Below are 144,179 nucleotides of genomic sequence, written 5' to 3'. Positions count from 1 at the left end.
TTCACTTTGGTTCTAAATTCTAGGATACTGTTATTTCCAGACAAGTTTTAGGGCTCACTGCAGGGTGAACGTTAAAGGTAGTGTGGATGGTGCTCGAGCAGCTTCAGGCAGGACATGACTGTTGTGATCTGTTCTGGATGCTTCTGAAAACACTTTGCATTATTGCTTCAACTGATAGGTCCTCTGAGTGAGACTGATCCCCTTCCACGTCCCCTCACACTGATATACCTAGCAAATGATTACCTCCTAAAGAAAAACCCAGAATCAGTGTCTGAAACACACCAGGGAATAGTCAGTCAGACAGATAGTATTCCTCCTCCCCCCAACTATCCACTAGAGTCTTTGAATACAAAACAAACTAAAAGTCAGTCTTAACAATTTGAGAGGGTCTCATACAGGAGATACTTAAAGAGGAGAGACTTGATAGCAGTTAAACCTAGTGAATCAAAATAAAGGTAAGAACTGTTAAATGACTAAGTGGTGATACCAGAGGAGATTAGAAGAAGTGATGACCATTCAGGTCTGGAAGTAAAATAGGAATACTTTGTGAAATATTGCCTTCTCTGAGGACAATGGGGCCAGGAGATGATTTATTCTTAGTTTTTATATATGGTCTTGAAGAAGAGAGACTCATTGGGTCAACACAAGAAGTTTAAGAACAGTTTGTGTTTAAGAGGAATATTTTTTTTTTCAATATATGATATTTATTGTCAAATTGGTTTCCATTCAACACCCAGTGCTCATCCCAAAAGGTGCCCTCCTCAATACCCATCACCCACCCTCCCCTCCCTCCCACCCCCCATCAACCAAGAGGAATATTTTTTAAAAAATGTTAAATGTACCCGTTAAACATCAAACAGAATGGAAATTAACTCTGCATCAAGTCGCACTGCCCTCGGTTTGCTGGCTGAGAGCATATCGCTGAAATTCTCCTAAAAGCTCATACAGTTTAACGAGTGTATCTTCTTACATTCCACGTGGAAAGGAAAGCAATAAACACTGAATCCACTGATACCACAAGTGTGCATTGGGAGCGGACCTATGCCTCTTTGTAAATCAATTCAGCATTCACCCTCTGCTCTCCACTGGGTTTGTCTTGCTAAGTTGCATTTTATTTCCTTCTAACTCCACCACTCCCCTATTGTTCTCTTTACTGCATTTGCTAAACTACATATGACCTCCCTGTTTCTACTCAGAGATCTTGCCGCCCTTTAACCTGTCAAACCTCAGGTATTCCCCCAACACATGAAGATCATGGAAACATGTTTTGAAGTATCATGCCAGATAGAGTGATAACTCTCACCAGTGAGAGGTAAATTATATTCGACTGTGGGAGTATAATACTTTAACATTAACTAGACCCTTGCAATGTCTTTGTATAAATATTGAGAGTGATGTATTATAAATGTGTTCCCATTATAGCTCACCTAAAAATTAGATTTTTTCATTTGTCTTCAGAACATATTGACTTGTGGCGTTCTCACACAAAAAAATGGAATTGAATTCACAATGTCCTGCTTGTTACCAAGTGCTCTGGGTTGGTTATATAGCATGATTAGTATTGATCCTGAGGGAATAGAACTAACAGTGCTCTTGTTTGTAGAGCAAAAGAGGAATTTTTTTTTTTTTTTTTTTACTTGTAGCTATCAGTTTTTAAAGGTGAACAAATCTATGTCTTTGGACTCACATTGTATGTTTTCTTTATCACGTCTTCTTGGTGGAAATGTTGAGTGAAGCCCTGGTCTAGGAAAAGTTTTGTTATGAGTCGTGCTACTCCAGTGTACTTTACTAATGAACCATCTGTCTTCAAAAATGAGGATGCGATTTTATTTATATTACTACTACAACTCTTGAAAAGAACAAAAGACTGATTTTGTTGAAAGTTTGGATTGTTTGAAATGTGTTTAACAATTATTTAAAGGCTGTGTATACTAATGCTATGGAAGTCTTGGGTCACAGAAACAGTAAAACTTAATATTAGAGATGAAGACAAAAGATAATGTGCATTTTAAAATATAATTTTTAGTCAAATTAATTTACTTCTGTACCATATGGAAATATTTTGGACATTTTTCATACATGTTTTTCTATGAAAGCCTTTGTGTTGCTGGTAAAATTTAACACGTTACTTTCACTGCTTTGACCTTTTTGAAATTATGCTGGTTAAACAATGAACTAGCATTTTAAGGAGATTATATTTTAATGTTTGAAGTTTGTGTTCTAGGCTCTAAACTGAGCCTTTTTTGGTCAGTCTTAAATTAGAGTATTAAAGGAGTTTGAAGAAAGAAGATGAGATTATTTGAATTTCTTATAGATGAAGGATATAGGAAATGAATGGAAAGCCATGATTTTATGGTGTCTCCTTTTGATAACTGTTCAAAGACAAATTTAGAGTAGATGCTGAGAATTAAGATGGTACAAATAAATCAGAAAGGCAAACTCTCAGGACTTAAAGACTTCCTGAAATGTTCTCTCTGATGCCCCAGAGAATAAATCAGTATGAGCCTTCCAGTTCATCTATAAACCATTCATTTGCTGTTAACTTCAAGTTCTCTTGTCCTGGGAATGCTAGAGAAACAGCAGAGTCTTCTGACCTGGTAACCTAGTAAATTTCTGGCAAAAATAATCACTATGGTTGTTTTACACCTTTACAGTGCATGTAATCTTTACAACCTTGGTTTCTTTCTCTACTAACACAGGAAGTAACTGCTATCGTCTTCATTGCCCTGAGTCACCTTTTCTCAGACTGTATCCTTTTTGATTCAGGTTTAAAATATATTATGCTGTTTCTTTTTGAAAAACCCATTTTCTTTGGAAACTGATTTTTTTTAATGTTTATTTTTGAGAGAAAAAGAGAGAGAGAGAGAGAGAGAGAGAGAGAGAGAGAGAGAGAATGAGCGGGGGAAGGGCAGAGAGAGAGGGAGACACAGAACTCAAAGCAGGCTCCAGGCTGTCCACTGTCAGCACAGAACCTAAGGTGGAGGTCCAACTCACAGACCATGAGATCATGACCTGAGCCACTTAACCGACTGAGCCACCCAGGCTTCCCAAGACTGATTTTCTGAACTGCATCCATGGTTTTCTTTTCCTCTAGACATCTCCCAAATGTACTTTATCCCTAAGATTCTACCCAGAAACCTACTCTCTTTTTTTTCTTAGTAATCTTTTTCTTGATATCATTTCTTCTCTCATTATTCTTTTATCCACTACCTCTTTGTATCCAGCCTCCCATACAAGATCTTTGTTTCCCAAGTATCATTTTAAATTTCTTTAAATTTTTAAAAATGTTTCTTTATTTTTGAGAGACACAGAGACAGATCACAAGTCGGGGAGGGGCAGAGAGAGAGAGGGAGACACAGAATCCCAAGCAGGCTCCGGGCTCTGAGTTGTCAGCACAGAGCTCAACGCGTGGGACTCAAATTCATGTCAGGAGCCATGAGATCATAACCTGAGCCAAAATCAGGATACTTAACTGACTGAGCCACCGAGGCACCCCTCCCAAATATCATTATTAAATCTTCAAGGGGCGCCTGGGTGGCTCAGTCGGTTAAGGGTCTGACTTCAGCTGAGATTATGATCTTGTAGTTTGTGAGTTGGAGCCCCACATCGAGCTCTGTTCTGACAGCTCAGAGCCTGGAGACTGCTTCAGATTCTGTGTCTCCCCCTGTCTCTGCCCCTCCCATGCTCATGCTGTCTCTCTGTCTCTCAATAATAAATAAACGTTAAAAAAATTAAATCTTCAAAAGCCCATCACTAAATCTGCCCCCCCCCCCCCCCCCGCCTTAGAATGAAGTTCTCTTTCTTTTATTTTCATTTCTATTGAAAACAACAATATTATTCTGGTGCCTCCTACTGAGCATTCCAGTCTCTTCACCCACAAAAGTGTCACACAACCACTCTATTAGACGGGGCTCTAGAAGCAGAGCCTGAGACAGGGATTTGATGCTGTTGTTTATCAAGGAAGAGCTCTTCAGGGAACATCTGTAAAGACATGAGAAAAAAAAATAGAAAGGTAAAGGAGTATAGCAAAAATGCAGTTTAGGTAAATGGATGTGGTGAGGCTCAGGAGTATAAACTAAACCATAGAATTATTTTTCCTTGAGCTTAAGAGCTGGACTTCTATGCTCAAGTATCAAACAGTAGATGACTATAGGCACTTCCAGAGATGGAGTGTGTAACTTCCTATGGACACTCAGTCCCATTCAGTGAAGGGCAAACCCTGAGAGACATGAGGAAGCTTTGAGCTTTTAGGAGACAGTATTTACAGCAGCTGATGATTAGGTGTTCTGGCCATGTGAATGGGATGGGTACGAGCACCACAGTATCTACTACACCTACATACACACATCCTTCCTCAATTGTCTAGCTCCACAGTGGGTATGATAATTGTTATTCCCAAAGCTACCACCATAGTAATGACTCTTATCATGTATCACCTGGGCTTGTATCATACTCTAATAATTGATTTCTAAACCCATTCCTATCTCTAAATACAACATTAATCACAGCTTTGTTCTGGTCAAATACGTTCAATGATTCTCCATTGCTTAACAAAAATGTATAGATTAATATTATTAGCCAACGTTCTTTACCTATCTCTTCTCAACCTACTTTTTCAAGTTTACCATAAGAACATCTAATACATATGCTTCTCTAACTGGAATATCTCTTTCCTAAATATGTTCAAGACCTTATTTTATCTATGTTTATTATCTGTTTATTTATTATTTTCACTAATGCATTTTACTACATTTGGAATATTTTCCTCCTACAACCCCATATTTTTAATGACATGATTTTGTCCTAACTTGATTAAATGTATTTAAAAAAATTATTTATCATGTTTACTTGTGTATCTCCTGAAGCACTTACTACTCACATGAGGCAGAGTAGATATTCACAAACATGTTTTGCTCCCTACTAAATTATGTTCAAGATACCTTTTATCAAACAACTATAGTGTCTGTCACAGAGAAGCCCTCAATACTTGTCCAATTGAATTGAACCATCACAAAGGCATCTATTTTTTTAATACCTTGTCTAATTTTTAGAATGTTGTTTAAGGCCACATAGTAAAACGTGTTGAATTTTTTATTTAATGTCTCCTGAAATAATTGAAATCAGAAATCATCTTCTACAATTCGTCGTTGGAAATCACTTTGGTGAGTATTAAAAATAATGTATAAAAATGTGTTGGGAAGAAATATGGAAGATATTATTTTAACATATCATATGATATGATGATATGATCAGAGTTACTGTCATATTCAGAAAAATTAATACTATGTGTCTCCTGATATGGTGAACTAAGAGGGACACAACATTAATTTTATGCATGCCTACTCATCTCCAAAATAAAAGCACTGTACCCTACAAAAATATCAAGGTCAATAAATATTTTAAAAAGGACAGGAAATATTCCAGATTAAAGAAAACTAAAGAAATATGTCAAATGCAATGTATGAATCTGAATTGGATTTTTTTAGCAGAAAATATAATAGCATAAAACATTACTGGGATAATTAAAAACTAAATGTGGAATGTGGGTTAGATATTATCGTATCAATCTTAAATATTAGGTTTTTGATAACTGTATTCATGTTAAGTAAGAGGATATCTACTTTTTGTGGGCTTTTGGGGGGAAAATTATATGTATTTAAACACATCTTCTTGAAATTTATAACTCATAATTAAGAGTTCTGTGAATTCTAACAATACAAAAAAAAAAACAAAACCCTGCTTGATTCAGACAAGGGGCTAAAACATTTTTTTTTCTATAAGGTCCATATAGTAAATATTTTAAACTTGGCAGGCCATATAGTCTCTGTTGCATCTACTAACCACATTTATAGTGCAAAGCAGCTATAGAATATACCTGAACAACCACAAGTGTGGTTGTGTTTCATTAAGACTTTATTTATAAGATAGAAAGCTGGATATGACCTATGTACCATAGTTTAGAATAATTGACCATATCCTACACTTATTTGATCACAGAAGTTTTTTTCCACCCAAATTCCAATTAATAGCCTATATGCTTTAAAATAATAGGCAAATTTAAATGGTAGATAAATCCTACTTAGAAATAAAAGATAATTCTTTTAAACTGTTATTTTTTAAGCTTTACATGGGATATATGCAGATATATTACATATTTTCCAAAAATATCAAGGGAAGATAAAAGCAATTTAATATTTTTATCCATTGTATTCAAGAAAATGCCTAGTTTTAAGAAATACATTATGAAGTACTTAGGAATAAAGGGGCCCAACATTTCCAACTTTTCTAAATAGATTAGAAAAAAGAATATGTAGATATGTAGATATCTATATAAAAGAATATATAGGTATATAGAACGATACAGATAGCAGGAGGGAGAAAGAGCAAGTCGGACAACATCTAAATTATTGGTGAACATGGGCGGATGGAGTGTATATGGGAATTCTTATATTATTCTTGCAGTCTTCCTATACATTTGAAATTATGTCAAAATAGGAATTTATTAAAAATGTTCTGTGTTGTACAGGTAGAGTTACATGACATATTATATCTCATTTGACCAAAGCTCCCTTGCCTCTTAAAGACTTTTGTATATTCCAATTAAGACTGGATGCAAACATTTAAGTCATCTTTTCATTCTTGATCTTCTCTGATGGGGAATTAAGTTGACTTGTACTATGGATTGAATGTTTGCATGCCCTCAGATTCATACATTGAAGCCCTCATCCCCAGTGTGATGATATTTGGAAGTAGGGCCTTTGGGAGATGATTATGTTTACATGAGTTCATGAGGGTAAACCCAAGTTCCCCATGGGTCACCGTTCTTAAAAGAAAAAAAAAAAAAGACTAGAGAACTTTCTCCTGAACACACATCAAAGAAAGGCAATATGAGCACACAGAGAGAAGGTGGCTGTCCACATTCCAGGAAGAGGGCCCTCACCAAGAGATGAATCGGCTGGCACTTTGATTTTGAATTTCCCATTCTCCAGATCTGTGAGAAATAAATATTTGTTGTCTAAAATGCACAGCCTCTAGTATTTTGTCATACCAGCTCGACCTGACTAAGCCATCTTGATCATTTCTTGACTGAAGCAGGGCACCTGGTGCTTGTGGTCTGTCAGAAGGGGTCATGTAAACCATGTCCTAAAGTTTTACATTTATTTTTCCCCAAGTCCTCACCACAATTAAATTATTCTCTCATTTTATGTCAAGATTTTCTCCAAAAACCAAAATACATTTTATTGCATGGTGTCTGTCAGTAAATTCAAAATGTGACTTGCTCTTTTGGGGTACTAACTGATGCAACAGGATTTATTATTGTTGTCTCAAATTGTTGTCACCCAGGATACATTTTATGTCATATTTCTATTACTCAAATATATACCTTATATTTCACTATCTGAATAATATTTTTATTGCTCAGTGTTTTACACATAGGTCTTAATATTTTCTGAACTAATACATTCATGAATAAATTAATGAATGATGACTTTTTTTTTCCTAAATTCAACTCAGATCATCACAATTGAAAGTTAGATCCAAGGTGAATATAATTTTATTATGTTTGAATTTGTTAAAAATGATTATTTCTGAATACCCTGTAGTGCCTTAAAATGGAATTAATGTGGCTGTGAGGATTAGGTACACAGTCATGACATATAGTAAAATGTAGAAAAGTCATACACTGTCTCTCAGTATAGGCAGAGTTATTCAGTTTTACAGTGTTGTGGCCAAGCGTGACCATCAAAGAGAAAGGTGAAAATTGGTTATGGAATCTAGGAAGCCCATTTAACTTGGGATTTATGTTAATTTATGAAATTAGTTAAAGGAAAGAATAAAAATGTTTTACACTGGAGGTGCCTACGGGTACTCTTAGTGAATGTTGTGACGGTTGAAACACTGCCCAACCTTTCATGGTAGGGATACAGATGAAAGGATTTTTTTCTTTCCTTTTTGAAAATTATGCTTTTTATTTATCAGTCACTGTTTTATATATCAGCACTCAATATTTTGGTGATTTTAAGCTGTATCCAAAGGTTATTTCTTTGAAAATACTCTTCTAAATCTTATAGCACATGGACACTGTATATTCACAAATTTGTGTATACACAAATCGAATATGGAACGTGGAACTCACCCCCAAGAATGGTGTGAACCAGGTTAATGCCTTCTTTGTCAGATATTACTAATAAATAGAATAATTTTGCTGCTTGAGATATTTCCCTTCAGGATGCAAAGATAGTGGAGAGAGGACTGGCTGTGAGGGACTGATCTCATTGCCACCCCCATCATCCCATGGAAACCTGCTCTCCTTTCCTCTGCCCACCATAGCGGAGGGCACTACCCACCTGCAAGAGGCCAAAATCTTAGTTGTCTTGCATTTCTCCTTTGTACTAGCATGGTGCTACTATTCTCTAAATGCTGCTTATTATGTGTTCTCTACTTATCCATCCTAGATCTTTGACCTCCCTGCCTCTACTTCTATTACTGCCTTGCCTTATGCCCCCCCCCCATATCTCAATTAAATTACAGCAATAACTTCAAGTCCCACTGAATTTATCCTCTGCAATACTGTGGGAGCAAGAGAGATCTTTCTACACTACAGCCTTAACCTGTCACTCAATTCTTAGTTTGCTTTAATTGGTCCTACATCGCCTTGAGAATGAACTCCAGACACTTTGATGTAACACACAAAAGCTTAGTCATTTTTGTTACCACTTTACGATAGTGGACAACTATATATTCTTTTCTTGACAAACATTAATTCTCTATATCTCTCTTTCTCTTCCCCTTTTTCTCTTTCTCTCTCTCTTTCCCTTTCTCTCATTTATCCATATCTATCTATCTGTCTATCTATCTATCTATCTATCATCTATCTATCTCATCTTCTTGGTAACAGCCAACTCTCTTTACTGTATGTAGTATTGATGTTATTTCCAATCAAGATGGTCTTTTCTCTTTAGCTAAGCGATAGGCACATGATCTAGGAAAGACCCAATCAGATGCTTTCTGGAAATGTGAATTTTAGACGGCTATGCTGAATAATTAGCAAATTCCTGCCTTTATCATGTGTCTTTGCAGTTGAACGTGTTTTCATTCTTTTTTTTAATTTTATTATTGTTTATTTATTTTTGAGAGAGAAAGAGAGAGAGAGAGAGCAGGGGAGGGACAGAGAGAGAGAAAGAGACACAGAATCTGAAACAGACTCTAGGCTCTGAGCTGTCAGCACAAAGCCCAATGTGGGGGTTCGAACTCTGAATGGCGAGATCATGACCTGAGCCGAAGTTGGACGCTTAACTGACTGAGCCATCCAGGCACCCCAAAACATGTTTTCATTGTTAATGGAATGATATCTCATCTCTGCACTTCAACTCAAATGTCACTCTTGGAAGTTTTCTTAACTCAGTCACCCTGAGATACAGACCCTCCATTTGTCTTTTCACTGGATTGAAATCTATGCATGTTCTTTCTAACTCACATGCCCCTATCCTCCTCCAGAATGCTAGCTTCTTGTAAACAGGGAATACTGGAAGTGAAAGGAAATAGAAGAAAGAGCAAGAACTCAGTGGCAAATTAGGAAAATGAGAAAAAATGAATAAGTAGAAATATAGTATGCTAAAAGGTACAGCAAAGAATAGCATCTGTCTTCCAGGATTGGGAGGTACTGGTAGAGGAAATGTGTAAGGTAGTTGCTAATATTATTTACCAAATATTTTTAGACTGTTCCCCTCCCAGGCATATGATGAAACTGCCCCACCTAGGGCCCTTGTGGTTGTGGCCAATGAGGCAAAGAGAAGTTGTTTACTCCACTTCTAGGCGAGAACAGTTAATTGCAGTCGAGGGAGCCTCTGCAGCTCTTTCTCATGCTGGCATTGGCAATGATAGGGAAGGAGGCTGCTCCATCAGTCTGGGGAACTGTGATTAGCAGCCACACAGTGGGCATGTGCTGGTAGAGAGACAGAAGTCATTGCTGTTTTAAACTGAGATTCTGGAGCTGCTTGTTAGCAAAGCATCACCCATCCTACCCTGGTTTCTCCTGAAATGAAACCAAATGGATGGAAACAGCATGGGATGGCCAATAAAAAGGGCAGATAAGAAATGAACTGAGTCACAAATCTGATGTGAGTTAGCAAACTTTATCATAAACTGCTCATGTGTGATTTTATTTTATCCATATTTAATACACTGAAAGCACCATTAACTACTTTTTGTCTCAGTTGAGAAGGGGAACTTCTTTACTTTCCTTGCTGCTAGAAAGGCCACAGGCAACAATATTCACAGCCCCCAACCTGTCCTGTCTGTTTTAAAGAGGAGTCATTTCACATAAGGCTTGTGTGTGCAAATCGAAGCATACAGTGATTGGGGAGTGGGTCGGGAAGCAAAGGAAGATGACAACAAAAGAGCAGGGGAGAAAGCGAGAGCAAGAGGTAGGGGAAGAGAGCATGTGTGATTTCACCTGAATTCTGCCCAGCCGCCCCCAGGAATCCAGTCTCGAAATGTTGGAGATGCATCTGGAAAAATAATCTGCAGTTGTGGCATTTCATTCACCAACACGCAAGTAGGAAAGGTGTTTTATGACAGAAGCCTATAAAACATAGTTCTCATTACTCCTCTAATCGTATCACATAAGCAGCTTCATAAAGCTCTCGTGTGAGGCCTCCTTAAGCTAATTATATGTGTGGTATACAAAGAAATGTAGACATTCAAGTAATGTTTGAGCAAACACAATGTCTGAAAAATAAATCTGTCCCTCAAAGCAGAATTTTCCAGCATTAAAGTATTCCAAAATTCAACCAATAAATGTGGATAAATGCAGCGATTATGTAACACCCTGATTTTCTCAAATTTTTTGTATTGCTAGATAAGCACAACAAAACCATCTGATTACAGTGAACAGAAAAGTGAAAGAACGTTTCAGCATCTGGGGGCTGTAATTAGGTCCCCTGGTTTATTCCCTATCAGGCACTTGTATGTTAGTAGTTTGACAATACAATTGCAAAATTAAAGGAGTTATATTTAAAATTATATTAAAGTCTCATTAAAAGGAAATGAAAAATATTTTAATACAAATACCGATTCATTTTAATAAGCACTATGTTAGGAACATTACACATTATCAATATTGCCGATTGATCCAGAACCTTAATCCCATATTGGGTGGCTGGCAATACCTACCACAAGAGGGCAGAGAGTGAATGCTAATGATTTCATGCGAGTTCTCTTGTCTAGAATAACCTTATTCTACTTATTCTAGTGGCATTCTCAGACTGAATCTCAGAGTACGTCATGAACAGGGTTCTCTTACAGCAGTCAGAACTGTCTTAGATTCATTTGTTCCTAAGTGCGCTCAGACAGCCTAATTTTTCTACCCATGTCCTTTAAGATGAGAGACAGAGGGAGAGAGATAGAGATAGAGAAGAAGCTAGAGATGGATAGATGATAGATAGAATATAGATAGACAGATGATAGATTTTCTCTAGATGAACTCATGCCCTCGGGAGACCAAGATCCAGTAAATACATATAATAATATGATACTGTTAAGATAAAAACATACACAAAAACGCTGTTTATTGATTGATCCTCTATAAAGAAAGAATGGAAAGAAGATTTTTTTGGTGTGATTTCCAATATGCCCTACTGAATTTGGAGCATAGATTAATAGATTTTCAATAAATTTATTACTATAACCAATGAACACTCTCTTTCTATTTGAAGGGAAACAAAGCTAATTTAACCAAAAGTAATCTTTCAATCCAGATTCCAATCAGTTCTAAACACCTGTTTGAAGGCATGAAATAAATTTCAATTTATTATGTGACAAAACAAAAGTATCTATATCCATCTTATAGATTAGTTACATATATAAACTTTGTCAGTGACTCTTCTGTTTAAAACAAATAGGAATCACATCCCTTAGTGCTAAAAACTTAAATTAGTTTCCCAAACTATTTTATTTGTTATTGACTATGGTGATCATATAGAATACCAGGCTAAAGTGGATACTTCATAAATAGTGATTTACAGTTCACTGTATGCTGGAACTCAAGAACATTTTTCATCAGTTGGCTTTATTGTTTTCTGGACAATGATTGTTCTTGCCAAGCATGACCTTGGTTCAGAAGATGGATTCTATTATAGAACCTGAGCAAGTCTGCTTATACTTCCCTTTCATCATTCTTTTGCTTGAAGGAGAGTAGACAATGCATGTTCTATGGGAGATGTTGAATAACATGTAATTGTGTGAATGGTTCTGCCAGATCTTAAAGCTGAAAGTTATTTTGAACAGTGAATTTGAGAGCTGATCAATTGGGACTGTTTTAAATTTTCTACCTTATGCAAATGTTGGCACTCAGTGAACAAATTTGATTAATGTTAAAGGTAAATACTAGATGGTGTTGTTACCAAAGGATAGCTCTTCCCATACAACCTCACGTGTATAATACTAAAGTGTCAGGAATCTTTAGTATTCCAGAATCACAATTCTTTTGTGATTATATTTTATCACATTTTTATATATTTTATATTTTTTGTGGTTATATATTTTATCAATAAAATAGCAATTTTATAGAATCACTAGAGACTCAATCCACCATCCGTACCACCCTGTTCGTGCTTTTATAAATCCTATAAAAGCTGATGAGATATCCTAACTGGAAATTACTAGAAGCACAACATTTGCATTGAAAATGATGAGTGGTTACAGATAATTATTATTCTACTATTGGCGGACTATATGGCTTTTATGCTTTTTGTTTTCTTTTAAACTTAAAAAAAACAATTCTCATTATATAATTATTAAAATATTTTAAGAATGTGTTAAGCAACGACTATGTTCTGAGAAGCTAACAGTTTAGTTAGCTATATTATTTTTCAGCCTGGGTTTCATATTCCCAGTTGGGGAAATTGAGAATGAGGGAAAGTTATTTGCCTTCTGCCAAAGCTCTGCTTTAGAGGTGGCAAGTGCCCACACCCCTCTCATTCCATAGGATAAGGCAGATAGCATGGCCAACATGTTATTACTACAATAGGGAGCCCCTCAGAAACCATCTCATTAGGGAGAGGCAACAAATGTTTTGATATAAAACTCTCTAAGGCATATGATCAATGTAATGACAGATGAGCAAATACAATTAAGGAAGATAGGAAAGGACACACAATACTGCCTATTGGAGTCTGTGATACTTCCATAGAAAAGTGATTGTCATAGGGAAAAGGGAAACTTCCAGGAAATCAGAGCAAGATGTAGAAAGGCACAGTGATTTGAAAATTTCAGCTGTGTTTGAGGAAAAAAGGAGCAAATCAACATGATTGGAGCATAGACTTGTCTCTGAAATGTGTCTGAAAGTGCATTCTCTGCCATGCTAAGAATTTTTTACTCTTTTAGGTGGTGTGTGTGTGTGTGTGTGTGTGTGTGTGTGTGGTGTGGTGTTGTGTTGCTAGCGGAGGTGAAGGAATCAGAAGTTTTTAAGTTCCACAGCAATGAGAAAGTTTGAGCAAGTTTTAGAAAGATCATCTGGCAGCAAGGGAAAGGAGGAGGGATGGAAAGAGAAGGAACAAGACATTTCTAAGATAGCAAGCCCTCACTAATGTTCATTTCACAGTTTAAAAAATGGCTAATGCCAACCTAAAATAAAACAAAATCATGAAGAAGGGAGAGATGGAGAAGATTCAAGGGAATTTAAGATCTACTAAGAAAATGTTAATAGGATCGTTCTTCTTTTAAATATAGATACTCTAAATATAGGGCTTGCAAAGCAAAATGAAGATGTTTGTAAGAAGTTTGCTCACTGAAAGTACAAACTTGGTCTTGGTATCAGTGAAATGTGAGTATTTTTTTTCTGACATGCATTACAAAGTGCACTACCCAGGTCGATTTTATGGGCAAAGCTGGACAATGAAATATTGGCTTTGCTTATATAAGTAGTTTGAACTGAACTTAACCTTATTATGGAGAAGAACAGAGGCAAAAATTATAGGTGATTATTCTTTTTTGTAAGTAGTTAAAATGAAAAGATTTTTGAAGGCTTTTTCTTCAACTAAGGAAATTGAACAAAACAAATAAGAAGAAACAAAATCCCATTTCCTTGGGAATACACTAATTATTTATATTATGCCATATCTAAAAGAAAAATACGAGCTTTGATGCCTGTCTCTCAAGGTTATTGTTTTGTGGATTTTTTTTTCTTTTTCTGTGAAATTCTGAAAACCCTGGCTCTTTGTACTTCCCACATACAAAAAATCTCCCACTGATATATTTAGGAAATAAATATGATTTTTTCCCCATCTATTCTTATAGCATTTTTCTACTGTTATTTTTGAATACTTAATGTTTTTAAGAGCAGCTTCAAATTTTTAACAAAACTGAGGAGAAAGTACAGAGATTTCCATATAACTCCTGCCCTTCCCCCTCGCCCCTCCTCCCCACGCCCCCCACACACACATAGCCTCTCCTGTTATCTACAGCACTCACCAGAATGGTACATTGTTTACCAAGGATGAACCTACCCTGATACATTATAATCACCCAAAATGCGTAGTGTACCTTAGGATTCACTCTTGGTGTTGCACATTCCATGGGTTTGGTCAAATATGTAATGACATATATCCATCATTATATTATCATACAGAGTATTTTCACTGCCCTAAAAAATCCTCTGTGCTCTGTTTATTCATCTCTTCTTCCTCTAACCCCTGCCAACCACTGATCTTTTTATTGTCTCTGTAGTTTTGCCTTTTCCAGAACGTTAGTAGTTAGAATCATACAGTATATGTAGCATTTTCAGATCGGCTTCTTTCATGTAGCAACATGCATTTGAGTTTCCTTCATGTCTTTCCATGGCTAGATAGCTCATTTCTTTTTAGTGCTGAATAATGTTCCATTGTCTGAATGTACCACCAATATTCTTTTCTTTTTAAGAAATTTTGGGAACTCTACATCAGGCACTTGATTTAGTTTCCATAAACTTGCTTAGAGTATTATAATTTATTCATTGTGTATTTTCTATACATATGCACAATGGAATTGGAATTACTGTTTAGTCACCCGTATACATATATTTGATTAGAAATCCCAGTTTCTTCTTTTCAAATTCTTAAGAGAGTCATTTTGAATAATGAAAAACAATTCATTTAAGTTCACCTTTTCAAATCTCAGAAAGATTCATTTGCTCCAAAATTTTTAACCTGTACATTTTTATTTGAAGCTAAATTTTTCAAATTAGGATCTCCTGCTGTTTCCAAATCAATACGTGTTACCTACACTCTGCCCCGCCATCTCAATAAAAATATATATTTTGCTTCTTTTCTGTGAAATTTTGTATAATACAGTTATTATCACTTATATAATTGTTTTATTCTTTGATACTAGGTGTTGAATTCAAAATGTTTAAAACTTCATAAAACTTGAGAGTTTAAAATTTTCTTTAGAAATTAACAAAATTTTGACTCAAAGTTATATTTGCTAAAAATTCAAATTTTTACTTATACCATATATATATGTATATTTTATTTATTGTGATAATAAAATGGTTTAACTTATTTATAAGTTAATAACTTATTTCTAAGTTAAATAATTTCTTATTTAATAAGTTATTAACTTATTTCTCCTGGAGATTAGCACTGGGATCCTATGTCCAAACTTATATATGAAACATAAGATTGGAAAGATGTACAAGGCACAGTAATATCAGTGTGCAACGTTGAGTGTGATATCTGTCAGGCACTATAGTGGGCCCGTATTGTTTCATTTAATACACATAGCAGCCTCGCAAAGTGACATTATGATTCTCATCTTATAGAGTAAGAAAATGAAGTTCTAAAGAGTGATAAAGATTTCCAAGTTCACTCAACTGGCGAATGACAGAATTAGGAATCAAACCCAGATATTGTTTTTCATTACATTATGAAAAAGTTATCCTGTTATTGAGTATTAGGAAGGATTACTGTATCGTGCTGATATACACACAGCTGAAATGGAGTGTCTACATAAAGTTGAAGTTTTTCTCAGATTTGTTGCCCAGGATCCTCCCTCCTGCTTTAGTCTCTCTGGAGGATAGTGGAGCTGGAAAATGAAAAAAGAGGTCAGAGCAGAAAAGAACCCTGACTCAAAGCTTTTTTTATTTGACCTGTGGTCCCTCTTGTAAGAACCACCATGGTCAGATAAAGAGGTAAATTGCGAGGCTGCCTTTATATATTTTTTGGCATATCTATGGAATACACACACATATGGGAGGAATCTACGAGATTAATAATTCAAAACTAAAGAGTAAGCTCTAGACTCTGGATATACTATGAAGAGTGTTCTTAAGAGGCTTTCTGGTAGCTGACCCAAGGATGCCTGATTTCACTTTGTGTTTTATAAAGCAAGCAACTCATACCACTTACTGCATGAACATTTACTTCAGTTTTCTTTTTTTAAATTTTTTTCTTAATGTTTTATTTATTTTTGAGAGAGAGAGACAGAGTGCGAGCAGGGGAAGGGCAGAGAGAGAGGGAGACACAGAATCCGAAGCAGGCTCCGGGCTCTGAGCTGTCAGAACACAGCCTGATGCAGGGTTCCAATCCACAAGCCATGAAATCATGACCTGAGCGGAAGTCGATGCTTAACCAAATGAGCCACCCAGGCTCCCTCAGTTTTCAATGCCACATGTGTAAAAGTTAATAGATTGTAATGACATATTTCTGAGTGTGCTTTTTTTAAATAAAGAAAAGTACAAAATTTAGATGTCCTGGAATATAATTAATATATTTAAATTTTATTATTATTCAAGAATAGCCAAGAAAGAATGAAAAGACAAGTTTCATGAAGAAGAAACCTTTTTTTTTTACTACATCAAAATGCATTACAAAGATCTATAAACATGGCATTGTTCACAGTTATAAATCATTGTACAATCATATCTCTGATAAAGGTGAGATTTTTAAATATGTACGGAAAAATGTGCTGGTCAATAAATTGTGCTGAAGTACATGTCTATCTAGTAAAGAGAGAAAATAGATCATTGTCTTGCTCCTTAAACCAAAAAAAAAAAAAAAAAAAAGTCAATGAAGTCTACATTTGAAAATAAATTTAATGTACTGACAAATAATGTAGAAGAACATTATAATTCTCTTTCTACTAAGCTTGACAGAAAGCCATAAGGAAAAAAAATACATACAAATTCAAGACATTAACACAGTAAGAGATATATAAAGTTTAAACATATAAAAATTTCCTACATAAGTAAAAAAAAAGTGTAATAACTTTATCTCAAAAAAAGCACAATGTCTTATAAAAATAGTCAAAGAGATGAATAGGCAATTAGAGTAAGGAAAATGTTTATAAATATAGGAAATCTGTTAATTTTTACAAGTAATTTGTTTCTAATTTATTTTTTTGAGATTTAAACATAAGAAACAAAACAGATTTCTTATCTGTCAGAATAACAAAAGTGAAAACAAAATTTAAGAAGATATCTGCAGTGTTAGAATGTCTGCGAAGTAAATTTATGTCATACACTATTGGAATAAGTACCACCTTTAGGAGAAAAGAATTGTCAAATTTTTACAAGTGGCATATTGTTTACCCTGGTAATTCCACTTCTAAGAATCTGTTCTGAACTCTAGATCATGGTATAGTAGACTGCTAGAATACTATTGTATTAGTACAAAAATGAGAAAATTCACTGCAACATATTTTCCAGCAGAAAGAAAGAAGACTGGATTTAACATATCCAGGAATAGGGGAATGTTTGGATAAAGTTTGGTATATTCATATTGTTTAATTAAAATTTACTGTCACTGCAGCGGTGGGGGGGAAGTAAGAATACAAAACAAAAATAAAATCAGAATACAAAATAAAAATAAAATTTAAAAAATAAAATTTAAAAATAAAATTATAGGACGTCCTGGGTGGTTCAGTCAGTTAAGTGTCTGATTTTGGCTCAGGTCATGATCTCACGGTTTGTGGGTTGGAATCCTGCATCAGGCTCTGTGTTGATAGCTTCGAGCCTAGAACCTGCTTCAGATTCTGTGTGTCTCTCTCTGTCTCTCCTTCATTCACAATCTCTGTCTCTCTCTTAAAATAAATAAATAAACATTAATTTTTTTAATAAAAAATATAAATTATATATATATATAATATATGTATATATTATATATATATGTAAGCTTTATGCCCAACATGGGCCTTTAACTCAAGACCCTGTGATTAGGAGTTGCATCCTCTACTCACTGAGCCAGCGAGGAACCTCCAATTCCTCTCTCATATAAATGTTGGGTTTGTATGCCATCTCTACTTTGTGAAACTCTTAGAGACACAAGCTCTATCCATTTCACTGCCCCACCATCCATATGGTGCGACCCCTCATCTTCATGATTCAGCTTAGAAATATGTAGAATGGACTAACGTGTAAAGAGGACAAAGGGTAAAGGATCAGGGATTATCATTTCTTTCTCTTTTTAAATTTTATTTTTGCAAGTTCACAAGCAGGTGAGGGGAAGATAGAGGGCGAGAGAGAATCTGAAGCAGGGTCTGCACTGGCAGCGGTGAGCCCGATGTGGGGCTTGAACTCACAAACCCCAAGATCATGACTTGAGCCGAAGTCGGACGCTCAACCAACTGAGCCACCCAGGTGCCCCAGGGCTTGTGATTTATTTAAAAAAAATTTGGGGAGGGGAGACGCCTGGGTGGCTCAGTCAGTTAAGGGTCCGACTTCGGCTCAGGTCATGATCTCACCATTCATAGGTTCAGCAGAACAGAGCCTGGAGCCTGCTTCAGATTCTGTGTCTCCCTCTTTCTCTGCCCCTTCCTGGCTCTTGCTTTCTCTCTCTCTCTCTCTTTCTCTCTCTCTCTCTCAAAGATGAATAAACATTAAAAAATTCTATACATAAAAACAAAAAAATAAATTGCTTTAATGTTTATTTATTTATTTTTGAGAGAGAGCAAGCATAGGAGGGTTAAGAGAGAGGGAAACCTAATCCCAAGCAAGCTCTATGCCATCAGCCCAGAGCCCCATGCAGGGCTGGAACCCACAAGCTGAGAGATCATGACCTAAGCCCCAAGAGTCAGAGGCTTAACCAACTGAGCCACCCAGGTACCCTAGTTTGTCATTTCTTAAGAATGATCTAGAAGCTACAAGAAAATATGTCGGTTACATCTTACTAGTCAGGATGTAGTCACATGGCCAAGGGTGTAGTTAATATTCTTGATGGTCATTTGACCAACTACAATTTGTATTACTTGAGACAAAGAGATCACTGATACTGTTCAAAAGCCTCTGCCAAACATACTATAAATAAAGTAGTTATTGGGATTCTACTGAAATGCAGTTGTTTCAAAAAAGAACAATTTTCAGAAACTTATATGTGTTGACTTTTCTTTGACTCTGCCTGTAAATAAAGCAATAATAATATTAAGTACTTCATAGAATTATCATAAAGATTAAATCAGATATAGTTATGTTAGGTGCTTAGAATAGTGCTTGGCACATAATAAATGATATATATTCCTTATTATTATAATGATTGTTTAAAAATATTATATGTGAATGGGTACATGTTTATGGAAGTACATTTTATTTTTTTACTATGTACACTTTTATATTTAAAATGTCTTTTAAAGGGGTGCTTGGATGGCTCAGCCCGTTAAGTGTCTGACTCTTGATCAATCGGCTCTGGTTGTGATCTTAAGGTTGTGTAACCAAGCCCCATGTTGGACTTTCTGCTGACAGCCTGCTTGGGATTCTCTCTGTCAATCTCTGTGTCTCCCATTCCCCCCATCAAAATAAATAAACTTAAAAACATTTCTAAATAAAATAAAATAAAATATTTTTAAGTGTGCATGCTTTTATTTCTTCTTAATCCAGTAATAAAAATATCTGGATGAGTGTCAGAATCAATATGTTTATAGATTTTCCCTATATATCTTTTTAAGATTAAGTTAATAAAACTATAGTTGTAAGCTGTGCTTTTATGGTATAAAATATACTCAGATCTTTTAAAACAGGGTACTATGTTGCATATATTTGATTTCTAATGGAACATTAGCAGATAATATTTAGTAAAACTACCAGGGGAAAAATATAAGATAACTAGTAGATGAAAGCAAGGTTTTGTTTGTGGGTACTCAACTTATCAATATACCATTCTTATGCCTTTGTTAATAAAATTTCAGGAATAAGTATTCATTTAATATTTTTTTTCATTTAAGAAATGAGATTTCTTAATTCTTAATTTTTCAATTCTTCAATTCTTCAATTTTTCAATTAAGAAAATTTTCGAAACTCTACTGTTGCCTTTGGTATTTGCTGTGAATCATGTATTTAAGTATAAATAAGTGTATCAACAGGGCATCATAACTCATAACTGGACCCTTAGATCAGCTACACTGGAAAGATCAATAATAACAGCATGCCATCCATTAAATGGAGAAATAATGAACTGTTATGATAAAATAATCTTATCCAATTATCAGTACTGTCACAGAGCATGGGATTTACTTTATCATACATGTACGCACATAGATTGTGTACATAATATACATACTGTATGTATTACATAAAGAAAGGTATATGTTTTAAAATTGTGGTAAAATATAAAACACAAAGTTTATAATTTTACCTATTCTAAAATTCACAATTCAGTGGTGTCCAGCATATTCACAATGTTCTGCAACCATCACCACAATCTATTTGCAGAACACATCCACCGGCTCAGAAGGAAACCCTGTACCCGTTAAGCAGTCAGCCCTCACTCCCCTAGCCTCTGGCAATCACTAATCTGTGTTCCATTTGTTTGCATCTACTTATTCTAGATATTCCATGTAAATGGAATCATACAACATGTGGCTTTTTGTGCCTTCTTTAACTTAGGATAATGTTTCCAAAGTTTATCCATGTTGTAACATGTATTAGTCCTGTATTTCTTTGGAGCCTGAGTAATGTTCCATTGTACATATATACCAGATTTTGTTCATACATTTATCAATCGATGGACATTTAGCCTTTGCACCCTCTGACTATTGTGACTATTGTGCTCTAGATAGTTTTGTAATTTTTTTTTTTTTTTTTTAATTTCACCTAGGAGTGGAATTGCTGGGTCGTCTGGTTAACTGTATGCTTAACTTATTGAGTGACTATCAAACTGTTTTCTACAGTGGCCATACCATTTCTCATTCCCACTGACAATGTAAATAGGTTCCTGTTTCTCCAAAGCCTTGTCAATACTTGTTTTTACTTCTTTGGTTTATTTGTTTATAGTCATTCTAGTGGATGTGACATGCTGTCTCATTGCGATTTTGATTTGCATTTCCTGAATGACAAATGACATGGAGCATCTTCTCATGTGTTAGCAATTTTATACGTTGTTTTTGGGGGAGGGAATATGCATTCAAGTCCCCTGCCCATTTAAAAATTAAATTGCTTGTATTGTTGAGTTATAAGAGTTCTTTTTAGATTTTGGACTATAGGCTGGTCAGATAAATCATTTGTAAATCATTTTCTCAGATAGGTGATTTGTAAATGATTTTCACTCATTCTGTGGGTTGTCATTTTACTCTTCTGCTAGTGCCTTTTGATATACACAGTTGTAAATTTTGATCCAATTTACCTGTTTGTTTTTTGCTTTTTGTACTTAATGGTGACATTGCCAAATATCAGATCATGAACATTTGCCTGTATGTTTTCTGAGCGTTTTATAGTTGTAGCTCTTACATTTTGTTACTTGATCCATTTTGACTTAATTTCTGTATATGGAGTGAGATAATGATCTAGTTTTACTCTTTTGTATGGTTTGATTTTTGACTTTTGTTTCAATTTAAATAAGTTGTGTTATTATAATTAGCAATTTAAGTATACTAGAAGTATACTTTGTAAGCCAATGAATGAAACTAAACTTTCCTGAGTAAAGAAAATTCCAAAAAGAAAAAAAATAAAGGGATATATTAGGGTTTATGATATGGTGATTGTGGCTTTTAAATTATCTCTGAATTAAAAGTCTCAGGCATTTTGGCATGGTGGAGTAGGCACTATGTTGGAGACCAGCAGACTGAAGTGAACAGATCTTACCTCTAATCCTAACTAGTTAGGGTAGTTGAGGCCAAGTCATGTGACTTCTCAAAGTAGCAGATTTCTCCTACATCAAAGACAATGTCAAAAATACTTTAGTATCACATTGTTCAAATTCTAATTCTTCTATTTATTAGTTTGCTATGTTGTATGTCCTTAGAAATGTCCCAAAGTCTCTATGAACCTCAGGTTTTTTTATCTGTAAAATTAAGATTTCTATAGGCCAGACTTCTAATGCCTTGTACAAATTAGATATTTAATAAATATTAACTTCTGTCTCTCTTGTCTCTTTGTGCTCAATCTTCTGATAGTAAAATTAAAACCATACAATGAGCATTTATTCCAGATAACAACCTTCTAACCAGTTTGGATATCCTGATTTAAAAACTAAAGTACAATTTAGTAAATATGTATAATATAGATCAGAAATGGTAGGAAAAACTCAATTAGGGCTCAATCTCTATGGATTTAAAAATCTATTGCTTTCTTGGGCCCCATATTAAAAGCTTGCTTTAGGGGAAGAGGTATATTCAATAGCAGGAAAATTTAGCGCTCTTTTAAATCCCCGAGTGGACCATTCACAGCTTCCCTCCCTGTCTTCCTTAGATATGGCTTTGGATTGTGCTTTTGATATAATGGCTCTGGGCAAGAAAAATGCATCTCTGATCCTTGGGGCACCTGGTACATCCATCTGCCCCTAGAGGAGGAGGGATCAGAGTGAAGCATGACTCACAAAGGGCAAGAACAGAATGGTAGTGTTTAGCCAGTGCTTGTAAAACACTGGATCAAGAGAAGAGGACCTGGAGTATTTGAGGAAGTGGTGAGGCCGCTTCTTACTCACCGACTGGCAAAACAGTAGGAGATAAATGGCCGTTCCTGGAAAGACCTAGAAAAACTCATTCAGAAGTGGTACGAAGGAAGGAGGGGAAAAAGGTAGACAAGCAGAAGACAGACAATTTGAGGGTCCTTTGTGTACAAAGATGATGGTTTGTTAATCTTTGTAACTCTTAAAGACTCCCAGCTGGTAAGAGTCACTCTCTCTTTGTTGGTTGGATTCTTGATAATCTTAAAGGAAGGAAATCTGAGGGATATAGTGGAGGGAGGCCAGGATAATTGCCTGTATTGAACAGCAGCTGGAGATGAGGGACTGTAATGGGTGGTTTGCAGTATCACAGCTCATCTCTCTGTCTGTCTGTCTTTCACACAGGCATGTGAGCGCACACACGCACACACAACCTGTGAGGAAAGCATTATTATCTTCTTTTTAGGCTTGAAGAAATTGACATTTGCAGAGCTAAAGCTATTTGCCTATAGGTACTCAGAAAGTAAGTTGTAGTCAGCATTCATGTTCAAGGTTGTCTGGCTCCGGGTTTCTCACACCATCCCTTTATCACCTTGAGAATCACTCCCCTTCCTCCAAGAGACTCATTAAAAACCCAGGGAATATGCTGTTTAAAATTCATAATGAAGCTTCCAAATATGATGAAAAACTTCTAAATATTTATCTTATTCAAATTCTTCTGATTATAATTTTTAAGGACTTGATACATAAACAATTTTAGAATTTATAAAATTTCTGCCCCATATTTTACGTTCATTAGGCAAGCAGCATGAAAAAGCTGCTAATATTGATGGAATAGCTTTTTTATCACTAATCCATTTATATAGGAGAGTTTCATTGAGTAACAGTTTAAAAAACAAAATATATAGGAAGGTATGACAAATGTACACAGAAAAGACGAGAAGAATATAGAATATTGCAAATACTGATAAGGTTTTGGTTGTATTTAAAAATTTTTAGTTATGTTTTAATTATAAATTAGTATAAACAAGTAAAAATGGTACCATTGTTATGAAGATATTTTTAAGAAGTTTCTTATAAGGACTGTTTGTAAACTTCATTATCTATTGTTCCAGAAAAAAAAAAAAAGATGATATCATTACTCATTCAATAATTGATGTTTTAATTTCTTTACACAAATGGCATTTTACCTCTTTTTTCCTGTTATCTCTTTTCTCTGGCACTTTTCAGTGCTGTTTTGATGGTATAATTAATGGCATTGGTGTTTATTTAAAAGTGTTTTCTGTTTTAGGATACTCTAAAAAAAATTCCATTATTATTGCAGAAAAGTGCACTTCAACAATTAGCTGTTAAGTGCTGGCGTAAATTAAGGCTCTATACAGGTAGATAAATGAATCTGTCACATATATAATTGCCAGGCAAAGTGGTTACACTTTTAGCCATTTTCATTGGTTTGCTAATGCAGCTTTCTGTTCTAAAATGATAAATCATCATTTGTTAAGAAATAGGTCTTTCTTCGGTAGCTAAGGCATATGTTTTCCATCCTTAATATAGACTCTTCTAGGATTTCCAATAGAAAAAGTGAGGGCTCCTAATGGTGTAAAACAAAGTCTTTTTTTCCTATGGTACAGGTAGGGTGCAGGCTCCTGGTGGATGATTTATACTTATTTGTGGACCAAAAATAGTGTTAAGGAAAGAGATTTGCATGTTCCATTTGCACGTGACACACAGTCACAGCTGAATACTATAACCCCAGAAAAAGTAACTCCTGAGGTGGCAGAATTTGAAATCTGTGTGAAGTGTGCAAAGAAAGTGCTTTAAGAACAGTTCACCTTTAAATTGCCTTTAAAAAGCCTACTGCTTTTATGCTGTGTCTACAGGGAGCCCCTGATTTTAATGTTTGAATGAAAGACACTTTTTTTTTCACTTTTTTCTTTTACTTTCTCTTTTTTTCTTCTTTCTTTCTTTCTTTCTTTCTTTCTTTCTTTCTTTCTTTCTTTTTTTCTTTGTCAACATGACAGTGACACACATGTTTTCATGAACAAGTTAATAGATTCTCTGGGTAAACCCATGATACACTCTGAAATCAAAAGATTTAGCAATCTACCTTTCAGTTTGCTGCAATTAATTGAAGAGCCCAAGGCTAGGTAAGCTGTAGTACTTAAATGTCAGCAGTTGGTTCAGGAGTTGTATTTACATAATCTGTTTACTAATTGCTTACTCGGTGCATTTTCATGATATTGACCGTGGAACCACCTGACTTTTGAGTTAGCTACTGATGAGCCTGAATGAAGGAAAAGCCACAACCAGTGAACGAGGAGACAAAGCAGTGAGGCTCCTTGATAAGGTTGCTAGTGAAAATGGCTGTACTGAGTGTCTCAGGATCCCCCAAATCATTGTCTCAACAATATTTGGACTTAAAACAAACATTTGCATATGGGAAGGGTTCACAGAAGGCCCTCTAATTGTGCAACCTGTGAATTTTGCAGCAGTAATTTTCCACTGTTTTTGACTTTTTCATGTTATTTAGATTGTATTTGATCCCCATTGTTGGAGCCATTAGTTGGCAGTTGTTTCTTTCAGAAAGCGCAATTCTCAGAAAGTCCAAGCATGTCTGTAACCAAAGAATGAATCAGAGAAATGATGTAGAAAAAAAGTCTCAAAATGCATTACAGAGGGCCATATTTATATTCAAAAAGTAAAGTTTATTTAAAGAAAAGAACTTATTGGAGCAAAGACCACTTGTTAAGAAACTCCGAATATTACACAGGTAACAACAAACATGATGGAAGATGTATAGATATGTATTTCATAGAAAGTATGTCAAGGAATTAATGTGTATATGAGTGTTTCTCTCTTTCCCTCCCTCCCTCCCTCTCTCTCTCCATTTATCTATCTTGAGAAATACTTACAGTTAACATGTACGATTAGCTAGCTAACATAGAATGCTTATTAAAATGTGACTAGCAATGGTGGAAAATTCCATGATAACAAAATTTCATGTTATGATACCTAATCATTATGGGATATCTTTGGAGACCGTAAAAAGTGACCCTGAATTTATCTCGATTAGATTTACATTTTTCTGGATACCTTCAGAGGCTTCAGAACTATAGGACATGGTCCAATGGGAGATGAGTGCAGAGGCTTATGCAAGAGCAAGAAGGGGGGCTATTTTCAAATATGGTTATTAAATATTCCAGCCACTTGAGATGCAAGTTGACTCCGGGTGGGTTATTCTACTAATGGAGAGTGTAAATTTGGCAGGGGTGGGTAATAGTTGTAAACAAAATCATAAAGTCTTTAATGAGTGAGCTAGTTTATCTTCATAGTTTGACAAAAGCCCTGTGTTTTGGATCTTTACGCATTTTTAATGTCCTTTCTGAAAATGTCCTCTTAAATTTTTATCTTCTCAACTCTTTCAATATCTAGTTCAAAATTCATTCGTGCTGAGAAGAGTTGCATATTTAAATTCTTACTAAAAGAATGGCTTCTGATTTCCTCCATGTTTATATAACCAGTTTGGTCTACATTAACTGATATGGCTAGAAAACTCAGCTGGACAAGTACTGGAGAGCCCAAAGCATGAAGGAAGGCATGAACCGATGACCTTCTTTATCATCATTATTAAAGTAATAATGGGTTATCAATTTAGTTCTGCAACCACTATGATTGGGAACATAAAAGACTGTGAGTAAGCCGTGGGTAAATTCTAGTGGGAGCCTGGAAACACTTCTCTGCTCCAGGTACTGCCTCTTGACAAGTATGACTGTATCACAGTAACATTGTTTTCCACTGACCATGCCCGCTCACATTCTCCCTTAAGCATAGCACACAGCCTTTTTATTCATTCTCTTCTTTTTTTTTCCTCCTGCCTATCCAAATCTCTTCCACCCATACACTCCAGCCCCCGCCACACATACGTGAGATCTGATCACATTTGAAATCACATTCACTATAAATACCAGTTTAAAGGGGGAAAATTGGGTTTTTTGCAATGCCTCCTCTTTATTATATTGCACAATCTATTCAAAATCCTGGCCTGCATGAAAATTCAGTGTATGTAATCTCTGATTACTACTGGCTCTGGTAACTAATTGTTTCAAATAGGTTTCAGCAAAGTAATTTAATTAGAATTTGAATGAATGCTTATTTGAAGCCAAAATTCAGGCTTTATTTCTGAGAATCGTGCCATCCTTAATGATGGGGGAAAGTACATAATAAATGACTGTTGTGATGTTTCAAAACGCACTTGGTATTTTAAGATATTTGGGAGGTAGGCAGTGGTAGAGACGAAAGAAGAGTGATGGAGAAAACACCGAGTCTTTGTAACAATCTGAGGTTGGCCAAGGTTTCAGGATACACTTGGGGAGTTCACTGTGCTATCCTAGTTTATTGGGAAATTGTTTTCTTCATCACCCACCCTCACAAAAGTGTGTAGCAGAGGAGTTTAATCATTCTTTGCTGGCATGCTGCACTCTGACTCACAAGGGCTTCTTTAAATGCTAAGGTGTCTTCCTTACAACTCTTTCCTAGAACAAATTCCCAAAGTGTAATTCAGGTAACTTCCTCAGTAGAAGCTGATTTCCTGATCTTCATTCAGAGAAGTCTTACTTCTAGCAAGAGTCTCAGGTGAGGCTCTCATTTTACAATTTACTTTTATCTCCTCACTTAGACGCAGATCATATGATAGGATTTTTTCTGGTCTTTTTATCGCTGGTGTGAGCGAAGAGCTCCAACGCTGCTCAGAATTTCATTACTCTCTAGAATATATGTAAAGAAAATAATGGCCTTAGCAAAGCTAAATGGCTTTCCTCCCTCAGTTTTAGTTCTAGCTTTGTTACTGAAAAATGCCTATTGATGCTTGGAGTTTTGTCTTTGGGTATACATTGCAGTTTGCTTTTCCTACATCTCTAAAATTGTTGTAGCTAGTATAGTGGTTCTTAGTCCCTTCAGGCTTTTGAGTTAAAAATGATAAAGTCAATAAAATATGGTCTGCCAAGAATGGACAAGGTTTGGATGCCAGCTGATTACAAGAGAAGCTTCTAATCACAACATTTCTCATATTTGTTGATGGAGATGGTGACACAATTTTTAGCAAAGGAAAGAAAATCAATGTTTTCACAGAAAAAAATTTCTCTCGGGACTTCTTGACATGGTTGTGACATGCAAAAATGATGGATGCCCATTCTGAAATATTTCAGTGACCAGACCTTTTATTTTCAATTAGATACTGTATTTTTGTTTTGTTTTGTTTTTGGTAAATCAAACACTGGGCTGCAAGTCAGGACTCTTGGGATCTTTTCTTGGTCTCACTGCAATTTTATGCATTTGGCACTTTATTGCATTCAGTTTAACAGTTTGTGGTACACTTTATTGTTTTGGGGTCTAATTATGCAGGAATTTTACATGCCCAACAATATTTAAAGCTCAATCAGGGTAGATCAGGTATCACAGTGCATTCATACTTTGGGAAAGATCTCTTTGGAACGGGGCCTGGAGAAGACACATGATAAAGATTATTGAATGAATTAAAGAATCAGAGGAAAAATGAAATTGGAATAGTAAGTGAATGAGCTCATTTATTAACTTGATGTGCCATGTAAAAATATCTACCATGCGTAACCTCATATGGAATGGTAGATACAAATGAAAGACTATAAATTCTTTGCTGCCTCTTTACCTTTGAAACTCTGTCGTGATGTGATAAAACTCTCACCTTAGTGATTTTCTTGGCAAATAGAATGCTGAAGTGATATTCTTGGACTCCTTGGGATAGGCCATAAGAAACACTGTATATCCTGCCTGGTTCTCCTAGAACAGTCTTTCTTAGAGCTCAGTTTCCATGCCTAAACCATATGATGATACCATGTACTGGCTATTTTTGGTAGCCCCACCTGAGCCCCTAAGTAAAACACAGCTTCAATTTCTGGCTATATGTATTAGGATGGGTTCAATCAAGAGAGAAAAAAAAGAAAGAAAGACACACAAATATTTGAGCGGGGAAAGTTTAACCTAAAGAATTATAAATTATAACAAAAGACTAGAGTAATTAGAGGTTGATTTGTGTTAAGACAAAGAAGAATATATCAGAGACAACATATAATACATTAGATATATTATTGTGATATATAATAATAATAGCTAATAACTATTATATATCACATATTATTATATATCACATATTATATATCACAATAATATATGAATATTATATACATACATAAAAATATATAATTATTATTATTATTGTCACTAGGGCTGGGATAGACAACCAAAAGTAGATCTAGCTCTCTCTTCCCCACCCCCACCGCTGGCCTGAGATCTCCAGACTTTGTTGGAGAAGGTTCAGCAATTGAATGGCAGAGAATTTCTGTAAATTGCTAAAAAATCTGTCCTCTAGGATGTCAGGGAAAACTTCACAGGGAAATAACTTGCCAGAAGTGCCCTGCTAAAAAAACTACTCAAGAGCTGTGCTGGGCAAAGCTAGTTCTCCTGGGTGCTGCTGACCACCATGTACTGCAAGAGCCAGATGTTGGAGGAGCTGTACACATTGTGAAAGTCTAGTGAGCAAGCTCACAGAAACTGGATGCAAAACCCCTTCCTCCTGCCATGTCTCTCCAGTGACTTCCACTGACAAAGCTTCAATGCTAGCTGGCAAACAAAAAATATTTAAAGGATCCAGATCCGATTTTGCAGAGCAGGCAAAAAGGGAGACTTGGGAACGGAGTCCATAAATTCGTAACTGGCCCACCATGCAAATGAGCAGTGTTGGTCATGCTGCCCAGTCAAGCGTTCACTTAGCTTCAGATTTGGCTGCTGTACGGGAGCCACTGCATCAGAAGCCAAAAATGAGAACCACCTGAGTCAACCTCCAGAACTACAAGACACTGAATTGTCATTTTATTCTACCAACCTACTATATGCTGGGATGGCTTTGGGACACAGCAACAGGTAACTGGACCATATATTATCAAGATACCCTAGTGACTTGTTTTATCTTTCATTTCTTTTCTGCCTTAAGGCAACATATAGACTTGGCAATTTTGAAATACTACTTTTTCCAAATCCTCAGATGTGGTTTAGAGATTTACTTTTCATAAATGGAAACAACAGCTTGAGAAAGATAATGCTGCTTATGCTGTAGAGCTGAACCATATGTATCGACATCGTAATTTGGTGAACTTTTGGATGCCATGCTGAGGAAATGTTTCGTAGACAGAATTCCTCAAGGAGTGGTCCAATACTATATCTCATAAAGCACATTTATTATTTATAATGGATTGGAAAAGTCTCTATTTAGTGCACTGGTATCACCACATATTACAAAAATTAAAGTAGCAGCTATTAATAAAGTTATATTCCTACATCATATATAAGAAAGTTTTGCCAAGAAAGTAAGCTAAACACAGGAAAAGTATCCTCTACACTGTCTATACATCTGTAGAGATATACTGATAAGAACTCACATGGGTCACATGAACACTCACTAGTAAGAACCATTGTGAAATAGTGTGCTGGAAAAACCTATGGAAGCTTCAGGATATAGGTTTAATCAGCACTGAGGATTCTACTCCTGGGAGATCACAAAACAACAGAATCATTGGAGTATCTATTTTTCTAGAAATATCTGTCTTTTCCTGCCACAATGTTCAGAATCTTCACCAGGGCCAGAGAGTAAAGAGAGTGATGGTTTATCTCTGGTCATTATAACAAGTGAATTTAGTGGATTGTGCTTAGCATGCTTACACTGGTTTTCAGAATATGAATCCATAGAGTCCATAGGTTTCCACAGTGTCAGATGTTATGAAGAAAAGACCCTTAGGTGTCAGAGTTCAAATTCAGCTTTTGTTGTATGTTCAGTGATTGGGACATGATGTCCCTCCATTGAATCCCATGATTTCTCATCATAAAATCTATGCTCTTATCTGCTTCTACACCCATTTTCTCCTTGTATACTAGAGGAAACTGATTTCTCCAGTTGCATAGTGGGAGTGGGGAGGTGTTATTAACAATAGTTTAGCAAGTGGATGCTGGAACAACTGCAGGGAAACCAGAATGTATGGGCATCCTATTTTGATGTCATTATTTCTCACTTACTAAAAGACTATTTCCTGAGATAACTTCTCTCTCTCCTACAACATCAATCCTTACGCCTTCACACTCTATACTATTCCTATCATCATGAACACATGCTCTAGTACATTTCTCAACCTAAAAAAATTCTCCTTTCAGGTGAAATTCTAGATTATTTCTTAAAAATGATAACCCCCCCACACACACACACACAAATTTTCACTTCTTTGTTTCTCACTTTCTCTTAATCTACTGTTATATTGGTATTCATACCCATATCTCAACTAACATCCTTGTTAAAATGATTAATGACCTACCAGTTCGATACTTGTTGACATCACCCTGCTAGATTTTCAGCAATGATTCACACAGATGACTATTCCCTCCTTGAAACACTTCCCTCTTTCTGCTTTAGAGACAGCATGCTTTCTTATTTTTTCTACCTATCACCTTGCACCTTCTAAGTTTCCTTTGCTATCTTCTTTACTTAACTAATCATATTAAAATTACTCTAAGCTCAGTCCTGGCTTCAATTTCTTTTTGTATGATACCTCTGGCTAGGTGATCTCATTCATTTCTGTGACTTTCAAAATCATTTACATGTTAGTGACTCAGATTTATATTTCTTACCCAAACTTTTTCTGAGCTCTAAATTTATGTACTTGTCTAAATTTGAGTGGAATGCGTCAGAGGAATTTCTAAATTTGCACACTAAAAACAAGACACATCCATTTCATTCACACCCTACAAAATCTGATTATTCCCACTGTTTCTATATTTCAAATAAGTGGCACCATTAGTAATGTTAGAAAGTAGGATTGATTCTTGACCTTTCCCTTTTCGGCCCCCCCACATTTAATCTATCTATACCAGTTGTGCCTTCAAAGCACATGTCTGATCTGTGCATGTCTCTACTACCATCACCTGAGTTTAAGTCATCATCTATTGGTTGGCTCACAGGAATAGTTTCTTAGCTAATGTTTCTTCTTTTACTCATGCCTCCACCAGTCCATTCTCTACACTCAAGTCATACATAAGTATTAAAAAATGTATAGGAGGGGCACCAGGGTGGCTCAGTCAGTTGAGTGTCTGACTCTTGATTTTGGCTCAGGTCATGATCTCATGGTTTGTGAGTTCAAGCCCCACGTCAGGCTCTGTGCTGTCAACGTTTAGGATTCTTTCTCTCTCTGCCTCTCCCCTGCTCATGCTCATACTGTTTCTCTCTCTCAAAATAAATAAATGAACATTACAAGATTTATTTGGAGATTGTGTCAAAATACTGCTTAAAACTCTTGAATGGTTTCCCATTGCTCTTAGAATAAGATCTAAATTTGTTGCCATTGTCTCCAAGGCTCTGAGTGATCTGTCCCCTGCTTCAACTTCCCTTCTCATCTTATACAACTTTGCCCCTTGTGATATTGTACCCTCCATTCTCATGGACTTCGACCAGTTCCTAAAGTGCTCTGTCCCCTTCACCAGCTCAGGGTATCCAATCCCATGAATACATGGTTTAATCTACCAGGGGTGCTATTTCTCAGGACTTTCTTGGATGAAGTCCTGAAAACTATCTAAATAACCATCAGAACAATTAAGTACATGATAGGCAATTCACACTATTAGTCAGTATTCAGCTGTTGTAAGGAGGAGGTACAATTTTGTATACTCTATGGAAAAATCTCTAATCACATTGTTAAGTTTAAAAAGTAGGTTGTTTCTAATTAAAAAAAAATACATGCTCCCAATGTTAATTGTGGCATTGTTTACAATAGCCAAGATATGGAAACAAGTCAAATGTTTGTAATTAGATGAATGGATAAAAGAAGATGTGGTGTACACAGACACACACACACACACACACACACACACACACACAGTGGGGTATTACTCAGCCATAAAAAATGAGGAGGTCTTGCCACTTGTCATTTGCAACATGGTTGCCAGAGTGGTAGGAGGTAGGGGGATGGGCAACATGGGTGAAGGGGAATGGGAGATACAGACTTCTAGTTATGGAAACAATAAGTCACAGGGATGAAAGGTAGAGCATAGAAAATATAGTCAATTGACTCATAATAACATTGTATGGTGGTAGATGGTAGCTACACTTGTGGTGAGCATAGCATAATGTATAGATTTGTCAAATCACAATGTTGTGTAATTGAAACTAATGTAATATTGTTTGTATGTCAATTGTATCCCAATTGGAAAAAAAAAAGATGCAGTATTGCTGTGGACCCTAACCCACCTAATCCAATATGACTGGTTTGCTTTTAAGAAGAAGAGAGATGACATGGCAATGGAGACACACAGGGAAGAGATACATAGACATTTGACAACAGACACATAGATTAGAATGAGCATCTATAAGCCAAAGAATGCCAAAGGTTGCCAGAAAACACTGGAATTTAGAAGAGACAAGAAAAGATTCTTTTTTATGGATTTCAGAAGGAGGCCCTGCCATCACCTTAACTTCAGACTTCTAGACTACAGAACTATGAGACAATGAATTTCTATTTTTTCAAGCCAGAAATATAATAACAATAAATAAATAAAAAGTAGGTTGTTTCAACTTTCTGTGAATCTATGGTTATTTCAAAATAATTTAAAGAATAGATTACAGAAAATTTATAAAACAAGTATATGTATAAAATACATTAAAATGTGAAAGTATGTATAAGACATTAATAAGTACAAAATGTGTTTTTATGTATATTTTTAAAGGCAGAAAAACAGCATGAAAAACTCCAAACCAATTTGCCAATAGAAATTACTGCCTTAGTATTACACAACAGTGTATAATTCAAGAATAGCTTGCACTTTTTATACTATATGCATTTGTTGTTATTATTTTTTTCTATAAGAATGCATCCCACAGAGGGTAGAGTTGACCCAGTTTGCAAAGTCTTTGCTTAAAGAAAGCTTGCTTGTGCCTTGCCTAGTTTTATGATTTTCTAGTATATCATGCACTAAATGTAAATGAAAACTGAAATCAATAATTTGATAACTAATATTAATAATTAGTGATATTAATAATAATTAATGGAACTTTCTATAAAAAGACTAGTGATTTCAAGATCTTGAGTTGTTAATTATCATTCTATTAATGATTTTAATGAAAATAAAACTGAGTGTATAGAGACATCTTTATCAATGAAAAAACTATTACCAAGTTACTATTGATATGTATCCTATACAACACTTATAATGTATTATGTATTTTTAAGGGTGCCTGGGTAGTTCAGTTGGTTAAGTGTCCAATACATGTGATTTCTGCTCAGGCTATGATCTCCCAGGTTGTGAGACAGAACCCCATGTTGGGCTGTATGCTAACATCAAGAAGCATGCTTGGGATTCTCTCTCTCCCTCTCTCTCTGCCTCTCCCTTGTTCACGCCAGCTCTCTCTCTCTCTCTCTCTCTCTCTCTCTCTCTCAAAATAAATAAATAAACTTAAAAATATATATTATATGTTTTTTGAACTAAAATCACAGATTCTCTGAATTTACCTTAAATTTTGCTAAAAATTATATTTTTTTCTTGCCATCAGGTATAAAACATAAGGTTGTATCTTGTCTACTAAAAATGACATGCATTGTAACTTAGGAAAATAGATTCTAGTATAACTGAATATTTTTCCTTGAATAACTGAAAATCTCTTTTAATCAGTCTCATCTATAAAGTCTGAGGATTATACTAGAAAGCATTTTATAACTCGGTTACCTGGAACTCTGCAAACATTTATTTAAAAAGAAAAAGAAAATAAGTTTGAAAAATCCCAGTTTTACCTGTTTTGCATTTTTGTTTTTGTTCAGAGAATTTTCCCAAATATTTGATGATATAATTTTCAATATTAATCTCCAAGAGATGAGAAATGGGCAAATTATACAAGTATTTCTTTAAATGCATTTGTTTCCAGAACTCAGATATTTCCTTTGGAATGGACTAAATGATATCAACATTCCCTTTCAGCCATAATTGTCTATGCATCAGGGGTATGTTGTCATGTTATGTTAGGGATGTGTGCCTTTCTCCTTCTGTCCCTTCACTTGCCATCTTTATTAACCTAACAATAATTTCAATACAAAATGCATTTCTCAGTAAAAAAGGGCTTATAAAGATGGCATGCAGATAGGAACTCAGTGCTCTCTAATGCTGTATCTCATCACAGTGCGTGTATATTCAGATTGGGTTCGTACCATCAAATACAAGAACAGAGCCTCATCCTTGTACATGAGGGGACATGGACTAGACAATCCCTTACTTTTCTATTTAGATGACCTGGAAATCACATGCAAGCCAAATTTGTTAATGGTTTGCTGTAGATATAAGAGAAAATCACTGGAATTAAAGAGAAATTTGTGTGTTATATGTCTCTTTTCGTATTTATTTAAATTGTGATGAAATGTGGAGCACAAAATTCACCATTTTAATCATTTCTAAGTGTACAGCTCAGTGGCATTAAGTGCATTCATACTGTTGTGCAACCATCACCAATATCCATCTCCAGAACTCATCATCTTGAGAAACTGAAACTCTGTACCTGTTAATCAATAACTTCTCATTAAGCCGTCTTTCCAGCCCCTGACAAACACCGTTGTACTTTGGAGACAGATTTTAGTTCAGCTCCACATATGGCCATTTACTTCATTGTTTGACCTTACAAATATTATTTCTTTGTCTGTTTTCCTTTTTTTTTAATTTTTAAAAATTTTAATTTTTTTTTTTTTTACATTTATTTATTTTGAGGAAGAGAGAGAAAGAGTGAGAGCAGGGGAGGAGCAGAGAGTGAGGGAGATACAGAATCCCAAGCAGGCTCTTCACTGTCAGCACAGAGTCCAAAGTGGGGTTCAAACTCACAAACTGCAACATCATGATCTAAGCCGAAGTTAGACACTTAGCCAATTGAGCCACCCAGGTGCAACCTCTTTCTTCTTCTTCTTCTTCTTTTTTTAAATATATATAGAGAGAGTGAGATGAGAGAAAGGTAAGGGTGAGAGAAAGAGTCTTAAGCAGATTCCATACTCAGCACAGAGTCCAGTGCAGGGCTCAATTCCATGACTCTGGGTTCATGACCTGAGCTGAAATTAAGAGTCTGACACTCAACCGACTGAGCCACCCAGGAGCCCCTCCCATTTCATTTTTATAAAATGAGAATAAAAGTATCCACACTTTAAAAAAAAATCATCTGCTGGGCACCTAGGTGGCTCAGTTGGTAAGCATCCGACTTCAGCTCAGGTCATGATCTCATAGTTTGTGGGTTCAAGCCCTGCATCTGGCTTTGTGCTGACAGCTCAGAGCCTGGAGCCTGCTTTGATTCTGTGTCTCCCTCTCTCTCTGCCCCTCCCCCACTCTCTCTCTCTCTCTCTCTCTCTCTCTCAAGAATAAACATTTAAAAACATTTTTAAAAATAAGTTAAAAATAAATTTAAAAACATCTGCTATGTGTAGACAATCAAGTTGTCATTGGAGGATCTATCTATCGATAGATCTATCGATCTGCCTACCTACCTGTCTATCCTCTATCATCCACATTTATAGGTGCAATATACATTTATACATACACACACATATATACACATACATACACATAGTTCTATGAAGTACATTAATTTCTGCAAACTAAAGAAAATAATTATTTCTCTTGATATCATTCACAGTAGTTTTTTTACTCAAATATCTGAAATTCTGGGAAATCCCTACAGCCAAGGGCCTAGAAGCAGGAGCTGCTTTTATTTAATAATTTGGTCACTTTCTTAGTTAATCTTTTCTTAAATGGGAGAGTTATAGCCAAGGGTCCTTAAACTATTTTTCTCATGTGTATGCTTTATTCCTTTTTTTTTTTTTTTTTTTTTTTTTTTTCTCTAGGGGATCTGTTAACTATTAACCTGTGATTTTTTTTTTTTTTGAGCTATGTTTTTTGAGGCTGACAAGACAACTTTTGAAAGTAAAAGCTGATGTGGTGCCTCAAATATCAGCTATAAACTACATAACTAAAGACCACTGAACAGGTTTGAGTTTTTATAAGACACTTAAAAAACAATTCTCTTTTTTTTACATGTACTGTGCTTGCTGAAATCTCTAAGACCCAACTCCTGTTAAATACAGTCAGAGAAGTCTTGTCCATCTGTTTTCAGCAGAGCTGCAAAAGACCAAATATTTTGACTTTTAGAAAATTTTCCAAGTTCAAATGTTTCTCTCTATATAATTGAAATTGATATTTAGTTAATGAAGTTACATGTCTTCAAAAATCCCAGTGTTTTATCAAGATATTTCCTAATTTGTGGCTGAAGATTATATGTTATAAAATCAAGAAAGGAAATATATGTTGCCATAAAAATCATAAATATTTATGTCTTATCTACTATGATGAGTAACAATTTCTCCCACTTGCTTTTTACTATGAATGGAATTGTTAATTTCCTCATAAATCTTCACTTATTTTATATAATTTCATACTTACCTTTCTGAAATGGAATAGCCAAAGCATTGGGAATGAAATGGAAACCAAAACTTTACTATATAGTTTTATTTGGGAAAGAAGATGATATAGTTAATTTTGTTTATCCCAAAGCTACTTATGTATCTTTAACTTTCTAAAGTCAAATAATATATTACATTTTATTTGTAAAAACATTTGACTTTTTCATAACTTTTTAAATATTAAGAAGAGAGATTTTCCACAATAGGATACCAAGTGCCTTTCAAAGTTAATTTTAAAGTTTCATACATAAGTGAGTAGGAGCCATTCCTTAAATGTATTACAAGGTTGTTTTCACTAATAGCTTTTTTTTTCTTCATGGATTGAACATTTTCCCCTTGAACAGGACTTCCCAGAGAGAGCAGAACTTGAACTTGGTATTTTTGTGTATGTAGCAGGTCTCCAGGCAAGAGCACCAATCAGAAGAAGCTAGATCATGGATAATAACAAACTATCATGAAATCTCAATGACCTAATGAAAATTTATTTGTTACTCATACTCCATATCCACTGCAGGTCTGTAGAGGGTCTCCACTCATTATAGCCCTTCAGGGATCCAGGATAATGGAACATCCACTATCTTGAACATTGCCACTGGGATAGAAATCTCTAGAGAGTATCACGTTAACAATTATGTGTGCTGGCATGGAAGTGATACATGCCACTTCTGTTTACAAGTCATTGGCCAGAGCTAGTCACACAGGGAATGCCTTGTCTTCTAATCACAAAGGACAGGGAAATGCAATCCCAACACAAGATGGGAGAGTGAAGATACAGAAATAGTGAGTCAACAGCAGTAATGACTACCTCAGTTTTTGTGACCAGGTGCTCCAAAGAGCAGAAAAAGTATGTTTTCATTATTTTTTTTCCATATGTGCTCTTACCTTCTGTACCCTGAAGCAAACAGCAGACGCTGACAGTTGGTGGGAGAAGAGGCATGTGAGGGAAGGACTGTTTCTTGCCTAAGGGTTCGTGTAATCATGCCAACATTGAGGTACACTGACACTATACCAGAATGAATAGCTATAAAAATATTTTCTTCATTGTTTTAATATTGGTTATCATAGGGTTTATCTCCATTGCCCTGTTCCTCATTTATATCCATAATACAGCCTTCAAGTTGTTTGGAAGTATCAAATATTATAGAATGTTAAGGAAAATGGAAGAATTACAATACTCAAACGAATCCACTGTATATGACCTTCCCCCACGTAGTCCAAGAGAAAAGTACCAAGAGACAGTGTTATGATGACAAATGTTTAACAACTGATTTCCAAATAAGGAAGCCCAGATTTGTTGGGCTCATCCATATCCGTGGTTCAAATCCTCCCACTGTGACTGATGTTAACTTACCACTGTGCTATCACTGAATGGGTGTTGGGAAGAGACACTCGCAACCAACAGGCTTTGACCAGATAATAAGTCAGGTCCGTCACCGCACTGTGAGAAGTAACTTTTCATGAGTTGTTCTTAGTATGTACCCATGTTTCCAAAACTACTCTCCCTTTTTTGTCTCTATCTGCACACACACAAGCACATCCCTCACAAGGACAAAACAACTCGTAAACTTTCCCGCTCACACACAGACTCCTAATAAGAGAAACTTAAAATGTGTTGTTATTTTTAAAGCCATCTCTTAAACACTGTGTTAGTGTTTTGCTTTCTATCCTGAAAAATGATAATTCCACCCACCCTGGAACTCACGCTCTCCCTTCAGATTGACCTGGAATAACGAAAGTATCCATCTGTGAACCATAAATCTCTTTATGGCTACTTCCTCTGCTACAGAAATCCCCAGTTAAGCCTTTGGCAATTGGGGAGGTGGGGGAATGGAAGCTTCAACCTTTCCATTTGCTTCCTGCTTCCCCCAGACTGTGCAGGTCTTGCAGTACAGCCGTAGATCTCTCCCTTATATTCTGGCCCTAGTTACTACTAACCCACGAGGTGAACCATCCTCTCCGCATCACTACCACGTCTGCTGTTAACCCAGACTCCTTGCTATTTCCCAGATACATCATAATCATTCGAATCTTTGTGCTTAGCACATGGAACATACTCACTTTTTCTACTTTTCTAAAACTTAACAAAACCCAGAACTCTAGTTTTGTCATTGTTAGGACACCTTGCTTCTACTTATGAATGTGGCTAACTTCCCTTCATAAGCAATTGCTTTATATTACAGATACTAAATTTCCCTAAAATTTGCCTTATATCATTTTTGTCAATATTTTGTGTTTTAATATAATTATGTAAGTCTTACCCCTCCAAAATATGATAAATTCTTGATATTATGGACTTTAATTCTTTTCTATTTTCAATATATTTATCATGGGGCTAGTTGATAATAAAAATTTTATTAAGCCCTTAATAAAAACTTCCCAAATTAAATTACATACCGAAGTATTACTTGTTATGATTCTTATGTCTTAAAAAAATGAGAAACTTGAGATTAAGGGCAGCAAAATATACTTGAATACAAGTTGGAATTCAATAACTGTTGAGTATTGAATAAATAAATTCTAGAAGCAAAATTATTAAAATAATATTGATAACTTTTCTTTTTGTTTTAGTTTAGGGATTACCATTCAACACACTTACAGACTTAATTCATCAACTTTTTTTTTTTTTTGCCCCCTCATGCCAGGACAATTTACTGCTTGATTGGCTACAGTCCTACTCTGGGATTAATTTTATTTGTTTTATTATCAGTAATCTTTTTTCCATTCACCTGCAACCATTTTTTGTTTCTTTTAAAAACAAAGTATTTAGTTATCTAAGGAACTTAATTTAGTATTCTTAATAAAGAATCCCAGGAGAAAAAATGTAAGGTCTACAATTTCAGTGTAAGGTAATCATTTAATCATTGAATACTTGAAAAGTCTTCTGTGGGGTTGCGGGGAGGGTAAGCCCCTGGGAAACAAGGTTCAAAAGAGGTGCATTCATGACTTTCATGGTTAGAAACTTTGTTGGAGTTGGTCATTGAGAGAATGTGATCGTCTGTTTACCCTGGAACTAGACCTAGGTAATCAGAGGCTCCTCATCCCCTCCCCTGTTTGGGGAATTAACATCCTGCCCACCGTTCACACAGGGAATAAAAAAAATCCTCCTTGCCTTTAATCTTGCAATGCTAAGACAAGGCCTGAAAGTTAACTTACCTTACCCAATTTCAGTTTCTGAGATGCAGCTGATAAAGGCATGGAGGAGTGCATGACTAGTAAAATGTCCCTATTCTTTCACAAAATGTGTGTGTGGGAAGGAGGTGGGGGGATGAAGATTCATTCTATAATTTGATTATCTTCCTAAAAGATTTTTAATATCTGTGTATTTAAGGTAGTTCTTATGTAAGTAGACAAAAGATCAAAATCCATATAAATATGCAGAGGTAATCATATCAGAAATTCTAAAGCAAATGATTGTTATCATTAAAAATTAAATTTAGCTCTGAGGTCCCTGAGGTCCCAGAGAAGGCAAGAAGACAAAAATGCCAGATCAACAAATAAACATTTTTGACATTGTTCTTCTTGGAAATTAGTGATTGTAACCAGGTTATTTATTAAGTTATTAAATTTGTACCTTAAATTTGTGGGTGATTATGTAAAGAAAAGAAAACACTACAATAAAAATATGTGCCAAACCAATTAAATATATGGACATGTTTTAGAGCATTTCCTAAATCAACTTTCAACCAAATTATTCTACGTAAGATACTAAAGTAGTATAATCCTATTTAGATATTACTTACATATAATATTTTTCCCTTGAAAAGCCTATAGTAATTTCCTATTATTTATTTAATCTTCTTAAGTTAGAGCTTAAAAATTTCTCCCACACTGGATCCCCAAGTTTGGCCATGTACATCTTTATTATTCTTCAGCTTGATCTTTGTACTTTAGTGGATATGTCTTATTTAGCTATTATTATTATTATTATTATTACTATTACTAATACTATTAAATAGCTCTCACTATTCAATAGCATCACTATTAAGTAATAGCTAGTGTTCAATTACTTTTTCTTTATTCTCTAAACATAGTTTTATATTTTTTCTGTGTTTAATTTTGAAAAGCCACATCTCTCTTATAAATCTACTACACTTCTTTCAAGACTGGGTTCAAAGTTGCCTCTTTATGCAAGCTTCCCTCATTTGCCACAAACCCTTTAACTTCACAGTGTTTAGCCTTTATATATGTATTCTTATTATAAATAGTTACGCATATTTGAAAAACACATACTTTCGTTTGTTTGCACACTGGTCTTTGAACAAGGAAGTCAAGGAGAGACTGAAGAAAGAGGCAGATCATTCCAGATTGACAGGTGGCAGGTTTAATAAGCAAGGGAACTTACATATGAGGCTTGTCCGATGCAGCCACAAGATAAGCCACACCTGCTTGCCAGAATCTTAAAAGTTTATATAGGGGTGCCTGGGTGGTACAGTTGGTTAGGCTTCTGACTCTTGATTTCAGCTCAGGTCTTTATCTCACAATCATGGGTTCAAGCCTTGTGTTGGGTTCCATGTTGACAGCACAGAGACTGCTTGGGATTCTCTCTCCCTCTCTCTCTGCCCCTCCCCTGTGCTCTCCCTCTCTCTCTCTCTCTCTCAAAAGAAATAAATAAACTTAAAAAATTTTTTAAGTTTCTATAGGAGTCTTACATGGGTTCATCCACATGGTCTCAATGGCACATTCCTCTCTCAAGGCTGCAACCTCCATCTACGGCTGTACTGTAGGACCTTCACAGTCTGGGGGAAGGAGGAAGCAAATGGAAAGGTTGAAGCTTCCATTCCTCCACCTCCCCAATTGCCAAAGGCTTAACTGGGGATTTCTGTAGCAGAGGGAGGAGCCATAAAGAGATTTATGGTTCACAGATGGGTACTTTTGTTATTCCAGGGAAATCTAAAAGGAGAGGTGGGTTCAAGGATAGGTAATCATCAAGACAGAATGGTACTGACACAAAAACAGACACATAGATCAATGGCACAGAATAGAGAAGCCACAAATGGACCCACAAACATATGGCCAACCAATCTTTGACAAAGCAGGAAAGAATATACAGTGGAAAAAAGACAGTCTCTTTAGCAAATGGTGCTGGGAAAACTGGACACTGACATGCAGAAGAATGAACCTGGACCACTTTCTTACACCATACAGAAATATAAACTCAAAATGGATGAAAGACCTATACTTAAGACAGGAAGCCACCAAAATCCTAAAGGAGAAAGCAGACAACAACCTCTGACCTCATCTGCAGCAACTTCTTGCTTGACATGTCTCCAGAGGCAAGGGAAACAAAAGCGAAAATGAACTATTGGGACCTCATTAAGATAAAAATCTTCTGCACAGTGAAGGAAACTGTCAGAAAAACTAAAAGGCAACCGATGGGATGGGAGAAGATATTTGCAAATGACATACCAGATAAAGAGTTAGTATTCAAAATCTACAAAGAACTTTTCAAACTCAACACAACCCCAAGTGAATAATCCAGGGAAGAAATGGGCAAAAGACATGAATAGACACTTTTCCAGAGAAAGCATCCAGATGGCTAACAGACATATGAAAAAGTGCTCAACATCACTCAGCATCAGGCAAATACAAATCAAAACCACAATGAGATAGATACCACCTCACACCTGTCAGAATGACTAACATTAACAACTCAGGCAACAACAGATGTTGGCGAGGATGTGGAGAGAAGATCTCTTTTGCCCTCCTGGTGGGAATGCAAACTGGTGCAGCCACTCAAAGGGTCACATGCACCCCAAAGTTTATAGCAGCACTATTGACAATAGCCAGAGTATGGAAAGAGCCCAAATGTCCATCGACTGATGAACGGATAAAGAAGTGGTACACACACACACACACACACACACACACACACACACACACACTGGAATATTACTTGATGATCAAAAAGAATTAAATCTTGCCATTTGCAACAATGTAGATGGAAATAGAGTGTATTATGCTAAGTGAAATCAGTTAGAGAAAGACAAGTATCATGATTTCACTCATCTGTGGAGTTTAAGGTACAAAACAGATGAACATAAGGGAAGGAAAGCAAAAATAAGATAAAACTGGGTGGCTCAGTCAGTTGAGCATCCGACTTTGGCTCAGGTCATGATCTCACAGCTCGTGGGTTCGAGTCCCGCGTTGGGCTCTGTGCTGACAGCTTGGAAGCTGGAGCCTGCTTTGGATTCTGTGTCTCCCTCTCTCTCTGCCCCTAACCCACTCACATCCTGTCTCTGTCTCTCTCAAAAATAAATAAACATTAAAAAAAATTTAAAGAAAAACAGAGTGGGAGACAAACCATAAGAGACTCTTAAATACAAAGAACAAACTGAGAGTTGCTGGTGGGGTGTGGGGTGTGGAGGATTGCTAAAAGGGTGAGGGGCATTAGGGAGGACACTTGCTTTGATGAGCACTGGGTGTTGTATGTAAGTGATGAATCACTAAATTCTACTCCTGAAATTATTATTACACTATATGTTAACTAACTTGGATTTAAATTAAAAATAAATTTAAGAGTTCTGATTATTAATTAGAATAGGTTCACCTGCAGAGTGGAAAGCATAGAGTCATATGAACATGAATTTAAAGCACTCTAGCATTTTCCTTTCTCACTTACACTGACTGTGAAATTTTTTCCATGTAAATAGGACAGTTTCCTAACTCTGCATTAGTTTGTTTATATGGGACTTCAGCACGGTATTCAAAGATAGCTGCATATTTCTATCTTAAATCTCCTTTATTCCTGGGGTGCCTGGCTGGCTCAGTTAAGTGTCTGACTTTTGATTTTGGCTCAGGTCATGATCTCGTGGTAATGGGATTGAGCCCCATGTCTGGCTCTGCACAGACAGCACAGAGCCTGCTTGGGCTTCTCTCTTTCCCTCTTTCTCTGCCCTCACCTGCTTGCTCACTCTCTCTGTCTCTCTAAATATAAATAAACACTTTAAAAATCTCCTTTATTCCTAACTAGGCAAACCACTGTTACATTTTTAAAAATAATTTTATTCTATTTGTCTCATTCTGCTTTGGCCTATCTTAATACTTCCTAGTATATCTAAATCTACTTAATGTGCAGGGCCCTGAGTTGAACTAAATATTCCAGGTGAAATTAGAATCACATGGAAAAGAGTAGAACTCTTAACTGAATCTTTCTAGATATTTGACTTCTTTTAATGCATCTTATTAATCACCTTATCAATATTTGTAGCTCTCCTTTATTCTTTACTCATACTGCACTTAGTATGGACAAAAACCTGAATTTCCTTTTTTTCCTACATGTTCTATTGCTAAGCCATACTAACATAATTCTACGCTGGCAGAGTTCCATTTTAAGATCCATTTTATTCTTGTAATCCTCATTTTATTGGATTTCTTTCATCAGTACAGTCTGTAAAACTTTTCTTTCATTCAATCTATTGTAAAACCATCTCAGCATTATTTCGTCTTTAAATTTGTTGTATATATATTCAGCCTCCTTAGTGATAACCCAGATAATTTTATTATGGCAGTGCTTAGTCCAAAGCCATATGACAAGCCATAGGACACTCTTTCAACTGACAAACAATTACTATTTCACCCAAATACTTATCTGTTGAATTTTCTCTTCAAATAGTTCATATCACACCATCATGGGTGAAAAGATATATGTTCTATCAAATGTGCAGCCGAGCTCCAAATATACTTTCCCTACCATGTTTTTCCAGGTCTAAAAATTTGTTTGCTTAAAAAAAAAGTAGACATAAATGTAACCTCTGTTGCATCCTGTTAATTACTGATTACTCACCTTGCTGTTCACAAACTATCCTTCTATTAGTGTTAGATAATCTTGCTTAGTTAGCATCAAAGTCAAGGTCACTAGGCTATAGTTTGTAAAACGTTTCCACTTCTGTTTTTGAAGTACAAAAGTTGTTCTATCACCATTTTTTTCAGCCTGTCTCAGTATCCCTAATTATCCACTGTCACAGTGATTTTTTATTTGAATTTAGTGGTATCCTACGAATTTAGTCTGGACCTAGAAGACAAGCCCATTTCAGGCAGTGCACTCTTCCTAGGATCCATTCTCTGCTCTTGGGCTTCTGTTCTCTAGTACCAATGTCGTTCTGAGCTTTATATCCTGAAAGCCTTTTTTTAACTGAAAAAATATCAGCTATATACATAGCAAGGAATCTTGCTTTCTCTGGGTCATTTAGTGTAAAGCAGTGACTAAAAGTACACGCTTTGAAATCACAATGCTAGGTTTTCATCCAACTTCACCATTTACCATCGTTTTCCAGCTCTGTAATCTCAGCAAATTTACTTCAGTTTTCTCATCTGCAAAATACAGATAGTTATAGAGATTGCTCATGGTTATTGTAAGTATTCAACATAGTCATGGATATCAAATTCATAACACAGTGGTTGTCACTTAGTGCTGCTGTTTCTCATCAATATTAAATCAAAGATCTTATTTATTTTATCTCATTCTTGATTATCTTCTTGTTTTTGTCACACAATTAAATATTAATCTTTCTAATATGTTTGAGAACATTTTAATCCAAGAGAAATGACAGATTTTGTGCACTACTGTATTTTGATGATGGACAAATATTAGGATCACAAGAAGAACCCAGTTAGGGGTATTTGGTAGCAGTTCCAAAGAATAGGGGGAAAAAGCTGAATTGACATACTATGGAAACAAAGATTAACATTGCCAATTTCTTAATTCTGGTCACCTTTGCTTGCTTCTTCATTTGTGGAAGAAGAAGATACTTTCTGCAGTGATGATTTCAGTAGTAGACAGACTGAATGGGTATGAAATTCATGAAGGAAACATGTCAGACACTAATATATTCACCTTCAAAACTTGTCAAAGGGCTTTGCTTATAATCAGAATAACAAACTGAATATTTCCAACTAGAGAGTAATAAGTCAAAATGTTCCTAATTATGGTCTAACCAATGTCCCTGCTCTTCCTGTTCCAAATGAGCATGTAAGTAGAATTTTCTGAAACATTTTGACTTTTTGAATAAAGTACAGAAGGGTTGCAAAAGTGGGAGAGAGGAACAATAGGACAAGATGAAGAAATGGAAGATCTCTTTATTGTGAAGCAATCAGAGAACACTGAAGACTAGAAAACTTATGGAGGTTCAGGACATGAATTATAAGTAAACAGGACTAGGAGGCTTTATCAAGGTAAAAGAGCTCTTTGTGAATGCTACAAGAGAAGTTTAAGCTCCTAATGAATTTTTTTCATTGGAAAATTGAAACACCCTCATCTCCCTATAACATTTCCTGAATGTCTGTGCCATGAAGGACCATATTAAAATGAAGTCCTTTTTGTGTTGCTCTAACTAAGCTTTATTATGGAGGAAGTTTTCTCAAAGTTGAATCCTAAAAGATCATTCAGTTGATCAATCGATCAATCATCTATCTGTCTCTCCCTCTATTTCAATCTCTCCTTAACACATAAATTAAAAAAAACCATTTACTTAAATCCCTACATGATTTTTGTCAGTGTAATTTTTTTTTGGTAGAGAATCTGAAGACTAAGAATAAAGAAAATGATGAAAAATCACTGGTCCGATAAACAGGCGAGGATTCCAATAATTTTTATTTAAGAAAGAGTAGGTATGGCTTTTCCATTGGTATCTTTTGGATGATGAACCTTTAATGGGAGGATAAATAATCTACATGAATCAAGAAAGTGGCTCTTGCGTGTTACTATTGTTCTTTTTTCTTTGGCTTTTGTGTGATGAGCCATTTATAATTTTTTAAAAAGCTACCTGGGAGGACAAATGTAATAATGTCTTGATCCCCTAGGCAGAAAAGCACCATATAATTATAATTACATCTTTAAAATATTATTACCACAGTTCTGTCCTAAAATTTTTGTTATTTACAGGGAAAGATTTTTGTAGGTGAATCCCCCTGGCTATACTGACTGCTTCTTCCCCTTCTGTCTAGAAATGTTTTAAATGAGCTGAATATGGTCTCTCAGTGAAGCAGAGTGTCTCCTTTTGGAAAGCAGCTGGATTGGGGCACTTGACCTTTCTGAGTTGGGTATGCACGAATTGCCAATAAAGATCTGAAAGGAAAGGATAGTGAGCTGACTAGAAATTCTCTCTTAAAGCCTTAAATACTTTTGTTCACTGAATTTGTTCGAATTAACTTGGTTAAGTTCTAGGATTGAAAATGATGGTAATTTCTTGTTGAACTAGATGTATTTAAAAGTAGGATCCTGATGACAATTGTGAGTTTTTAGGAGATAAGGCTGCTTGTTTCTTAAATAATTTATTCATCATTTCAATGAATGTTAACCGAATGTACTTTGTACTAACTACTGGCAATGCAATGGCAAGCAAAATCTGGAAGTTATGGTTTAGTAGCAAGACAGACTCTGATCAGATGTAATAGTACAATCATTCCAACCTCCATGAAGGAAAGTACAGAGTTGAGAGTCTACACTAGGCATCCTGACTTCATTAGAGAGGCAATGGTGTTTAGGGAAGCTTATCCTGAAGAATATATATATGAGTAAGTCATACTATGTTTTTAGCTTAAGACATGTGGTCATCTAATTATGTTTTTCTTTGTTCTCAAAATACCTGCTATGATAGGTTACAGGACAAGGACTAGAGAGGCCACTTTACCCTGTAACTTTCCAATCCCCTCTCTAGCTTGCTGAAGAATTAATATGTTGTGGTTGAATATAACAAAGTATTAATATAATTGGCTCAATGATGAGCAATTAAATTTTAGCTCCTAAAGAATGTCATTGGGATTAGTTAGATTGAGTCCTGTCTTATTCTCCCTGTTCTCATGCTGTGAGTCCTAGAAACCCAGCTTGAATATTATTTTCATCTACTGATTGAAAATGAGGAAGTCAATAAGAGAGTGTTTTCTAAACAATTCCATGGAACTCTGCCCACATAAAAATAAAGCAGAAGTGATCTCAGCATTCTTATTAGCAGTTTTAGAATGTAGCCAAAGGCTGTGTTCGTAGAGACAGAAGTCTTTGAATGCGTACAAATGACTCTAGAGTAGCCTATGCTTCACTTATCCTTGTGGGAAAAGTTTCCATTGCCACTGGACTGGACTATATCCATTCTGCAAATTGAGTTCATTTCTGTTTCTGTCATTCAAAGTATCTTTCATGAGTTCTCTTTTCCATTTTTAAAACACAAGGCTCATGAAGGATGCTATATAAAGTCAAATTCATTTTTATAATCTCTGATGGCATCTTCATCCTGTAACTGCTATTCTGGGATTTTGTAGCCACAACACAAAGAATAGCAATCAACAGCAGAATGCAAGACGAGAGTCGGATCTGTGCCTGATCACCAGACCCCGTGGCTTCAGTGGAACGCATGCCTGCCTTATAACTGTCCACTTGCAGAAATTGTAAATAACCTTTTAATGCCAGTGTGTAATCAGTAACTTAATTTTACTTCTTTTTCACTCTAGAGTTTCATCAGAATCTCCAAAAGGTCAGTAGTTTTGAGTTGAAATAGAGTACATAAAGTTAAAGTTTTTGTGGAGGAAAATTCCAAAATGGCAATATCAGTTCTGTTGTTTCACAGTCATCCTGAATTTATAAACAAAGCCATGTTTACAACTAAAAAATAATAAATTAAAACTAGCCAGCCATTATTATTATCAGCCATAATTAACTCACACAGAGTTAATCAGAGGTTCTTAAACACTAACAACTTTTTTTGGAGGGTGGGGAGGGGCATAAAATACTGAGATTTCAAACTACCCAGATATTAAACTGCTTGTCAACTCTAGATAATTTCCCCAGTGAAGAAATCAGGATTAAGTGATTTGAACAAGGTCGCAAAACAATGCAGCAGCAGGTCAGAGTATCATTCAGCCTACTTCATTTGAACAGTTTGATAAGCATAATCAGATCTACTACCTCCTGGATTAAATAAGGTTATCTCTTTTGCTATAAAAAAAAAAAAAGTGTTGTAGTCACACGCCACTTTGATGGTCTTCCTAAGGTCAAAAATAATCCCATTAGTATGGGTTTGGATATTAAAATAATCCTTTCGATCTCATTTTTTTTGTTATCCAGTGTAATTCTCTCTTCAACTCATACACCCATTAACTAATTCAATGAATATTTATTAAAAGATACTATATACCAAACACTGCACTTGGTCCTCGTCAGATTTATAAATCTTTAATGAAAAATTCTTACAAATTTAAATCATATTTGTTTATACAGTTTTAAATTGTACTCATTAAAAAAAAGGAAAAATAGAATTTCAAACTGGTTCTTTTTGTCTCAAGAATGGAGGGATTTTAGGATTCCCCTCTCTTGCTTTGCCTTCTTTGTCCATGAAATATCTCACTTAGTTCCTGAAACTTCTTATTCCACAGCTGAAGGCTAAGATCAGACACTATAAATGAATTATGAGGTTTTTTATGCATTTGCTCTGGATGAAATGGTATCATGGCTCATGGTGCCAAAGTGGATGGAGAAAGAGAATTAGAAAGCAATAATCTAGAAATGTTAGTGAATTATTCTTAACTTTTAAAACTTAACGAAGTAGTTCAACCTATTCTCAAGTTTCCCTGTCCCCCACTTGGTCAAAAAAATAATAAACCTATGATATTATGACTTTGCTCAATTTTGCCTTTTTAAGAGATTAGGAAATTTTTAAATGTCAAATGATGAAGGTCATTGTTGACCCTTCCAATAATCCTCACACAGAGTTAATCACTTCCATTCTGTACTTTTGTGATTGCTAGTGAGTTTGTTACTGTGTTCATAGTCCTATTGCTGCATTTATAACTGATTCATAACCATTTGCTTTAGAATGTATATTTATGTGTATTTCTTTACTAGAATCAAGCTGTTTGAGAACTATGATTTTGTTTTATTCATCTTATATTTCCAAGCCCTAGTGCAATGCCTGACACATAATAATAATCACATACATGTGAATTGAATAAAATGAGTTAAATTAATTTCAGTTCTCTTTAAGATTTTCTTCAGAGGTAGGAATACTTGCAATATAAACAGTACACTTACCAGGTAAGTTGCAGCTGTATATCAATTCATGCTAGTACAGACGCTTTAGAAAGTAATATAACTTATACTATACTTTCTATACCAATATTATCCATACTACCTATGACCAGTTTTCCCACCCCCAATAGGTCTTTGGGAAGAATTATTTAATGTGTAATTTACTTTGTTATTAGAAAACTTGAAAGCTGAAAGGAAGACTGTTTTTCCCGATTGATGAGAAATATTGCAGGCCTTTAGATTAGAATCTTCAAAGACAGAGTCACTGAAGTCTCATTTTCTGGTTCATGGTTACCATAGATGTGAGCTCAGTTTAGGTTAGAAGGACAGCAAGTAAGAAAACTCAGAATAATATTTTAATAGCTTATGAATCAGCCCTGACTCTTTCAGCCACTCTTGCATCTGTTGTGACTAGCTCTCTGAGTTTTTCATTATTCTCCTATGACTAAGTCCCAATTTTCTTCCCTATGTCCCCCACAATCCGTTTCCAGTCTATACTTATGTTCCCAGTTCACTGCTTTGATCCCCTAAAAACCGTCTCAGCTGCTCTGCTTCCCAGGTCTTTCTTAACAAGATCAGGTGTCCTTACAGGAATTTCATTTTTACTGATACCAGTTCTCCTCCTTGGACCTCACAATCATAATTCTATGTTCTGCTCATTTAGCACAGTTTCTTCCATTATCTACTTGCTGTTCATCTCAAATTTGAATGACTTTCCTGTCCTTATAGCTTGACAACCTGATGCCCTTCTAAATACTTGTGACTTATGACGTGTTCCTTCAGCTGTCTGCTGTCAGGATCCCAGCCATTCCCGGACAAGTTAGCTCTGCTACTGACCACACTTAATTAGTGTGACCTGGTCCTGAAGTCATTTCTAAAAGACAGCAGGACAAGGTCTTGCCCTAAGGGATTTCTGTATGCTCCTCAACCAGAGTTCTTTTGCAAACAACCTGCAGGTAAATGCGTAAACCCTGAAGCTCTGAACTTTGAATAGGAAAAGCTCAAAGATTTTCTTCTTTGACTTCTCTTTTTTTCTGGCTGGTGTTACATGAATGATGAGAAATCGTAGTCTCTTGGAACGTAGAAATGTCAGATTCAGTGTTCCATAGTCTCTGAGAGAAAATTCATCTTTCAGAACTTCTTTAGAAACCATTTGGAACGTAGCTGTTTCCACTTATGATTCCATGCACTCTAACCAGTAATTTGTTTGCCTCTATATTTGTCTGTCAAGAAATTGTAATTGTTAATGTAACCTCTTCTTTCTTACTGTTTGACCAAGTGTTTTAGTTTTACTTCATCTATTTTTTTCTTGTAAAAATCCTTATTATTTCTGCTCATCTCTCAGATTTTTTCTTTTTTCTTTTTTTTTTTTTTTAATTTTTCTCAGAATGAACATAGTTTCCAGCAATGAGTTTATCAGAATCAGGAGAAAATTAACCATTTTATTTCAAGCGTTATTTACCCAGTTGCTTACTGGAAATCATATATGCTTTATTTGTCTTGAAATCCATAAAAAGAATATATTAAAGTAGTGAATCATACCTCCCACTGGCATTAATGTCCTTCTCTGCAAGATTGTGAAGCCATTCTGAACATATGCATAAATTCAGATGTTGTGATATAATAGCTTAGGGAATTAGGCAGCTTTTTTTTCATTCAGTTCTGTAAATAACAAGAAAAAGACAAAATGATTTTTCCATTAAAAAGCACCCTCTGGTTCAAATCCCTTAAAAGAATAGTTCATTTTCTTAAGTTATAAAATGTTCAATTGATTTCTTTTATAAAGCATTGGTTTCTCATTGAAATTGAACATTTCAGTAAGGATCCACTTTTTGAAAAATGCAATTAAGAAATTTGGGGCATAGAATATATTCTGACTTAGGTAAAGACTAGGAAACATTAAGCATAATGAAGTCTCTCAGGCATTTAACTTTTTAATTAAAATATAACATGAATTACTATTGGAACTTGGCTAAGTTATAGAAACACACCTGTTTCAAATCCAGAGTTAATCTGTGCATCTTTTTTTTCAGCTGAGATGAAAAAGAGAATTATTCTATATGCCAAACCTAGATATTATGTCCTTTAGTAAAAGATAATTATTTGAATAGTGTTTTATAAAAGGAAACATGTTCAGTTATAAGATCATCTTTTTTGGAGAAATATTGGGTTAAAATTTCTTTAATAAAATTACGATTGGAATTATATGACAGCTTCTTTAAAAAGCATTCTTATCTGTCAAAACTAAAAGTTTGCAAACCTACAAATGATATGTGAAATCCAAAGGTTTAGGATCTATTATTTTAGAAAACCATAGGAAAAGTGAGGAGACCATCATAGAGTCATACTGAAATGTAAGAAGCTAAGCTTACAGTTACTTAGTGTTCTTATTTCTCACCAGCAAAACTTCAGCAAAATAAAGGTATTCCTAGCAAAACATTTAAATTGAAAGCATCCTTGCAGATTGCTTTGCATTTGAATGGTTTTATTCCCTTTATACTCTCAAAAAGCATTACATTAAATATTAATGCAACATTTTGCTCCTGTTATTGTTCACTTTCACTTCTGCTAAACATTAGCTTCTCAGCTTATACAAGAAAAGATGTAGATGAGAAATGGTGTTTAGTGATACAATATAGCCAATCTTAAGTTATCATATTAACTCCAAAATGCTATTTATTGTGTAATGCTGGCAAAGAAAAAGACTGACATTACTCACATGAAGTTATCACTAGTACGCTTCTTTGCTTACCATGGCATGCTTCTTTTCTATTATTCCTTTCAAAGATACAATTGCTGGAACGGATGTAATTATAATACAAAATAGAGAACATTGGTGTAAAAGGACTTTTTGCTTCTTTTTCTGGTGAAGACAGAAGGTATAATAGAAATAAGCTTTCTAATCAAGATTCTCCTTTCCTAGGGAACAGGACATTAGTTATGTAAGCTATTTCAATAATAAAAGTCTTAAGTGCAAAGCTTCCCAGAATAATAATATAACAAAAATAATTATGACAACTCAGAGTTTTAGAACTCTAAAATTTCACTAGTCAACTGCTTTCACATGCAATATTTCATTTGACTCTTATATTGGCTAAAGAAACAACAGTACAATTCAACAATCTTGAGTGAGCGGCTCCACTGAGGTCTTGCCTCATACAACGAAGACAACTATGTCAGATCATTTGGCTTTGTATCTGCCTTTCATTAGCAATATTATCACTTTTTTTCTAATCTTTTAAACCTCAGTTTCTACACCTATTGTTCAGTTCTGTCATAGAATTGACCTGTGGATGCAAAATTATAACATTACACCATTTTGCAGCCTGTTATATAGTAGTAGGATTTCAGCTAATGAACACTGGATATTCTTCAACTAATTTTCATCCCATAAATCCTCTTTTTGGGAAGATATTCTTTATCCAGAAGTGAGGTAATGCAAGATCTGCTATTCTCTCCTTCAATAACAAATACTTATTGACTCAGTGACTTCTTTGTGACAACTAGTGGTCTAGTTACTAATAAGCCAAAAATACATAAAATACAGAACCTACATTCAAGGAATTTTAATTTCAGTGAGTAATAAGTGAGTACTAAGTTTGTCCTGGCCACACTTGGCACCACACTGAAGGGACATAGTAGCTCCATAGCTTCCTGTGGAGTTGGCCAATTTTCAGTTTTCACTCTTCCCTTTGCCCCTTCCTGCTTCCTTCCCTTTCATCTATGGGATCTGGTTTCTTTTTTTTTTTTTTTTTTTAATTTTTTTTTTCAACGTTTTTTATTTATTTTTGGGACAGAGAGAGACAGAGCATGAACGGGGGAGGGGCAGAGAGAGAGGGAGACACAGAATCGGAAACAGGCTCCAGGCTCCTAGCCATCAGCCCAGAGCCTGACGCGGGGCTCGAACTCACGGACCGCGAGATCGTGACCTGGCTGAAGTCGGACGCTTAACCGACTACGCCACCCAGGCGCCCCTGGGAGCTGGTTTCTAAGGGCGTCTCTTCTTAAGTATCTTGTGTGCAAAATTCTACTGTGGGTCTGATTTCCAAGGAGCTAATCTACAACAATCTTTTATTAAGACCAAGCCGTATGATGAGGAGAATTCCTGAGGAAAGGCAAAAGCTTTGGATCAAAGACATTTATTTTTTCTCTTTTGAAATACAAAGAAGTTATTGGCCTTAAGACAGAAGAGTAAAGCTGGGGCATAATCTAATTTTGCCCTTTGCTCCATTCTGTATGGACTATCAGTCATGTTTAGCTTACACTTGGGAATGTTTTTTCCTATGTTGTGGTTGCCTTCAGTAATTCCATGCTTTGTGGTAAATTTTGCTTTACCCAAATAGCTCTAGAAGGTGATTTGGGAGGAAGTAAGAAACTAAAATGATAAAAGTGTGAGTTTCTCAATATCACACTTATGCTGAACACTTCCAAAGTAGTAACAAGTCATACCAAAGGGGGGCAATAGTCCTTGAGTTTCAGGCTTGACCAAAAAGAAATTAAGAGATGGCTAGAGTAAAGCTGAGAGTGATAGGGAAAGGAACAAAGCATAAGGCCAGGAGAAGCAGCAACCAAGTGGCTGAAAAAGGGTGAAAGGGAGCTGATCTTTACTGTCCCTAATATATGTAGGAGGGAATAGAGATTGAGATGTTATCATTCTGTCCACTATAATCCAGCCTCTGTGTTAGGGACTGATAATATAGCAGCAAATTAAACATACTTGGCCCTTAAAATTTACAAGCATTTTGGTATTATTCCTACATACAATGGATATCATGGTATCCCATGGACTACAAAAGCATACAACCTGTTTGTACTTGCTGCAACACATTCACAAAGATACTCACATAAACTCATATTTACTATAAGATTTTAGCTTGGAAGATTTATTGTTAATGTAGCTTATTGAAATATGTATTACATATATATATATGTATATAATATATATATATATATTAGTATGATGTGTTTATTAAAAGGTATTTTTAAATGCTTTTTAAAATTAAAAAACAATATGTACAATTGTAAGAAAACAGAAAATATAAGTGAGGAAAATAAAATAAAAAAGAAACAGAAAGTCATGAAGTCATTTCTCAGGAAGTCATTTTCACAATGCTGATCATCTATAGTATAAAATTAACATAAAATATCACTTTTATGTTATGTGTTTTGAATCAGCATCAGCCTATGGACTATGTAATTTGTATTTAATCACTAGTGGTTCATAGACTTCTTTTGGTTATTTATTTATGTATCTATCTGTCTATCTATGCCTAAAACATATGTTCTTGCATAATTACATACCTATATCCTGCTTTGTCTCAGGATATAGATAAAATTATATATAGAATATGTAGAATATAATATTATATATTATATATAATACGTAAAACATATTACATATTATGCTATATATTATACGTTAATTATATCATATCATTCATGTATGTCATATTAGTACCATTGATTATATATTGCATATTAATGATATGTTAATCACTGTAGGTAATTAATTAGTATTATATTTGTATGTAGAGGCAGTCCCTGACTTACTATGGTTCAATTTACAATTTTTCAACTTTACTACGGTGTAAAAGCCACATGCATTCGGTAGGAACTGTATTTCAAATTTTGAATTTTGATCTTTTTCCAGGCTAGCGATATGTGGTACGATCCTCTCTCATGATGCTGGACAGAAGTAGCAAGCTGCCCCTCCCAGACAGCCAGCAATCATGAAGGTAAATGGCCAACACACTTATACCCATTCTGTACCCACCCAACAATTCTGTACTTTCAGTGCAGTATTCAATACATTGCATGAGGTATTCAGCACCTTGTTATAAAAGAGGCTTTGTGTTAGATGATTTTGCCCAACAGCAGGCTAATGGAAGTGTTCTGTGCACCTTTAAGGCAGGCTAGGCTAAGCTATGATTTCAGTAGGGATTTGACCCCATCGTAAGTTGAGGAAGATCTGTATTATGCTGTTCATTAATTCTTAACTTGTGGCTATAAATAATAAAAGAGGATAAGGTCTCTCTAGCAAAGGTTTTGAGAATCACAATATTGTTGAGTTACAATGTTTCAAAGCATTCAAGTTTGAGGGGAATGCTATTCCATGTACATCTAGACCTTGTTCATGATCTTCTAGCTATTCATTCTTTCTTGCTAGAATTTATGTACTGGTCCTAAGATTTGACTCAACTGGCCCGTTGTTGTAGTCTGTACTCTATAAACCACTTACATATTTTTCTCTGTCAATGTCCCATAACTTTGTTATCCATCGTAGTATGACTTAGATTATGTATTCTCTGAAATACATTCTCTTAAGTCCAATAGTTAAAAAAGTTTGTGTCTTCTGTACAAAACAGATCACAAAAGGATATCGCTGAAAACTGAAGAGCCTTGATTCCTATACACACATATGACCCAATCAGGAACAAATCGCATTAGGACTCTAGCCTCTATTACTGTCAATGAGAATTTTGCCACTTCTGTCAAAAATAGACAAGTTCAGCAGTACATTTTTTCCGTGTTACTTTTTTTTTCATTCACTGCTGCCATTTATGACAGGACATCAACATTTTAAAGGGAAAGCAAAATATTGTATATCTTGACTAAGTTACATAAAATCGTGTGTGCTTTGAAAGAAGGGAAATTTATACTTTATTTGATTATTCAACAAATATTGTGATCATCTAAATGCCAGTCGCTGTTCTCATGTTAGGCATATAGCAATGGAGTTATTTTCAAGTGGCACAGAATTGTCATACAGTTTTTGGCTTTCAAAAACAGCATGATTTTACTAATTTTGAGAAAGCATTGTTTGCAAAAGTCACTTCTTTTTCATATTGTCACAAATTACAGCTCTCCTAAACTTTATGCTTCTTTTTTTTTTAATGTTTATTTATTTTTGAGAGAAAGAGCATGAGTGGGAAAGGGGCAGAGAGAGACACACAAAAGAGAGACACAGAATCCGAAGCAGGCTCCAGGCTCTGAGCTGTCAGCACAGAGCCTGACATGGGTCTCGAACTTAAGAACAGCATGATCATGACCTGAGCTGAAGTTGGACACTTAACCAACTGAGCCACCCAGGTGGCCCTAAACCTTATGCTTCTTAATCATGAACGATATTTTGTGCAAGAAACTATATTGTTAATTTCCCTATAAACTCTTTTTTTTTTTTTCTGTCTAACTTATTCTTTTCCAATCAAATAAAAGAAGAATCTCAGGGGTGCCTGGGTGGCTCAGTAGGTTAAGTGTCAGAGTCTTGATTTCAGTTCAGGTCATGAACTCACACTGGTGGGATTGAGCCTCGTGTCTGGCTCTATGGTATCAGATATCAGTTTGTTTTGAATTAATTAATAATTAATTAATCTGAGATTGCTTGGGATCCTCTCTCTCCCTCTCTTTGCCCTTCCCCTACTCACACATGCATGCGATCTCTCAAAATAAATAAACTTAAAGAAAAAGAAGAATCTTATGAAGATGTGATATGGAAGATGACCACCTTTCAAATTAAATAATTTGACAACTACTGGAATAAGACAAGGCAGTGCTATCTTTCCAAAGCCAATAAAATATATATAGACATCAAAGACAATATTTAATAGTTTTAAAATTCTGTATTCTAATTGGATTTAGGTTTGGTGCAACAAGCCAGTTTACATTATTGGTTAAATACAGTAATAAAAAGGAAAAATATTACTCTTTTACTACTATTCCACATTTTCATGAACAAGTTAATGCTTTAAACTAAATGAGTGCCATATGTTCCTTGACATCACGTTGATGAACAGTGCTTTTAAAAACTAAGTAATGTAAGCTGAATCCAACTAATAATTTCTTTTATTTAAAAAAATACATTGCACCCTCCACATCTCATACATTTACCAAAGCATTTATTTTAAAATATTTATATGCTCAAAGAGGACAACAATATCATAGAAGGTGATACTGAATGTTTTTTACATGATACACTGTAATATGTTTAAGAGTTTATTTTGTTTAGCAGTAACTTGTCCAGAAGTTGAACCAGCAGTCTCTTTTCTTTACGAAGAATTATCCCTGAAATGACTTGTTGACTATGAAGCCCTAATTAAAGACTTAATTAGCTGGCAAGCTTGTTAAATTATACTTTCTAAAAATGCATGATGTTCAAATGGATCTAACTTATAGTAGTTTTGGACAGTGCTACATTTATCTACCATATGCTATTCTCAGGATAATTGACTTTGCTCTCCACTTGACCTTCAATGAAAAGGGAAGCTACAACACACAGGTCCATAACCTCTAAAGAACTAGAAATGCTGACATAGCCAATCCACATATTTGCATTACACATACTAAACTAACAGACGATAGTATTTACAAGGCTCCACTAAATGCTTAAATCTATTTTGTGGACAAAAGGATTTTTAAGTTAATTCATTTTGTGGAGAGAATAATTTAACCAAGTTAGCATTTTGTTGACAGAATTATGATGAAATTCATTTTGTCTACATAATTGATTGGACAGCTAGCAGAATGCATTTCTCCCCAGAATGAAGAATATGCAGAGGTTGTCAAACAGCATTTCCTCCTTGGTCTCAAATCATTCTGTCGACAAAATGAATACAAAATCCTTTCATCTACAATATCAAAGTGGGTGTTAATTATTGGGGAACAGAATGTAAAGTCAAATTCTTTTCAGTTAAATATTGATAGAAAGAAGTCATACCTTTCACTAACTAGATATTAATCTCACAAAAGGATTGTTCTGGAAAAAAGCTTAAATCTAATCTGTGAAACAGGGTAGATATGTGGTTTGTTTTTTTCACATTCAATGCTTCTCACATGCAGTAAACACTTTGGCTAAAAATTTAAATCCAATGACTGGCGTGAGAAACGTTAGGAAAATATTGAGAGGTAGAGTACAAGGAGGGCCATGAATAGTACATGATACGAAATATCGAAAGCTACATAACAAGTTAGGAACACTAAATGTAAATTTACATTGTTCTCCAGATGCACTTTTAATTGAATTAGATTATTGTATTATAATCCACTTAGGCCTAGAGGCTTGCACAATGAAGATGAGTGTTGCAGCAGGGTACTAATAATGGATCTGTGCCATGCGGTTCATGCTTCTTTGAGTCTGTGTATCACCTATTGCCAAAAGAGTCTGTGAATACTAGAACTCTATTCCTAGAATAAGGGTAGACTGGGCCACTCACAAGATACACGGTAATTGGAGATGTGTTCTCAGACAGCCTTTGTTTTGAGATTGAACCTCTCTATCCTGAAAGCTGGAGCAAGAAAAATAGAAGACATTTTGGGGGAATAAAACACTTTTAAGGCTGGTCACCCAGAAGGTGAACTAATGTGCATCATATATTAAGCATCTGTGATTATTTAGATCTGTAGTTTTATTCTCCTTCATAAATAAAGATTATGGAAGCCTTTCTTGTTAATTCTTGACTCTGTGAATTTGCTCCAAGGAAAATCTCCAGCTTGTAAAATCTCACTTGGATGGATGGCTCATTCACCGCAGCCCACTTTAAAGCTATCTAGACAATTTACGTCATTAGGCTGATAAGGCCAGATGTTAACTATTTTGATATATTAGGATCACTTCTTCCTTTATGTAGCATTTTGCGGTTGATTTGCAAACTTCTGCCAGCTACCATTTTGTGTCAAATTTATAGACCAATGCCAATGTGCAGCTTCGGATTCAGTGGAAAAAAATATGGACAGAATCAGGCAGTTGTGTTGAATGTTGTTTTGGAATAAGCAAATGTTCAGGCAACTGCAGACCAGTAGAAAGTGATTCACTTGAGGCCAGAGTAAATATTTGTGTATAACTCTGGAACATATTTAGATAAAATATATTTTGGTAAGAAAGTTGGAGAAACCACATAATGGAAAATGGAAAAACCACTGATTTGGTGTAACATCAAGTCATATGTTGGAACTGTAAGATAAATGGTTTTCTCTACTTGCAATTCCCTACCTGTATTTTGCTGGGAAATGTTTGCCAAATATATTTTGTGTGCATTTAGAAGTTATTTATCACCCACCTGAAATCGTCCAGTTGGATTTGGAAGAAGGACAAAGCAAACATATGATGAAATTTTTCTATCTTTAAATTGGTCGTAATTAATTTGGGAATATAATGCTCATATGATGCATTTAGGAAATAATTCTGAGACCCCATGATGAATACATGTCATTATACATACATATCCATTAAAATACATTCATTCTCTTAAATACGCCTAGTTAAGGTCTCGAAACATAAATATTAGCAGAACTTAAAGCAAAATATGCAGGCTAAACATGTTTAAGTAATTTAATATATTTTAAAATTTGCATCCATCTTTAATCAAAATCCTTCCAAGGATACATAAAATAAACCATGTTTACATGAATTTTTTGAAGCAAGAAAGTAAAACAAATGTGAAAATATGAAATGAAGCCAGATGTGAGGTTGCTATACACAGCATACTGATCTAGACACTTACTTTTGGTCACCTCACATTTGGTTCAAAACTAAATAATTCATTACACTGTGTACAACTGTTTTAACAACCTTATACTTTCCAGTAATCACACACACACACACACACACGCACACACACACACACACACACACACACACACACATTGAAGAAGGGATTATTGTTTTCATTTGTAAGTGAGCTATGATAATCCCCCAATTCAGAGATGATAACCAGTTATCCCACTCTGCAGAGGAAATGAGCCAAGCCTTCAAAGGAACTAGTCCATGGACACAGCTTTTCTGAGACAAACACAGCTCTTTTTATTCCACCGTATAAGAAATACATTGTGAGCTGGATTCAAAAGCATGACCAAGAGACTATCTTATATGAGACACAATCTAACTAGCAAGAAGGAAGTGAAATATCAGGTTAAATCTTGTGAATGGCTTAACTGATGGAAAACTTGGTTATCAAGCTGAAGTGCTACTTAAGAGTAAAAGGTCTCAGGGAAGTTTCCAGAAAATGAGATGGTGGCATCCATACACTGCTTTTAAGATTCTTTTTTGCAAGAAAGTTATAATGAGATAAATATATACAGTGCTTGTGGTGTTTTCTTCATGAAAAAGAACAAATGAGGAGGCACGCCCCTTGAGAACATTGTTACCTGATAACATTTCCAGTGAGTTATTTCAAAATTAAACTAATTTGATAAGGCATAATATATATCTTTAAGTATCAGACATTGTTCAAATAAAGAAAGCCCTGGTTATTCAGAGTAGTAAATAGGGTATCAGGATTGTCAGCAGCAACACCTACCAGTAATGTGGGGAGTTTCTTTGGCACTAAAATGCACTCACTGCCACAAACAGGACAGATAATAAACCTCATGGTAAGTGTTATATGAGGAGTTAAACTGAGTATAACGGAGCCAGATTAGATATTTATAAACAAAAATACTAGTGGACTTTTGGGTGAAATGGAAACACAGATGTATGTATCTACCATGCATCCTTTAGATACTCCTCTGAAGTGAGTGGAAAGAGATTTATTTTTAAAAGCCTGTACCCACAAAGGCTAGGAGCACAAGAAAAGAGACTTCGGAAACATAGTGGCAAAAGACTTAACAGACCTGAGCAAACAGAATCCTAAGTCTGTGGTGAAGAAATCCAAGAATCAACCTGGCTTGGACCAGAATTCTCAATCGCTCATGAATCAGCAGTACTGGGCATACTGCATCTATTGCTATATCTATAGCAAACTACCCCAAAACTTAGTAGTAGAAAACAATACCCATTTGATCATGCTCACACATTCTGTGGATGAGGAATTCAGAAAGCAGGCTTTTGGATGGCTGTTTTCTGTTCCATGATGTCTGGGACCAAAAATGGAGATGGCTTGAATGGTTGGAAGTTGGAACAGCCCAGGGCTAGAAAACTGCTTTTAAGATGGCTTTTTCAGTTACAGCCTAATTACTGGGCTGGATTAGACAAAGACACATTCAGGTTGGGTTTTTTACTGGAATGCCTACATATGGCCTCTTCAGTGGCCTCAAGGCAGGTGGGCTTTTTATATGATGGTTCAGGACTACAAGAGTGAGTATCTCTGGCCAGCAAAATGGAAGGACCTTTATAACCTAGACTTGGAAATCACATAGCCTCAGTTCTCCCATACTCTATTGGTCAAATAAATCACAAATCCACTCAGATTCAAGGAAAGAGGACATGAGCTTCATCTCTCTGTGGGAAGGCTGTCATATCAGGTACTTCTAAAAGTGGAAATGAAGGGACTGCATTGAAAAAAGATCACTTTATGAACCAGGTACCTGTCCACTTTTCCACACAGTAGGATATTGCTCCTCCCTTAAGACAATAGACTGGAGCTTTATTTTCTGGAAAGAGTAAAACAGCTCTTCCCTTGTCTGAAAAACATCAACACAGTTGGGAGCAAAGATATGGGGGGGGGGTGGAAACTGAGGATTAAATAAATGCATATATACTGGATTCTGGCATTCCCCAGCTCTCCCTTCTCCCTTAATTTCCAAAACACAAAGTGCAGTGTATCTTCTCAGCAAGAGATTTGGAGACTCTTTTCTGGGGAATCCAACCAGCCTATGCTTGACATCAAAATTCCTCAGCTAAAAGGCTCAGCCAGGTCATCCTACAGCAAAGCACACATTGCAAGCCCTACTTGTGACCTTCTAATCAATTGTTGGAGTCCCAGTGCTATACATAAACAAGCAACATCTGATTGCTGAATATTTGAGGAAATCATTTAACGTTAAAAATAGAGAGAAAAAATAGAAAACAGGAAAAAAAATGAAGACTATGCATAGGAAAAAATGGTAAAAAATATTGTCACTAATATTCTCAGCGTGATGAGAATATATTTTGCAGCTGTAAAATAAGAACAGAATAATACAGTAAAGATTTCTTCTTAGAACATAAAGGTTTTCGGAGATAAAACTGAAGTAATCATCTTGAAATAGAACCAAAGGACAAAGATAGAAAAAAGAGAAGAAATATAAGGAAATTAGAGTATCAGCCCAGGAAATTTAACATCACAACATAAGAATTTTAGAAAGAAGGGGCACCTGGGTGATTCAGTCAGTTAAGTGTCCTTCGGCTCAGGTCATGATCTCGCCGTTCATGAGTTCAAGCCCTGTGTTGGGCTCTGTACCGATAGACGGCTCAGATCCTGGAGCCTGCTTTGGATTCTGTCTCCCTCTCTCTCTCCTCCCTCCCCAACTTGGGCTCTGTCTCTGTCTGTCTGTCTCTCTCTCTCTTGAAACTAAATAAGCATTAAGAAAATTAAAGAATTTTAGAAAGAAAAATAAGGGAAGGAAACAGCAATAAAATAACTTAAGAAAATTCTCCCAGAAGCAGGGCATCTGTGTGGCTCAGTCAGTTAAGTGTCCGTCTCCTGATTTCAGCTCAGATCATGGTCTCATTGTTCAATTCACAGGACCGAGCCCCACAAAGGGCTCTGTGCTTACAGCACAGAGGCTGCCTGGGATTCTGTCCCTCTCTTTCTGCCCCTCCCCTGCACTTGTGTGTGCACTCTCTCTTTCTCAAAGTAAATAAATAAACTTAAAAAAAAATTCTCCCCAAAGGAAGTAACTTTTCAGATTGAAAGGGCTCATGAATGTCCTCCAATATAATAAAATTGACATGCAACAAGGCTTATCGTCATATAAATCTATAGTATTCAGGACAAGAAGTACCTATAAGTTTATACAAAAGATCTGGAATTGTAATGCCTTTGGACCTCTCACTAAGGACAGTGGAAGCTAGAAGGCAGTGGAAGAATGCTTTCAATATTCTGAGAAAAATTCATTTCCAAACTTGAGTTATACACACAGCCAAACTATCAATCAAGCATGAGAGAACAGTAACAGTATTTTGACAGGCAAAGCCTCAAAATTTTACCTCCCTTGTATTCTTTCTGAGAGCACACTACAAAAAATAGGAGCGTAATCCAACAAAGGAGTCAGGGTAAGAGAAAGCACAAGATCCAAACCCAGGAAGGTGGTCAAGAGAAATTTCAGGATGCTAGATTGAGGCAGAACAGAAGGTTCTGGGAGAGAATTGTTAGGGAAGATGCGCTTAGCACACTACCTGATACATATGGACTTTTGGGAGAATATATAGGCAATTTGCTAAAGGCTTTGAGGTGGATTATTAAAAAAAATCATAGAAAACTAAGCTAATAAGAAGTAAGACAATCACTAATCTTTCCCTGGAGAGAGATAAAAAAAAAATTGTTCAGGAAAATAAATGTCATCATCTCTTACCACATTGCTTAGTTGTAATTATAATTAACATAGGATAATGTAAGCTTAGAAAATAATCTATACAAAATGACAATGTTAGGGTATTATGAATGTGAATATAGAGTATGGAAAGAAAGTTCAGGCTGTTAGGATGAGGACAGGTTTCTCACTTCCATAGCAGGATATCAGTTTGTGGGTTCACAACCTCTGGAGTTTCCCAGGTGTAATCTGAAACTTCCCCCTGTACATGGAGAGCAGGAAGACATTGGCGAGAGAGACAGACCATTCCAGACTGGTGGGTGGCAAGTTTAATAAGCAAGGGAATTTACATGCATTGTTTGTATTGGGCATCCACAAGACAGATCTCTACACCGACCTACCAAATCTTAACAAGTTTACATAGAGGCCCTAACTGCATTAGAAACATATCCTGTCTATATGGTCTCAATGCCACATTACTATCTCAAGGCTATGTCCTTGAGGCAGTTTCTGGGAGCAGAAAAGGCAAGCAAAACACACATTTCAAGAACAGGAAAGGGAATGGGAAGCCTCCAAATACCCAGGTCCAACTTGTAGGTCAACGGGTGGTCACATCCTTTTGATGACCTCCTCCAACACTCTAGACCTTGTGACTAGCTCTCATAATTTTACATGCCACCCTCTTCCAAAATGTGCCCTGAGTAGTTAGCAAGGGATTTCACTAACATGGAGGTCACTCCTGTGGCAGTTATATCTAGCTACACTGGGGACCGATGCCACAGCAACAGTATAGGCAGGGGCAAGAGAACACATAGATTAAGACAGTGATTCCCCAAATCAGTGACAACTTTTTCCACCAAGAGCGCCATGATCCAACCCATTGCTTTACCAAGCCCCTATGCTGGGAGGCAGAAAGCTCAGGGCATTCACTTGTGCCCTTATGAGATTTAATACAGACGGGTTGTTAACAGACTTATCAGGCATGAACACAGCATTCTGCTTGAATGATGGCACTGGTGCCTTCTTTCAGGGGTCTTTCTATTTTGGAGGACAATTTTACTCATTAGAGATATTTCAGTGTTCGGTAAAAACAAGTCTGTTGGTTACCATTTAAGGCTTGCTGGGTGAATTTAGTGAGAGTTTCTGTGTGTGCTATGACGTCCTCCGGGCCAATGGAGGGAACAATGATAGCAGCCAAATGATCACACCAGTGAGAAACAGAACATGATCACCTGGCCTTGAGGAAAGCGAGGTTGGCAGCTTTAAGAACTTGACCTGGTTTTATATACAGTGCACGTTGGCTGAGGCAGGCAACACTGTCCGGTGTGGGGAGATGGACTGTGGGTGGGACATGCCAGACCAGAACCCCTGTCTTCTATCCCTCTTTCAATGGTGCAGTCCCTTCCAAGTGTAGTATATTTCAACAGGTCCAGTATGTAGTAGGACAATGGTCTCAGAGGAGATTGAGTAGTTCCTGTCATCCAAGGGTGCAAAATAGCTCCCCCATCCCCAAGGGGCATCTCCTTGCAAATTCCAGTAGATAACTCCTTTTCCAGGCATGCTGTATGTTCTCAGCTGCATAGCATGTCGATCCACGGTGAGTCGGGGCAATGACTGTTTCCTATGACTTCTATCCCTTTACAGTATTGGGTGCCACAGCAAGGAGTCCCCAACCTAGTATATGGGACAACAGTCCCAGGCTGATTATTCATATGTCATAAGGCCTGAGATAATACTTTAGTTTACCCAGCCAAGGTGGTTTTACCTGTTAGTAATTTAATCTGCTGCTTTAACATTTCCTTTTTCCTTTTTACTACCCATGCTATTTGAGGATTGTAGGGGAGATGGAACCTCTATTCAACGTCATGTTCTTTTGCCCAGTCTTGCACATCATGACCTTTGAAACGTGACCCCTTTCACTTTTCAATGAGGGTATCTGGTACTTAGCTTCTCTAATCCCTTAATAGTGGCAGCTTGGTTTGTATGGCAATAGGGAGAAGCCTGGGTTAAACCAGATGCAATGTCCACACAAACCAGAATATATTTAGAAACCCCTTTTGCAGGAAGGGGACCAATATAATCAACTTACTAATCCCTCACCATTTGGGAATCTCCGGATGGCCCCTGACTCCTTTGGCAGTTGTCCTGGACATACCTTGTTTAGAGCACACAAGACATGCTGTTACTGCATTAACCAAGTCACTGTATTTCAGGAGCAATCCAGAAACCTTGGCAATATGTCATGCCACCTGGACAATTTGGTGGCCACTCTTTTCTATGCACCCAACCTGCTGTATCTACTGAAGGGTCAACTGCTAGGGTTCCTATCCAAGGTAGGGCATCAGCTTTCTGATTGCCTGAGGGTGTCACTGCCTTATCAGCTGTGACGTGAAGACAGCGAGGACTGTCTCAGACTCTTGCACAGACTCGGAGGTCTTTCCACATATCCTGACCATCTCGTTGAAGACCTCCTCTTCCACAACCGCATCGTAGTTGAAGACATTGACATAAATACCAAAAGTACCGTCTATAAGAGATCAAAGTGGTAGTGTTCTGGGAACTGAGAAATAGGAGCAACCAGGAGGGGATTGTTATTTTTTGGTGAAAAGGAAACCTTTTTCAGTGTTTTCAAAAAACCTTTTGACCTTTTAAATTATGTACGTCTAGAATTTTGTTTAAAATTAAGGCTAAAATGAAAAGTTTTAGGTAAAAAGGGGAAAATAATATCACCAGAGTGCAAGTTAGTAAGATGTCAAATAATAGTATCAAACATTGAGTTAAATACATATTTGCAATATCTACAACTTTTTAAGCATTGAATATGTGTATTCACACGCATACACATGCAAATACACATTCCACAGCCTATTGGAAACCCCAAAGGGGTTAATAACATTTTAGGTATTCCAACATCCTTTTAAATGTTTCACATCCTGTGGAATTCTTTGTAATAAACATGTGTTATTTTTCTAAAAAGTATATTGCCCAAAGAACTACTTTCACTCTGAATAGTAAATGTGAGATTATCTAAGATATGTCTTTGTGGGTGAAACTAAAATTAATAATATATCTCTAAGTAGATATCTTTGTAAGTAGATGCATTATCAGACCTCAATCCTTTTAAAAAGTCATTCACTTACCCAGTAGTTCCAAATGCAAATGCATATTTTTGGTATTTATTTCATTCTAATACACTGAAGAAAACTGCTGGGTATGAAATCTTTGCCTTATGTCTAAACTAATTTTAATTTTCCAATATTTTATATAGTTTATAATTACAAGGTACTTCCAGGTTAGACTTTTTTTAACATGCTTAACCAATTAACTAGAAATAATTAGAGAAGGAGTGAAAAATGTATAAGAAAAATGTATGTAAAATGGTAATTTAATGAAGCAAAATAGCTTTCGTTTTTAAGACAAAATTTTTTAATAACCTAACAATCACAAAGTAAATGTTGAGGATCTGGATCCTTTACTGGCTCTCACAATGGCTAGAAAAGTTTAAATGATACAGAAGATGTCTTTAGCCATTCTTGTCACAACCTAAGAGAATGGTACAGGTTTAGAGGGGCTGATTCAGAAGAAAGAAGTTTGTTTTTTTCTTAAGATGATTGTCAGTTACAAGAACATTATTGTCTCTAAAGGCAAAGGCATAAACTCTCAGTACCTTGGATATAGGAGGAATATTACATTTCAAAAAATATACTACAGAAATGACCCTGAAAAATTGTCTTATGAGGAGTATTATATTTTAAAAAATATCCTACAGAAATGACCTGAAAAATTGTCTCCCATGGAAATAGACCAATACAAGCCACTTATTCAAGTAAAAGCAGTACTGTCCTAAAGCGGTTACAGAAAAATGGGAAAGAATACACAAAACCAGAATCCCAGTTAATCTCTAAGGACATGGTAGATCATCTCATAATGGAAATATCAACTCGATTTTTTATAAACTGCATTGTTTTCAACAGAAGCAATGCATTGTATATTAGATCTACCCTTTACTTCTAATTTAAAGAATACCACCATTTCTATCTTCTCTGTCATAATTACTCTCCTTGTTAACACCTCATAATGAGGAAAAGGCAAATTAGTTGTGTCATTATACCTTGCTGCTAAACAGAAGCAACACAGCCATTAATGACTTTAACATATGTTCATGTTTTCCTGGCCACTGGGAACTTCATTCATCTGTCTCTCCTTGAGGAGGCAAGACATGTCTGGTAATAACATGATTCTGAATTTCTTTCTCTGGGAGTCTATATTCAGACAAAATTTTCAGGTTCAACGTTAGAGGTGAAGCAACTGAGAGATAAGGTGTCCATAAGGGATGAATGGCTGGAAGAGGATTGTTCCTCACCTTTTCCTCTCCAAGCCATATGCCTGCGTTCATTACAAATCAGTCCACTAGGTGGCGATAGAAATATGTTACACTTCAAAAATAAGGCGTCTGAATCTAAATACAATGCAAAGTGTTCATAATTTTAATAAAAAACATAGCACTAAGCAATACAGTAAGTGTTTTAACAATGACTGGAGACCATGAATTTTAGTCTTAGATCTGAGAGTTCAGTGATTACCCAATATTTGGTTAGTAATTTAAACTCCTCCCACCTCTTCCTCCCCAAAATAAAAGATGTCCTTTTAATATTATGTGAACCATTTAGCTAATTGTTTCAGTTCTCATTTTTTTCCTGTCAATTCAGTGTCAATTCTAGTCTTGGTCAGGTTACTTAACCTCTTCATATCTCATTTTTTTTGTCTAGTGATCTAATGTGAGGAAGCACTAATAAAAATGATTATAAAACACTTTGCAAATTTTCATGCCAAAGACAACTACACTGCCTTGAAGTCACCAGAAGTGTGACAAGTGTTCAGACAAGTACATAATTAAACTGTCCAAACTGCATTAGCTATTGATGGCATTTAACTAGGGCTGACTGTTCGTATCAAACTATGAATTGAAATTACAATGGCCTCTGTGGCTCCCCAGACTCTTCCAGACTTAGAGACCTGGGAATAGACATTGGAGTCTGAAAGTTCATGTGTATCATTAATGACACAATGAAAATATCATCAGATTGAAATCCCTTCAGTTTCTCCTTTTGTTTTTCATAGAAGAAATCGTGACTCTGCTAATGATCTTTAAGGAAGATGTTGACTGGCATTAATGCATAATGACAAATCAACAGCACTACATTCAAGTGGAAGGGTTTGTGTGACCCCAACATCCCAGTTTTCTCCACTCCATGAACATAACTCAGGCCACGTTAGTATGTGTGCCTGAGTCTCACTGAAACCAAGTTCCCCACCTGCTCATACAGGAATGTTATTCTTCCACAAGTGTTTCTGAGAACCCTGGAGATGTGACTTAAATGTATCTTACACTGGGCCTGGTTATCACTCACTCTCCCTGGTAGCTGAGCCAGATTCCTGAAGCTGCCTGAATCCTGTAGAGCTCCACAAAGGGGCCGCTTAGTCACAGCTGCTTTGCTTCCCCTCATCTGCTGACACTTGTCAAGTAAGTAGAAATCACTTCAGTTATTAACAACAAAGAGAATTGAATGTAAGGAAATAGTTACTTAGGTGATATAAGGGCTGAGAATCCAACAGGAGATTATGAACAACCCTAAGATTAGCAACAGCAAGAAGTTATTAGACACCTAAACTGGAGCCACAAGGAAGAGGTGATATGACTAGAAGCTAAGAGGTGAAAGCTGAAACCACAGGAAAGTCTTTCAGGAGCTGGATTCATGGAAGAGGTACAGCCACTGCTCAAAAATCTTCCAGAAGCAGAGAGGAGGTAGAGTAATATCCAGGCTTCTTTACTCTGTCTAACCTCTCCCTAGTTCTTTTCATTGTCTTAATCCAGCTAAAAGCCAGCTAACTTAGAACTCTGCAGAGGGCATCACACGATGCTGCACTGCAGACCAGATCAGATCAAGGGTGCAAAATGGACAGGAAGACAAATAGGTAGACGATGTGGACAAGCAGACTGGCCGCTGTTGCTGGATGGATGCTAGCGGCTGTTCAGCTGTTGGCTCAGACACCTCTGCTGGCTGGCAGCTGCTTTGTGTCTCTCACTCTGTTCGGGGGTTTGAGTCACACGCACTACTTCTAGAACAGGAGTTGCTAAACCTTGTCTGGAAAGAGCCTCATAGTAAATGTTTTGGGTTTAGTAAGCCATTCACAACGACTTGATACTGTTTTGTAGCACAAAAACATCCACAGGCAATATGGAAACAAATGAATAAGACCGTGTTACACCAAAACTTTATAGAAACACATGTTTCCAGAGTTTAGCTAAGCTACTCCATGGTATTGCTGCCTGGGAATCCAGTTTGTCTGGCCAAAAGGCCTGTGGGGCCTTAAGCCAACACTAGCACTTTATGCAACCTCAGGCCCTAGATAGCAGCCCACAAAATGAGAAGCAAAAAGCAAAAAGTTCCTGATATGTCTCCCCAACAGCCCTGGTGATTAACAGTCCCCTGTAACCTCTTCCCAATGTGCACCCAAGGAAGTTTTCAAGCTCTTCTCCAAATGTAGAATGCCCAGAGATATGGACTAGTTGCTTTTCAACACCACAGAGCACCAATTACCAAAGTGCTGTGGGGGGTCTAGGGCCCACCCCAATAATCAGGCCACCGTTTTCCCTAGTAGAGGCCAACCCCAATCCCAGAAAGTTCAGTTGGACACCCTGGAGAAGGAAGCAGCTGGCTATGGGTCAAAGCCCCAGAGATGTCCACCTCAGATCTTCCCAGTAGCAATTTCTAAGGTAAAATCAATGGGGGACAATAGAAGATTAAAAGCTCAAACTCAAAACTTTAAGTATTTCAAGATTCAAAACATTTTAACAAGTTTTATATAGACACAGAGAGAAAAAAAAAAGTTAACTGAGAGTGTTTAATACTTGCCAAGCTACTATTACTTACTCCCACAGAAATGAGACAACTAGTCAGCATTTCCAAAGATTCCCAAATGCATAACTTAAAAAAAAAATCTGGGATCTGGCTGCTGCTATCAGCAGACTTGGGCCACACACCACCCCCTCCCCCCCAATGCTTTCAAGGAAAAGGTAAATGACCTGTTGCTCCAAAGCAACTAGACTGTACCTTTGGTCAACATCCACATTGCTTGCTCTCAGGGGAGGCCCCCACGAGCTAGTAAGTGCAGTGAAACCCCCTCTATAGTTCCATCATGAGCCAGGTCTGTAGCACATATAGTCAGAATTTAATATAAGCCAGACACGCCTACCCTTTATGGACCTCCATCAGGAAGCCTACCCTCCCCTGGGTTGGCCTCCGCCATCCTCACACACACCAATGCCTGATAGGACATCTAATCTAGACCCCAAAGAGGGCACCCAGTAGATAAGCATCAAAACTTCCGTACGGAGGCTCAGAAGTGCCTGGTATCCCATGCTTTATTTTCAGGATAGGTTTGTAAATTATCCTGTACATATTTGTGATCCTAGTTTGAAAAAACAAACCATTCTGATTCTAGATCACTCTTTCTTGAGACAGAGAAGCAAGGTTTTGGATGAACCAGTAGCTGGGGTACAATAGAGAGGATTTAGCTGAATTCAGTTATTTGCATCTGCTTAATGGTGGACCGTGTTGCCTTGAGGAAAATCAGGGAAGTTGCAGCTTAGATACCCTAGAAAGAATCTTTTAGTCAATCAGATTCAATACAAGATGTTGAAGAAGCAGTAAAAAGTCAGGAGGAAAAAAAGGAGAAAGAAAAATGGACCTAGAGATCCATATTACAAATTTGTTATAGGTATATCGTGGTTTTTTATTTTTTATAGATGCTATCAAAAAGACAAACAAACCCTTCACGATAGGTGTTTTGTCCCTTTGGGCATTCTACAGAAAACAGAATAGAAGTTTTCACCCCCTAGCAGGGATTTAGATTACTAACTACGCATAATCTGTAAATACAGTCACATTAGAGTGCATATGCCAGTCTTCTCTGGGGCTGGTCCCTGTGACTTAGCTCCCCTCTTCTGCATCTGCTTACAAAAGGTATTTGATCTGTGGGTGTGGTCAGCTGTCTTCAGGCAGGTGCTTTTCTCCCACACTGAGCGGGATCACATTTCCCCTTGAATATGTCAGATTGAAATCTGAATGTGTAACAATTGGTATTCAATAAGACAAGTTTCAGAGAGTGAATCTGATGCTAGACGTTTGCATGGTTGAACAATTGATAAACATAGGAAACCAGGCACTAAGGGCATGGAGGCACGGAGGGCGAATATAAGAATGCAAACAGGACAGAAGCCAGAGAGGTAAGATTTATAAGAGCTCAATTCATGTGTTATATTGAATGAAATGAAATAGGCAAACTGTGAATGAGGCTGTAAACGCATGTCAGGATTTGGGAGAATTTTATTACCCACTAGAGTTACACTCTTCTATATTTTGGTATTACTAGTTTTTTTCAGAGTAATATACACTTTAAATTTTTCCCCAACCACATTGAGGCAGTATTCTGAACAATAGTTGCTCCTATTTCCAGAGTTATAGTTTTTGCTTTTATTTTTATTTTAGTGAAGTCAGCGGTTTCTACAGAGTACCCTAACGCTATTTCTAAAGACCCATCTTCAGTGGAACACTTTTTAACTCTTTAGTGTTAGCCTTGGGTGTAAGGAGGGGGGAAAAGGGGCCATATTTGAATATAAAACAGAGTGATAGATATAGCAAAAAAGAAATGTTGATGGCGTTCTTTTGTTTTCCTTCAAATAATAGTAAATATATGGCTTTTGTAGTAAGGACTTGCTGTCTAAATACGGAACGTATGACCTTTTCCCTACTGTCATGCCACAGAATCTTTGATTCTGAGGTTGGACGGGACAGTCCCTCCAGTGCTACTTTTATCACTCAAGCAGGAATCGGCTCATCATAATCCCTGACAGAAGCACAGACAGCTTCTGCTTCAAATGCCTGCAGAGATAAGGACCTCACAATTTCATAAGATCACTCCATACTGCCGTGTCTGGAAAGCTAGAAAGTTCCATTTCATATTGATCCAAAATCTGTTTACTCATAGCTAACGTGCATCTTTCCCAGTTATGCTTATGGAACTCCACAGAATAATTCATCTTTTACCCTAAAGCCCTTCAAATACTAAGGCAGTACCACTGCACAGGACAGGCTGAATTGCTGTTTCAGAAACTCTTATATATAAATCCGGAGAAACGTTCCCAAACTGTGTCTTCACCAAATGCAGCCTTTATAAAGAAGCACATGTTAGAGTCCAATCCAATCTACTATTTAAATAGAAGCTAATTTATTTATGTATACGTAATTTAAATGTTGCTCTATCATTTTTTTCATCATGCATTTTTCCTGAATCAGTGCACAGCTCGCTTAACAGCTCCTTCATCGGATGTGAGACAATTGCTTCACAGTTAATGTCACTGGGAGAATGTTGGAGACAGAACAGGAGATGATAGATGTAACACTGTATTTTAATGAACCTAACATACCATTGTTTACAAGGCACACCTTTATTTTATGGACCACTATGGATTGACGAATTATGGTACTTATTACTTTGAGATACTATGAAGCTAAATGAAAGCTAAACCAGACTGTTGCCTCCCTATCTATTCTGTTCTGAGGATGAGGCTGGCTGAGGGCAGGAGTGGGACCACATGAGTGACTACTTCTCTCTGTATTTCTGTTACTCATGCCAAATACTCAATGAAAGTGACTAGGGATGTGGAGTGAAGGACAGCATCAATGTGTTCTATTTTTCTTTTAAATAAAATATCATCATTTGAAGGTACCTAACAGCCTAGTGAGGTCACTGTGGATGACAGCAGTTTTCCTATTTCTTTATCTTAGGACTTTTCTGCACTCCTGGCACAGGAACACCAATCGTAGATGTCATTTATTAAAATTTATCAATTGCATTGTCACTTTGTGTGAAGCTTATTTCTTCTTATTATTATTTTTGATGTCATGAAAAACAATAATGGAAGGATGAAAAACAGATTGAGAGCTATAGGGCAGGGTGGGGGAATTGGAGACTGGGAGAACCGGAGACATAATTGCCATTACTGTGCTTCGTTGTATGGTCATCAATGTCTTCCTTAATACGTTTAATATACCAAATTGAAAGAACAGGTCAGCAATACCACACATGGGAAGATGTCATGAAAGCTAGAACAAAAAAGAAGGTTGTATTACGTGGGAGGATTTCCCATTGATAGAAGTAGAAGGTGATGTTTTTAAATGTTCAGCTGCTATAGACATTGAATATATACAACGTAGCAATAAATAGTATCATGTTTAAAAAATTTAACGTGGGCTAATTTAACATGACCCCTTTGCTGCTGAAGTTCGGGAGAAGGAATGTCACCACAGAAAAATCCTTAGAGAGAATAAAGACTGGATTTATACTATAAACAACAACAGCAGCAAATAGCTCAAGCTGAGAGAGCTACAAACTACAGTGGTCTATTAACCCTTTGCTGTATTAAGGAAACCAGATCTTCTGAAAACTTTCTTGATTCTTTAGAAGACAAGAATGCTTTACTACGCTTGTTTCTAAAATGTGACATAGCTCAGGGGTCTAAGTATCATCTGGCAGTTGGACGCTAACGTGAATTATTGGTGGAGGATGGTATTTGTAGCTGTTGTCAACTTGACACTGAAGCCTATGTGTGAAATGTGATGCTTTTTTCTCTTGCCTAAATATTCAGAGGGATCCTCTCTTTATTAACTGGTCAAGAAAATCATTTTATTGAATTATAGTGACACACATGGCAAAAATTATTTTTCCAGATTGCTGGCAGGGAAATGTAACATGAAGAGCAGAGAAAGGCTAGACAGGACTTCCTTTCTAGAATATAACCCCATCTGCACTACAGTATATTGATTACAAAACTGGTCCTAATTCTTTTTCCTCATATTCATGTTCTTTGTAACATCTTTGCAGCCTTTCCTATCAAGAGGAGTATTTCTTTGCCTCTTTGCCTTTTAACACGATTTGGCAAAAAAAAAAAAAAAAAAAAAAAAGTGAGGGGGATGGAAGTAAAAGTGTTCTAGTTCTGAACATAGACTTCAGAATGCCTTGCCTCCCCCTCCCAACCTCCCTTTCTCTCCAACCCCCCCTCCCCCCCCCCAATCTCTCAAACACCTACCTCAGCCAAACTCAACCAATACAATAAACCCCAGCTAGTCTGGTGGAGGATAAGAAACCATGTAGAATAGAACCTAGATAGCTGAGATCATTCTAGACTAGCTGGCCCTGAGAGAGCCCACCAGATGATCCAGATGCATAATAAGCCTGGCCAGTCAGGATCTGTTGAGTGTAGCCTAAATCAGCAGGATTTCCTAGCCAATCCATTGATGCATGAGCTAAAATAAGTGTTTATTATCATATGTCACTGAGGTTTTGTGGTTGTTTGTCATGCAGGATTATTGTGGACAAAAGATAACTCACCTAGGGGTTTTTCTAAATTTGACTTTTCGTCCTCTCTCAACTCCAGTGAATCAATGGACACTGACAAGTGACAGTTGGTTGAAGCATTTACTTCTTTCCTCCAGTCTAGTTCAAAACTTCTAAAAGTTCCCAAGGGAAATATGTTATTTCTTACACTTTTTTCATTTTTCTTGCTACTAGTTGTCCAAATTCTTTTTCTCTTAGTTTATCTGAGAAAAAAAAAACTGTTAAAAAGTCAATCTCTGGAATTCTGAGCTTTTTCATTTATCTACCCACGAAGTTCCCAGGGCATAATGAATGCCCTCTCCTTATAATCTCCTCTCAACCTGTTTAAAATCCTTGACTCACCTTATTTACGTGAAGGAATAAACAACTGAAAAGGCATAAAACATTAAGGAAAGAGTTGAATTTTAATAGAGCCCAAAGATTTACATTGTTTTTTTCTTAAATGGTAATCATAGGTCAATCACATCGGAAGCATCTTGGGAAGATAACGAAAATGCATATCCTTAGGTATCATCCAGACATAGTACAACAGTAACAGAATTTGAGCAGAAGTGGGCACAATTGCATTTCACTGCAATTTTGTTTGTTTTTTGTTTAATGTTATTTTCCACTGCTGAAATGAGTTTTAAAAGTCAGATCAGCAGTAAGCTCCTTCATTTGAACAAAAGGGAAGTGTTGTTTGCAGTCAAGGATCCATCAAGAAAAAAGAAACTACTTTGTATTCCAATTATAAAGGTTTATATTTGGTTGTAAAATTGGAAAAAGTAAAGAATTGCTCAAATACTGTAAGGGCTAAGGGAACAGAGGCTAGGAAAGCTGTCGCCAACAATCCTAGCTTATAGCACCTAAGCAACCAGTTCTTAGAAAGGAGTTAACCTGAAGTTTACTTCAAATGTTACTTCTGACACCATCCCACATGTCTGTCCACAACTGTCTCTGGAGATTAATGATTTATCCTTGCTTTCACTTTCCAAATTTCTTTCAAGTGTCTCTCATTAGCTGCCTTTAACTAGAAACCAAATGGAGAGGGGATTCTGGGAAATGTAGTTCCCAGCTTCCCCTCTGTGAAGCAGACATCTTATGGGGCTGGTAATATTAGGGGCCAAATTGACAACAGAGAAGGAAAAACAAAAAAAACAAAAACCAAAAAACAACAACAACGAAAAATACCTTCCCATTTAGGTCAAAGCTAGAGTATGAGTAAGATCTAAATATTATATACATTAAGTTTTGAGAATTAAACCAGGAAAAGTTTGAGGTGGGCATTTATATTCTTCTAAGTATCAATAATTTAGTCTTCACAAAGGGCTGGTGCAATTTCTATCTTTCATTAAATGTTAAAGGTTTCCCCTTAAACTTTGGTAAGCTTTATGTCTTATTTTCTAGTTATGCAATTTGTCAGATCCTATCTTCCTAAATTTTCATGACACAACATGAAGCAACATTTGACCTTCTCTTATCAATTTCATGGAAAATACTTCTTGTCTCTTGTTTTCTCACATCAGAACTGCTCAAAATGCAGTAAATAGTGTCTGTAAGCGTACCTCTGGAGGAAACACTACAGTTCACAGACTGTTTTTAACATTCTTCAGCGTAACTCAGTAGCATCATGACAAAGTGAATTCGCTGAAAGCAGTTTTGTGAGGGTCAAAAATGATGTGACCCAGGTGTCTAACTCTCTGTAGGTCTATTGTTTTATCTATGGGGAGAGCTTACAGTATTTAGAGAAATGGGTAGGTGGCTGACATTCAAGAACTCTTCCAACACTACTGTTTCCCTAATGTATGGCTGAGAAACGAGTCTAAGGTCACACTCTCTAGCAATTATCTGCTGGGCAGCTATTTTACGTTGACTGTGGAGCAGATGGCTAATCTAGCCATTGTGAAATTGGAGTAACTGAAGACAGAAGGCTAAATTTAAGGAAATTGTTGTTCTGCTCAGAGAAATGTAGAAACATGCACTGGGAAGAGTCAAGATTATTCTTAAGAACGTTTTAGGAGATTTAGAATGAAGGAATAAAGACAGCACTAAATGTAATGGCTTAGGAACAAAAACTGGTGTAGAAGTAGGAAATCAGTTAAATAACTTCCTCTTTGGAAAGCATATAGAGTTAGTTATACAACCCATTGTCCATCCAAAGCAAGAAAGTTTTGAGAAACTTCAAACAAAGAGCAAATTAATCAAATTTTGAAATATAAATAAAAGTTTCAAGGAAAATTAGAGGACATTTAAGAGTGTATGTGTCTCACCTATAAAGAAATAGAACTATAAAAATCTTTATTAAAATATTTATTTTCTAAAAATATAATATTTCCAATCTGACCATAAGAAATTATGAACACAAGAGTTATTAGGAAATTTCTGTGGAATGAATGTTTGTGTCTTTTCAGAATTCATGTTGAAGCCTAAACCCCCAATGTGATGGTATTTGGAGGTGATGACTTTGGGTAATAATGAAGTCATGAGGACAAATCCCTCATAAATAGGATTAATGACTATAAGAAGAGACATCAGAAAGATGATCTTTCTCTGTTCTCTGCCATGTGAGGATACAATGAAAGATAGCCATCTGCACACCAGGAATCTGTGTTCTCAGAAGAACATGACCGTGCTGGCACTCTGATCTTGGGTTTCATTACCTCCAGAACTGTGAGAAATAGTTTGTTGTTTAAGCCACTTAATTTATGGTAGATTTAGTACAGAGGCTCAAACCAACTAAAATATAAACTGAATAGAGAAACTTATAAAAATAATTGACTTAAACTCCATCATGTCAATAATTGCATTAAATGTAAATTAATACTCTGTGGTAGGCAAAATAATAATCCTCAGAGATGTCTATGCCTAGTTCCTGGAATCTGTGAATATGTTACCTTACTTTGCCAAGGGGATATTGAAGATATGATTAAGATTATGGACTTTGAGATGTGGAAATTATTTTTGATTATCTGGGTTGGACCAATGTAATCACATGAGCGTTTAAAAATGGAGAACGTTTCTCAGCTAGAGTCGGAGAAAGAGATGCAATGATGAAATTGAAGTAAGAGAATTTGCTATATTGTTAACTCTCAGAATGGAGAAATAAGGCTATGAAACAACAGATGTAGGTACATTCTAGAATCTGGAAAAGGCAAGAAAATAGTTTATCCCCTAGAGTTTCCTAAAAGGAACACAAACCTTATGACATACTGAGTTTAGCTCAGTGATATCTGTTTTGGCTGTCAGTCCTACAGAACTATAGAATTATAAATCTGTGTTGTTTAAGCCTCTAACTTTGATATAATTTGTTACAGAAGCAATAAAAAATTGATACATATCTCAAGTATAACATAAAGATGTTCAGTCTGGGTTAAAAACAATAACAACATGTTATTTAGAACAGAGATGTTTATACAAATACAAGAATACTGATAGACAAAAATAAAAATATAGAAAGAGATATACTATGAAAAAATCAACCAGAAGAAAGCTGATGTGACCACATCAATATCAGACAAAGTTTACCTTAATTCAAGGTAATTTAATTTACTTAGCAGTTATAGAGAGCAACATTATATAGAGATAAAAATGTCAATTCAAAAGAAAAACATAATCTTAAATGTGTGGATAATTGATAACACAGTTTCAAAATATATAGAGAATAATAGTAGAACCGAAAAGGGCAATAGATAAGTCTACAATCATAGTTGGAAATTTACAACAAATTTTCTTTAGAAATTAAACAAATAAGCAGATTAAAATTTCAGGAAGTTATAGAAAACTTAGAAAGCCCCACTATCAAGGCTAGACAAATTCACACTGATATCCATGTAAACCAACTACAGTATAGAAGCTATTTATTTATTTATTTTTTGGAGGTTCTGGCTGGGGAGGGCAGTGGCTCATATACCCTTGACCGAAAAACAGTCCTCCTCTATCTGGAAACATTCACCAGAAGAGCATGCCAGGTCACAGAACAAATCTCAATAAAGTTCAAATAATTGACATTATATGAAGTGTGTTCTCTTACTACCAAGAACTAAAGGGGAAATCATGAAAAAAAAAAAAAGATAATTAGAAAATACTCATCTGTTTGGAAGTTAAGTAACACATGTCTGGATAATCCATTTCCCAAAGATGAAATCACAATGAAAATAGAAAGGATTTTAAGTGGGGGGAAAAAAAAAACCTCCAAAAAGTCCACACATGATAATGTTTTTAGCATGTTGCTAAAGCAGAAAAGGGAATTCTCTTTTAGTTTTATATGCACATACTAGAAGGGAAAGGAAGCTCTTTAAAATTAATTATTTAAGCTTTAATAACAAGAACTGAAAAAATAAAAGCAAAGATATCCAAGTAAATCAGCAGAAATAATGAAAATAAGAACAGAGATAGATGAAATAGGAAAGAGACAACAAAGCCAATAGTTCTATTGTAGACTGATTTAAAAAAAATGGTAAAACCTTATCAGAGGCATCAAGATAAAAGTGTGAAAAAAATAGAAAAATCAGAAATGATAGACAAAATCTCATCACTTACAGGCAAAAAAAGATAATAAGATGATATCGTAAATAAATTATGTCAATAAATTTCACAACTAATTTGAAAATGAGCAAATTCCTTGGAAAATGCAACATAATGTAACTGGCACAAGATGAAAAAAAAAAACTGAATAGCCCAATGTTTGCTAAATGTTTTTATATATTTCATCTGTAGTTGAAAAAATTCCCCTCTCAAACAAAACTCCAGACCCAGATGAATTTACTGGTAAATTCTACTAAATATTTTAGAAGAAAAAATTTAATTTCACTCTACCACAAACCCTTCCAGAACACAAAGAAAGAGAAAATATTTCCCACCTCCTTTTATATGTCCAGTAAATTACTAATAGCAAGACCTGTCAAGGATATTACATGAAAAGAAAATTACAGGTCCATGTCCCATATGAACATAGATGACAAAAGTACTAATCAAAAGTATTAATCAAAGTACTGGCAATTAGAATTTAGTGGTACATTAAAAAAATAAATCATCATTACCAAGTAGAGTTTATTTCAGTATTATAAACTGGGTTTAACATTAAAAAATAATTAATGTAATTCACCTTAGTGACATAATAAAAGAAGAAAAGAATTGACTTTCTTAGATATAAAGAAAGTGTTCATAAAATTTAACAACTTCTAAATTCTCAGCTTTGATAAAGAATATTTATAAAAAGCCTACAAGTAACATCAGACTTAACAATCAAATATTGAACAGTTTTCCCTTAAAGTGAGGGAAAAAAATGAACGTGGTCATCATTTTTATTTTACATTGTATTAGACATCTTAGTTCATGGAATATTATAAAAGAAGGAAAGAAAAAAAAAGAAATACAGAGACAGAGAGAGTCTGAGAGGGAGACAGAGAAATCTGAAGTGAAAAGTAAGAAGTATAACTGTCATTATACATAAATATCATGGTTGTGAATTCAGAAAATACAAAGGAATCTATAAACTATAAGAACTAATCAACGAATTTAGTAAGTTTCACTGGATACATTGTCAATCATATTTCAATAAGCCAGTAACAAACGATTGGATAATTAAAAAAAAATTAAATAACCTTTACAATGTCATCAAAAACAAAGTATCTAGGAATAATATTAATAAGTTATATGTAAGAATTTCCTGAAAGCTATAGATAAAACACTGTTTAAATAGGAAGATATTCCATGTTTATGAACTGAACGTCTTTAAACTGCTGGATGTAAATTCTATCTAAATAGGGTAAATGTAATCCCCAACTCTAATAATGTAGAAATATAAAAGCCAATTCCAAGATTTATATAAAAATGTAAAGGGCACAGAGATGCCAAGACCAATCCTAAAGCTGCAGTAATGGAAACTGTCATATTTAAACAAAGATTGAGAAATATTTGAAAGACACAGATGAGATTCCAGAAGTGGACCCACACAGATACATTGTCTTGATTTACAATAAAAAGCACCAATGAAATTCAATGGGAAAGTAAATGTTACAAACTAAATTTGTAATAAGTCAAGAACATGATAATTGGGGAATAGTAACAATTTTGTCTTTAAAAAAAAGTATATATAACTATCCCTTCAGTTCAACCAAGTATGACCATACCTATAAATCAAATTGCTTAGAATCAGTACTAGTTATATAACACTTGGTTCTTAGCCCCAAGTCCGTCTGTCTCTACTCTTTTGTGAGATGCTAGGATTTAGATTCTCCAAATCGTATATAACAGACTTTCTTGATGGCTGGCTTTCCCCTAGGTTCTGCCAGTGAGAGGTCTTCACAGGAAACTGGAAAGCTGGATAAAGGACAAGGTGGCTCTCTTCCTATTTCCAAGTCCTCTCACTTCCATCAGCAGTAGAAGAATGCTGTAGCCTCTGGTTTCTTTTGACATTACAGCTGGATGTTGTCCTGTAGAAGTTCACACCCCAGCCTTGTGGCAGCCGCTCTTTGAGGCTCCAGCAATCTGGTAGCTTCATCTCTTCCCTTTTGTTCTTCCAACAACCCCAGGAGTAGTAGCTGCTTCCTATAGGTAATATTAGAGTATCTCTGCACCCTTTTTACTTTTACAACTTCCAAATACATTTGTATAACCAATCCTTATATCAATCAAATCATCTCTTTTACAAATACCTGATGTTTTCTGCTTTCCTGGCTGGGACATGAATGATATAGAGCCCATAACTGACAAGGAATGTCTCCCTTGAGGCAACTACATGAAAATTTAAGTTGTTCTCTTCAAGTATAAATTATCTAATTGAGTTTTTAAAACCCTTAGGCTGCCTTACCCTTCTCAGCAACTAACCTTCCGATCCAGTAATGAGTCCTAATGGATTCCAGAGCCGTTAATGCAAGAATAAAAATAAGCAGAAGTGACTGCTTTCCACAATCTCCAAGATATCTGTCCTAGAGGTAACAATAAACACCAACTGAACTATCGTGATTTAATCTGTGATGCTATCATCCAGGATGAAAATGTCAGTGTGGATTCCTCAGATTTTTTACACTTGCTACAACCCGCCACTAGTTTCTATTTATAGGTAAGTTTGGCAACACATTTCCAATTGAGGTTATTTTAATCATCTCTGTGGCCAACAGCAACTTAACCAATCATTACACAAGAGCTCTAGGTGGGATCCCAATATACCTGTTGCCAGTTCCAGTATCCAGGTCTCCAGAGGTGGTTGGCTCTATCGTGAACAAGCCAAAGTTAAAATATGTTCAAGCAGAAAGAACGTATTTTGCCAAGAGAAGGTAAGGGTTAAAATAATCATGTTCAGGTTTACTAGAGAAGAAAGCAGCACTTGAAAGAAGCAAAAGATCTTAAGAGAAAGCCCCTGCCTTGTATCTTCCCCAGTTCCTTTCCTAGACAACCAGTAGATAAGAGATCTAAGTTCACGCATATAGAAGAAGTGTGTTTAAAATTTTATGTATCTTATAGGAAATAAACATTAAAATCTATCCTAAGAGCCCACCCATCAGAATGTGATTATTATGATCCTTCATCATATTTCTGGGCTGAAATCTTACTCATTGAAGGAGCTCACTCTAGGGCATCTACCAAATCAATAAACCATCCAACAAATGTAAATAGTAGCAGTAGTAATAGTAGGAGTAATGACAAGTATATATGCGTATTATTTTGTACTGACAATTCTAAATGCCTTAAAATGTATAATCTCATTTAATTCTTATTAACAACCAGGGGCCATTCCTACTTCTATGAAGTGAAGTACCTCCATTTGCCTTTTAAGGATTTCTTTTCCTCTGGGTGAGTTCAGGCTTGAAGGAGTTAATTAAGGGACTCTATCCTTACAGAATTAAATCATGGGTACATGACCCAAGCTAAATCAGTTTGACTTTTTCTCCTAGAGCCTTGAATCTTGTTTGGAGTGATTCAGTAGCCACAGTACCTGGGCAAGATCCTAATATTTACTAGCCTAATAGATAAATAATTGTTCCTACTTTTTTTGAGCCTCAGTCACCAGGCTTTCCCTTAATTTCCTAAGCTACTCAATGTTCATCCAAAAAAATAATAATAATAATTTTCTGCTTAAAATGACAGTCATCTGTGTTGCTTGCAATGAAAAATTTTCTAAAGGATAGTCTCTTTAAAAAAATTTTTAATGTTTACCTTTTCTTTGAGAGAAAGAGAGTGAGAGAGAGAACGAGTTGGGAAGGGGAAGAAAGAGATATTGAAAGAGAGAATCCTAAGTAGTCTGCATGCTGTCAGAGCCTGATGCAGGGCTTGATCCCAAGAACCATGAGATAACAGCCTCAGCTGAAATCAAGAGCCAGACACTTAACTGACCACTGAGTCACCCAGGTGCCCCAAAAGGATAGTCTCCTTTTATATGTGAGAAAATTGATGCTTAATGTGGTTAAGTAGATTGTTTAAGGTCAAACTGTTTGTAAAATGTAGAAATGGGATTTAAACCCAGGTCCCTCTGAACTTATAAAGCCAGTGCTCTAGATGAAATGGCTTTGTAATAGATGTGAAAAGCAAATTTTGTTCCATTCAAGGTAAGCTATTGTTGAACAGTTTTTAAAAATCTAAGAAGCTGCAAGCTTTAGTCCTGGTCATTCATACTTTGGTGGATCTTACTGGTGGATCATGTAAATAAATGAGGGAGATTCTCAAAGCAAAAGAAAAGCTTTAATGTGAATGGATAAAGATGGACTCATGGCCAGGTTCCTCCCATGGTAGGGAAAGGGGTATAATTAACAGGCTATAGGATAATGGAACAGACCCTATCTAGGGAAGATTATTCTCCTGTGATTTGCTTCAACAAAGGAACCTAAAAAATATTTAAAAATAAGATTTTTGTGGAGAAAATAATAACAGTTTAAAAGTGCTTTCTGGAAAACAACTTTTTCTTCAGAAAGTTAAACACAGGAGTGCCTGGGTGGCTCAGTGGTTAAGCAGCTGACTTCAGCTCAGTTCGTGATCTCATGGTTCATGGGTTCTAGTCCCGCGTTTGGCTCTGTGCTGACAGCTTGGAGCCTGGAGCCTGCTCCGGATTCTGTCTCTCTCTCTCTGTTCCTCCCCCTCTTTGCACTCTGAGTCTCTCTCTCTCAAAAATAGATAAAGACTAAAAAAACAAAAAAACAAAAGGTTAAACACAGAATTACCATACATTCCAGCAATTCTACTTTTAGATATATATGGAAAAAAATTGAAATCAGAGACTCAACCAGATGGTTGTACAGGAACATTCATAGAAGCACTATTCACAATAGCCAAAAGGTAGAAATGACCCAAGTGTCCATTAAGGGATGAAGAGATAAACAAGAAATGATATTTACATACAATGGAATGTTATTTAGGCACGAAAAAGGATAAAGACTGCTGCATGCTACAATGTGGATAAACCTTAAAACCATACTAAGTGAAATAAATCAGATAGAAAAGGTCACATATCGTATGATTCCATTTATATGAAATATCTACATCAGATAAATCTATAAAGACAAAAAGCAGATTAGTGGTTTCCAGAGGCTGGAGGAAAGGGAGAATAGGAGTCACTGCTTAATGGATATAGAGTTCTATTTGGGAGTAATGAAATGTTTTGAACTAGATAGAGGCCGTGGTTGCACAACAATGTGAATATAGTAAATGCCATTGAATTGTACACTTAAAAATGATTATTTTATGTGAATTTCACCTCAATTTTTAAAAAGCCATTTCCTATGTGCTAAATACTTTGTATACAATACACATTTAATCTCCAAAAACTACCTTATGAGGTAGGTTATTGTTACCATCACCATCTAAAAGACAGGAAGACTAAGGTGTAGAAAAATTGTTACTTGCCCAATGGTCACAAAACTGGTAAAGTAGTGGATTTAGGATTCAAACTCAAGAATTCAAGCACTGGATCCAAAGTCTGTATTTTCCAACATTACACTCCTATACCCTTCAAAAATTAGGAATATTGTGATTAGAGTTTTAGACCAGCACTGTCCAATAGAACAGTGAGATTAAAATATTCTATATCTACATTGTCCAATACAGTAGCCACTGCTACATGTGGTTCCTGAGTACTTGCAGTGTGGCTAGGATAACTGAATAACTGAATTTTAAATTTTGTTTAATTTTGAATTATTTAAATTTAAAGAGTCTTATGTAGCTATGGGCTACCATACTGAATAATAAACATTTAGACTCTGTTGTGGGTTGGTTTTTTTTTTAGTTATTCTTTAGGATACACAAAAACATTCCTCAGAATGTATACTCTTCTTTCTGGGAAATATGAAGAGATAGGAAAAGAATGGATCAGTCCAACCTCAACCATCTCCTTGTTCTCTGAGAATTTCCAAGCGTGAGTGGCAGATCATCAATGTCAACCTTAATGAGGTAGTATGAACCTTCATTTTCTTGTAGTAGTATCACATTCTAAAAGTCAAGAAGGTCTTGACATTTATAGCAAGGATATATGTGGGCCAAAATAAAAAAAAATATTATTCAGGATAACTCTAAATATAATTCATAACAATATAAGCCAGTCAGTGGTAATGCACAATAGTATCATACCATCACCTTGCTGAGAAGCAAATTGGAATGAACTTGGAATATGTCTATTATATCTTTGGGATAAAAAAAGTTACTGTAAATGCAGTTTCAGATTTCCCACTGGGCTTCATCCTACAAATATCTTTTTCAAGGTTCTCTTCCATCTATTTATTTACCAAAGTTAATTTTCTTTTTGTTTCAGCACCCAAGTTGTCATGTTTTGCTTTTTCTTCTTCTTAAATTTGTTTATAATGACTATCTCTTTAATACAAACACCCAAGATGGCAAAGCAAAACAAATATTTTTCATCCCAAAGTAGCTCATGCATATGCTAGCACATAATTTAAAACCATGAATACAAATATTCTCAAAATAGAAAACAAAATATATTGAAATTAGCCTAAGGCATAGCTACTAATTTATCACAGGTTAACCTTTTACCTTGCATATACAAAAATCAAATAAATGATTTCCATTTGTTCAAAAAATATTTGAGTCAACATACCAGACATTACACTAAACATTGAAATGCAACAGTGACCAATACAGAAATCCTTCCCATTAAGCTAGAAAATAATGATTATAGCAATCAATAGTTAACATTTATGTAGAAATTTGTATGTTCAGTCATAGTTCAGGGGACAACTATAAGAGGAGTATGTTTGTGGGTGAAATCAGATGTTCCATTTTGGGCATAAGTCTTAAGAGGCTAAAAACTCTATCTATCTATCTATCTATCTATCTACCTACATACCTACCTATATATCTATCATCTACCTATCATCATCTATCTAACGAGAAATTGAATGTATAGTGCAATTGGGGAAGGAAGGATAGATGTGAAAAGAACAGAGATTGTGGCCTGAGTGTGGTAGAAAATGAGGCCAGAGAAGGAGAAAGAGTGGAGGGATGAATTATATTGCAAATTTTAGGTTTTACTTTGATTAAGTTGGTAAACCAATGGTAGGTCTTGAGGAGAGGAATTTTCTGACTTAGTTTCCACAGGATTACTCCATCTACTATGTATATTAAAAAGAAGGCTGGTGTGGGATGCCTGTAAGAAGGAGCAGTAGGAAGTGGGGTGCATCACCAAGACCTTGTTCAGTGCTCTGCTGGGGAGCATCTTCTGCACCTTCCACACCTCCATCTATTTCTCAAGGCACTTCATTCCCCTCTCTGACCTCTACACAGCCTCCCTTAGCTGCCTTCGCAATACCTCACAAACTTGACCTTCTGCTCCTGCTGCAAGCCCCAGCAACACTAGTCCCTCTGGACTGACTAGCTCTGCACAGGCTACCTGGAGATGCCCTTCCTCATAGACATCCTGAAGAAAATCAGAACAACACAAAATGATGGCCAAGAACTTAAAGTTTAAACTAGGGAATGTAAACATAATGTCACAGAGACATCACAATAGGGCAGTGCTTTAAGATGTCTCCAACTCAGTTCTCTTCCATGTTGTGGGAACACTGACTCTACCAGGATCTGAGCCCCTGGGTCTCTCTTTCCCACAGTGACCATCACCTTCCCTTCTTGTAATCAAAGCAGCTCCCTTTAACCTCTTTCCTTTAGGCTTTCCAGGTGAGAGTTGTGTGAAGTCCTCTTTGAGAGATCCTCAAACTCCAGGGAAAACAGTTCAAACTTGACCAAAACCTCTGTAAACTTTTCCTGCTCTAGTCCCACAGCCTGAAACTTAGCAGGCATCCAACCAGGAGGCTCAGCAAGCATAAGTTTCTCCTCTGGTCACTATTCATGGTTTTCTTGAAGCCCTTACTGGGCTGGAGGTGAGATTGGGTGTTGAGGAGGTATAGAAGGTGAGATGGTGGATGGGGACAAGCAACCCCCTCCTCTTCCCAGGGTATGGGAGGACAATGACACAGGCCTTCCTACAAAAGGCAGGGGTTCTCTTGCTCTTTTGTACCCTAAATCCTCTAGACACAAATTATGGAGAATTTCTCTATCTCACATCCTGTAGGTCATCCAGAACCTCTCTTAAGAATGTGAAATTAAATTTCATAAATTTAAAAAAAAAGAATGTGAAATTACTTCTCTTTATGGGTTTTGGGCTTCAGACAACATTCACTTTCAAATAAAAACTCAGTTAAAATCCAGCAAATAAGGGTGCCTGGCTGGCTCAGTTGAAAGAGCATGTGACTCTTGATCTTGGTGTCATGAGTTCAAGCTCCGTGCTGGGTGTAGAGATTACTAAAAGAAATAAATAAACTTTAAATAAATAAATAAATAAATAAATAAATAAATAAATAAATAAATAAATAAAATCCAGCAAATATCTTCCATACTCATTTGACAAATGTTTATTGAGTGCCATAGATGGTTCTTGGCATAGAACGTGTCCAAAAAAATACCATCTTCACTCTCCACTCATTACCTCTTGGGAATGGGTGGCTGGCTTTTTCTCCCATACAGTTTTACACTGTGGAATTTTTTCTAACAAAAGCCCATAGGTTTTATTTTATTTTTTGTTTATAAATTATTTTCAGAAAGAGAGCAAAACATTCTCTATTTGTTACCATATATGTGCTTTTAATTTATTTATCTAATATAACAACTCAGTTACTGTATTTTAAAAATGTAGGATGCTGATCATAATTCCCCTTAGGTTTGTGACATTCTAGGACCATTGCTTATGAGATGTAAAGAGAAAAATCACTGCTGCCTCAATGAGTCATTTTATTTAGTAAGTGAAATTGCTCCTTCATAAGGCATTGATTAAACTTTAGCATGTAAAAGGTCAGATGTAGATTTATACAAGATAAGACCATATCTTACTTGCCAACTCATTCAAAAATGACATTGCTACCTACTTTGTCCTTTTTGTGTCCCTAAAAGATCTCTTTGGGATTTATAAAAACCAATTAGAAATGTATATTCTAAATGCACTTAACCTCTCTTGAAAGTCTCACTAATATGGAGGCATTACTTAGTTGTTTATTGCATACCCCAAAATCAATTAAGGAGGAATGGATTTTTAATGTAAAATTTGGGAGTTGTGAGAGTGGAAGAAAGAATTCACATCAAATGCTATATAGCAAAATTTAATCAAATACCTATGCATTAGTTACATCTTATAGTATAACAATGTACTCCAAAACCTTAATTAACTTGAAAATTACTTTTTTTCTTCATAGTTTCTGTGGGCCAAGAATCTGGACATGGCTTAGTTGAGTGCCTCAGTTTCAGGGTCTCTCACAAGGCTGTAGTCAAGACATTGGCTAAGGTTGCAGTCACCTCAAGGCTGAACTGGGGACGGGTCTGTTTCAGAGCTCACTCATGTAGTTGCTGGCAGGTTCTCACTGACTACTGTTTAGAGGTATAAGTTCTGAACCATATTGGTCTCTCCTTAGGGCTCTTCACAACATGGCAGGTGGTATCCCTATGACCAAAGGATTAGGGAGAAAGAGAGGAGGGATCCCTCAAAATGGAAGCCACAGTCCTTCCATAATCTAATCTTTAAAGTGATATCTCACTTTAGTGAGATATCTTGCTTTACTGTAGCCTCTCTGTTAGAAGTCAGGCTCTAAAATGACCCCACTATCAAGGGAGGTGATTACACAGGATGTGAATACTAGTAGGCTTAGATCTTTGGCGGTCATCTTACAGGCTGCCTATGACAACTTATTTGACATTTCTAGTCTCTGTACCTGCCATCTGCATCCCCCGATTCTCAGCCAGAGTATCCAACTCATTATTTTCTTCTTCCTAGACAGCCTAAAATTCTCTTTACATTGCACTGCAGCATTTCTTCTTAGTTAAAACACCTCATTTAACAAAAACAACAACAAAACATTAGTTTAGCAGAATGTGGATACTGTTGTTTCTTAAATATGCCCCTTGAGGAGTCTTAGTGGTATAAATGGAATCATGTAAATGTACTATAATATTATACTTAGGATTAATTATTTCATCTGACTATATTACAATTAAGACTTTACTACTATAAAATATTTGCAATAGTCTCAGTAATTAAATCTTTTTGGATAGAGAAGCTATGTGCAAATGAAGTCTCTGTTATTGCTGGTCATATCTATAGTGGGGTTTCCCTGTAATGAGTTGTGATTTTCAAAACAGTTTTCTTTTTTTAAATTTTATTCAAGCAAAAATCTGTATTTGTTTCCAAAGTGTTTTATCCTTTTTCATGTGTCTCAGTGCTAGTTCAATTACAGTGAAGAGGAACACAAAGCTTTTGACATTTGGGCCAAGAACAATGTTGGTTATTAAACTCAGTCTTACCTTGGAACAAGCTTCCTTCTCAGAAAACGTTTTGTTATATATTTTTTGTCTGCAGAGTCAGTAACAAATAATGCTATATAGCCTTGAGTGCTTAGTGAACAAATGATACAGGCCTTTGAAGAGTTTTCACAGCTTAGTGGTTTCTTTCCCTTTGCCCTTGAGATTGTGATTTTTTTTTTTTTTTTTTTTTTTTTTTTTTGTAGTAGGTTAAATTTAAGTCCTTTTCTGGTCTTGTCCAAAACTTCCAGAGGAAATAAATTTTTACATAATAACTTTCAGACAGGCTTGTACCTATTTTCAACTTTTCTCTCTACAGTTTGTAAAAAACTGATTTCTTCTGATCTCTGAAAGTGAGAAATCATCTGCAGTCACTCAGCTAATTATGGATAATAACATGACTTGACTATTCCAAAATTTTCTTGCCCAGGAAGATGAAATTGTAAATAATCTTACTAGGGCTTTATGAAATTTCATTTATCTGAGCATTGGAGGACTCAGCCACACCTTGTAAGACGACCTAGAACAATAGCTAGCTCAACTGGTTTCATCAAATGACTGTTTCCTTCTCAAGACTTGATTTAAAACACTGAGCTCAGTGTGTCCACAATTCTATATTATCAAAATTTGCCCAATCCCAAACAGACCTTCCTGATGAAAGACCTACTTTACATCAAATGCCAAAAACCTCATAAATATTTTGTTTTTGTTCCCTCCTACCTCCAGACAGTATTAAGACTCTAACAACAAAATGATCCTCCTTGGTTTGATACACAATAATCTTATTTACAAGTTAGTTACTTTATTTTCCTTTATCAAGACGTTGTTTTGGTGGTCTTTTCAGGGAATGGATAGTTGACAGAAGCAACCAAGATATGCCTAGGGGGAGAGTTTCTGTGTTTAACCATTGTTTATTCATCACCTGTGAATCCTACTTTCCTCAGTGGTGGATGTAACAATATACTCAAGTTGCATCATTTAAAACTGATGTAGGAAACATGTCCAGGAAAAGTAAGACAAATACTTTAAGTAAACATTATATAAAGTTACAATGATATGTCCTATCACCTGAGAGGAAAGATAAGATATCTTAGAAGTCAGGGGAGCAGAGTTGAGGAATAAGTTATGTTGCACATTGTTTCCTTAATCAGAGTTATATCAGGGAGGAAGTAATAGAAAGAGAAGATCTAAGAGACAGCTTCTGTATACATGTAAATTGCATGGTCTGCAACTGGGATGTTTGCTTTGAAAATAATACCCTATTGAATGTAAACCTAATGGTCATGACTTCAAGGAGTCCAACCAAAATGTTTGCTCTCATGAGGTTGAAAATATAAAAATATCATTTTCTTGATAGTGATGTATATAAAAATCAGGGTGGATATAATATGCTATCCCCTTAAGTGCTGCTATTGAGCATAAACTTTCCTTCCAAATATAGATATTCATTTTGATTATAACAGCATCTCTAACACCTCTGATGATCAATTATCTGTCTTGTTCAATTAGAAAAGAAAGATATCACCCTTGTCTCTGCTGAAGTTGTCCTTGAACACTGAGTCATAGCTCTTCAGAGGTAGGCTTCCTGTCATTGGATCCCTGCCACATCAGTAACCAACATTCCATCCACTCAGCATTGCAGCATATTTTTAATGAACTTCAGTGAACCTCATTGTTTCCCACATAGAAGAACATTTGAAGTTCTTTTTATCAAATAGAAGTTCTTGATCTTCTTCAATAAGAAAACAAAGTCATGGCCGACTGAATCTCAGGTATCATGAAATGTGACTTTGGGAAGGAGATAAGCAGCATTGAATGGTCCTCCTATCACCATTACATTAACAAATAAAATGAGTACATCAGGCCTCATGCTCCTTTTCTTTATTTTTTATTTTAATAAAGAATATGCATATGGACAGGATTATCCACTCTTACTTGGTGCTATAATATTTAAGGTTTGACCATGTTATCATTTTGCCATTTTGAGAGATTAATGAAATTAAAGCACTTAACTTGGTACATGGGCTACCAACAGTGTAGCAACTATCTGTCCAGCAACAGTATGGATCAAAACAGACTTTTTCTTAGAGAATTATGATAGCCTTCTCATTTTTGATGTTTACCATTTTTATTTGGAATAATGTAGATTTTCACTTCTTGATGTCAATTCATTCCTAGAAGTGTTTTTCAAGCCTATATTCAATTCGTACAAGAATAGTGAGATGCAATCGCCAAGTTAAAATACTCATACTTTCATCTATCATAAAGTTTAGAGCAATTAAATACATCAAAAGAGTGCATATGCATTTATAAAATTTAATTGTTTAGTTGGGTAAAAGACTAAGTTGTCTGATTTTAAACTCAGTTTTTGACAGTGACTGAATCCCTGTAAGTTGTACTATAGTGAATACAGGTTATCATTATTTTGTTTAATCTGTAGTAATAGCAAAAGCATATTTTCATGCATTAATTCACATATCTTTGGTTACCAGTGTGGCTATTTTTTTTTCTATATAAACCATTTGTTGTCCTTAATATAAGAAAGTAAATAAACTTACCTTTTTAAAGTTACTTAGCCAATACAGTTTATAGACCTTTTCAAAATTCTATGCTAATGTAAAATTTATCTTTAACCTCAACATTCTTTGGTACATGCTGAAATTTTCCATTGGGCTTTTTCAGGTATTTTTTTAAAGAGCTACTAAAAAACACTTCTAAGGAAAAACCAGCAAAATGATTATTATTTTCTTCTCAATACTATATCAATGATCAGTCTTTTATTGCTGCATATTCAATCACCCCAAAACTTAGTGGTCAAAAACAACAATTTATTTACATGTGTATTCAATTTGGGCTGGGCTTAGTGGGGTGGTTCCTAGGCAGAACTTTCTTAGATCACTTATACAGTTGCAGTTAAGAGACAAGCTAATTAAGGGCTGTTGGATTCTGGATATACTCATTCATATGTCCTACAAGATATAGGATAGCAGCATCTTAGAAGGACAAGGTAAAAACTACAAGGCTTCTTAAAGTATTCCTCAGAAGTCACATAATGCCACTTTTGTCTCATTGTATTGTTCAGTTCAAGTCAGTCCAAACTCAAGGGCTCCCCCTTGAAATATATATTCCAATATATCCACAACTCAAAAGAGTAGATTTCAGTAAATTGTGACCATTTTGATTCTATCACAGTTAGTATCAGCAATGGTAAATGTAACATAATAGTAGACATTTAGTTGAATATTAATAAACATGTTTATAAAAACTATATTTTCTCCAAAAGCAAGAAGATAATATAAAAATTGTAATTTTATCCCTGAAAGTTAAATCTTAAACCCAAGCAATAATTATTCATATTTTAATTGGCATGAAGAATGCCTGATCAGTTCCTAAATATATATCAGAATAAATATTCAGGATCTTCTATTAAAATTTAACTTGAAAACAACAGGATCCCCCCCCCCCCCAAGTATCTAAATACAGCAATGAAAGACTATTGACATGGGTAACTTATTTTAGAATTTATGACTGTGATAGCCAAAATGAAATCTGAAAATCTGACACATGAGTGTGTTCTTAAATAAAAAGCAGAATAATATTATCATGTTGATAAACTCAGATTTCCCATTTTTTTCCATTACATTTATCATGTATAGGGAACTTTAAGCAACATATTAAACAAGTTTAGTGAGTTAATAAATTCCAAGCAGATTTTATAATTATTAAAAATACTCTTCTTTTTAAACAATAAATTTATTCTTCTCATCCATGAGCATGGAATGTTTTCCTATTTCTTTATGCCTTCTTCATTTTCTTTCATAATATTTCTATAGTTTTCAGCATACAGATCTTTTACCTCTTTGGTTAGGTTTATTCCTAGGTATATTATGATTTTTGGTGCATTTATAAATGGGACTGATTCCTTAATATCTCTTTCTGTTACTTCATTATTGGTGTAAAGAAATACAACTAATTTCCGTACATTGATTTTATATCCTGTAACTTTGCTGAATTCATGTATCAACCCTAGTAGTTTTTTGGTGGAATCTTTCAGGTTTTCCATGTACAATATCATGTTATCTGCAAAGAGTAAAAGTTTGACTTCTTCCTTGCATTTGGATGCCTTCTATTTCTTCTTGTTGTTTGATTGCTGAGGCTAGGACTTCCAGTACTATGTTGAACAACTGTGGTGAGAGTGGACATCCAGATACTACCCAAAGCAATCTACACATTCAGTACAATCCTTATAAAAATAACACCAACATTCTTCACAGAGCTAGAACAAACAATCCTAAAATTTGTATGGAATCAGAAAAGACCCTAAATAGCCAAAGTAATGTTGAAAAAGAAAACCAAAGCTGGAGGTATCACAATTCCAGACTTTAAGTTATACTGCAAAGCTGTAATAATCAAAACAGAATGGTATTGGCACAAAAAACGACACATAGATCAAAGGAATAAAACAGAGAACCCAGAAATGGACCTGCAAATATATGGCCAACTAATCTTCGACAAAGCAGGAAAGAGTATACAATGGAACAAAGACAGTGTATTCAGCAAATGGTGCTGGGAGAACTGGGCAGTGACATGCAGAATAATGAAACTGGACCACTTTCTTACACCGTACACAAAAATAAATTCAAAATGGATGAAAGACCTAAATGTGAGAGAGTAAAGCATCAAAATCCTACAGGACAAACAGGCAACAACGTCTTTGACCTCAGCCACAGGAGCTTCTTACTGGACATGTCTCCAGAGGCAGGGGAAATTAAAGTAAAAATGAACTATTGGGACCTCATCAAGATAAAAACTTCTGCACAGCAAGGGAAACAAGCAACAAAACTAAAAGACAATGAACAGAATGGGAGAAGATATTTGTAAATGACATATTGGATAAAGGGTGAGTTCCCAAAATCTATAAAAAATTACCAAACTCAACACCCAAAAAACAAATAACCCAGTGAAGAAATGGGCAGAAGACATGAACAGACATTTTTCCAAAGAAGACATCTAGGTATCTAACAGACATTTGAAAAGGTGCTCAACATCACTCATCATCAGGAAATACTACCTCATACCTGTGAGAATGACTAAAATTAACAACTCAGAAAACAATAGATGTTGGCAAGGATGCAGAGAAAGGGGAACCATTTTGTATTGTTGATGGGAATGCAAACTGGTGCAGCCACTCTGGAAAACAGTATGGAGTTTCCTCAAAAAATAAAAATACAACTACCCTATGACTCAGCAATTGCACTACTAGGTATTGATCCAAAAGATACAAAAATTGCTGAGTTGAAGGGGCACATGCACTACAATGTTTGTAGCAGCCCTATCAACCATAGCCAAATTATGGAAAAAACCCAAATGTCCTTCGACTGATGAATGGATAAAGAAGATGTGGTATATATACAATGGAATACTACTCGACAATGAAAAAGAATGAAACCTTGCCATATGCAACAATGTGGATGGAAATAGAGGGTATTATGATAAGTGAAATAAGTCAGTCAGAGAAAGACAGATATTATATGATTTCACTCATGCATAGAAATTGAGAAACACAACAGATGAATATAAGGAAAGGGAAGGAAAAATAAGATAAAAACAGAGAGGGAGGCAAACCATAACAACTCTTAAATACAGAGAACAAACTGAGGATTGCTGGAAAGGAGATGAATGGAAGGATGGGTTAAATGGGTGATAGGATTAAACGGGGAGTTTTTTTTTTTTTTTTTTTTTTTTTTTTAGGATGAGCATATGTAAGAATGAATACTGGGATGTCACAGGTAAGAAATGAATCACTGGTGGGGCGCCCGGGTAGCTCAAGTCAGTTGAGTGTCCAACTTCAGCTCAAGTTATGATCTCCCAGTCTGTGAGTTCAAGCCCCACGTTGGGCTCTGTGCTGACAGCTCGGAGCCTGGAGCCTGCTTCAGATTGTGTGTCTCCCTCTCTTCTCTGCCCTTTCCCCACTCATGCTCTGTCTCTCTCTCTCTGCCAAAAATAAATAAACATTAAACAAAATTAATTAAAAAAAAAGAAATGAATCACTGGGATCCACTCCTGAAACCAAGGCTACACTGTATGTTAACTAACTTGAATTTAAATAAAAATAAATTAATTAAAAAATTTCTTTGAATGTATGTATAGAGTTATCTATTCATTAATTTTTAAATAATTCAATTAATTTATTTTTATTTTGAGAGAGAGAGAGACAGCATGTGAGTAGGGAACAGGGACAGATGGAGAGACAGAATTTTAAGCCGGCTCACAGCTCAGCACAGAGCCTGACGTGGGGCTCAATCCCACAATCCTGGGATCATGAGAGCTGAAATCAAGAGTCAAACACTCAGCCCACTGAGTCACCTAGGCATCCCTGTTATTTAAGTTTTTGTTGTTGTTGTTTGTTTTCTTTTTTGTTTGTTTGTTTTAATGTCTGGAGGATAATGGTGGTTTACTGAATTTGAATCATTCCCCATCTGACAAAATAAAGAACCTTGGATCAACAAGAAATGCAAATAAAACCACACCTGACCATTCATCATTATTAGGGGCCAAGAAATATCAAGTACTTCAAATTACTTGTAAGTAGAGGATAAACCCCAAATTCCAACAGAGTTACTACTGAAAACTCTGGCTGCTACTACAAGACTTTGAGTTCGTAGCAGAAGAGATGGGACTTAGATAATCCACACAAAAGAGAAGAGGGGAGGGATGCCTGGGTGGCTCAGTCAGTCAAACGTCCAACTTCAGCTCAGGTCATGATCTTACAGTTCATGAGTTTGAGCCCTACATTGGGCTCTGTGCTGGCAGCTCAGAACCTGGAGCCTATTTCAGTTTCTGTGTCTCCCTCTCTTTCTGCTCCTCCTCTGCTCATGCTCTCTTTCTCTCTCTCAAATTAAAATAAAACATTAAAAATTTTTTAAAAAGGAGGAGAGGGAGATACTTAGAAAATACTGGGGAAAAATCAGCCCCAGAGAATGTCAGACTCTAAGTACTACATTTTTGAACTCAGAACTAAGACTTGGTAGATAGTCCCAGAACTATATAAATCATTTCAGAGTATTAAAAATGAAGGAAAAATTCCAAATTCTTTTCATGAAGCAAGTATAATACATACAGCTAATCTTGATAAAAATAGAACAAAAATTATGAATTAATATAACTTATGAATATTGGTACAAACATTCTAAATAAAATGTTAGCAAATAGACTACAAAACCACTGAAAGAAAAAGAGCCATAATTTATTAGGATTCTTTACCGCTGATGAAACTATGACCTAACATTAGAAAATCTATTAAAATAAATTCACTGTATTAACAGGTGTAAAAAGAAAAATTATATGGTTATCTTCATAGATATAGAAAATGCTTATAGCAAAATTCAACACTCATTGTTATTAGATACTTTTGAGAAAATAAGAATGCATAACTTTTTTATTAAGTGATAAAGTCTATGGTCCATTCTATGTAATAAGAAACACTAGAAATCTTTTCACTCTGGTTAGGAAAAGTCAAGGATGTGTACTATATCCACTATTCATAATTTTTTTTTTAATTTTAAAAAATTTTATTCATTTGTAAGAGACAGAAAGACACAGTGTGAGTGGGAGAAGGGCAGAGAGAGAGGGAGACACAGAATAGGAAGCAGGCTCCAGGCTCTGAGCTGTCAGCACAGAGCCCAATGTGGGGCTCAAACCCACGAACTGCCAGATCATGACCTGAGCTGAAGTTGGACACTTAACCGATTGAACCACCCAGGTGCCCCAATCAATTTTTTATAGAGGTAATAACCAATGTGATTTAAAAGTAGGAAAAGAAACAAGAGACTTAGGAATTGGAAATAAAGAAATGAAACTCTTTCCAGGTGACATGATGGCATACCTAAAATACTAGAGAACCAATGATAAAACTAATTCAAACAGTAAAATATTCAGCATAATAGCAGAATTTACAAAAAAAATAGCCTACAAAAATCAATAGCATATGTATACTCAAATAATAACCACTTAGAATATATAAAGATTACAGAAATCCCATTTAAAATAACAACAAACAGAGGCACTTTCATGGCTTAGTCAGTTGAGCATCCATCTTTTGGTTTCATCTCAGGTCATGATCCTAGTGTTGTGGGATCAAGCCCTTTGTCAGGTCTGTGCTGAACATGGAGCCTGCTTAAGATTCTCTCTCTCTCTCTCTCTCTCTCTCTCTCTCTCTCTCCTTCATACCCCTCTTTGCTGCTTGTGCTCTCATAAAATAAAATAAAATAAAATAAAATAAAATAAAATAAACAATAATCCTAATAAATATTTAAAATTTATACAGATAGCTCTAAGATACTCCTGAAGACACAAGAAGCTGACTTGAAAAAGGAGAAAGACCTCCACTGTTCTTGGTTAGACTATACCAACATTATAAAGATGTCAGTTCTCTCTAAGTCATTATAAGTTTAATGCAATTCTAATAAAAATATCAATGAAACTAAACAAGTTTATAATAAAATTCATATGGAAAAAGAAACATTCAGAAATAGGAAAACTTCAAAGAAAGAATTATTAGAGAAGCCCATTTCTACCAGGTGTTAAAATATACTATAAAATCTCTATAATTAAAATCACATGGCACTAATGAATAAATAAACAAAGGAATTTACTTGATATATTTCTAGGAAAACCATCTGTAAGAAAAAAATAGGAGAAAATATTTGTGACTTTGGGCAAAGATTTTTCATTAAGATACAAATGGAACCCCAAAAAGAAAAGCATAATTCATTAAGCTTCTTGAAAATTAAAAACTTCTGCTCTTCAAAATAAACTTCAAAGAAAATGAAAATGAAAAAAAAAAAAACTCTTGAGAGTATATTTGCAAATTACATACCTAGACAAAGTACTTGTATCCTTGTATCCAGATTATATCAAGTACTCCTACAACTCAGTAATAAGAAAACACATAGCCTAATTATGAAATGAGGAAAGTATTTGATCAGACACTTCATAGAATTAGATATATGCATGGCCAATAAACACATGAAAAGATGCTCAACATCATTAGTCAGCAAGGAAATGTAAATTGAAACCAAATTAAAATACCAACACACATCAATTAACATGGACAAAATTTTAAAAATATACATATACTAATAATACAAAGGATTGGCAAGGATAAGTTGTGAGTGCCACTTTCATCCATTTATGGGAATATAAGATTTTATGAGCACTTTGGAAAACAGCTTGGTAATATCTTAAAAATTTAAAATACAGCAACCATATGATTCAGTCATTCTACTGCTAGGTAGACATTCAAAATAAAAGCCAATACAAAGGCTTATACATGCTGATTATAGAAGCTACAAGCTTTATTTATAAATCCTGAAATAGAAACAAGCCACATATCCATCAATAGTTGAAAGGATAAACAAATTATTTCATACAGTATAATACTACTCAGCATTAAAAATCAATGTGTTACTGATAATAAAACATCATGGATGAATCTCAAACCATCGGGTTATGTAAAGGAAGCCAGACACAAAACATGATATACTGTATGATTCTATTTTTTTAGCAATCCTCAAATAGCCAATACTAATTATAGACATAAAAAGCCAATCAGTAGTTGCTAGTTAGGCCCTGAGAAGGGAGAGAAGCTGGCAAGAAAGAGGCACAAAGAAACTTTTTGAGGTGATGGAAATGTTCTATATCTTGATTCTGATGTGATTACACATCATACATGTACATGTATCCTAATATATGTACACAGGCGTTAACGTTATTATATGCAAATTATACCTTAATAAAATAAAAAGACAAAACAATAACATCACCAATGAGGCACATATACTAATTGCTTTTTGGAATGGTGTCCTGGAAAGAATACACTATCACTTATAAAGTACTATAATTCAGGATGCATAATCTGAATCTAAACATGAGGAAAAATCCTACAGTCCTAAACTGAGAAATAGTCTACAAAATAACCTGTATTGTTCAAAAATGTCAAGCCTAAAAGAGACAGACTGATAATCTGTTCCATATTAAAGGAAACTAAAGAGATAAGCAACAGAAATCCTGAATCTCTGTACACTATAGGTGTATGTGAGTCAACAGACAATTGAATATAATGATAATTTAAGGTTTTACATCACTGTAAAACTTTCCAAATTTGGTAACTGTACTGTGCTTATGTAAGGGAATACACTTTTCTTGGGAAATATATGCTGAAGTATTAAGGGGTTAAGAGTTCTGATGTATAGAAAAACTCTCAAATGGTTAGAAATGGTTAGAAAAATATATATGCATACAGAAAAGATGAAAAGCAAATGAGGCAAAAATTCAAAACTTGGGACTCTATATAAAAAGTATATAGCCTTTCTCAGTAACACTCTTACAAATTTTCTGTAAATTAGAAATTATTTCAAAGTGAGAAGATAAAATTTTTAAGATGGAAGTTTGAACAAGATTTAATTCTAACACATTTTGTTTTTTTTCTTAAATGACTGGTTTCAGTCAAGTTCTCCAAGTCAACATATTGATTTTCTCTAAGTTTTAGAGGAAAACCCATTCTGTAATTTTCAGTTAAGATACTTTCTTAAAAATATGTGTGATTTTTGCTTTATACTTTAAATTGTCTTTTCAATTTTAATACAGAAATTAATATGAAGCAACAATTCAACATTAATTATATTGTAAATACCAAACATGCCTTAAAAAAAGAACCTACCACATAACAGTAGCCATAATCTCAGCCAATTACCATAGGGTCAAGCCTCCTCCTACTACTATATGAGATAGTATTTTTCAACATACTTAACCACTTCCAGTTATTACATAACTACTTAGCAAATTGTTGCCTTAGTTTTTTGAAAGATAATAATTTGATTTTAATCCTTGCAACCCTGTAAGACTATGTACTTCATTCTGTATAAGTTAAAACCATTCCTGAATCTAAATCTGACATGAAAACTGATGATCTCCATACGACCAACAGTGTGAAAGTTTGCCATATGCCATAGATAAGAAGCTATGTTTCTCAAAGATTTTTTTGTGACTTTCTCTAAAATGTCTGTACATAGATTGGATAACTATGCAATTTTAAAAATATATATATAATGAACAGATAGAGATTTTAATTAACACATTTGCCTCTGCTTACTCATAGCTATTGGGTATGAATGCTCTTCTTTGATCAACTTCAATATTACGAAGATGTAACCTTTTTTCTTTTAGTACAAGTCTTGACCTTTGTCTTCAAGATATTCCTTCAAAGTAAAGCTAGTAGGACAAATGCATTTGTTGTGTTTCAGATACATATTTTTGGATTCCCGGGGAACTAAGTTGAATCAGATAGAATATTATCAGCTGCTCAGGTTTGATTTCAACCATGGGGTTTAGGTTTATGAGATAGTATGAGCAGCATCTAGAATTTGCAAGATATAGGGAGTCCTAAATTTTACATTCTAATAATATGGGATGACATATATTCCAAAGCATCTCTACTAAATATTAACCTAATTTTAGATAAACTAGATCCTTTATGGCATTGCTAGGCTCAAAGAAAGTAAAAGAAAGGAGATTTTGGAATCTTTTACTCCATTAGCAACAACAAATGTAAGCACACTTCAAATGCACAGTTTCATGGAGATACATACGAATATCAGCTGCAGGTTGTAGTACTGACCTTAACACTCCTCTATTAAGCTAGAAAAATGAAAGTGAGCTGACATGGTCTTAGATAAGGGAAGCTCTTCAATGGTGAAAACAAGCATGGATCCTTACTAGAGGAAAATATTCTCAAATTAGGCTCCCAGTGTTCCCATAAAATTATTGAAATATAAACTTATAACCAAAGATCATCAAACACACAAGAAAACAACTCTATAATAGAAAGTCAGTAGGAAACAGACAGATTTATATTCAAAGGTCTTGAGATACTGCAATGATCAGATGTATTAAAAAAAACAAACATCTATGGATTATTTAAGAAAATAAAACAAACTGACAAAAACGAACACACAACAAGAAACTTAAAATTAACAAGATGCTACAGATTGAATTGTGTCCCTCCCAATTGAAATATGTTGAAGTCCTAACTCTCATGGTAATGGTATTTGGAGATAGGGTTCTCCATCAAATGCACAGAGGGAAGGCCATGGGAGGACACAAATAAGGTGGCCGTCTGCCAGCCAGGAAGAGAGTTCTTACCAGAAAATTAACGCTTCTGGAAGCTCATCTTGGACTCTCCAGCCTGTAGAACTGTAAAGGAATAGATTTCTATTGTTTAAGCCACCTAGTCTATGATATTTTGTTATGGCAACCTGAGCAAACCAAGACATAAGATACATTTGAAAAAGAAAAAGAAAGAAGAAAAAAACCTCTAGAATTACAAAATATATAACTATAACAAGAATTCTCAATTGATAATTTAAACAAACTATTGGAAATTACTAAAGAAAGAAAGAGGAAATTGAAAGATAAATGTCAGGATGATCCAAAGATATTTTAACAAAGGTAATAGATCAAATATTAAGTAGAACTATTTGCAATACTTACAGATGGTAAAGGACTTATGTCCATAGTATATAAAGAATTACTATAAATCAATGAAAATATCAACAATCCAATTTTTTGTATGAGATTGACAGGCACGAGTGGGAGATTGGCAGAGGGAGAGGAAGAGACAGAATCGCAAGCAGTCTCCATGCCCAGTGTGAGGCTTGATCTCACTACTGTGACATCATGACCTGAGCTGAAATCAAGAATCAGAGGCTTAACTGACTGAGCCACCCAGGCACCCCAATAATCCAATTTTTAAATGGACAAAGATTGGATAGGCACTTCAAAAAGATAATATAAAAGACAATACACATATGAAAAATAGTCATCAGAGAAAAACAAATTAAATCCACAATGAAATACTGTTGCTCATCCACTAGAATAGCTAAAATTAATAAGGCTGAGTATTCAAAGTTTTGGTGAGGCTATAGATCAATTGAAAGGCTTACATTTCCTGTGGAATTTTAAATTGGTAGAAATATTTTAGAAATGCTTTGGTAGAATCAACCAAAATATCCTTACATGTAAACTATAACTCAGCAATTCAACTCCTGAACATATATCCAATATAAATAAGTGTAGAAAAAAGTGTACATGAATGTTCATAGTAGATTTACTTATAATTATCCAAAACTAGAAACCACCTACATTACCTCAACAACAGAAGCTAAAAATTGTTTATATTTATGCAACAAATTACTACATAGCAATGAATGGGGATAATTACAATTACACTGAAATGCATAGATTAATTCCATAGACATAATGTTTAGTGAAAGGAATCAAGGACAAAGTGTACCTACTATATATATAAATTTCAAAAGTAATCACAATTACAGTTTTAAAAAGCAGAATAGAGTTTACCCTTGGAGGACTCAAACAACACATGAGTAAGGTTTCTGGAATAGTAGAAAGTTTCTATGTTTTTGATATGAGCTATTAAAACATATTTTTTAAATGTATTTGGATACACAATTGAGATTTCAGAAAGAGCAAAGGCGAAATGAAGAAATTTCAGACAAACAAAAGCAAAATATATGAACACTAGACTTCCACTTAGTGAATTCCAAAGAACATATTTCATGAACAAGAAGAATGACTCCAAAGAAATATTTGATATTTAAGAAGGAAATTATTCCTTTTCATTAGAGCAAATAAACTATCGACTTACATATATAAATGCAAGCAAGCAGGATGTATGTAACTACTATTTATTATAATATAGTTTAAATCAAAGGGTTAGAAAGTCAAAGGAGAGTCAAAAGAATGTAAAGGAATAGGTCCCGAAGCAAGAAAGTTCAAGTCTCAGGTTTTTGTCCTGCTTTTCACTCCTTTAAGCATCACACTTACTCATTAAAAATATTTTAACTCTCCGCCTTGTTTTAAAAAAGTGGTCAGAAATATCAAATGCGTTAATGAATATAGGGACTTTTGAAAATTATAAAATACAATGATTAAGGGACCATGACTGTTATTATTAAGTCATAAAATGAGATAACTAGAAAAACTTTCAAAAATCACTCACACTTTTCCATGTTAGATGAGAACTAGGAAAACCTAAGTGATATGTCCTAGATTGATTATATGTCCGGTTAGTGACAGCGCTTGTGCAAAAATAAAATGGATTCCCTGGCTCCTAGTCAGATATATTATTTTCTTAATTTTTTGACACTGAGATTTTGAAAGCACTAACAGGAATGACTCTTGAAAATTAAGTAGAAAGAGAATAGTTCTCTACTTCTATTTTTCCCACTTCCATACTTTGCTGAAGATAATATAACTGACATGTTGAGACTATGACATGAAAGTTTTACCAGGGCATCTCAACTTGTTTTCCCTTAGGCCTATTACCTTTATAAAGTTGAATTTATTATCATAAAAATTCAGCTGAAATCTAGTACCTTCATACACACACACACACACACACACACACACACACACACACGGAACAGCTCTTTGAAATTAGCTTAAGCAAATACACTTGAGTTTGTTAAGTCTATAACTGTAACATTGCCGTCTTTAATATAAACATCTTTTTTCTTCATTAAGCCTTTAGTAAAGCACGTACAGGGTATTTCTAGGTGTGGTGCAAAGAAAGAAATTTTCTATTTCAGGTCAAGGAACCAAGTGATTGGAAAGAATCTAAAGTAATATTTTTTTTAAATCTTTGGTGTCTTATAAAGTTTTGGACCCTTCCTGAGGAAAAATGAACACACACACACACACACACACACACACACACACACTGTGTACACACCCTCATGCAAATTTTGCATAGAATTTCAGAAAGCCCAAAGGCCAAAATTTAAGAATGCTTGGTCTAAAGGAAGTGGGTAGAAATGGAAGGGAAAAAAAAGCAGCCCTAACATATGGCTATTGTTCTAGGAAACATGGTTAGGTTTTTGAGTCAGCAAACACATAACTCCAGATGGGAATTATATTCCCTCACACGAAGTAAACCCTTTCAATATGCCATTCCCAGAAATAACAGCTAGCGATCTCAAATCTTAAATATTACTCTTAAATATCCTTCCCACTGCCAAAGTAGAGTTTAATTTTAAGGTTAAAATTACTTTATTCTCTGCCAACCTTCCTTTTCCTTCTTTTTTTATTTATTCATGTATCCATCATCTATTTATCCATTTTATTTAGTTTTAACTTATTTTAATGAATTTTTAAAAGAAAAATCCTAAAGCTTCAGTGGTCCGAAAGAAGCCAATACAACTGGTTACCTAGCAGTCCTCAGAACACTTCAAAAGTCTTTATATTACTACTAAGAAGAAAATCACAAATTTAAAAATTTACGAATTTGCATAATCTGATCCTATATGAAAGTGAGAAAATTGTTATAACCCTCTGTAGCCACTCAAGTACTTTATTTCTAGGGGTTAGACTGGGGACTATTCCTTATGAGAAGAATCCAATGCTCTCTTTTCCCCCGTCGGATTACAGAATCTTGTAGGATTTAGTCTCAGATTCTCAGTGGAAGCGCTTCAGTGCTTTCTGCTTTCTTTGCTGCTGTGACCAGATGGAAGCATCACCTTCTTTTCCAGAAAGTCTATGAACAGGCAGAGTAAAGGTGACAGCTCACACAGAGTAGTGCCAGATGCTCTTGTTTATTCCAGAGTGTTGAGGGATATTTATTGGCAGAAGTTCAATGGCTTCTTGGAGGGTCTTCCAAAGACTCACATTTTTGGGGGTGAAAATTTGCTTCTGTGTGCAGCCTGCATAAGGAAAACATTCTTTGCCCACTAGTCTTGGCTTTGTTTTTCTTGGTTTACATTGTTTCCCCCAAATACAGGAAAGTTTAAAAAAACCCAAGCCTGTGTACTTCACGGGAATGTGAACATTCTTATCTACTTGCTTTCTTCTTCTTTGTTTTCTTTTCTACTAGATCTTTTTCCGAAAATTAGAAACTGGTACTCAGAGCTGCAAATTTGCTCCTTTTATCTGTCTTTTTATTTCCTAAAACTGAGTCATAATTATATTGAATTGAACCAAAAGTTATCTTAAGACTGAATGCATAACGATAAACGCTAAACATGTTTATTCTACTATAAAATCAAGCTATGTTCCGATTGGGAAGAATATCTATCCTAGCCTTGTTAATTAGCAAATTTATTATAGTTCTATGGAGAAAGCAGTGTTATCAGTTCTTAAGAGCAGGGACACCAGATTCCAGGTTTTGAAGCCTACTAGACATATTGAAACTTACTAGCCATATTACCTGGACAAAGTTACTTAATTTTTCTTTGTTTCAGTTTCCTCATATATATGATCATCACAACAATGGTACCCATGTCATAGCACCTGTGCGAGGTTTAAATGCATTTTTTTTCATGAAATACATTTTAAAAAGTACCTGGCACATAATAAGTATTCAATAAACGTTAGCCACTGCTACAACCATTGTCATAATCATTATTATTATGCATTCATTGAATTTTGGTCTATTGAATTACAAAATGTGTAGTCTTCCTTCTTGGGCAACATTTATTTTAGGAAAAATGTGGCAAAAGTATTCTGACCAGTAGAGATGGCAGGAATCTCAAGGCATTGTCTATCTAACCTCACCCAGCCTTCACAAATAAACCATAGAAGAAAGTGTTTATTTTGTTTGGGAGCTTACCCAGGAAACCAAAACTAACATTTCCTTCATGATCTTTAATTTAAAAAGTTTAATCACCCTCATAAGCAACAAGAATTATGTCTCACTTTATATGTATATAAATAAAATATGTAAATATACATATACAAATATTCATATATGTATATATCTATGTATATATATCTTACCGCACCATTCATTAACAAATAAAAATAAATATTTTACAGAGAAAAATTCAACAATTATTTTAAAAAGAAAAGTGCCTGGCTGCTTCAGTCAGTAGGGCATGTGATTCTTGATCTCTAGGTCATGAGTGCAAGTTCCCTCCCTTTCCCCCCCAAAAAAAACGGATTAAAAAAAAAAGTTGAAAAAATACCTTAAAAAGAAAAACAAGAAGCTTATGAACTTTATTAAATTAGAAGCTTATTTTCTCGTAGTAATATTCTTTCACTTTAAAGGAAAAACAGCTTTAGATGTATACATATATAGCTATATATAAAAAAAGAAACTTCATCAGGTAAGCTATAATAAAAGTATCTTTATTTATCAATACCCAATATTTGGATTTCAAATCCCAGGTGATTTAATAAAGATTTATTTTCAAAGTTAATTTATTTTAAAAGCTGAATTAATTTAATTAATTACAGAGCTACTGGTAGTATTTCAATTTGCTTAAGTTTGGGTACTTTGTCAAAATGAATCAGTTTTCGCACTTCTAGAATACTTGTTATTTTAGGAGTACAGATTGATTAAAAAATGGTAAAATACAGCTGTTAAAAATGTAGTGCACTTGGCTGCACACTACAATCTGAAAGTATGTGTTGCCAACTTTAATTGTTTATATATAAATAACTTCGTTTGACTCTCATTAACTCTGTTCCAAGAAAATAATAAATACTTCTTGAAAGGATAAACTCAAAAGAGGAAGAATTTGGAATGGAACCTACAGATCTCAGTTGTAGGGACCGCAATTATTGATGGCACCGCTCCTGCATAACTGCCTAATGTGTAAGTCACACCCACATTTGTTCTCAGCTCTAGCCATATGGCAATTCTTCCTGAATGATTTGGCTTCTTTCTGTTCTTTCTCTATCATTAGAATATTATGGCTTTATTCCCTTCAATTCTTGCCAGCTGGAAAGCAACAAGAGTATTATTTTGCCTCACTTATTTTCTATCCCTTTTTGAATATTCCTGGTTGCCTTAAACGGGAACTTCATCCAGCTTGTAGCCACTGTTTAAAGGATTCAGTTTGTGAAAACTATTCTGTTAGATCTAAGAGTTTAAGGATCTACATTCCTCTAATACATTTCATTTTTAAATCATCTCTTAACATGGGGTTGTGGAGTGGAAACTCGAATTCTTTGGGGGTACAAACCCTTGCAAATAATATGTATATATAGGAGAAAAGTCTTGAAAATTGTTAGTGTTTTTATAGGGCAGTCCTTTGAGTATAAATCACTTTGGGTTGTCTCTTCATGGCCAAAAGAATATTCCCACTATGGATAACAAGTATGTGACTAGGTTTCTTTTAAGACGCATATATATATAGCAATGCCAATAGATTGGACAAAGTGAAGATTCGGTAAAGTAATATTGAACCCTGCATTTTGCAAATATGGAAGTTTGTTTCCTGAAGGCATTAACTTGAGCCTAACAGTGGTAAGCTAATGACTTCGATTGCAAGGTTTGTCAGGGGCACAGGTCTCTGCTTGTTTATTCCAACCAAACCAGCCTCATATGAGCACATGCACCCAGAGAGGGTGCCTGGTAGGTACTTTATTGTGATGACAGAATACCCACTTTCAAGTCGAAAAAGTCTGTGGAATATTGATGCCCAAAAGAAATTGTTTAACAAATAATGGTAACCTTAAAGCCAGAAAATGATCCATTATTACTGAAATACGGAACAAAAAATAAAATAAAACAAAACACAATCTTTGTATTCTAAGAATGTGTAAGATGCATCTGGGGAAAAGATTTAGAGTGATTCACATTTTACTGACCTTGGGTCACCTGGATGTTATTGATAATTTTATTAAACAGTGTTGTATTGTTTTAGTAAACAATCTTCCCCTATTGTTTATGATTGCTTTTCAAGTTTCCAAAATATGTTTTGTGAAGATAATAGTTAACTAAAATGATGACTTAGGTTCAGGTTTTTAAATTCTTTTGTGTGAGGTAAGGAGAATATTGGTTTAGGGAAAAGGAATTCATAAGAAATTTCCTTGGCTGTTATATAATGGTAATTATGTCATGATTTAATTATCCAAGGGTTAAAACAAATTAATCATTGTCTTAGTAATTGAGTCTGTAACCATACATGTATTTATTTTATAGCTGATTTAATATAATATTTATAATATTCTGTAGAAATTCTACTAAGTATTGAATACTCCAATCTATTTCTAAATGGTCTATCAGTCAAAAAATGCTTACCGTATAAATATACTCCAGAAAGATATGTTGGATGAATGTTCTGTGGTAAACCACAGCTAGTTAATAAAGATCTAGCAATTTTATGGTCAGAAATGGGTAATCACCATTTTAGGTTTTCCAGTTATCCAGGCATCTTACCCAATTTTAACAGGAATAAAATGAAACAGCTTACTTTTAGATGATTATCTGATTCAGAAAAATAACATGTTTTGTTAACTAGAGTGTGTGAATCTCATTCATACTTTACATCATCTTAAAGATCACTAATAATGTCCATACTTCACACATGAGAAGCCATAACCTTGTTTAATCGGGCTGATTTTGAATATATCATATATTTCATTTCTTAGTCCTGATAATTCAAAAGCCTTTAACACATTTGAAATGCTACCAAGATACTCAAATATGTTTTCCATATTTTAATAATTGAATAATAAGGATGACCTCTGTTTAAAATATGATTTACTAAATCCTGACATTTTTTTCTCTTGATTAGTTGTACTATATACAGAAATATAGTTTTTGATTTGATTTATTAATAGACAATTTGGCTTAGCTGTCTGTATTTCATTTTCCTTATCTTCAAAATTAATATAATAACAGCTAACTTCCAGGCTGGTTTTAAAGATTACATGAAATTTTTATATGTCTATATACATAAAGTGCATGTCGGAATGCCTAATGCATGGGAGTGGTTGTTAGTTATTACTGTCACCATTGATAATGATTGTAGAAAATATTCAAAAAAACTGATTAAAATTTATTTCTGTGTTTATCAGAGATAGAGAAAACATATGGTCCAATTGACCTTTAATTATGTTTTTTTTTTCCTTATTTGTATAAAATGTAGAGGAAAAGTAAAACAAATACTTTTAAAAATTTCATAAAATATGAGGATTCTTTTGGTAGCAAAGGACAGCAAAACCCCAAAGAGCCTAAGAAAAAGAGGACTTATTCCCTCAGCAGACTAAAAAGTTCAAAGGAAATACTGGCTTCAGTCATGACCTGTGACAGAGGCTTAAATAATATCGCCCCGTGCTGGTCTTCCTTTCTTTCTTCGCTATACTCATCCCCATGTTATTTTCATTTTCAAGTTCCACAAACAAGAGATCAGTTACTCATTGTCAGATTCAAGTACAATAGAAAAGAGAAACAGAGTTCCTTTTTGTGTATGACCCACTGGCCATGAGTGGGCCTGTCGATCATTCCTTAATCAACCAGTGTCCACAGGAATGTGGTCTTCAACTGGCTAGCCATGCCTGAAATATTGGGAACCTAGGTCAAATGAAATTATACTAAGGGAAGGGTGATTCCTCAGGTAAATATTGTGGTAGATTTACCAGAAGACGAAATGGGTTTGGAACTTTCCATAGAACATGCTGAAGAAAGCCAGAATGAATTTGAAAGATGCTGCTGACTCCTTTTCCTATTTTGCCACCTTTCCTTCTTTCTACTTTTTTAGGTATGGGTCAATCTTGAGTGTTTGTTCTTGTATCTTCACTTTCTTTTCCCTCTCTAATATCTCAGTGACACTCTTGACTCCATCATCTGAATACGGAATATTCTTAAATGTCTTCTGAGCTCTACTTTGTGTTTCAGCCAAGCTTTTATTGTGCAGCAAACCTCTCCAACATGTCATGATTCTGTAGGTTATGCTAAGCAGATCCTCTTGTCTCAGCTAAGGTCACACATCCATCTTAGTCAGCTGCCACACTGATTTAATAGAAGTATATTATAGTACCTAATACATAGTAGAAACCAAAATTTATTATTATTGTCACTAATTATATGTGTTTTCCAAATGAGGAAAGCAACTTACTGTTCTTTAGTTGAGTCCAGCTCTCTTTGTAAAAGAAAAAGCTTTATATACTTTTCTATAGCATCACCTAATCTATACATACTTACCATAACACTATAAATGATGGATCTCCATTGTTACAAGTATCCTGAACAATTGTGCAATGTATGTCCACATTGGGATATCATTGACCATATTTCATATTTATCTGTATCTCCTTAGAGCCTAACACAATATGTAGTGCATAGGAGCAACAATAAATGCTTACAGTGACTGCTGCCTCTGTTGCCGCTATTCACCTTAAAGACCACATGTTAATCATATCAGTATTGTTTTAACTGTGTGTTGTATCCCTGGGGAGCTCTGAGAGTGTCTAAGTGTGCCCAGGAGACCAATGTTTTAGATGTCTAAGTATCTTTTGCAAATAAAAATTTCTCTTTTTTTGCTACTTATTTTGAACCATTCTTTGCTATACCTGATCTCATATTTTACCACATTTCCCATATGCTATTTCCTTCACCCAACCTTATAGACATAGATACAGATAAAGATGACAGACATATCTATAGATATGGATATAAATGATTGAGATGACTGAAGAGTGCTGAACTCAAGGACTTTGAAAAGATTCTGGGGGATTCAAATCCTGGATTTATTCTCTACTCCTGCAAGAATGATCCTGCTTAATAAATGCATAGGCTAAATGTGGAAGACTGTAAGTTATTATTTGAATTACTATAGCATTTGTGGTAATCAAAAGATTCTATTATGTAGTTATTCATTATCACTCACTATCTTCTTTTTTCTACAAAAAAAAAATCACAAAATCAAAAATTTTCCTAAAACATGAAAATTGCAGCCTCAAACATTTATGTGTGTATATTGGCAGATGAAATGAAGTCATTGGATAAAACAATGACTGTAATACAGACATTACTAATCTACTTGCCAGTGCTTTGCAATGTTTCTCCTGTCATATTCTCTTGAATATGGCACCTGTACCTTTTGTACTTGTAGTCTTGAGTGTTAGCTATAGTTCTGCCCAACAGTATAGGCATGCACTGACATCCTTTACATTTCATGGGTGCCAGTTGGATTCCTTTGCATTTTATCAGATCCTGTTCTAATAGTTTTCCCTAAGTTGAACAAAAAGTACAAAATCAATGTCTCTATTATTTATTCAGAAAAAAGTCATTGCCTATGGTTGAGGAACTGTATTATGCAAAGGTGAGTTGTGAATAAATGTTGTTCATACAAGGTATTGTCCTTGAGAGCTGGCATATGTTTATCTTTTTAGACTTTCATGACTCTTACAATTCCTGGCTTTACACACACACAGACACAGACACCCACCCACACCCACCCACACCCACCCACACACACACACACACACACACACACACACACACACACACACATATATATATATATATATATAATGAACGAATAAACTTTCACCAACTCTATTTTCCTAGGGAATTTAAGTCCAAGAAACTTTCCCCTTATCCATGGGCTAATCATATTGATATCTGAAGTAGTTTTCCAGTGAAGGAATCAAGTGAAAAGACAGTAAATGTTAATCATAAAAAACATGTTTAAGAAACATCAAGAAGGCTGGAACAAAAAGGGAGTTAGTAAGATAAGCAACTTGTAGGTTAAGTAGTACCTTGTAGGCTATGAAATTGAATAACGAGCTATTGGAGTTTTTTGAGAAGTGACATAATCTGATTGATGTCATTTTATGATTTTTTTTCATTTTTTTAATGGTTATTTATTTTTGAGACAGAGAGAGAGCATAAATGGAGGAGGGTAGAGAGAGAGGGAGACACAGAATCCAAAGCAGGCTCCAGACTCTGAGCTGTCAGCACAGAGCCCAACGCAGGGCTCGAACCCACAAGCCATGAGATCATGACCTGAGCTGAAGTCGGACACCCAACCAACTGAACCACCCAGGCGCCCCATCATTTTATGATATTTTAAGGGTATTCTGACAGTGGGCAGAATACAAAAGGGAGGGTGAAATATGGAATATAGAGATAAATTAGATGTGAGGGCAAAACATTGTCCAAGAAAGAGATATTTGGTGGCTCAAAATAGGGTGGTAGCAGAGGAGGTGGTTTCAAGTCAAATTTGGAATGTTTCAAAAATCAAGTGGACTAGCCTTGACTGATGGGTTGAATATTGATTGAGAGAGAAAGAGGTGAGTCAAGGATAGTTAACCAGGAATTTTTTAAAAGAAATGGGAAAGACTAGAGAGGAAAAAAATAAAAAGTTCAACACTTCAGTTTTGAACATGTTAAACTTGAGACTCCTATAAGTAGTGTTTAAGATTGGAATTTTAGAGTTTAACTGCCCCGCTGCTTATTAACTGGACATGGCCTAACATTTTTGTGTCTTATTTGGATCTACTAAATATAATTAAATAATAGGTCTTGCTTCCTAAGGTTGTTGTGATGATTAAATTAATCCATATAAAAAATATAAAAATTATATCTAGTACATTGTAAGAATTTATTATTATTATAATTCTAGTAGAGATGCAGGCAGTGGTTTTACGTATAGAATTCTGGAGAAAGTCAAAATGGGTTTAGATAGGACTTAAAGCCACAGGACCAGGTAAGACCATATAAAATATGAATGCGTGTAAGGAAACGATACAAAAAAAAAAAAAAATCAAAGACAGAGTTCTAGTATATTATTCTAAGAATGTGAGCTATCCCAAGGTATTTCAAGATTTTGAGGTTGAGAAGACGAAAAAGATTTAGCAAATGAGACTCAGAAAGATCTGCTAGTGCAGTTGGAGAAAAACCAGGAGTGTCTGATGCTCTGGAAGCCAAGAAAAGTATTACTAAAAGGAAGGTGTGGTCATTTTTGTTGATGGGGATCAGTGGATGAACACTGGCTTCAGCAAGACAAAAGTTCTTGGCAACTTGGTCATTCGACCTTCAGTGGAGTCATTGGAATGAAGTGACTCAATGGGAGAATGAGAAAAAGAAAATAGAGTTAATTAGACTAAACTTTTTTTTGACAACTTTTGCTTTTTATAGAACAGATATGCTTGGTGGGAAGGCTGGAAGAGGATGTTGACTGAGGGTGGGTTTTTATTCAGATGGGAGACATTTCACCATGTTTGCAGGTTGATAGGAGTGATCCCACTATAGACATTAAGGGAATTTTCCCAATCTTTTTTTCCCTACAAGTTTGAAATGGAATGAATACACATTTGGATAAAGGTAACATTATCTACTTGCCTCCAAATAGAAAAGCTGTAATTACCCATAAAGAGTAAAACTAAGATTTTGATTATACCACTTTACATAGTCTATTTGGGTGAAGAAAGAGGATCTTTGGTTTTAGCATAAAGAATGTGAGAGTGATATCCTATGGAGGTACTTCATAGTATTACTGAGCTGTTTTTTTGTTTGTTTGTTTGCTTGTTTGTTTTTTGTTTTGTCTTTTAAGAAAGGCAAATTGATTTTTAATTACTGAATGAAATAATAATTTTATTTGTATCCAAGATTAAATAATGTCACAAGGTACAGTTAAATTTTTAGTATATAATAATAGGCAAGAAGTTGATCCATGTATCTCAGGTTTTCCACTCAGATTCTTCAGTCTAGCCAGATCCAATCTTTCACTGCACCTTCACACATCTTGTTTTCTCCCAACTAAGTTATATTTTCTGTATAAATGTGGCTAATACATTTCTAGGACCCTTTCAACTCAAGAATGTTTCTTTATACAATTCCCCAAATCCTTATCCCCTGTTTTTGGATAAAACTAGCCCTAAGGTATTTTTAAATGATTCCCTAACAATGAATCTTTTTCAAAATTATTTCCTAGATTAGCATAGTCTGTTCTGACCACATGTCTTTGCTTCGTGTTTTCTAGTCATTTACATTTGCAGTGATGCATTTGATCATTTACATTTATTGGTGGGCTCTTCCTAAGAATTTATATTGCTTTTTTATAAATAAATAAATGAGGGGCACCTGGGTGGCTCAGTTGGTTAAGTGACCAACTTCGGCTCAGGTCATGATCTCATGGTTCATGGTTCAAGCCCTGCATTGGGTTCTGTGCTGACAGCTCAGAGCCTGGAGCCTGCTTCGGATTCTCTGTCTCCCTCTCTCTTTCTGCTCCTCCCCCACTCATGCTCTGTCTCTCTCTCTCAAAAATAAATAATATTAACTAACTAGTTAACTAAATAAATAAAACATAATACTGATGACTGAAGAATTCCATGTTAAGGCATTGTGGTTGATTTATAGACACAAAATATCTGGAAGATAGCCAAGAGCTAAATTTTCCCTCACAAACTGTCTTAGAAAGTAGGCTTTTTATCACAAGGCGGGTTTTTTTTAATTTTAAACTTTTTTGTTAATTTTTAAGAAATATTTACACCCAATGTGGCTCAAACTCACAATCCTGAGATTAAGAGTCTCATGCTCCACAGAATGACCCAGCCAGAGGCCCTCACAAGGTTTAAAGAAGGGATTAAGATCATTGGTACTGAAAAACAAAAACAAAAACAAAACAAAGCAAAACAAAAAAACAGCAACCAAAACTCTCAAGAAATAATTACTACCCTCAAAGAATAGCACCTTCTCCATGATTACAACTGCATACATTCATTTGTACAATATTTGTTGATCATATAGATTATTAACACTGTGGGAGATGCCCAATACAAAATTAATAATTGAGAAAGACGCAATCATGGCTCTCAAAGAATTGTCTAGCCAGAATCACTTTATGCATTGTTGCAGCCAGGATTGATATGCCTTATAATAATGATGTAAGTAAGGGGTTCTGTGGAAAGAGAAAAATGGGGATTTACATTACAATGGTCATAATGAGGCATCAATGTTTCACTGAGAAAATGACACCTTAATTTTGAAGAATTAGAAGTAAGCTACAAAACAATATAAATCCAAAAAGGGAGATAAGTTTAAGTAATTATTTCTATATTCTATATCAGAATTTACACACACACACACGCACGCACACACAAGCAAGAGCGAGAGAGGTTTGTGTGTGTGTGCAAATGTCTGTTGACAGCTGGAGAGGAAGAGCGGAGACAAAGCCAGAGAGGATTTTCAGGAGTAATCTTATGTATTCAGCTATGTGCATTCCATCCTGAGTGCTCTGGGGACGATATCAAAAGATTGTAAAGACAGGAGTAGTAGGATCAGGCTTGCATCTCTGAATGCAACAGTAGAGGCTTGTTTGGAGAAAGCTGGGCATGCATCGGGCACACTCTGGGACTCCTGTAAGTCAGCTATACAGGACTAAGAGCCTATACGAGGGCAGTAGGAAAGAGCCAGGCCTTGTCTACAAACCATGAAAGTTTTATATGACTTTTGGTCCTGATAAAAACATGTTTCCTTCTTAAGAAAAAAGCAAATGAGATCATCCTTCTTTTCTCTTATAGACTATATTAGTTTCCTATTGCTGCTATAACAAACTACCACACACTCAATAGGGGAAATAACACACATTTATTTTACATTTTAGATATTAGAAGTCTTAAATGGATCTTATAGGCTAAAATCAAGGTGTCCTTGCAGCTGTGTTCCTTTTGGAGGTTGTAGGGGACAATCTTTGACTTTTCCAGTTTCTAGATGCAACCTACACACCTTAATTTATAGTCTCTTTTCTGACTGTCATTATCATATCTCCTCTTTCTGATTTTGATTCTCTTACCTTACTTTTATAAGGAGCCTGTGATTGGATTGGTCCCACTCAGGTAATCCAGGATAATCTCCCCATCTCAAAATCCTTCTCTGCATTCACAAAGTCCCTGTTGCCATGTAAGGTAACATATTCACAGATTCCAAGGATAAGATGTGGAAATCTTTGGAGGGTGGTTATTTTCACTAGCACACTGAATATCTGTGGATCATTGCAACCTCTACCAGAGCTGCATAGGACTAAATTCAGTGGCTTTGTCTATATAGACCAGACTGAGAACCTGCTAGATAGAATCTTGTTCTGTCCTTCTTTAGCACTATGATGTGCTCATTCATTGGTTTAGCATAAATAGATAAAAGAAAGAAGCTATCTTCTTTACTTACAAATTTTAACCTCTTTTTCCCACTGCTAAGGTAAATACTGGCTGTTGTGTCAGAATAAATTTTACCAAAGCGGCTTTCAGTTACACATGATAGTGAAACACTGGGGTCAAAATACATTGGTCATTGAACAGGGTTTGTTTAAAATATCCCCTAATTGAAATTTGTTATGCGGATTACTTCCAAGTAAAATCCATGGCAATAAGTTACAACAGACACCAGAAAGTTATTTCTTTTTTCTCATTTTTTCAAAAATCTTTACATTAAAAAAAAAACTTAAAAAGTGGTATTAGGGGAATATTCATAACTCTTTGTATTACCTTCACTTTGCAGATAATATAATGGGAGAATTGGAAAATTAAGATTTTGCCAGTGCAAAACTTATGCAGAATCAACACCAACACCATGTTGTACTAACTAGCTTACTAATGTTCTGCTCAAAAACTTGTGAATATATTTTTTAACCCTCTCCTCCTGTAGAAAAAAAAAAAACTTCTTAACTGTACTATCTGATTATGGTACTTTCACTTCTGACATATAATCAGAAAGGATTACTTGGACTTTCTTAACCATGAAAGCAAACAAACACTACCAGCAGTACCCAAAGGCATTCTCAATCCCGCTGAAGAAAAATAACAGATTTAGGTCTTAGCCTTTCAAAGCCATTTCTTTCCCTGAGCTCATGTTTATCTGAAAATGAATACAGCTTGGACATGTTGGCTATGATAAATATGGAATATTTTGTAGGTGATGTTACAAGGCAGGTAGACTTTAGATTTAAGTTTTATAGGTTGCCCTCTGGGTCATTCTATTATTATTATTCTATTCTAAAGAACTAAACATTTAGGTGCTCTTTCTCTCTCTTTTTATATATGTTTATATATATATTGGTCTTCTTTCACCCTTGGGAGCAGAAGTTTAGCATTTTCACACTTGTTGAATAAGAACATCCGGTTTATTTGTTGCATTTATTCTCTCGGTTAGCCTTGCCTTTCGGATGTCTAGGCGAACTGATTTGCAAGATATGCAATATGTTTTCCTTACACTGCTGCCCAGCACTACAGTAAATTAGATCCTAAAATCAGAGAACATACATCTGTCATTGGCTTTGAGAAGAGTTTAAAGAATCTTTTCCTGGCAAATCATAATTGCTGATGACTGCTTATTTCATGCAAATTTTCACACATGTGAGACTATTAATGTGGCAATGCCCTCAATGAAATCATACAGCTGCTACTAAAAGGGCAAAATTGCCAACAATATGATGAATCTTAATGGTCTGTGTGGCCAAGTCAGTGAATGAAATGTTCCCATAGCACCAATTCAATTTCATACAGGAGAGGTTGACAAAAACAAAACCGCGACATCTTATTAATTTTTATTTAGGATTAATTATGAATACTTTTAATCAGAAAACTCGGATTTTAAGCATGTTCCACAAAGGTTTTAGATTGCTTATCTCAGGGGCTCTGATTTAGTTAAATCTTTCTATAGTTTTTGTGATATTAAGATGAGACAAAAAATGATTTCTTTGTTCTATTGTTCTTTCTGAAGCATTTATCTATAATTACAGTAGTTATATCTCAACTTGCCTATGACTGCATTCTACTGCAATGTTGATACCTTAGCACTAGAAGAAAAAATGTGCATTGGTGTATGCATGTTTTAAACACATATTAAACTCTGTATTGGGAAGGATGCAGAATTAGTTGACTGCTAAGTTAAGAGCAAATAACTACTATGTATGATAGAAATTAATTTCTTTCTCAGTAATTGTCCAGACTTAAGCAGTGTGTGGCCTGTTTTGCAGCTGCAATTTTGGGGATCTAGGTTCTTTCTTGTTTTACCATCTTTAACCTGCAAATTCACCTTGAAGTTTAAATGGGTCCTCTAGCAATATTAGCAGGAGGAAGAAAGGAAGAGTGGGGGGAGGAGGGGCACAAAGTTTCATTTTAAAACTATGACCAGGAAATTGCTCATATACCTTTCTCTCCTCCCTCATTCATAAGAGCTTAACCATTTCACCACACCTACTTTAAAGACAGACTAGGAAATAAAGTCTTTAGCATAAGCCTTTCTAAAATTAAAATTTCTATTACTGAAGAGAGAAGAGCAGAATGGATATTGGTACCCAATCATCAGCCTCTGTCATATACTCTAGCATTACTTTGGACTGCTTTGACAATTACTATGTGGAGGAAATCCAAAGACATAGTAGCACATCTGTGAGAATGTTATCATTGCAAAGTAGGACTGTCTTAAGCACATTCTTCCTTTGTTCCTTCCTAACCTTGCCCTCTCTTCATCCAACTCATCTCCTCCTGTTCCTTGTTTTTTATCAGCTTCCATATGTCAAGTATTGCCTTATGCACTACAGTTCATAAGTCATTTCCTCTCTCACATAGTCATATGGAGGAAAGCAATAGATTACATAATACAGTAAATGTTATTTTAATAATATACTGTAAAGATAGGGAACTAAATCTTCCTAGGTGGGTCAAGAAAACATCGCCAATAGGTGACACTTGAATTTGATCTTCAAAATGGAACATGAATTGCTACCTGATACTTGCTGCAATTTCTTTCTTTCTTTTCATTGAGCTTTATTTAGTTCTACCAAAGACTGTATTGATAGCTAGAGTGCTGAAGTCTGGTATTATAGACACTAGTACTGCTCCCTGTTATTTTCAGTTTACCTCCTTCCAGGCATGAATTAGGATCACACTTATCCCCTCAAATTTAGAAATGGTCATGTGACTTCCTTTAGCTAAAGGTATGTGGACAAAACTAAGAAGTATTACTTCTTAGTGGATGCATTGATAAGCTGGTACATGACTCTCTATCTCTCTCCTGCCCAGCTGCAGTGGTTAGCGAAATCACAGCTCCATATGGAGGCACAGAGCTGAAAGATCACACGCAGGTCAGTTATCCTAAGTAAGTGCGCCAAGACCTGAAGCACCCTCCCCAGGAAGTAAGGTTTTTGTGTTTTAAGACACGGAGATTTGTGGGCTGTTTGTTAAGCAGTATAACCTAAACTACTCTGGCACATCTAAATGTTCAATTTCTCCTGCCATCCAATCTTCTCATGTGCTCTTTTACCCTCATACTCTTTTATTCAACAGTGAAGTGATTGTGTTGATGTGTGATTAAGAGCAGAAAATTAGAAAGTTCTGCATTTTCCTCAATGAAGTCAATTCTTAATTATCTTTAGATAGTGAATGCTTTATGAGATAAACATGTAATTCTTTGCACAAGTCATTGGGGTTCATTTTAGCTTGGCAGATTTGGATTTATTTTCTTCAAAAGAAAGAAAAACTATCTTATCTGTCCAATCAGAAAGCAAAATACTCTACATTTGCTCAAAACACAATGTTTTTAAAAATGGAAGAGCAGGGGCGCCTGGGTGGCTCAGTCGGTTAGGCGTCCAAATTCGGCTCGGGTCATGATCTCACGGTCCATGAGTTCGAGCCCTGCATAGGACTCTGTGCTGACAGCTCGGAGCCTGGAGCCTGCTTTGGATTCTGTGTCTCCCTCTCTCTCTGCCCCTCCCCTGCTTGTGTTCTGTCTCTCTCAGTCTCAAAAATAAATAAAACATTAAAATTTTTTTTTTAAAAATGGAAGAGCAAAATGTATGCAATTATTTATTTATTTTTTTAACATTTATTTATTTTTGAGAGACAGAGAGAGAGCACCAGCGGGGGACAGACAGAGAGAGAGAGAGAGGGAGACACAGAACCTGAAGCAGGCTCCAGGCTCTGAGCTATCAGCACAGAGCCCAACGTGGGGCTCGAACTCACAAACTGTGAGATCATGACCTGAGCTGAAGTCAGATGCTTAACCGACTGAGACACTCAAGCACCCCTGCAATTTTTTATTTAAATAAACATTGCAATATGCCATTTAAAGTTGTCAATTCATAATAAAGTCTATTAAAGGGCTTAATATATTTTGTATTATTCACCTTGTAAGACAGTCTTCTTTTCCCTATATAGACTCTAGCTATCAGGACATGCAATTATTAAAATGCATATAACATTATATTCTGCCTAACAGAAATATATATCAGGCAGGGGAACAATAGAAGGATGTGGTTTTAGTAACTGACCCTGAGAAATTGACCCTACATTCACTCATTCTGTTCAAACTATTGTGGAATATGCTGGAGTTATTACTAGTTCCTTGTCCCTGGAATAAAAGGCAAAGGGAGTCTTGAAATTGGTCAGGAGGGGTCAGGAGAGAATATTAGAAAAAAAGAGCAGACAGAAGGTCTGAAGGGGACTTTTCCAGGTCCAGACATGTCATGAGTGCTCTGTTGGGACTTAAAAGCCAAGGATGCTTGTCTTTCTAAGAGAGGGAATATGACTTTTTCTTTATAGTCAGTTTTCAAAAAGGTAAATTCTTGTCTACTACAAAATGAACAAAACAAAACAGAAGACTCAGGTATAGGAAACAAATTGTTGGTTGGGGTGTGGGTGGTAGAGGGTGGGCAAAACAGGGGAATGGAATTAAGAGATACAAACTTCCAGTTATAAAATAAATAAGTCATGACGGTGTAATGTACAGCATAGGGAATACAGTCAGTAATATTATAATAACTTTATATGATGACAGATGGTTAGTAGACTTATCATGGGGATCATTTCATAATATATAAAAATATCAAGTCACTATGATGTACATCTGAAACTAAGAGGATATTTTATGTCAATTATATCTTAATTAAAAAAAAAAGTACTTGTGCCATTTGCTTGTATCTGTTGGCATCTCTCAATCAATCACCACCACTCTGCTGAAAATTACCCACATGGAAGTTTCATATTACAACAATCAACAAATTTATATGGACTTTACAGATTGAAATTTATCCTTTATTTAATAATAGATTTATTTATATAATACTCTGAATTTAAACACATAAATGATCCAGTCAATTTGTTAGAGAAATATTTTATTTAGAAAAAAGAATATATATGTGTTTATCATTGTAATTATTAGTTTAATACATTCATGGTTAATATAATTAAACAGAGTAAGACGATCTATAATAATCCAATAATTTAATAATATATGCAAAATGCAGTGTAGTGATTGATTTAGGAGAAAAGACAGTAAGGAAGAAGATGTGATTAGGGAGAAGGGGTTTGAATTATTATAAAGTTTTTCTCAAGTTGGACTGAGGGTTGGTATGTGGCTTTTGTAGTAATATTCTTTATTCTATTTTGAATATCTGAAAGTTTTCTCAATAGTTGAAAAAATGTCTCAAACTCTCCCTATTCCTTTCTCGATCTCATCTTCCAAATGTTTTACAAGTTAGAACAAAAAACATGGAGATAGTCAATCCCTTCTTACAAAATTGTTCTAATCATTCATGTCATGCTTTAATTGAATCCACTTTGTTTCCTCATGTTTCAGCTATTTCTAAACCCATTTGATCGATTCTGATGTAAATGTGTTATTATTTTGTTGTTGCTGGTGTTAACCATCAAGCCAATTATTCTGACATACTTTATACTTTATAAATTAAAAGCCACATTGTGGAATTAAACTGAAAATGTAGACAGAAGTGTACATTTTTACTCTCTAAAGGTAATTTTGGATGGAAGTAGTGATTTGAGGCTTACGGGCCTGAATTTTCGAAATAACTTCAATAACTTTATTTTACTTTGCCATTGTAGATCAAAACAGTGATATCACTAGTTCAGAAAGAGCAACACGGTTTCTATTTTCATTTACTGTTTTCATCTGTTCATCTGCTCTCATCAGCTGAGAAGCCATATAATAGCTTATGGTTTCCTATAAGAGAGATTACCTCAGTTAAATTTGTCCTGTGGGCTAAGATAAATGGGTCATGTTTTGAATATTTACGAAAAAAACTGTGCAAATAGTGATATTTTAAATGTATTTTCTTGTATTAAATTGCGATTTATATCTTGTTATTAACATGGAAAAAAAGGCCTCGGATTTCTACCTATGGTTATTTCTTAGGTGCAATCTGACTTGTTCTATTTACATTTTTGTGCCCTCAAAGTAAGTACCTTTGTAAGTGCAGGGCTTTTTGGAGGAAAGAAGGGTCAGAACTTGTCACAGAGCCACAAGACATGTCAGATTCCAGCCCTTTCTCTGAGCTTATCTTGGTGTAAAGCATGCACATTTGCATAGTGACCTTTGCAAAACCAAACAAAGAAGGTGACAAGAGGGTCATTTCCTAAACCCAGCTAATGAACTGATTGTCCCCCAAAGCCTGATAGTCTGAATAACAATGAAGAGTGGAAAGTTCACTGCAAATCCTGAGGGGTACAATAAATCCCTGAAGTAGATTTTTAATAAACCGATTGTACATTACAATGAGTATTTTAATTGTTTGTTACTGAAACTCCCGGTGCCAAGAGATCAAATTCTTTGCTACAGAGAGGTATTGTCAAGCCTTCAGATATACTTTAATTTTTATTTCTTTGTCTCTCAACTATTGCTCTTTAAAGAGTCCTTTTTTTATTGGAGGAGGAGAGGTTATGATAAAGATTTTTCTAGAACTTTCCTAGTAAAGAAAGTTTGCAGATATTTTCACTTAAGTTTATTTGTTTTTCTAAGGCAAATTGGTGTCTAAACAAATTAAGAATATTTTTATTATTAGTCTTTATATTTGTATATTCTCTATGTATGTATTATTAAATGTATAATTTCTACACAAGCATATGGCATAATATTTCTAGATGAGCATCATTATAGCTGGTTACCATGGAAATAATTTTGAAAAATCCCACTATGTAAATCTTCCTCCTAAGAGCAAATTCAAAACAGGAGAAATGATTTCCACTTGGGAATTATAGATTCAAGTGACACATTCAGGTTTTAAACTCTTCTATGATCCTATGTCTGTTAGGGGTAAGGTCTGAACTAGAGACAATGCATGATAAAGAGGAAATGATTTTACATTCTTGGTGACTCGACATTGATATTGACTGATTAACTAATGTTGAATAATGTTAACATTAACTGATTATTTTTAATTTATATTCCTTTTTTAAAATTTTATTTTTATTTATTTATTTTTTGAGAGAGAGAGAGAGAGAGTGCACGTGTGCGTGAGGGAGGGGCAGAGTGAGAGGGAGAGAGAGAATCCCAAGCAGTCTCCATGCCTAGTGTATATATACACACAGAGATACATAGATGGATTTGGTTTAGAATATTTTATTTGTTAAAGCTGATTTTGGGGGACAGATTCTAAACTGTGGATGTAATTCATTTTCATGGGTATAACTTTATTCAGCATTTCTAATTCCTTTTGAGTAATAAATTGTATATTTTTAAGAAATATGCATTTTATGACACATAACTGTATGATTTTAATTACTTTGAAATGCTTAGTTGTGTAGATACACACATGGGACCTAGAAGTCTAACTGCTTGTGATTATGAACGACTTTGTTCTTTGCTTCTTGTATTTTTCAGTTTCCTTTTAAGCACATGTAAGCTTTAAAAAAATAATTTTTTTTAAACCTAAAAACATTTATATTATGCATTTGGCTCATTTTTCAAATGTATTGGCATAATGCTCTTTGATATTTTTGCTTTTGCTTTTATCTCACCTTCATTGAATAAAACTTTGTTAGAGTTAAGATCTTTTTATTATTATGTCAGATAATTGTTATGCACCACTTCAGACACTCTTGGCCTGAAATGGTCTCTGGAGTCTTGGGCCATTTTTTTTCAGCTGCTACAGTGACCAGCTCTCCATGGAAGTTGACCAACTCTGACCTTACAGTGCCTTGGTGTTGGCACTTCCTGCCTCTTGTTCTAGGTTGTCTTTTGTGCTGAGCTGTGGGAGTTGGTAGGGCAACAAATGGCACTTATGAATACGTAGCTGAGAAAGGAAGATGAAAGTGCGAAGCTGATAGCCAAGGGCTATAGGAACCAGTGAAAGTCTACCTCTCCTTGTGTGCCTTCGCTTTCAGGAAGTGCTACTCTGAGATGCACTTTATAAGTCTTCTCAAAAATGGTCTATGGAATCAATGAATTACTCTGCTCTGTGGCCATTTGAATAGGACAATCTCCTCTTTGGATGCTTCAGTCCCCTGGCTCCTCACTCTTGTACCCAGGGATCATATTCCCTCATAAAATGTAGAAGAATTACCTTAGGGACTGCTTTCAGGGTAGAACCAAACAGTTTTTGCAGAGAACCAACTTCTGGCTTTGTTAAACCTCTAACCTGTACTGTTATTTTGTTTATAATAGTTATTTCAGCTGTTATATTTATTTTCCTCTTTTAATTTTCTTGAGTTTGTTCTCTTTCTTCTAACTTTTAAAACTGAATTATTTTGTTAATTTCAGTCTTTATTTCTAACATAGGTGTTTATTGTTATAAATTTCCCTCCTTATTTACAGCTCACTCATACTCCACAAATTTGGTATATGTTTGGTATACTTGGTATATATTTTTGGTATATTTTATTTCATTGTTAAATTATTTTCTGAATTAAATTTTAAATACTTCTTTGCATTATAAATAAGTGTGTTTTATTTTTAATTGTTTATGGTTTTCCAATTTATCATTATCATATCTATTGCGCTATATTTAATTTATCTTTAAGATGCTAAGCTTTGCAATTTGCTGAAGTTGTTTTATGGCATTGCATGTGACAGTTTTCAAATATATTCCACATGTTTTTGTGAAGATATCAATTTTCTGATTGTTGGCTGCAGGATACCACACATGTCCTTTAGATTAATGTTGTGTTGCTCAAATTTTCCATATCCTTATTAAGTTTATATCTACCTCATCTATCCGTTACTGAGAAAAATATATTAAAATCTTCCATTATGATGGTCAATTTTTATTATTTATGTACGCATGGACATACATATATTTGAGACTATGCTATTAGCTGTATCCATATTTTAATTATATATCATTCTAGCCTAGCTTTTTGTCCTATTCTGTATTCTTTTCTTTTTTTGCCTTAAAGTCTCCTTTGTTTGACATTAATATAGCAACTTTTTCATTTTAAAAACATTTGCTTGGCAGACCTTTTTCTATTCTTTTATTTTCAAATTTTCTTTGCCTTATGTTTTTTTTTTATTTTTCTATTATAGAGATCATTTAGCTGAAATTTAAAGAAAACCAGCTAATGAGGTAATATTTTTCTTTTAACTTGGCAACTATGACCAACTATGACCAACAATAGAGCCAACTATGACCTTCAGGTCAAGTGAGGCAGGTAGTTGGTTTTTGTAAATAGAGTTATATTGGAAAGAACCACACCCACTCATTTATATTTTGTCAATTGATGCAACAAGCACATAATTGAATCATCATGACAGAAACCATATGGCCATCAAAGCCTGAAATATTTACTATCTGTCCCTTGACAGAAAAAGTTAGCTGACCTATGGTTTAGTGAATTTATATTTATAGTAATTGGTAATATATTTGGATTTTGTCCTTTTTACTGGATTTGCCCATATTACAACTTTTTACTGTTTTCTTTAGTAATTAAAAAAGTTATTCCATTTTTCTCTGTTCTATTAAATTGGAAGTGATTACTTCTATTTCTGGTTTTTATTTGTCACACATACTATTGATCACATAGTAACAAAGCATAGTGTTAATCAATAGCTCAATTTTCCTTCAGATTAATCAAATGATTTCAAAGTACTGAACTCTAATTACCCTCTTCACATCTTATATATAATTTTTTTTAAAAGTTTAGTTCAATTTGTATTTTTCACTAAAAACAATGATGTATGTTTGTTCAATTTTTTATATTAACTATATTTTTATTAATGTTTTTGCTACTCATCTTTCTTGTGTCTCATATCTTCATTCTAGATTCATTTTATTTCTTTTTGTATACTCTTTTTTTAAGTTTATTTATTTATTTTGAGAGAGAAAGAGAGAGAGAGAGAGAGAGAGAGAGGGAAGGAGACAGCACAAGCAGGAAGGGGCAGAAAGAGAGGGAGAGAAAAGAGTCTCAAGTAGGCTGTGCCCTACCAGCTCAGAGCCCAGCACAGGACTTGAAGTCACCTGAGCCAAAATCAACAGTTGGACACTTAACTGACTGAGCCACCCAGAAACCCCAATTTGATGTACACTCTTGATCAGTTCTTTTACTGTTGATGAGAGGTTCCTACAGTATTTTGAACATTTTCCCTTTGAATTTTTGAATACTTAGTTCAGTATATATTTGGAAGAGAATGCTGCTTTAGTTTGATAACTATTCTATCTTATGGTTTTGAAAATATTTCTGCATTATCTTATGGTTTTCATAAATGTCCTTCAGAAAACTGCTACTTGATAATGATATTTCTTTTGATGATTTTAGGATTATCTTTGTTGTGTCCTGCAATTCCACTAAAATACAACTATGGGTAATCTGCTTTTTATTTCATGTTTCTGTTCTCCATAAATTTGGGTACTTATGACTTCTATCTTTTCAAAAAAATTCCAACATTATGTATTCAAATACTATATCTCTTCCATTTTCCCTACACTCTCTTCTTTGAAACTCAATTATATATAGGTGAGAACTTCACATTTGGTTGCTATTGACTTTTAGATTGGTACAAAAACCAAGGTCTTTGGAAGTGATGGTGGTGGTTCTGGGTCAGGTCCCTAGCAAATGGAGGCTTGTGTTTATTTGTAAACATGAATAAGGTATCCCTTTCCATAACTTTGACAAACTAGGGTGGATAGTGAAGGAGGGCTAACAAGGAAGGCTACTATGGATTTAGGACCAAAGAATGTTGGTAATTTGGATATTAAGGTATAATAGTCTTCATATTTACCCAAATTCTATTAAGGCCAATATACTTTTGAATGATTTGTATAACAAGCTTGATTCCCATTTCATTCCTGATGAGGAATATCTATTATGCACAATGTTTGGTTATAAAATAATGTCTTGGGTTTGACATCAAAATGTCCCCATAGCTATAGCAAAAAAAGCTGGTTCAAACTGCTGCACTCTGTGAAAGGATCTGGCAGTGATAGACTCAACCTTGACATCCACAAGAGAAGACTGACTCACTGAGCTGCCTGTTAAAGAATATGAGCATTATATATGTTAATTAACTAGGCTTTAAATAAAAACTTGAAACATGGGGAAAAAAAGAAGAAGAATATGAACATTCTTACTATTTTCTTTCATCCAAGAACAGACCAAGTGTTGTTAAAGGAGTGGAATGCTAGATAAGATGTATGTCAAACACCAAATCCTTGCTATTTAATGGGCCATGTAGAATTTGCTTAAGCCTGGATTGTCATGTTAGTTGAGAATAAAAGTGAAGGCCAACTTTATCTAAGATAAACGAATCTAACATACACAGTAATGAACATATTAAAATATTAAAATTCCAATTTTGAAAAACACATTTTGTTCATAATTTTTGATAGATATTTCTATAGCACTAATATTTGTTTTTTATTGTTTCCCCAAGTAAGTCCAAAATGAGACTTAAATTATTTCATGTGTGCCACATAAGGTAGGGTACTGTTCTAACAAAAAAAGTTCTGCAAAACTGACAATTACTTGCCAATTCCCCACTTAATTATTGTATCTATGAATATTATTAATATAATATTATATTGGAAATTGCAGGGGTTGAAGACTAGAATGTTATCATAGTTTTAATTTTTGAAATATAAGAAGATAAAATTGTATACAAAGGTATAAAGTAATTTACTGACTCCAGTGTAACATTCTGTAGTTTGGCATTATTGACATTTTGGGCTGGATAATTTCTTGTGCTGGTTACCCTCTACATTCTAGGATGATTTGCTGCATCTCTGGTCTCCACCTCCTAGATACCAGAAACACGTCTTCCTATTTTATGACAAAATTGTCTTCAGATACTGTGAAATGTTCCCTGGGGGAAAACTGCCCCTGGTTGAGACCCACTGCTTTAGTTTTACCAGGCTTCTCCTACCTATCAATCCCCCAAACCTCAAGGAAATTTCCTTAATTGTATGAGTGAACTTCTAGAGGTTCTGCATATAAGCAGGTTTTTTTTTATATGAAAGTACAGTGTTCTCATTTTTGTTTTTGTCACTTAAAGATTTCATGCACATCATAAAAATTGGGGGGTCGTCATAACTTTTCATCTTTTGATGAATACTTGAATTACTTCCAACTTTTTGTTATAAATGTTTTAACATTAATTTCATATATACATTGTGTTACATGTATACATGTAATAGCAATATAAATTCTTAGCTTAAGTGCTATTTCATTTGAAAGGGTATATATATATATATATATATATATATATATATATATATATGTGTGTGTGTGTGTGTGTGTATATATATATGTGTGTGTGTATATATATGTGTGCATATATATATGTATATATATGTGTATATATGTATATATTTAATTTTTTAACATTTATTTATTTTTGAGAGAAAGACAGCATGAGTAGGAGAGGAGCAGAGAGAGAGGGAGACACGGAATACAAAGCATGCTCCAGGTTCTGAGCTATCAGCACAGAGCCCTTACAGGGGCTCAAACTCGTGAGCAATGAGATCATGACCTGAGCTGAAGTCAGACACTTAACTGACTAAGCCACTCAGGCGTGCCAAAAGGGTATTTATATTTAAAATTTTGGTGGATGTTGCCAAATTCCCCTGTAAATGTATCAATTTACATTTTTATAAACAATGTATTTTCACTGAAAACAGTGTTTTAAGGTTGATAGTCTTGGTGTTGTTTTTGTACTTATTATTGTCCTCTGTTTGCCTTTGATTTCGGGGGCGGGTGCTGGGGGAAGGCAGAAGGTACTGAATTATACTGCTGTGATACTCCTACTGTAGCTCCTTTTACAAACTTTTTACTTGGAAACCAACTGTAGTAAAAGTTCCGGAAACTTTAGTGAGGTAATTTGGAAAACAAAATTATCTTTAGAGAGACTGAGGAAAGTGATAAAGTCCAAAATGATAAGGTCACTGGTCTCTGGAGATGCTGATAAAATTGTCTTATACTCTATTTATCCAGTGAGAAAAGAGGATAATTCAACTGGTTCTATTATTCACTACAAGGACAGTCAAGCCAGGAATTTCAGAGTCATAAACCTATTAAGCATTTCCCAGGCTTTCTTAAGCAAGCTTAGGACAGCAGAAACTTTTGTGAAGAAGGAAAAAAAAAGCATGCTTAATCATGGTTTCATTATAAATATAGACATTTGTAGGTGAAATTTATGATGACTTTCACCTTTGGGAAACATCTAATGAGTCATGGCAGTATCAATCTGCCATGGTAGTTGTTATTACCAAAGGTAATTAATATTACCTTTCATTTTTTCCTTACTGTTTTTGAGTGCTATTTTATAAATGGGTCCAAACGATCAGCATCTTCCTACCTTCCATGAAAATTCACTAATTCTAAAACTTGCTCATAGAAATGCTTTTCCCATATTCATTTTACATAGGAAGAAGACCATCACATAGGGACATTGGTTTGAATTGCAACTCCTCCATCCTTCTCATCATGAATTTTGGCTATTTTCCTATTTCTTCCCTATTCCTATAACTTGCCCAAATTTTCAACAAAGAAAAGTTACTGGAAGAACTAACCAAAGACTTAATTTCGTTCAGAAAATGTGAGCTCATCAAGTATACTTACGTGATGCTCATTAGCATCTAGTGCTTTTCCTTTAGAATAAAAGCTATTCACTTTGTGTTACAATTAAAATATGATTACTATGGGTGATCTGAAAGGTGTATAATATTGTGCTAACTGGAACTCACAGAACCCGTCTTCATTTTCATGTCTGTAAAAATTGAATGCAATTGTTTTTAAATGATTATTCTCTTTCAGATATTTTCCCCCAACCAAGACAACATTAAAGTCATCATGTAGTTAACAATATGGCATATGAGAAACTCTAAAACTATGAACATGACTATCTTTTATGTCTATAAATCCAAAACTACTTGGAAGGCTGAAAATTTATAAGTACTTTAGGTATTATCAATTTTTATCAACTACGGCCTTTAAAACTAAAGTTTTTATCCATGTTATATGCATTTTTTTACACAGCTTACCTGACTAAAACCCTGATTGCCAGAGAATAGCTCATTTGATAATCATATGTCCTGGAAGCCATCACTTCGAGCCTAGTTCAAGAGCAACTTGGATTGATGAACAATCATTAACTATCGGGCTTCCAAGGGACAGGAAAAAGAAAATATGTAGCAACTAGGAAGATCTTCTCCTATATGTTCCTTGATGATTATCTCTTTTAGTAGGTCTTTCCAATTCAGTCCTCTCTGGGAAAACACTGTTGGAATGCTTCTTCCTCCAAGAAAATAGGAACAAAGTTGAGTTAACTTGATGAATTTAAAAGTTGACTTTTATTAAATAAACAAAATGATTTTTGTGTGGTTTGCTTTATGCATCCCAGTATATTTTGACTAGGTTCTATAGATTATTTGTGGTTCATTTCTTTTCCTAGAAGACACAGGACTTCCCTGACTAGATCACATTTAGACTTAATGTTAGTTTTTGATCTTGTGTCCAGAAGAGGAGGAAGATTTTGAGGGCTCATTTGTTTAATAAAACAGATTCCTCTACATTATTTCCAAGCAATGCAGAGGAAGCAAAAGTTTTTAACCAGGAAGAGAACAATGCTTTCACAGGTCCAGGTGTTCAGGGAAAACTGAGAATTCAATGTTTTGAGTGCATAAGCCCAGCTGCCCCCACCTCTTGTTTCTGGGTCCCACTCCTTCACCATCAGGGTGCTCCTTCAAGACATAATTCTGGCATAGCAGACTTTCTGGCATTGAGAATTTTACTGTCTCTGGAGCTCTGCTATTCTTAATGTCTATCCTAGGGCCGATCCTGAATTTTTGCTGTCTTCTAGATTCCATGTATGATCATCTATTTATATCTACCACATTTAGCCTTTGTCAGTTTTTATATTTATTCTTACAATGTTGATTAATCAACCTCAGCCTTCCATTGTGTTTATTTAGTGCATCCATAGCTCATTAACGACATTTAATGTCATAGTTCTCATAATTATTACTTCCCTCAGATCTCTCGAATGCCTGAAATATTGCACCTTCCATCACATTTCCTTTCGCTGCTGTATTATACCAGTTAAACCACAAGGAAGAGATGTAAGAGCTGAACTGCTACTTTGTGCAAGGCACTACTCCGTGCTCCACTTACCAGTAATAGGCTCCTCTTTATGTCAACCAACCAGCAGGTAATTCAGCTTCAAAGTGCTTCTTAGATTCTGCATTTTAGGATTACTCTTAGCACCAACTAACATAAGTTAGGTTTCCTGGGAAACAGAGTTTGAGATGAAGATTTGCACACAAGTGGTTTATTGAAGAATGCTTTTAGGAATAACACTCATAAGGAAGTGAGGGAAGCAGGATTAGGCAGAAAAATAAATTGAGCTGTTAGTGTCAAGGAAACCCACTGATGACACTCGGAACTCTGAAGCTGAGACCTCTCTCTCTCTCTCTCTACTTTCCCTCTCTCTCCCTCTCACACACATATACACATGCACACTCAAATAGATTTATGTTCTTTTTTTTAGTGTTTATTCATTTTTTGAGAAAGAGGGAGACAGAGCATGGCGGGGGAGGGGCAGAGAGAGAGGGAGACACAGAATCGGAAGCAGGCTCCAGGCTCTGAGCTGCCAGCCCAGAGCCCAACACATGGCTCACACTCATGAACCATGCATGAGATCATGACCTGAGCCAAAGTCAGACCCTCAACCAACTGAGGCACCCAGGTACCCCTAGATTTTTGTTCTTAAACACACTCTTTTGTATGGAGAAAAAAATGTGGAATTGAGAGTCAGGTTAATCTGTGTTAGATGTCTGCCTGTCCACATCTACTTTTCCCGTTTGAAAACTAAAGTGGCAATGTATCTCTCATGAGGGAATTGTAAGAAATTGGTGACATAATGTAAAATATTTGTCCAGACTGAGACCCAGTACATAATAATTGGTCTTAAAAATACTAGATATTTCCCCATCCTTTCCTCAACGTGCTTCTATTCTTCATACCCAGAAATTATTTCATATTTACAGTTATTTCTATGGTAGTTTTAGATAGTGAATACGTATTTGACTATCAAATTATATAACTTTTATTTGCAATATCAGAAGCAATTTGAATTGGGTTTTCTGAAGACTACCAGTCAATAGCTAAATCTGGGGAATGCATAATTATAATAGCACTTACATAGGAGATCATGAAAAGGCAATGAGGTATGCACTTTAAGTGAATAACCAACAAGCAAATGATCACATCTCAATTGTGCTGAAAATTACCATACAGAATGACTATTATTTTGTGCTCAGCAAACATTCCTCACTTAGTCTAATTTTTGAGCATTTTTTCCCATGGCAAATCTATGTCTACAATTTGAAGGGACTGTCCCTCAATCTCTTTCTTCCCCTCCACTGCCTCCACAACAGCAGACATGTAATGCAGACACAGTCAATTAGATATTTTTTTCCAAAGTGATTGGTTGAAGCATGGTCTACAGCAAGATTTTTTCCTAAGATTTATAATGTTAAATGAGAAAATATCTCTCATTCTTTGACTCACAAAGCAATAGAAATATAGGCTTGGGGCTATCAACTACGATCTTTCCTGCCGTGTAGAAAAAGCCTTCCGTGGAAGGAACTTACATAAAGAGGAAAGCATTCATTCTGGAGGTGAAAAAAAACCCAAAAAATAACAGTCAAAATCTTGTATACAGCTGGGTCTTAATTCAAATCAATCTTTGAACTTTTCAATTGTGTGTCTTAATCCTTCTCCTTTTAAAAAACTGTTATAAGTTAGGTGCTATTACTTTCAACCAAAAAAGCCACAATAAAATACATGGAAAATTATTATTTCTACTTTTAAGTTTTTATTTATTTATTTTTGAGAGAGAAAGCATGAGTAGGGTAGGTGCAGAGAGAGAGAGAGAGAGAGACAGACAGACAGACAGACAGAGAATCCCAAATAGACTTCACATTGTCAGCATAGAGCCCTATTTGGGTCTGGATTGCACAAGCCCTGAAATCATGACCTGGACCAAAATCAAGAGTTGGATGCTTAACTGACTGAACCACTCAGGGGCCCTCATTATTTCAATATTATTGAACATTGACTATGTTGGAGAATTGCATTTCTAATCATAAGTTGTCTGTTCTGTTCCTCATTGTCTAGAATTATGCCTATCATAGAATAAGCATTCACTAAACATTAGCGGAATGAATTGTGTTATTCACAAGCATAAAACTAGACTTAATGATGTATAATACAATAAGGTTAAAGGAGGAGAAAGATAAGTGTGCGCATATATATGTACCTGTATATGTTTATATACGTGTGTGTGTTGAGTGTGTCCATATATTCACTGGGGACAAAGACACGATGAGGCATGACTATTGTTCTTTAAAAGTTTCTGACTACTTTCTACTCCTTGAAGCATTATATTTTAATGAAAGAAAAATAATTCAAATATAATTGCTTAGCTGCATTTCTGGATCTACCAATATTTTTTACATATCATGGTAGCTAGAATCCTCATTTTATCAAGAATATTTTCTATACTTTATCAAGAATAATTGTTTCTTATATTTTTGCCTGAATTACGTAATTAAGGTTAAAAAATTTTTATACTTTCATAGGTATCAATTGTTAATTAAAAATGTTGAAATAACTTAAAAATTTTAAGCTATATAATTCTTTGGGGGGTAGTGAAAATTGCCATTGGGAATAAATAAGAAGCATGTTAACTAGCATCTCTAAAGACATTATCAAGGCACTTGAGGAATGAAAATGGAAGTTATCTGTAGAATATCTCACTAGAAAGAAAGTTTAATTTTTTTTAACAAGTGGAGATTTTATCCACTTAAAAATGTTTTGTTAGTCAGTTAATATAACAAGTGTAAATTATTTCAGAAGCATCTTTTGCTTTTAAAGTCTAAATAAGTGTTTTAAGAAATATTTGGGGGGGCACATGGGTGGCTCAGTTGGTTGAGCCCCTGACTCTTGATTTCATCTCAGGTCATCTCATTGTTTGTGAGATCAGACCCTGCGTGGGACTCTAAGCTGACATCTCTCTCTCTCTCTCTCTCTCTCTCTCTCTCTCTCTGTCTTTCTTCCAAATGAATAAATAAACATTAAAAAAAGAAAGAAAGAATCTTTCAGGTAGGAGTCCTACTTGAGAACCATTTAGTATACTCACTCCAAAATCATAAGCTTTTAAATAACTTGTACATTAGGAAAAGCATTTGATGACTCTCCAGCTCATTCTGAAAACTTTTAGGAAAACTGACAGTATTTGATGGAGAGACATGTCATACACTGACCTTAAGCACTGAAGACTGAAATGGGAGCTACAGACTTGGTAACTGGGAACATATGCACCATTGACAAGGTTTGCAACCCTCCTATTTTTCTCTTGGTCTTCCCTTTTCTCCTTTATTATTTGGCCCCCCAGAGGGACTTTAACTTTCAAACAATGAAGAGTGATTGATATCATGGCACCTTGAATTTCAGATCCATCTTAGATCCTCTCATTAATTTTTTATGGCTTTAAGCAGAAACATAAATATTTTCTGAGCATTAGATTCTATTCTACTTAAGTACGAATTATGAGCACTTTTGAATGTGTTTGTGTAACCTATCTTGAGGTGATGCTATCCAAATGTTAGAGTAATGACTTAAAACTCAGTTTTAAGTGACTGTAAGAATTTGTGCTTATATTTTATTGAAAACTAAGTAATGCTATGATCATTTGATATTATTGAAATTGGAGCTTAATCCTTATGCATATATCAAATGTGTGAATATAGTGCTATTTGTTTCATTGTACTCAGAATAGGTGAGACCAAGTAAAGAGCATCCATCAAAGAAATAAATAATTGACATGACTGGGTGATTTAAGAATTGGATACTGGTTATTTCAACATCTGTGAGAGAAAATAAGCCGGAGTTGAGAATTAGTTTTTGTTTTGTTTTGTTTTGTTTTGTTTTGTTTTTCTGGCTACTCCTATTTATGTAATTACTTCTACTAATTAACTCATACTGATAATTTAATTTCCTTTAAATAAAAAAAAGTGTTTTCCCAAAGTGGAAAATGTATTTTATTTTCACCTGTGTTAGAGTTCAATGTGTGATATTTATGTTTTTCAGAAATCTAGAAAAACTACATAAACAAAATAAACTAATGATATTTTACCCCAATTTGTCTTCTTCTACTGAAGTGAAACATTTGAATCAATATTTATTTCACTATATAATTTCACATTCACTTAATATTTTACTATTGCCTTTCAGCTTTTTAGTTGAGATATCCACCAAAAAGTAGTGATGTAGTAATGATATGCTATTTTTTACATAGAAGTAATTGTTTTTAGTTGTTAATTATATCAAAATATCATTTTTGAATCCCTGTAGCACTAATTAACAGCAAAATAAATACAATAACTCATCTGTGATACTCAGTTCCTATATTATTTTGAGGATAACTAATGCCATTATGCCTTTAGAAATAATATATTTAGATAAACAAGCCCACACTTAATTCCAGAGTCAGACCAGTGAGTTTTAATATGGAATGCTAAAATGTAACTCTTTTAGGAAATTTTTGATAATTGTCCTTAGATGTGATTGCTAGGAAATTAATAATAATTTTGCATCCTGAGTAATGTAGACTAACTTTAAATTTCTGTCTGGGGTTCAAAGATGTTAGGTCTGAATTATGTATAGTAAACACAGTGAAGCAGCTTGGAAATTATACCTTGATTATCTATGTGGAACATTATTTTGTTTTTTATATATACAATAACCATATGATTGGAGGTGTGCAAGGATGACTTCAAAAAGCTCTCTGTCTGGAAATATTTATATCTCTTAGTTTAGGTCTTTAAAGATCTTTCTCCAAATCTCTAAGTTGTGTGTCTAAACCTATCTTCCATGCTCAACTGAGAGTTGCAGTGGACAATAGGTATTTGTTCTAAAAAACTTATTTTATTGATATTTTAATAAAAATCTATTTTACTGATATATACATCACTCTTTATCTTTGTTCCCTTATGGTTCAAACATCTCATTCTTTGATTGCTCTGTTATCTAATACCACTAACCTAATTTACCCACTAGTTACCTTATAGCCTTTGGTATCTGATTCGGTTTCTTGACTTCTGATCTTATTCAAACCCCATACTATGAATTCTTTGGTAATTATGCTTTCCTTTGAAGTGACTCCAGGAGCTAGGTACTGATCTTGTAAGTAGTTCTTATCTAGTTCTGGAAAAACCTATCTTGAGCATCTGTAATTGAAAAATCAGAATTAGAAAGAATTTTAATAAAATGTATTACAAAAGCATAAAAACTATGCAAGATCATAGACTGAAGTAATATGGTAATTATCCATGAATATGCATGCATGTTTGCATTGATATTAAGAAAAAATAATATTTGGGTTAACCTATCTGGAATGTAGGTTAAAAAAATAATAATAAATACAGTAAAAGAACAACATTTTGGACTAGGACTAAAACAGATATTGAGACAGATATTCATTATCAATGTTACATTGAAATACTAAGGAGGAAAAATTGGTATTTAATTCCAGAACCATACTCTAGTTGTATATACATATACATTTATATTTTATGATATTTTAATAAATTATATATAACAATCATTACATTGTATAGGTTTAGTCTTTTCAACTAAATTTTAGTTTTGTTTAACAAGTCACTGGTATAAAAGTCTTATTACGGTATTATAAAGAATAGGTTCAGGGTGCCTGGGTGGCTCAGTCAGTTGAGCATCCAACTTCAGCTAAGGTCATGATTTCACAGTCTGTGAGTTCAATCCCCACGTCTGGCTCTGTGCTGACAGCTGAGCCTGGATCCTGCTTCAGATTCTGTGTCTCCCTCTCTCTCTGCCCCTCCCCTGCTCATGCTCTGTCTCTCTCTGTCTCAACAATAAATAAAAACATTTAAAAAATTTTAAAAAGAATAGGTTCTAGAACAGGAATTTATAACCAATACTTGCCTTAGTTATTCCCTTTTCTTCATTGGGAAATACAAGTTAAGTTAAATAAAGATCATCTAATGTGATAGAATAAGCTGAGAGCATATGCAAACTTCAAGGGAGAGTTAAATTTTTAGAGTTTCCACTTCTGGAGAATAATAAATTGGTATAATCTTCCTTGGATAATTTGGTAACCTACAATAAAGGTATAACACATTTCCAGGACTAATATAAAGTCCTACATTTCCCATAGCTGCTTGATTGATAATACCTTTCTGATTGACAATACCTCTGTCATGCAGCTTATTAATACTCTTGGATATGACTCTATGATTCAAAAAAATCTACCTCTTGATGTATCTTCTAACTAAATTATATATATATGTAATATTTTAAAATATTAAAAATATACATTAAATATATATTTAAGAAGACACGTAAAAGGATGTTCATTGCAGTAATTCTTTTTTTTTTTTTTAGTTAAATTCCAGTTAGTTAGCATACAGTATAATATTAGCTTCAGGTGTACAATATAGTGATCCTTTATAATATCATAAATTGCAATTAAGGACACTACAATCATCTGTAGGTTTAAGAAGAAAAAATTTTGATGGGAGCAATTACGCCACATAAATTTGGATTGGAACCTGGAACACTCAGCTACCAACTGCTGCTTCCGAGAGCTACTATAAATGGAGACTGACTGGCTGGTCCACTTTTCAGGTAAGGCTCAGTAGTAGTAGCATTTCCACAATCTATCATTCAGTCTTTAGGTATTCAGCCCAAGAACTACTCTGTGGTATCAACTGTTCCACAAGTGATTATGCTCTGAGGAATTGATTCAGGGGCTAATCTCACAAAGAAGGGGAGGGATAAACCAGAATGACAATTTATACAACCACAATGACAAAGATATCTGGCTAGATAAACAGCACCCGTCATTTCCTTGGATTCTCCCTCCTGATGGGTAAATTAATGCAGGGGAACCAAATTATAGATCAGAAGTCTTATCTGTGTGCCTTGGACTAAAACAAGAGTCATATAGTTTAGGGTTATTTCAGTATTTGACTCATAACTTAATTTTTTTTCTTGAAATATATATTTTCACCCAAATAATTGATACTAGTCTTTAAAAACTGCCACACTTTCTCTTTTCAGAACTGTGGAAACATATGCATATTCTACTATTTGGTTCTCTTTAAAAATCAAAATAATTACAAAATCATATAGACAACTTCCCTTCTTTTTTAACTGCTTAAAGTTACTTTGAATATGTTTTGATATACTTAAGAATATCGTGTGTGTGTGTGTGTGTGTGTGTGTGTGTGTGTACATCTGATCTCAGAATAAATCTTTGTTAACTTGGCCATGCTATGGAACAATTTGTATGTCCATTTAAGATTTATTCAACAAACATATTACCTGTCACATCAGGCATTGTCAGAGACAAAAATAACCAGTCCTGGCTTTCAAAAAATGAATGGTTCAGGGAAAAGAAGGGGAGGCCCACAAACATTTCTAATTTCCAATCATAATTTCTGGAGTCATTAAAACCTAAGGTAGAGGAGAATCACAAGGGAAAACAAAACCAAAAAACATCTGAATTCTAGAAAAAAAATTCTAGAAGGGTGCCTGGGTGACTCAGTCAGTTAAGCATCCGATTCTTGATTTTGGCTCAGGTCATGATATAGGTTCATGAGTTCGAGCCCCACGTCAAGCTCTGTACTGAAGTGCTGAGACTGCTTGGGATCCTCTCTCTCTCTCTCTCTCTCTCTCTCTGTCTCTCTCTCTCTGCCCCTCCCTCTGCTCACACTTTCTCTCTCAAAATAAATGAATAAACTTTAAAACAAAAAGAAAATAATTTATAGAGAATGAAGAATTTGAGCTGCCCTGAAGAGGAAGTAAGAATTTGCAAGTTGACTGTCAAGAGAAATGGGCTTAGAGTAGAGGGTAAGATAATGTGCTAAGGAACAGCCTCCCAATTTAGAAGAAACTCTAGCTTTCCTAATGAAACCTGGAAATATCCCATTCCCAGTACACTTCAGTTCTAAACCTCTTAAGTGAATCTGTTTGTTGATATAAAGAATGCCATCTTTCATACTTACTAATTTTAGTATCAAGGGATGATCCTTTTCAGCTTTGTAAAATAATTCTGAAGGTTTACTTTATTTGGAGTTTTAGTCTATAGAGGAATCATGATAACCAGAGAAGCCCATATCTGACTCTCACTGGCTAATTGGAGGGTTTGATGCAATTTGAAGTCTTACTTTATTGCTCTATCAAAGCAAATTCTGTATCGTTGGTAACATTGGCCTTCAGGCTATGAAAGCTATAATAACCCACCATTGATTTATTTGGTGTTGAGTATGCATATTTTAAATTTTAATAAAAATGCCACACTTCTACTGTTTCAAAATCCTTCATAACTTGGGCCAGGGTATTACTAATTTTATGTTTTCTCACACTTTAATGTTTGGCCATACACAGCCTCCCACTTCCCTTCTCCACCTGCCAACCTCAACAGCAATGCATACAATTATATCACTGGTCTTTTCTTCAAAGTGAAAACGCAACTTTTAGACAGTGTATAAATCCTCATGATGAAAAGACGTTTTACAGCTGAATCCATGCCATTTTGCTATGTTTTAAACTTTATTAATATCAGAAATTAATAATAGTAAGAATTATACTCCGTTAGCAAGAAGAGCTTTTTCAAAATCAAATGTTTTTGTTGTTGTTGTTTTGTTTTGTTTTGTTTTGTTGTTGGTCCAGGTCAAAAAGTGGGAAACAGTATTAAAGTTCAGGGCAGCATTCTTTGAGAAGTGTTTGTGACCAATATTTTGTAAAAAACATTATAAGAAGCTTTATGTCACACAAAAAGGTTTGGTTTAAAAGCTGTGTTTGTACTATCATTTATTCTATGTTTTATCTCTAAGACCAAACAAATTCTTACCTGAGAGACCTTTAACAATTCCAAGAATCTGGGGTAACAGTGGCCAGTTAACTGTCTAGACCCCAGAAATACTACAAAACATAGTCCCCTACCCCTTTTTGAGTCCCACTAAATGTCATGCTTATTTAATAGCTGAATGCTGATTGAATCACACTTTCTACCCAGCTCCTGCTCCATTTACTGTCATTTCTTTTTGCCAATCATTTTTCTCTCTATGTTCATTCTTCCTCTATCTGGAAGACCCGTATTAAATTTCATGTCCTTGATACAACCTTCTGCAATCATCGAAATGAATTTTCTGTCCAGTATTGTATCATACAATTTTGTCAATCCTTTACTAAAATACCTATCGAAGTCTGATTTTTAGTGCAGCTAGTTGATTTTTAAAAAATTCTTCCAGTAAATATGAATTCTGGAATACAGTGACTCCTTTTCATGTTTTCCTTTGCTTGAGCCTTGCACATATTAAGCAGTAAATAAATACTTGAGAGGCAGTAAAATGAGATGGATAAAACTCTGGTTTGAAATCCAGCCAGACCTAAGTTTCATTCTTGATCCTACCGTTTGCCAACCATTAAGTATTGGCCAGTTTCTTTTTTTTTTTTTTTAATGTTTATTTATTTTTGAGAGAGAGAGACAGACAGACAAAGCGTGAGAAAGGAGGGCAGAGAGAGGGGGACACAGAATCCGAAGCTGGCTCTAGGCTCTGAGCTGTCAGCCCAGAGCCTGACATGGGGCTCGAACCCATGAACCATGAGATCATGACCTGAGCCAAAGTTGTATGCTTAACCAACTGAGCCACCCAGGCACCTCTGTATTGGCCAGTTTCTTAACCTCCTCATTTAAGGAGAAAATCATTAATGGAAAAATTAACAGCTATCTCATAGACATGTTATAATGACTGTCTATCTTATAGTCATATAGTCATATATATAGTCATGTTATAATGACTGATTAATGATTAACTGTTACAGTGTTTGTTGATTACTGTAGGACTTGACACACAGATAGCGCTCTACAAATCCTGACTATTGCTCTTTCTTTAATTCATATTTGGGTGAATTGAATTGTAAAGGAAATGTATCCAGTCTAAATTATACTTTACAAAGACTTAAAACATTGGTGATTTCTTAATAAAAACATCTTGCTCAATTATTTAGCCTGGACTTGAGAGTTAAACCTTCTGAAGGAGAAGAGGCAAAAAAGAATTCTCCAGCCCTTAATTGCTCACCAAAGTTGGGAGAGACCCTGCCTAAAGACAATGGTTCAGGGTCAGCATATCATAGAAATAAAACACAGTAAATAGAACACATTCAAAGTTTCTACACAAAGGAGATTTCTTTTCAAGATCCAAGCTTCCTTTGAGACCTCCAACAAAGTGAAGTTGTTAATGTAGAGAGAACCCTGCACAACCAACATGGCAAGTGATAAAGGGCAGAGAAGAAAATAGAGAAGAGTGTGTCAGGGTAAAGGCATTGGGAAATTCAGGGACAGTAATGAGTTCAGTAGAAACAGAAACCACAAAATAAGAATGTTATGAAAACATCCTTTGTCCCTCTCATTCCCCACCTCTACTTTCTTCACCACAATAAGAATAGACATAATAATAATAACACCTAACACTGAGCACTCATCCTGCTTCAAAATGATTCTAGATACTTGACTAGGCACTAATTTATGTAATACTTGCAATAATCCCATGAAATAGGCATTGTAATTACCCCCATTTTAAAGAGGTGAAAATTGACGTATAGGGATGACAAATAACTTTCTAAAGGTCACATAGCCATTTAGTGACAGAATTGGGATTCTGACCAAGTGTAGCCTGGCTCATAACTACTGTCTTTATACCACTCCAATACCACTTCTAAGATTGTCTTGGACTGAAGCAAGAGTGGAGGGAGAAGAAGGTAGTTGAAGAGAAGAATCCATAAGCCTCGTGTCTTGGAAAAGAGAAAAGGGACAACTCAGCAGCTTGTGAGGACAGGTAACCAAGAGATACTGGATTCCTGGATATCTCCAGGACCAAATAATTTCCCTTTCTACCAATCCCTTGATGCTATATATAAAAAAAAAAAAAAAAAAAAAAAAAAAAAAAAAAAAAAAACAAAACACCTTGTCCACTGAGATTTAGATGCTATTTCACTGGAAACATTATTTCTCTGAAACCTTAGGGTGCTAGAAATGGAAATATATTTCAAATATAAAAGCTATTTATTGCCCATGTGAGTTTGTGGACCAAGATTTATTCATTTCCATTCACCTCAAAGAGCAATATAAGTCACATTTAATAAATTAATAAATTAGCAAACTAAGTCCCCTTTAGTCCTGTTCTGTGTATTTCATTATATTTATACAACATGATTTGGGGAAGATTTCCAAAATTAATGCTTGGAGAGTCT

This window comes from Panthera pardus, unplaced genomic scaffold (assembly GCF_024362965.1).
Source record: "Panthera pardus isolate Hobbes unplaced genomic scaffold, ASM2436296v1 HiC_scaffold_10, whole genome shotgun sequence".
Lineage (NCBI taxonomy): Eukaryota > Metazoa > Chordata > Mammalia > Carnivora > Felidae > Panthera > Panthera pardus.
The sequence above is the reverse complement of the archived record's forward strand: the minus strand, read 5'-3'. Positions refer to the sequence as shown.